A 144,179-nucleotide genomic window follows, 5' to 3' on the forward strand; every position below is an offset into this window, starting at 1 on the left:
CTACTCCTGTAGTAAAATACTGCAAATCTGAAATAAAAACAAAGTGCTGGAGAGACTCAGCAGGTCTAGCTGCCTCTGTGGAGAGAGAAACAGATATGCTTCCCTTTCAGAAGCCAAGATATGAAGAAGAGTCCTATTAGACTGGAAATATCAACTCTGTTTCTTTACTTTTTAAGAATGTATTCCTGAGATGTGAGTGTCACTGGCTGGACCAGTATTTATTGCCCATTTCAAAATTGCCGTTAAAAGGTGGTGGTGCTGAACTGAATTCTTGAACTGCTGTAGTCCTTGGGGAGTCAGGACACCCATGACCCTTTAAGGAGGGAATTTCAAGATTTTGACCCAGCGACAGTGAAAGAACGATAATAAATTTCAAAGTCAGGATGCGATTTGGAAAGGAATTTGCAGGTGGTGGTTTTCCCACATACCTGCTGCCTTGACATGTTTCTCCAGCACTAGCTCTTTTTTTTCATTCCTAATTTCTGCTCCAGGTGGCTATTTTTCAGCCAGGCTGTAAACTGTGTGTTTGTATCTATCTGTCCACTGTGTTATGATCCCAGATGATGGTAACAATGGGCAAGGTGGATCCCAGAATAAATCTGGCTTGATAGATCATTTAATTTTGATTTTAGGCAACATGACAGTCATTTACTGAAACATAATCACACACGACTACACACTATAACAACAGAACAGGAGCTTATTACACAAAAAGTGAAAACCAAAGGAAGGACAATTGACATAGAATATAGTGTGAGAGATTGTAAAACACACATCAAAACAAATGCTCATCAAAGATGGCTACCAGCTTCTGGCCATACCTCACCCCACCCCCATCAACCCTTACAGGTCATCATCCCTCCCCTCCCCTTTCCTAACCCCCACTTCACCAACTTGGTGGCCACAGCCCTCATGTCAATGCTTACCCCTTTGGCCTCTTTCTCAATACGCCACTTGCTGTGCCACCTACTGGTGGCATTGACAATAAATGTTGGTTTCACCAACACCTTACGATTTAAATCCAGAAGAATTACCCCCCCCCCCCCATAGCAAGTCTTTAAATTCCACAAAGCTGATCCTTCCAGTTATTTCCTGTAAATTGTAACATCTTCATACATCAATACTCACAAAACTGAGAGCTTAAATTTTCTCAGCTTTTAACAACTTGTAGATTTCTAACCAAACTCTCCTGGTAACTGTGCTTACCCTGAACTATTCTGTACTCCTTTTCTAGGAGAGAAATTATATTTGCTTCTGACCCCAGTTAGATGTCCTCCAAACTATCCAAAAACTTCCATTCGCTGGGTTTTCTAAACCAAATCAAATTTTCATTATCCTGAAGCAATTCTGCACAGGCCACCTGGTGTGCCGATGCATTGACTTCCAGTTTCGGAAGTTGATGTTGTGCACAGACCTCAGCACTCCGAAAACCGAATTAGAGGGAATATTGCGAATAGCCTTCAATGTTTATCCCACTGTCTTAAACCAGCAAAAATAATCTTCCATGAACATTTAGATCATTCTTGCCCTCTTACTGCTACTGGATTGGGTGACTGTTACAGAAGGACTGGCTGACCCAATTATTTCTTTAAACTCTTCAGAAAAATAGCCAACCCTATATGCCGCTCCCTCAAGATCCAAGCTGATACGATATTACTATTAAAATTATGTTAATGTATGCATGGATCAGAAACCTTTCAGCACAATCATGAAGATAGACTTAGCAGTGATGCCTCACAATCGAATAGCTAGCTGCCATTCACTGTCTCCCAATTGGAGATCGGGGACTTGGATAAGGTTCTGAGTGGCTTTTTCCCCCCAGGTTTGTGTTCCAGAATGAGTCAGGGCGGGTGAGGAAAATTGGAGGTTATTGTTTTACAGCTTTATTTGTTTCTAATTATTTCAGTAGTGCCACCTTCATTTTACCATCTTGATTTTCCTGTCTTCATATTGACAGACCTTGTGCCCAGTTGATGCAAGAAATCTGGAGATGGAGATGGTCTTCAAAGTCTGACATTTCAGAGGGCTGTATGTCAGAAGGAGGAAGTGAGATCCTGCCAGCACACACAGTCAAATGCCATGGCTGTGCCCAGTGCCAAGTTTTTCCATTGGCAGTCCCTGGCATCCTTACCTGTCAGTCGGGTGTACTGCACTCCTGTGGAGAGTGGGGACCAGCTTTATGTTATTGGAGGCTGCGATGAAGATGGAAACCCCATCAGTAACTGTGAGGTTTACCACCCAGAGGTCAATCAGTGGACCACCCTCCCTCCCATGCCCACAGCAAGAGCGGGTGTAGCTGTTGCTGCTCTGGGCAAACAGATATTGGTGATTGGGGGAGTAGGAGTTCATCAGAATGCCCTGTCGACAGTGGAAATGTACAATGTGGACGAAGGCAAGTGGGAGGAGAAGAGTTCCTTGTGTGAAGCTGCCATGGGAGTGTCAGTGACTGTGAAAGGTAACTTTGATCCTGACTTCAGTTATCGAGAAAGACGGGTGAAGCTGAAATTGTTCTCCAGAGCAGAAGGGGTCAGGGGATCTTCAATAGAGATGTTGGAAATTATGAGGGAATTTGTTGGCAATGTACACTCCACAAATGTCAAAGATGGCCACCAGCTTCTGGCCATACTACACCCCACTCCTCTCAACACTAGGAGGGTCTTTGCCCCTCCCCTCTCCTTCCCTCACCCACACCATCACTACCCAACCCCCATTTCACCAACTTGTTGGCCACGCCCCTTTGTCCAATGCTTGTCCCTTTGGCCTCTTTCTTAGCACACCACTTGCTATGCCACCTCCTAGTGGCATTGACAATAAATGCAGCCTGTTCTTGGAGGAAGTAAGAAGAAATGAGGTCCAGCGTTTGTAAGTTCCTTTACTGGGCATAGGGTGTCCCAACGCATTTTACAGTCAGTTGAGGTGTAGTCCCTGTTGTAATGTAGGAAATGGGGCAGGCAATATTTGCTGTATGGGTTCAAGGGCCTCTATCTGTGTCGTACAATTATACATTCCAATTGAAGAATGCTAGAATGAGTTCCCATTGAAACACAAATAAGCCTAAAATGTTGGGTCAATGTTACCCTCCAACAACTTCCCACTATGTAGCAGTTATTGTTTGTTCTCTCCTGGAAGTATTGATTTTTAATGATGATAAGAAAAGCCAAACAAGTTGGAAGCCTTGCCATCTAAAACCTCCATATTAAAACATAACTGTTATAGTATATAGTGACACCCACACCACTCTCTCTGGTGAGCTAGTATTTCTGCATTGACTTGCTCAGTCTCACAATTTGCATCCAATATTCCCAACTTTCCCCCAACTCTGCTCAAAAATAATTAATTGCCGCAACCTGTTCCTCTTGACCATAACCATGACATTAACCAAACTTACCAATTTGATTGATGAGGTATTGACATCCCTTAGGAGGAAGCTATTTGGCCCATCCTATCCAACCCATCTCTTTGACGAACAGATCCAAGATTAATTCCATAGGCCTCCTCAGTCCCCCATATGTTGCACTTTCAGCTGTCAGCTGTGTTTCAGTGGGAAGCAATCTCAGGCCTGAAGCAAAGTGGGTCAAACTTCACCCCCCCAAGAAATCTCAGCACAAAATTTGTGTTCACGGTCCTAGTGCAGTGCTCAGGGAGTAAAGGTCACTTCCCAGAGATCCACTCTCATTAGAGAGAGAGAGAGAGAGACAGAAACGATTGGTGGGGAGTTTAATCTGAGGGTCACCATGTCTCAGCCAAGAGGTGAGGTTGAAAAGGTGGGACCTTTCATGCGGACTTCAGCTGGTATGAACATTGAACCCGCACAGCTGGCACACTCTGTGCTGCAAACTGCCCATCCAGCTAACTGAGGGAGTACTACAGTGTCAGAGAGGCACCATCTTTTGGATACAGTGTTAAACCAAAGCTCCACTTACCTTCGGGTAGGTGAAACTATTTTGAAGAGTCAGAGGACCTGTCCAATACTTATCATGAAAAAAAACCAACATCACGTAAAAAAAGAGGTTACCTGGCCAGAATCACATTGTCGTTGCTGTGTGCAAATTGGTTGCTGCATTTCCTGCAGTACCACAATGAGTACAACTCCGAGGTGCAGCTCTGGCTGTAGAGCAGAATGCCGAGATCATGGAAGACACACAGAAGTGGGCAAACTTTTTTATCTTCTCTGTACAATGTGAACATCAAATATAGGTTAGGCTGGATTAAGTCTGTGGCTCAACCGTCTAAGTTCAGGTATGAATATCGTCCATTAGTGGGGGAGTGGGGAGGAGGCATGGAGACTGTACCAACACCATTGGACATCTCCCCCAGAGAGTGGTGTGGGAATGTTGTCTAAATTGAACAATGAATGCTTGGATTGAAAATTGCTTTGGTTCCCTGTTTTGTCTAATTTCAGACTGTCGGGTCTATGCAGTGGGTGGAATGGGATCAGACATGTATCCACAAGCTAATCTCCAGCAATACGACATTGTGAAGGATGTCTGGCTCTCTCTTCCTGCCATGCCTACCCCAAGATACGCAGCCAGCACCTTCCTTCGAGGTAGCAAGATCCACGTATTTGGTGAGTCCTGAAACATTAGCAAAGGAAAACTTGTTATTTACAGATGAACGTCTTGCTTAACCTCAGGGCATCTCAAAGTGCTTCAGAGCTAATGAAGTACTTCTGAAACATCACCACTGTTGTGATGTAGGAAATGCACACAGCAAACTCCCACAATTAATAATGGGATATTGGCCACATAATCTGTTTTGGAGGATGATGCTTGTGCTGTTTTTAAAAAGGATGGGGCTTTTCCATCCACCTAAAAGAGCAGGTTGAGCCTTGAAGTAAAGTTTTGACCCTTTAGTACTGTGGCTGACCCTCGGTGCTGCATCATGAGCCTAGATTATGGTGTTCATTAACACATGGTAGGCCTTCTGCAATAGTCAGGGACACTTCCTTGTTAATACTGCGGGTATATTCTGGGACCTCTTGAGTGTCGCCAGTTCTTGCTTTCTCTTTCTTGATTCTAGTAGTTTCTTCTCTAACCATGGCTGCTAGGGTGGCATGGTGGCTCAGTGGTTAGCACTGCTGCCTCACAACACCAGGGACCCGCGTTCAATTCCAGCCTTGGGTGACTGTCTGTGTGGAGTTTGCACATTCTCCCCGTGTTTGCGTGGGTTTCCTCCACAATCCAAAGACGTGCAAGCCCGGTGAATTGGCCATGCTAAATTGCCCATCGTGTTAGGTGCATTAGTCAGGGGTAAATATAAGGAAGGGGAATGGGGTCTGGGTGGGTTGCTCTTCGGAGGGTTGGTACGGACTTGTTGATCTGAAGGGCCTGTTTCCACACTGTAGAGTATCTAATCTAATTTGAATCAGATCAGGAAGTAGGTATTTCAACCTATTCCATCATTCAATGAGATCAGGCTTGTCTGTACCTGAACTAATGTGTTTAATGCTGAAAATATTTTAAAGTCATTTTAATCCAAGTCCTTTGGAAAACTCTTTGCATCTCTCCAATCTTTACTCCATTTTCTCAATGGGCAGCTAAACCAGTCTCCGAAAGATAGCAGGGTCCTTCTCTCAATCTGTAGGTTGGGCCCTTACTGTAATTTTACCTCTAGCCTGAGCTGAGGGATACCTCTAAGGCTTCCCACTTGAGATATTGTGAGCCAGAGAAAAATGGAGAGGCATAGAGAGGGTTTTTATTAACCTTTTGCAGAGCTATGAAACAATGGGATCTCATCTCCCTGACCCAGGTGCTAAGATAAAACAAGGAACTGGATTCTAGAGATCAGGAACAAGAGCAGAAATTGCTGGAGAAACTCAGTAGGTCTGGCAGCAGCTATGGAGAGAAGAAATAGAGTTGACATTTCAATCTAGTGACCAGTAAGAATCAGTTCTGATGAAGAGTCTCTGGACTCGAAATATGAACTCTGTTCCATCCTTTGTAGATGCTTCCAGATCTACAGAGTTTCTGCAGCAATTTCTATTTTTGTCTCATGAGAAGTCTCGGTCTCCCCTGCCTGAGATTCTCCCCTTCTTATCCATGAGATTCTGAAGAAGACTTCTTCCCTAACCCTGATGGCCGGGGACCACCTGATTCTCTACATTCAGTGGCTATTGTCCACCGACTTCAGATTCAGGAATTAAAACAGCGGCAATACACTGGTAACATTTGTGGTCTAGTGATCCAGAACTGCAGGCTAATGTTCTGGGGTCGTGGTTTCAAATCCTACTGAAGCAGATGGTGAAATTTCAGTTCAATAAAACATTGGAGTAAAGAGCCAAGCATTATAACCACCTCTGTTTGTCGTAAAAACCCAACTGGTCCACTGCTGTCTTTCAGGGAAGGAAACTGCCATCCTTACCTTGGTTTCCTGAAGAAGGGCTTATGCCCGAAACGTCGATTCTCCTGTTCCTTTGATGCTGCCTGACCTGCTGCGCTTTTCCAGCAACACATTTTCAGCTCTGATCTCCAGCATCTGCAGTCCTCACTTTATCCTTACCTGTTGTGGCCTACATGTGATTCCAGACCCACAGCAATGTAGTTGACTCTTAACTGCCCTTGGGGCAATTAGGGAAGGGCAATAAATCCCAGTGACACCCGTATCCTGTAAATGAATTTTAAATAGTCTCAAATTTTCAGCAATGACTATATTTCACACTCACACTGTCTTCCCTAAAAAAAATGTTAAAAATGACTCAACTCCAAAAGCAAGTGCCTCCAAATAAACCTGTTGGACTATAACCTGGTGTTATGTGATTTTTAACTTTGTCCATCCCAGTCCAACACCGGCACTTCCAAGCCATTGCCAATAACTAACATAATCGGGGCAATCATGGCTACTACGCTCCTCTACTCTTTTTCAAATTGTGCCATAGTATTTTTACATCCACCTGAAAGGAGAAACAGGTCTTGTTAAAGATAGGGGATAGGAATGGGTGTGGGTGGGTTACTCTTCAGAGGGTTCGGTGTGAACTTATTGGGCTGAAGGGCCTGTTTCCACACTGTAGTGATTCTATGATTTTATCCTAAATAGCAGCATTCCCTCAGTATTGCTTTGGGAATGATTAGTTTAAGTTGCTTTTGACCAGCTCTGACCTTCATCTCCCCCCACCTTTCTCTCCCCTCCTTCTGCTGGAGATGTGCCTGTTTTGAGTGCTGAGGCTATGGAGTCCTGCAGCCTGACCAAGTGACGGAACAGCTCACACCTTATTGTTTCAGTTCCTTTCTCCTGTGGCAGGTGGAAGACAAGCGAAGAATCCGGTCACTGCCTTCGAAGCCTATGACATCGAGGCCAAGTCATGGAGCAGGTTCCCGAGCATTCCCGGCCGGCGAGCCTTCTCAAGCTGCGTGATGACGGAGAAGAATTTCTTTAGTCTCGGAGGCCTACAGCAAGCTCGAGGCTACAAGAGACCCAAGTTTGTCAGGACGGTGGAGGTGTTTGACATTGAGCAGGGTAGGTAAGGGCTGCTTACAGAGCAGAGTGTACAAGTCCTGCGAGTTGCCCAGTCCAGCCTCAGGGTAAATGTAACTGTGCCTGTACCGAGTAGCTGGAGATGATATGGTGCTTGGGGTCCTGCTGTTGGCAAGTACCCAAAATGGGTTGATTTAGGCTCCAGCCTGTTCTTTGATAAGCTCGTGGACACAAGTGATACTTATTTAGTGTAAGGGGTTGACCATAAGACCATTAGAAATAGGAACAGGAGTAGGCCATTCAGCCCCTGGACCCTGCTATGCCATTCAATAAGATTATGGCTGATCCAACATCCCTCATGTCCACTTTCCTGACCTTTCCCCATAATATTGATTCCCCTGGCTGGTTATAAATCGATCTATCTCAGCTTTAAATACACACAAGGACTCAGCTTTCTGTGGCAAGGAGTTCCAAAGACGCTCAACCATTTGAGGGAAGAAATTCCTCCTCATCTCAGTCTTAAATTGGTGCCCCTTTATTCTGAGACTACGCCTCAAGTCCTTGGCTCTCCCATGAGGGGAAACATCTTCTCAGCATTTACACTGTTAAGCCCTGTAAAAATCCCATGTGTTTCAATGAGATCACCTCTCATTCCTATAAGCTCCAGTGAGTAGACTCCCTACCTGTTTAGCCTTTGCTCATAAGACAATCCGTCCATACTGAGGATCATCCGAGTGAACCTCCTCTGAAATGCCTCCAATTGAATGATGCCTTTCCTTAAATAACGAGACCAAAACAACTCACAGTCCTCCAGATGTGTCTCACCAGCACCTTGTACACTTGCAGTAAGATTTCCCAACTCTTATACTCCATGCTGCTTGAAGTAAGGGCCAACATTTTGTTAAACATCCTGATTCCCTGCTGCTCCTGTGTGCTAGCTTTCTGTGTTTCATGCAGAAGTTCCCCTAAGTCCCTTTGTGTTGCAGCGTTCAGCAGTTTTCATCCCATCGAGTAGAAGTTCAGCTTTTATCTTATTGTCCGGCTAAATGGATTTGAGATACTTATGTGCTACTCCTCCTCCTAATTCTAATGTTCTTAAATTCTCTCTTACCATTTGTCTGTATTTTATTTTCCCTTCTCCCTCTCTCCCCTGCTATGTTTTAATTATGATTTGGTTTCATTTGTTCTTTGTCCTTTTCCATTTCTTAACCAGGAGGTTGGATGAAAACAGGGCGTCACTTAAACATGAGGAAGAAGAGAGCAGACTTTGTGGCTGCGTGCCTCCAGGGCAGGGTGATCGTGGCTGGAGGTCTAGGTAAGACAATCCCTCGGCCTACTGCAATATTGTTCCACTTTTTGTCCAATGTTAAGTTGCTTTCGGTATTTCCTGTTGACAGCTTGAGTTGGCTTGTGCTGACCTCGTCTATTGTTTTGCATACGCCCAGCCACCAGATGGCATTTGAGTTGAGTTTTGTCTACTGCTGTCTCAAAAATAAAGTGTTTGGATTTCACTCTGCATCTTTTTCAAAATTGTCAAGCTTGGGATTCTTTTTTTTTGACAATTTATTCTTTTGACATTTATTGCCCATTGTTTTGCAGAATCAGCTAATGGTTGGAATGAAGTGCTGCCACCAATCCTTCTTCCTACTGGATCTGAAGGTCTGTTTTGTTGACAGTGGTACAGAATAAACCACTAATGAGTCTTAACAGGAAGAAGCACTTGTCTGCACAATAAAGTTTCCTCAGGGCAACGCCTTCACTAATCAGACTCATCCTATCTGGTTTAAATTTAAACAAAGCTTGGCAGTTAACTGCCAATCATCACCTGACTGGTGCATTCTCCATCTCAAAGCCTTTAAAATCAGAGTCCATTTGCTGACCAATCAGCAAACTCTGCTCATACTGTAAAGCCATGTTGAGGGGCAGCAATGTGGCTCAGTGGTAAGCACTGCTGCCTCACAGCAATAGGGACCCGGATTTCATTCCACCCTCGAACAACTGTCTGTGGAGAGTTTGCACATTCTCTCAGTGTCTATGGGTGCTCCAATTTCGTCCTACAATCCAAAGATGTGCTATACTATATTGCCCATAGTGTGCAGGATAGGTTAGCCTGGGAAATACAGGGTTACAGGGATCGGGTAGGGCGTTGAGTCTGGTTAGGAAGTTCTTCAGAGGGCCAATGTGGACTCAATGGGCCAAAACCCCACACTGTAGGGATTCTATGTCAGTCCCCTTTACACTGGTATTCTTGTGAATTGTCCTGATGTTTGCAAGATGAACAGTTTCAACAAAATGTGTCTTTTTTCAAAAAAATAAGTTACATTTCTGTTACACTTTCCATAGACTCAGGACAGCCCAGCCAACCAATTTTGAAATGTAGTCACTAATGTAATGTCGGAAATGTGGCAGTAAATTTGAATACACTTAAAAAAAATGTGATTCTAATCTGATGAAGGGTCACAGTGCGGAAACATTAACTTGTTTCTTACTCCACAGTTACATCCGGACCTTTGAGTATTTCCAGCTTTTTCATATATTTATTTTACAGATGTTGGTTAAGGGATAAGTCTTGGCCAGAAGATGGAGACAAGTGGCCCCCTCACTGCTTTGAAATTGTGCCATAGGATCTTTTACATCAAGCTCCGAGAGCAGTCGGGGGCCTGTATTGAACATTTCATTTAATAAGTGGCAGCTCAGACAATGTAGCACTCCCTCAGCATTGACACCAGGAGCGTTAGGCTGGACTGCTCACACCTCTGAAGTAAAATTCAAATCCTTCTCCTGACTGCATTGTGAAGATGCAGCCACTGTGCCACAGCTGACACAAGCTGTCAGTATTGGAATATCTGCAAGAGAATTCGAAAGGTTCAGTAACTCCTGGTCCTTTCCAACTCTGCCCCTACGTTCCCTTCCCAAATGAGAACGCAATTTTTTTTTAGCAGACCCAAGAAAAGTGCAACATACAAGGAAGGACTTTTGAAATTAACACAGAGAATGCTGGAGAAACTGAGCCAGTCTGGCAGCATCTGTGGTGGCAGAAACAGAGTTAACATTTCAGGTCCAGGATGAGTCATCTTCATAGCAACGTGTCCAGTTTTGGTTCTTTTACCTGAGGAAGCACATGTTACCCCAGAGGGAATGCAACAGGGGTTAATACTGTGGATGCCGGATATCTGAAACAAAACCAGAAGTTGCTGGAGGAACTCAGCAGCTCTGGTAGTATCCGTGGAGAGAAAAATAGAGTTAATGTTTCTGTACAACCCCTCTTCAGAAAGGCAGTTGTTTTTTTAACCTATTTTCTCATCAGTCTGCTCAATGAACCTCTTGAACATGCAGGACTTGAACCTGCACCTTCCTGGCTCACAGGCAGGGATAATACCACTGTGACACTGCCCCTCGAAAGGCAGTTTGTAAGCTATGCAGTTAATACAGTAAGTGCCAGAGATACTCATCAGATATGAAGACGATTCATACTGGACTTGAAATGTTAACTCTGTTTCTATTTCCACGGATGCTGCCAGACCTGCTGAGTTTCTCCAGCATTCTCTGCTTCCCTTTCCAAAGAGACCATCCTTGGCCTCCTCCATTGCCAAAACAAATCTCAGCTTCTATTGGAGGAACAACACCTTATCTTCCGCCTGGGTACAGCCCGGAGGACTCAACATTGAGTTCTCCAGTTTCAAATAACCTCCCTCCCCATCCCCCGAATCTCTTCCCAGCCTCTCCCCCTCCCTTCCACTTCTCCCTGCCACCAACCAGATTCATTCCTCCCATTGAGCAACCAGGTCATACCTTCTATCTGTCTTCACCTGTCCCCACTTCACCACCCTTCCCCCGCCACCCCCTTTATCTGTAGCTCCCCCTACTCCTGAAGAAGGGTTACACCCGAAACGTCGACTTCTGCACCTCCTGATGCTGCCTGGCTTGCTGTGTTCTTCCAGCCTCCAGCCTGTCTGTTTCAGATTTCCAGCATTCATAATATTTTGCCATTAAGGAAGGAGACCTTTCTCTGTTTTACTTTGAATGTGCACTCCTCAAGTATTGCCAGCAGAGGATGCCACAGGCAAAGCAAAGTAAAATAGTGGATGGGATGGAGAAATGTTGTGTTTACCAGAAATGCAGTCTGGTCTCCATTGCACAACATCTAACTGCCTGCTAAATTGCATCAGAGCGAATGTTTCGAATGGCCTACTAGGGATTTACTTTGAACTGTTGATGAGTTTTTGAAAGAATGAAAAAAACTTACAAAGCTACAGCACATTTCATGACTCTCAGGTCATCTCAGAAAGGTACTTTAGAGCTAAGGGTAGCCATAGCTAACATATAGGAACTGCAGGCTCTCACAAAACAACAAGGTGATCATAGCCATTTGTATCATTGAGGTTTTGAAGGATATTCCCCTTTCTGTCCACCCGAGAGAGTAGATGGGACACTCCTAAAACACCACCTCCAGCAGCACAGTATTCCCACCGCAGGGACAGCCTGGATAATGGTCAGGGAGAACATAAGGACTGCAGATGCTGGAGAGATCAGAGTCAGAAAGTGTGGCACTGGAAAAGCACAGCAGGTAAGGCAGCATCCGAGGAGCAGGAGAGTCGACGTTTTGAGCATAAGTCCTTTATCAGGAATGTGTGTGTGTGTGTATATGTGTGTGTGTGTGAGAGAGAGAGAGGTGGTTGGGGGGGAGGGGTGTGTGGGCCCTGGAGGGGGGTGGGGGTGGGGCTGGGGATAATGCCAACCAGGGGTGGGTGCTGAAGTTGAGAGTTGAGGGCATTGCCAAATGAGCCACAGTTGCCAGTTTGAGTGAGGACAAAACCCCATTTCAACAGGTTTCACACAACGCACTCATTTCTCAGACATTTTAGAAAGTTCAGAACCAACTGGGTTAGCGGGGGATTACTGCCACATACTCACTTCAATCAAGGACTAACTGGTCGAATTTGTGACTTCTGTCGCAAAGTGGTTCAGCTCATCCAAACTAGTGCCAAACCTCGTCCTCCTTTCCATAGAGGGGCTGGATTGTCAGGGTTGTGCCCAGCAGTGCTGCAGGATGCAGGTCAGTGACTGCTGCTGAGGACAGGCAGAGGGGAAGGCATAGGGCAACAGTGAGGAGAGAATAGGAACGGGGTTCCAAGAAAGACACCAGCAGGTAGGAGGGTAGGAGTAGTTAGCAAACAGTAGAGGGAGGGGGGGATGTTGGGGAGGTGGGTGGTGGTGGGGAACAGGGTGGTGTGGAATTGGCCTTCCTCATGTACATTAACACTTGTTCCTAAGATGGTCACCTGAAAAGGTCTTGTTGGCAGAGGGCACTGCAATCAATCTGAGTGACCAACAGCCGGGCAAGGGTTTTATATAGGATTCCTGATGAAGGGCTTATGCCCGAAACGCTGATTCTCCTGCTCCTCAGATGCTGCCTGACCGGCTGTGCTTTTCCAGCACCACGCTCTCCATTCTGACCTCCAGCGTCTGCAGTCCTCACCTTATCATAATTACTTTCTACTGAGTCTGTCAAATCAAGTGCTCTTCAAAGAGTGAGAGGAAGAGTTTGTGATGCCTCTTGCAATTGAATAGTCTGCCAACACACATTGCCTAAAATCTCTCACATGAAAAGTGTTGCATTATCATGGGGATGGCAGGTTTCCATGGGGACCACTACCCAGTGAGAACCATCGGATGAGGGGAATAAACCAAACACCCACATTTGGGAGCAGGAGTAGGCCACTTGACCCTTTGACTCTACTCTGCCAGGCAGGAGGACAGAACAAATTGATATTGGATGCCAGGGTAATGCTCACGGAGAAAATACATACCTTCCCTGTGAATTTTTACTCAGATCCTTTGAGCCTATTATGTCTAGCTAGGGGCTGAGTGAACAGGGATGCTGCCTGAGGGCTGGGTCAAGCTGTATTACCATTGTGTCTGTTTTCCAGGAGACCAGCCAGCAGTCCTGAGCTCAGCCGAGGCCCTGCACCCGACCAAGAATAGGTGGGAACGGTTGCCACCCATGCCCACTGCCCGCTGCACCTGCTCTAGCATCGTCTTCAAGAACCGCCTGTTAGTCATTGGCGGAGTGTCGCATGGACCCAGTGACGCTGTGGAAGCTCTCTACCTGAAGGACTCATAGACGTTTGAGACTTGAAGGAAAGCTCAGCTGGAGGCCTCTTGCTTCACGGTTTAATTATCTTTTGCTTCTGGCTGTTGAACCTGAAGGCTGTTGCGTTCTCCGGTCAAACCCAACAAGATGTCGGGATTGAGGAAGGATTTAAATCTCCTCCTTGCTTCCTCTCAGTATGTGGCAGACAAGTATTTCCAACTCTTGTCATTTTCCTTCTGTAAGTCGGTTCAGAGCATTTTAACAGGGCCTGTGATCCACCTTCTCAAAGTCCCTTCTGTGTGGAATGTGAGGCTGCCACAGGATGTCCTATCCCATCCACATCTTCCTCCACAGCGATCTGGTTCCAGCGTTCAGGGACATGTATCCCGGAGTGTTTCACCTTTCACTTCCAAATCTGAGCCACTGATCTACTGGTTGTCCCACTGATGAAGCGTGTCTGTGTTTGAGGGGCTTGTCTGAAAAGTTGAATTGCCAGTGTTGGTCACTCACGCACGCACAAGGGCATGAAGGTTCGTTAGCTGACTCAGTGAAGCAGTCAGGAGCCATTTGGTTGATCTCTTCACCTTGATTCTACACCTTGACTGGGAACCTTGGCCTTGCCTCTGACAAACTGCTTAGCAACCCTGAAAAGAAAACTGTGACTAATTGAGACAGAGCCCCTGAGCACAAGTTCAGTTCAGATGGACGTTTTCGATCAGCTTTCTCTCCACGCATACTGCCAGACCTGAGTTTTCTCCAGCAATTCCTGTTTCTGTTTTAGATTTCCAGCATCTGCAGATCTTTGGGATTTGCTTTTGTTATCTTCTGGACCATTCTGGATGTTGAAAAGGTGTTGGGTCATTAACCAACAGGACATTCCTCTTGAGTACCACCAGTATATGCAGACCTTGATTGACTTTGGAAATAGACACATAGTGGGAGTGAATTCCAATTGGCACCTTCCGGCTCTTGCCCAGAGCACTGCTGCACTACAGTAGCCATGGTAAAGGGTACATCGGTTTGGGGTGCAAGGCAGTGAGACTATTAACCAACAAAGTCAGTGGATTGGATGCTCCAGTTAACAAATATTGTAGGAAACTGTGAAGTGTATGATGTGGCTGATTGGTCCCTCATACTGCAATAGCATGGGTATGATTATAATGTTAATTGTATTTAGTATAGCTGCACTGTTCTCTGCATTGTGACTGTGGATGATGTAATTAGCAAAGTTACCACACATATACGGTGGCACACTGGTTAGCACTGCTGCCTCACAGCGCCAGAGACCTGAGTTCAATTCCCTCCTCAGGTGACTCTCTGTGTGGAGTTTGCACATTCTCCTGTGTCTGTGTGGGTTTCCTCTGGGTGCTCCGGTTTCCTCCGACAATCCAAAAATGTGCAGTTTAGGTAAATTGACCATGCTAAATTGCCTGTAGTGTTAGGTGAAGGGGTAAATGTAGGGGAATAGGTCTGGGTGGGTTGCGCTTCGGTGGGTCGGTGTGGACTTGCTGGGCCGAAGGGCCTGTTTCCACGCTGTAACTAATCTAATCTAATCTAACCTCAACCCTTAGACATCAGAATCACAGACTCACCACAACACAGTGGGAGGCCATTCAACCCATTATGTCTCTGCTAGCTATCTGAAGGAATTCACCAATGCCAAATCCATGGTTTTTTTCCTGTAGCCCTGCACATTCTTCCATTTCTAATAATGATTTAATTCCCTCTTGAGTACCTCATGAACAAGTTTCCATCACACCCTCGAGCAGTATGGTGCAACTTTTATCATTACTGTTTGTCAGTTTGAAATATCATCGGAATTAACTGTTTTAAGTACTTGGAATCAGGTACTAAGCCTGAACAAGTACATTAATTAAAGGGAATAGTACTCATGTAAGGAGGTTGTTAGCATCTATGTTCTGGTTTCAAGTCCCATCCCAGGACCCGATGGTTAAGGAAGGCACAGACATAAACTAGCCAAGCAGATTAAGTATCAACATCTTAAACCCTCCAGCAACAAGAAGTGGGAAAGCCTCTTTACCAGCCACATGCTGACTTAGAGTCATAGAGAAGTACAGCACGGAAACAGGCCCTTTGGTCCAACTCGACCATGCCAACCAGATGTCCTAATCTAATCTAGTCTCACTTGCCAGCACATGACCCATATACCTCTAAATGCTTCCTATTCAGAAACCCATCCAGATGCCTCTTAAATGCTGTAATTGCACAAACCTCCACCCCACCTCTTCTAGCAGCTTATTCCATACATGCACCACCTTTTGTGTGAAAATGTTGCCCCTTAGGTCCCTTTTAAATTTTTCCCTTCTCACCTTATACCTATGCCCTCTAGTTCTGGACTCCCCCCACCCCAGGGAAAAGACCTTGTCTATTTATCCTATCCATGCCTCTCATGATTTTATAAACCTCTATAAGGTCACCCCTCAGCCTCCAACGCTCAGGGAAAACAGCCTCAGCCTATTCTCCAAACTACCACAGACATTGAATGGAAAAGTGGGCTGAAGGGCCTGCTCCTGTTCCAGTTTTCAATGTGCACAAAATTATATGTTGCCTTAGCAATTCAAACTCCAAAAGGGGTTGGCTCAATATGGTGGGTGTCTGTTGTCAACAGTCTGGGTTCAATCCTTTTCCTGGCCGGGGCTGAGTTTGGGACCCAGCATCTTGTGAGGACGTTCATGGTGCTGTAGGTCAGATCTGCCTTTGAAAAGAGAAGGAGTCATATACATTTCCTTCTGCACTTGAACATTTTTTGCCTTGTTGATCAGGAATGTTGCTAGGGCTTGAACATTACAGCAAGGTGGAAGTGGGTACTGCAGATGCTGGAGATTAGAGTCAAGATTAGAGTGGTGCTGGAAAAGCAGAGCAGGTCAGGCAGCATTTGAGGAGCAGGAGAATCGACGTTTCGGGCAAAAGCCCTTCATCAGGAATGCCCAAAGCGTCAATTGTCTTGCTCCTCGGATGGTGCCTGACCTGCTGTGCTTTTCCAGCACCACTCTAATCTTGACTTGAACATTACAGTGATGAGGCAAGATTGAATGGGCTAGAGATGTTTCGTTTGAGTGGCCCAAACGTTAGTATCTCAGCAGGGTGTGATGGATTAGTCCCATGATGGTTAGAGATTCAATAAGCAGCAGGGTAGAAGCTTAGTGGTCAATATTCAGCCTCCTTGGGTGTTAGTTAGCTCAGTTGACTGGATGGCTGGTTTGTGATACCAACACATGGGTTCAATTCCCACACCGGCTGAGGTGACTCCAAAGGATTCTTCCTAACCTGTCCCCTTCCTGTGATGTGGTGACTCTCAGGTTAAATCACCACTCACCCCTCTCTATTTAGAGAGCAGCCTACAGTCTGATAAGACAATGGCAGCTTGGCCTCCTTGTAAATGTAGCTGTATGTAGTCCTATCTCCACAGAAGGTCTATTTTATCCTTGTGTACACAGGGTATGTTTATAGCAAAAGGAAAAAAACCGAGAATATATGACTGTCCCACCTCTCTTCAGCTAACCCTCTCATGTCTTCCTGGTAAAGGTATTGAGCTACCCCTTAAAAGTAACAATACTATAGTGAAAGTCCATTAAAAGCAATATCCAAAAACTGAAACCACATTGTACTTGGACCACATTAACTCGCAAAATGAAGGTTTAAATAAAGATTTAACTCTTTTGGGAGTCATAAGACCCCTGCACTGTAACTCAATATTAAACCACAGCCATTCACTGTGCATTTATTTCATCCAGCAGGAGGTTCTACATTCTAATCATTCTCTGGATAAAAAAGGGTTCTCCTGAACTCTGTATTGGGTTAATCAGTGATTGTCTTATTCCTACAGTCCCTTGTTCTGTCTGCAACAAAATGAACAAACTCCAGCCTGTTCAATCTTTGCCATTGGGCACAGCCTCTCAGTTCTCTGATAAACTGTAAATTGCAATGAGGCCATGCAGATGAGAAGGAAAGAGCCAATGGCTGGTATATTTAATTAAGCTGCTGTTGAGATTTAATTGTTGACTAATTAGTTATTACAGTGAGGAGAATCATTCCCATTAACATGGGAGCTAATTTCTCATTAACATGTTGTCTTCCTTTAAAGTATTAATACAGTTGGCAATGAAATTAGTGATGTTTACGGTGTATTTATCAATGGAGAGTTTTCAATGTTGTAATTTACAGCATCTCTTGGAATAGATTTGAAAAGCAGATATGGTAAAGTGGCTGATTTCAACAAATCAGAGATGGTAAAGTCATGTCACATCAACACCCACCCTCCCAGTATGTTATGGAGCATCAGTTCAACTCGACATATTTTCTCCAATATACAGGGAGTTGAGGTTGGGAGGAGATTTGGGGGTTGTCCCAGTAACAATAGCAATAGATCAAACCGGTGTGACATTTGGAAGCAAGATAGCTAAGCATAAGATGTGGAGAAACTTCTTTACTTAGAATTGGTGGGGTTTGGAATGTGCTGCCTGGGAGAGAGTGGTGGATGTAGATTCCACCAGGGTTTCAGAAGAAAGCTGGATATATATTTGAAAGGGATGAATTTTGAGAGTGACAGAGGTCGGTCCAGATAAGTGAGACTAGCTGGGTAGCTCTTTCAAGAACGAGTACAGACAAGATGTAAAATTCTGTAAAATTCTATGATTCTATTTACAACATTCACCAGCTGACTGTTCTTCCTAGTGAGGAATTTTTGGCTAGATCAATAATTCTAGCCTCTGGATTACTAGTTTAATAATGTTACCACTGTCTAACCATAACCTGCATGTCTGACATGTTCAAGGTGCTGATGATTTTGATTGTAAAAGTAACTAGTCATGTTCCTTGTTTTAAACTTGAAATGAGGACATCAGTGAATCTGGTACTGAGCATCTTATTGTCCTGAGTGCGGCTGCACTTGGAGAAGTACAAGGAGACAGACAGTCCCCTGATTCGGAAATGCTCAGAGGGGGAGGTTGAGCATGTAAAGGTGTGAATGAAATTAGTTAATGTGTTAGTCCAGAGCAAACAGTGACAAGAAAAGCATCCAGACCAAAACTTTGAGAAAAGGAAATTAAGAAAGAAAACATGAACAGAATTAAAGACTAACATGATGTCTTAACAGTCTTTCAACTTGGGATTTCAGTGACATTGTAGCTATCTATTTTATCAATACCCTTGCATTTAATCTTGCTGGAGGGCAGAATAATGATTACTGAACATCACAGTTAAGATCCTAAACCTGAAACCAGATAGTGTTTGAGCACTGAACCAAGATGATCATATTGACTCACTTCCTTGCCGATATCCAGATAGACACAGAAACCACAGGATACTGATTGAGGCTAATCCTCCCATCTTCCTTCATACCAATGCCAATTCTAATATCCCAGCTCATACAACACAGGACCTTTGGGCCATTCTACTTCTGCTGGCTCTTTGAGGAAGATAACTAATTAGATCCTTTGGTCTTTCCCCATTACCTTGTCTGCAAATGTTGATTATGTTTGAACCTTGAACTCTGCGATTAATATTCTAATGCTGCACTCAGGTAAACAGAATGCTTAACTCACTGAAGACCAAGGATTGAACCAGGGACTATCCCACTCAGGAGTGGACTGTCAGTAATGGACTATAGATCTCCAGTGAGCACACATTAGAAACTTAACTGATGTGCTTTATTCTAACCCCCGCAAACTCTCAGACACCCCCTTGTGCATTTAAATTAAAATTCTCATCCTTGCTTTCAAATCTCTGGATGGTATTACCCTCCTCTTAGTCTCTGCAATCTCCACCAGGTCCATTACCCCTTGAGATATCTATGCTCCTCCAATTCCAGTCTCTTGTACACCGCTGATTTTAATTGCTTAACAATTTGTCGCAATGCTTTCATCTACCTAGTTCAGCAATTCCTTCCCTAAGCTTCATAGTCACTGTTCCCTTTTTTGGACCAATGAATGAATGATTTATTGTCACATATCCAGGGAGATACAGTGAAATGAGTTCTGTCATCATAATCTGGCACCATTTTGAGGTACAAAAAAAAAGCAAGTACTTAAATAGAGTTCATCTTTGTTGGGCAGAGTCCCAAACACAGCTCCAGGTTTTCCGCAAGATCCCCCCTCCGGGCTGCATCAAGGGCCCCCTGCTCCGTGCCTACCGCAAGCAGGGCCCCCCACTCCGTACCTACTGCAACCAGGGACCCCGCTCCGGGCCTACCACAACCAGGGTCCCCTGCTCTGGGCCTACCCGCAACCAGGGACCCCCCGCTCCGGGCCTACCACAACCAGGGCCCTCTTCTCCGGGCCTATTGCAACCAGGGCCCCCTGCACCGGGCCTACTGCAGCCAGGGCCCCTGCTCCAGGCTTACTGCAGCCAGAGACCCCCAATCCAGGCCTACCATAGCCTGGGATCCCTGCTCTGGGTCTAGTCCCCACTCTAGGCCTACCGCAGCCAGGGCCTTCCGCTCCGGGCTTACCACAGCCAAGGCCCCCCATTCAGGGCCTAACACAGCCAGATCCCCCTGCTCCATGCCTACTGCAGCCAGATCCTTCTCCAGGCCGACCACAGCCAGGGATCCCTGCTACGGACCTACCACAGCCAGGGCTCCCTACCCCAGGCCTACCACAGCCAGGCCCTACCACTCCGGGCCTACTGCAGCCAGGGGTCCCGCTCTGAGCCTACTGCAGCCAAGTCCCCCCTGCTCCAGGCCTGCCACAGGCAGGGATCCCTCTCCGGGCCTACCACAGCTAGACACCCCTGCTCTGGACTGTCAATAATCTGCTGCTGCCAAAAGAGTCCACGCTCTGACCTACTGCAGCCAAGAGTCCCTACTCTGCCATTACTGCAATCAACACACCACCACCATTCCAGGTGTCAACGCATCGGGCCTATGAAGCCAGGAGTCCCAGCCAACACAGCTCCGGCCACCCCAAGACATCCCGAAGATGAAGCAAAGCAAAAGAAAAATGACAAGAAGGAGAGAGAGAAAATGAATGCAGCTGGCCTGGAACAGATGGGCTCAGCCTGATCACTACCTACTGTCCAGAGCCGCCATCTTGAAGATGAAATTTTTTCAGACTCATGACAGCCTATCTCTTTGACCATGATATTGACCACCAGTTCTAACCTTTCCTCATGTGGCCCGCTGTTAAATACTACTTTAACTTACCAGTGAAGCTCCTTGGAGTATCTTACAATGTTAAAAGTACAATATAAATGCAAGCTGTAGTTGATCAGAGATCTATCTATTGATTGTGAGCCTGGTGAAGCCACCAAACAGGACTACTTGCATGCCAAACAGCATAAGCAGCAAGTGACAGACAGAGCTAAATGATCCCACAACCAATGGATCAGATCTAAGCTCTACAGTCCTGCCACATCCAGTCGTTAATGGTGGTGGACAATTAAATGACACACTGGAGGAGGAGGCTCCACAAATATCCCCATCCTCAGTGATGGAAGAGCCCAGCACATCAGGGCAAAAGATAAGGCTAAAGCTTTCGCAGCAATCTTCAGCCAGAAGTGCTGAGTGGATGATCCACCCTCAGCCTCCTCCAGTGGTCCCCATCATTACAGAAAACAGTCTTTAGCCAATTCGATTCACTCCACGTGATATCAAGAAGTTGCTGGAGGCATTGGATATTGCAAAGGCTATGGGCCCTGACAACATTCTGGCAATGGTTCTGAACACTTGTGCTCCAGAACTTGCCACTCCCCTCGCCAAGCTGTTCCAGTACAGTTACAACACTGGCATCTACCTGACAATGTGGAAAATTGCCCAAGTATGTCTTGTACATAAAAAGCAGGCTTTGAAAGGTGCTGGATAAATGCAAATTATTTTATCTGTCACATCTTAATGGTGCTTTCCATGGGAATACACTGTATGGAAGGATCGTGCAATGAGTCTCACAGGTGGTACAAACATTCAGAAGCTGGATGTACTCAGCAAAAAATAACTCAACATGATGCAAGTCTGCTGTGTGTGCAATGAAGCTCGAAAGGTCAAGATTAAGGCCAAGTGAATATATAATGATCAGCGCACATTTTGTTAAGCACACATCTGCAGTTTTACTGTTGATGATTCTGATGTTAGAAAATCTTTAACTGGGCAACAATCCTTCTACCAATCCAATTGAAAAGGGTTTTTAACCTGAAGACTGTTTCCGAAATCAGAAAGGATGCTTCACCTATCCCAAAATGGGTTAATTTAAAGCAAATAAGGAATAAAGAATAATTAACATTATATTTTCAGATGTAAGGACCTGCCTTTGCTCACTGACTTGACTGTTGTTAAAAAGAGAATTCTTTGGGATGACGCCAAAATATTTTGCTTTTTTCAAAAGGAGACCTAAGGGGCAACTTTTTGACAAAGAGGGTGGTGCGTGTATGGAATGAGCTGCCAGAGGAAGTGGTGGAGGCTGGTACAATTGCAACATTTAAAAGGCATGTGGATGGGTATATGAATAAGAAGGGTTTGGAGGGATATGGGCCGGGTGCTGGCAGGTGGGACTAGATTGTGTTTGGATATCTGGTCGGCATGGACAATTTGGACCGAAGGGTCTGTTTCTGTGCTATACATCTCTATGACTATATAACTACTTCCATCTTACAACTGCTGTCTTGTCAGACTTATTCATTTACTCATTTCTGATTTTCTCCCTCTCTCCTTGGCCTACCATATCCTGGGATACCAATTCCCATGCACCAGTCTCCTGTTCACACTTTCCCAAATGGAAAATTGTCTTGTATCCATAGAGTGTGATTTTTAAAATCTTTTGATGGGTGATGGGCATGACTGGCAAGGCTAGCATTTGTTGCACATCTCTGAGTGGTGTGATAGGCCATTTCAAAGGGCACATTGCTATGAGCCTAGACTAGACCAGGAACCCTCGTAGCCATGTGACAATGCCGCTATTAACTAATTACAGTAATAAATCTCTGAGGTGTAGTCTACAAGACACCCAGCCATGAAGTGCAGGTTTCTGGGAGCGATAGATCCATGTCATGCATTCCTCTCAAGCTTGCTACACTTCACAATGACAGCAATTGACCAGCATAGTCAATAGTCAATTTGGGGCAGCATAGTGGCACAGTGGTTAGCACTGCTGCCTCACAGCGCTAGAGACCCGGGTTCAATTCCCGCCTCAGGTGACTGACTGTGTGGAGTTTGCACATTCTCCCCGTGTCTGCGTGGGATTCCTCCGGGTGCTCTGGTTTCCTCCCACAGTCCAAAAATATGCAGGTTAGGTGAATTGACCATGCTAAATTGCCCGTAGTGTTAGGTGCAGGGGCAAATGTAGGGGAATGGGTCTGGGTGGGTGTGCTTTGGTGGGTCGGTGTGGACTTGTTGGGCTGAAGGGCCTGTTTCCACACTATAAGTAATCTAATCTAATCTAGTCAGGGACAGGAGTAGCAGTAGGCGGAGGTGCAGGTGGAACTGATAATATCACTGGAGAAGTGTCCTGGAGACCAAGGTTCGATTCCAACCATGGCAGATGGTAGGATTTGAATTCAATTTAAAAATCTGGAATAAAGAGTCTAATGATGACCATGAGTCCATTGCCAATTGTCAGGAAAAGCCCATCTGGTTCACTAAGGTCCTTTAGGGAAGGAAACTGCCATCCTCATCTAGTCTGGCCTACATGTGACTCCAGACCCACAATGTGGTTGACTCTTAACTGCTCCCTAGGCAAATGGAAGGACAATAAATGCCGGCCTAGTAAGTGACACTGTCATCCTGTGAATTAATTTAAAAGTAATCCAGAAACCCAGGCAAATATCCTGAGCACATGGAGTTTGAATCCCACCAGAGCAGATGGTGAAATTTGAAATCAATGAAATTCTGGAGTAAAAGATTATGCTTAATGGTGACCATGTATCCCACTGACAAGTCTAAAAACCCACTTGGTCCATTAATGTCCTGTAGGGAACGAAATCTGCTCTCCTTCCCTGGTGACTCCAAAGCCATAGCAATGTAATAGACTCTTAGCTGTCCTGTTGGCAATTAGGGATGAGCAATCAATGCTGGCCGAGCCAGTGACACCCACACCTCATTAACAAAAAAAGAAATCTATGACTCCACAAATGATAAATCTTAACTCCTCAAACCTGCTCTGCCATTTAGTAAGTTAATTGCTGTTCTTCCACCAAACCAATTTACTGCCTCACATCACTCTATTATTGCACAAAGAACAATTAGTTTTCTGTCTTGAATATACTTAGCAACTGATTTCAACATCCCTCTGTGCAAAAGGATTGCTGATGTTTCAATCAACATCATACAGAGTACAATTCCTCTGTTTTTGAAACGTGTATCATCAATGTGTGTGATAGTCCAATGACTAGAATTCCCTCTCGATAAGCATTGTGGGTCAACCCACAGCAGATGGGCTGCAGCGGTTCAAGAAAGCAGCTCATCACCACCTTCTCAAGGGCAACTAGGGGCAGACAGTAAATACTGGCCCAGCCAGTGGTGCCCAGATCCCACAAATGAATAAAAAGAACGAGATGAGACACAAGCTTGGCACAGTTGGTGCCGGTGTGGAAGTGTGCCTCAGCAGTGGGAAAGTGGAGGACACAGGCGAGGCATTTGTAAGACAAAATTGCAGGTTCTTTTTCTCATCTTTGGAACTCTCTTCCCCAAAAGACAGGGGAAACAGAGATTTTAAAATATGTTTACAACAGAGATAGATGCATACTGATAAGCAAAGGAGTGAAATGCTATTGGGGACAGGGAGAAATGAGAAATAATCATATCAGTAAAGATCCTATTGAATGGTACAGCAAGCTCAAGAGACCAAGTGGTCTCCCCTGCTCTTTATGAGGTGACATGATTGAAACATATAAGATTCTTATGGGGCTTGACAGGGTAAATGTGGAAAGATTGTTTCCCCTTCTGGGAGAGACTAGAAGCCAGAGAGCAAAGTCTTAGAATAAAAAGATGCCGTGTTTAAAAAAGAAATGAGGAGGAATTTGTTCTCTCAGTGGGTATTGGATCTGTGGAATTCTTCACTGCAGAGGACTGTAGAGGCGAGATCCTTAAGTATATTCAAGGCTGAAATAGATTTGTTAATAAGTGAGGGAATCAAGGGTTATGGAGAAAAGGCAAGAAGTTAAAGTAGAGGATTATCAGAAATTATCAGAGGTTCTGATTTCTCTCCATAGGTGCTGCCAGATCTGCTGAGCTTTTCCAGCAATGTCTGTTTTTGTTTCTGATTTACAGCAGCTTGGTTTTTATTCAGAAGATTATCAGATCAGCCATGGTCTCAATGAATGTTGGAGAAGACTCAATCAGCTGAATGGCCCAGTTTTGTTTCTACATCTCATGGTCTTAAGGTTTAACTTGCATGTTTGCCTGTAATAACGGAGACTGTAAAGAGAGTGATTTTTCTCAGGGGAAACTGCTTAGGCATGTCCTGGAGTGACCTGGTGATTTTCGGTCTGAACAGAAGGTGGCAATTAAAGAACGACATCAATAAAACGACATTAGCCACTGAAGAGATAATACCCAGACAAGCCACAGCACTGAAACTAACTATCACACCTTGCCCCACTTAAACAGCCCTTGAAATCCACATTGATGAAAAGGATGGTAATCCTCATGTTCAGAGGCATTGATTGAAGCCATTATCAGTCTCCAAACAATGGGGTGAATCGCATTGGGGATCTATTAGAAGCAGGTATGTACATAATTAGCAAAGGTTGACACAAGGCCACACACACACTAAGCTGAATCCATAGCAGGCGCTTGTGTATTGGAATAATTGCAAGGGAATCAAATAGGTCACATTGAGAGCTTGTTAGTGTACACTTTAAAAATTCATGACTAGTCCATTTTTTAAATGTTACCAGACTTTCACCACCAGCTTGGATGATTCTTCATGGTCTGTCTGTCTTCAATGTTTTTAAAGACAATAATAAACCATAATGTTCAAAGGAATAAAAACAATGTTTATTAAGGCTGCTAAGATTTCATTTCCCTCTGTGTTGCTTACAGAAGTGTCGTGGAGATTAATCTTTAAATCCAGGAGACTCTTGGTAGTTTGGCAGCTGTTCAGGCCTGACTTCACTCCAGAATCGGTACTTGGCTATTCTCCACCATTAGTCACAGGGTGGTAACTGGGGAGAGGTGTCTGGGACCTAGCTCGACAGCTGGATAATCAGGGACATGCTCAGGAGATCTGCAGCCAAACAACAAAATACTTCTAAGAAGTTAAACATTAGTTAGTGAGGACAAGAGGAGTTGGGACTCAGTGAGTAGCAATTGCATGTCTCGTTGCTGGAGAGTCATGCATTCATGCCCCACTCCAGAGACAACCGTGCATGATCTGGTCTGGCAGCTCAATGCAACACTGCAGGGCTGCTGCACTGCCAGAGGCATTGTTTTACGAAACAGAAATCAATCCAAGGACCATGTCTTGTCCTCCCATTGTATGGAGGTGCTGGTGTTGGATTGAGGTGGACAAGGTCAGATGTCACACCTTACCAGGTCACCTGATGAAGGAGCAGCGCTTAGAAAAGCTTGTGATTTCAAATAAACCTGTTGGACGGTAACCTGGTGTGGTGTCACTTCTAACCTTGCCCTCCCAGTGTAAATGAATTAGCACATGGCTATATTTTGAAGAAAAGCAGAAGTGTTCACCTACACAATCTTTATTCCCTCAACCAATGTGAATAAAACAAATTGTCTGGTCATAATCACATGGGTATTTGTGGGAGCTTGCTTTGCACAAATCGTTTGGTGATTCTCCGACATTGCAACAGTGATTACATTTCAAAAGTACCTCAGCGATTGAAAAACACTTTGGGAGATCTTGGAGATGTGAAGGGTGCTATATAAATGCTGGTGCCCATTTCTTATACAATCCCAGGCTTAATTCTACACAGAGTAGTGTTAGTCATTTCAAATTGCAAACATAAGAACAATGAATAAATGAAGGGCTTCATTAAGTGTGCAGCTATCTTCCTCAGTAAACTTTACAAATTGTGTAGAAATTCAGATGATGATAGCTCATCATTAAGATATTTTGATTTATGGCCAAAATGTAAATGTACAGACAATTGGAGAATAGTTTACAATTCACAATCTTTTCTTTATCTCAATGAATGTGATTGTTTCTTTGTCTTTGTTTTGTGTGGGTGTATTTAGCTATCTCATTGAATAAGTCACATGGTGGCTGATTAGTCCTTGCCAATAAATATACATGGATAGATAACTAGATCTCTTTACCTTGAACTGAACATTACCCTCCCTTCCTCACAGAGCATGAATTTTGAATGATCACTCTCCTAAATAGTCAATCATTCTATTTCTACCTCAAGATAACAGAGCATGCTTTTCATTCAAGCTTGAAAATGCTAAACCTCAACTATAGAGAGGAAAATACTCTGAATTCCTCAAAAATTACGATGCACTCTTGACCAGTCTGTGTTGAGATTGACCTGTGTTGAGCTGTAACCTTCGTCCCACGCACTCACTCTGTTCCCAATTTCCTTTATACCACTCCCAACTCTCTTCCTTCAAACATCCATTCCCTATTGTTAAAGGCTGACATGGTGTCTTTTTTCGATCACTAGCTTCTGGAGCAAATTCTGTCTCACAATATAAGAAATATATTGAAGGCCATTCAGTCCAATCAAGCCTAAATTTTTTTTATTAACCTTATGTTTCTAACCAACCTGTTCAATGATTCTGTGGCTGCGTAGGGTGCTGGTGAGACCACACCTGGAGTTCTGTGTGCAGTTTTGGTCTCCTTACTTAAGAAAGGCTATACTGGCACTGGAGGGGGTGCAGAGAAGGTTCACTAGGTCGATTCTGAAATTGAGGGGATTGGCTTATAAGGAGAGAGTGAGCAAGCTGGAACTATATGCATTGGAATTTAGAACCATATAAAATCATGAAGGGATTAGATAAGATAGAAGCAGAGAGGTTGGCGGGTGAAACTAGGGACATAGCCTCAAAATAAGGGGGAGTGGGACAGAGCTGAGGAGGAATTTCTTCACCCAAAGGGTTGTGAATCTATGGAATTCCCTACCCAGTGAAGCAGTTGAGGCGACCTCGTTCAATGTTTTTAAAATGGATAGATTTTTTAACAGCAAAGGAATGAAGGCTTATGGTGAGCGGGCAGGTAGGTGGAGCTGAGTCCATGAAAAGACCAGTCGTGATCTTATTGAATGGCAGAGCAGGCTCAATGAGCCAGAGAGCCTACTCCTCCTCCTTATTACACACCTCTGGAGTAGGTAGGACTTCCCAGTCCTCCCAGTCCACAGATAGGGATGTTACCACTGTGCCACAGAAGACCTATGCCACCATTCAATAAAATAATCTTATACCTCAACTCCAATCTTATGCTTTGTACTCACATTGCCTAATTCCCTCAATATCCAACAATTATCAGTTTTAGTCCTAAAGACAATCAACAATTGAAAACCACAGTTCTCATGGGCAGATAATTCCAAACATTCATAGCTCCAATTTTAAAGCAACCTCCCATCTTAGACCTAAATTGTCAACTCTATATTATGGAAACCCAGCTCTCTGCCTTTGCTTTGAACCATTTTTATATTGTACCATTGTTCCAAACACTAACATCAGGAACGTATCCACAGATTCACCTCCTCCATAATACCAGGTTCTTGTGCTCTGAGTCCCACAGCCCTCATTTTTAATCTAACATCTGTGTTCCTTGTCTGTAAATCTTTCAACAGCCTGTTTCGCTCTACTCTGTCCCATCTCTTCACAAATCAAACTCCTATCAAAGCACGCTGTAATTTCTTCTGTAATAACAAAACAGTGACCTTCTTCAGAACTGTATTTTTATGAGGAACATGCATCTATCTCAGACATTACTGCATTGTTTCTTCTCCATGGTTACCAATTTTGAGACTCAATGCAGAAAACAAGAGGAGAGTTTTTCTCTCAATGAGTTGTGATCCCTGCAAGGATTCATAACATTCAAAAGGAAATTGAACAAATAACCAAAAAGGAGGCACTTGCGAATGTGAAAGAGCAGGGAAAAGTGGAACTAATGGAAATGCTGCTTCATTGAGGGGAGCTAGTTGCATGGTGGTAATGTCACTAGATTAGTAATCAAGAGACGCATATTAATTCTCTGGGGACATGGTTTTTAATCCTGCTCCTGCAATATTGGAATTTACATTAATCTAAATCAGTTAATAGAAATGCAGAATTGAAGCAAATCTCAGAGATGGTGAATGTGAAACTATTATTGATTACTTATGAAAATCTATCTAGTTCACTAATCATAAGATCCCTACAATGTGGAAGCAGGCCATTCAGCCTATCAAGTCTACGCTGACTCTCCAAAGAGCAACCCACTCAGACTCAGCCTCCCATCCCTGTAACCCTGTATTTCCCTTAGCTAATTCAACCAGCCTGCACATCTAATGTCCTTACTCAGTGAAATAACTCAAATTCTATCAGGTCCAGCTGTCATTACAATCACTACACCCAGTCCGGTCTACACGTAATACCAGACCCCCAGCGATGTGGTTGACTCTAAACTGCCCTCTGAGATGGCCAAGTGAGCAACTTGATTGAAGGCCAATTAGGAATGGGTCTTGTCAATGCTATGTCACATCCCATGAAAGTATTTCAAAAAGTGAATATTAAGGTATGAGATCAATAACAATATTTTCTTTTAATATAAAACAAAGAACTGTGGATGCTGGAAATCTGAAACACAAAGAAATTGCTGGAGAAACTCAGCAGGTCTGGCAACATCTGTGGAGAGAAAGCAGAGTTAACATTTCAACTCTTCTTTGAAACAATAACTCTACTTTCTCTCCACAGATGCTGACAGACCTGCTGAGTTTCTCCAGCAGTTTTCATTTATGTCTCTCTTTCAATGTGTTGGTTGAGGGATAAATAATGTCCAGAAAGCAAGGTGAACTTCCCTGTGCTTCTCTGAAGTAGTGTCACAAGATATTTTAGACCTTTCCAAAAAAGCAGGCTAGGTTTTGGTCAAAAGGTGCCATCAATATCTCATGGCGAGTGTCAGCCTGGATCATAGGTTCAACTGTCCAGAATGGAATTAAATTCTCAGGATTCCAACTCTAAGGCAAGTGTGCCTGAACCAAGGTAACCATTGAAAGGGCTTTCGGCTTTGTACAAATGTTCAGTATCATTCCAGTTAAAACAGAGCAAAACACCACAAGGATCTGAAAGCACTTTGATGGAACATTAGGGGTTCAGGCCAGACACAAACATCCGGCTTGTCTTGTTATGGGATGATTGAGCACTAGGTGGCAGTGGAGAGACTCATGACCCTGGAAAGTTACTAAATTATCCTGGCAGCACTCTGTGAGACCAATATAGTGCATGAGTCATGACAGACACCCCCACTTTTAGCCACAATAATCCTTAAAACCAACAAACAGAATAAAATCACCCACTCCAAGGATTTTGATTAATTAAAAAAACAACCATTGGAATGCATTACAATGCTCGAAATGCTTGCACTTCAGAGTAAAGAATGGTGAGAAGGCAGTGCTGCAGTTTGCAAAGCTGAATACTGGTCTCTCTTGACTATTCTATCTGTAATGAGCTTCCTGCATACCCTTCCTGTCCATTTTTCATCTTGCATTTTTTTATTTTAACAATGTATTAATCTTTGACGAGAGGGTGGGGGAGGCGGAGCTGGAAATTAAAAGCTAAGGAACTGCAGCTCCTGAATTGAACAGATTTACAGGCCAGAAAGAGACCATTCACCTGATTTCAAACGGGTCTCCTTCCTCACCCCAAACCTAACCCTCCTCACCCCCTTCCTCATCCCAAACACTCCCAGCTTCAACATCACCACGGTGGCACAGTGGCTCCTTGGCTAGCAGCGAAATGGACTTCGGTTCGATTCCACCCTTGGGTGACTGTGTGATGTTTGCACTTTCTCCCCATGTCTGCGATAGTTTCCTACGGGTGCTCTGGTTTCCTCCCACAGTCCAAAGATGTGCAGGTTAGTTGGATTGGCCATGCTAAATTGCTCATAGTGTTCAGAGATGTGCAGGCTACATGGGTTAGCCATGGGAAATGTAAGGTTACAGGGATAGGGTGGGGGGTGTGGGTCTGGATTGGATGCTGTTCGGAGGACTGGTGTGGACCCGATGGGCTGAGTGGCCAGTTTACACACTGTAGGGATCCTATGATTCCTCATCCTCATCATCACCTTCCTCATCCCAACCTGAGTCTCTCACGTCATCAGCATGTCCACAACAAATAGAAACAGGAGTAGGCCATTCAGCCCCTCGAGTGTGCTCCGCCATTCAATAGGATCACGCTGATCCAGCATTCCTCACTTGCCCACCCTTTCCCCATAGCCCTATGTGTCTCAGCCTTAAATACACACAAGGACTCTGCCCCACAGCTCTCTATGGCAAGGACTCCCAAAGACTCACAACCGCTTAAGAGAAGAAATTCCTCTTCTGCTCAGTCTGAAATTGGTGCCCCTTTATTCTGAGACTAAGCCTCCAGTCCTGGACTCTCCCATGAGGGGAAATAACTTCTAAGCATTGACACTGCCATGACCCTTAAGAATGTCCTTCTATTCCTTTTGTATTTGTCTAATTTCATCTGAAACGCGCTTCAATTATTCATCTCAACCATTCCTGTGAGAGGGAGTTCCACATTCTCATCACTCATTATATAATGAGGTTCTTTCTGAGTGACCAGCTTGATTTCTCAGTGATTATTATTTAGTTTTGCTCCTCTCAACATGTGTGAACACAGTGTCTTTTCTTCAAACGCCTCCATTGCTTTAAGGATCTCTATGAAGTAATTGGTTCATCTGCCACTTCTCGTTCAAGGTCCAAACTGCTCTATCCTGACCTGATCACCAGAAACGTAGCTCTGGTAACATCCTTGTAATGTTAAAATGTTTAATTCCTCACATTGTCTGACTCCCTTTTACTCCTCCAGTTACAGGCTTTTCTTTGTGGTGGTGCATTCTGAACAATGCAGGACTATCAATGTTATCGTATCCAAATTTATAGACAGTTTGTAAGGCATTGTGTGGTTCAGCACTAATTATTACAAAGACCTGGTCCCTCTAACCTCTTTCTGTTGCTATAGTTGGCTGGTTTGGAATCTAGAGTGATATCAACAATATGGGTTCAATTCCTACACTGGCTGAGATTACCATGAAGGACTCTCCTTCTCAAACTGGCCCCCCCTTGCCTAAGGCATGGTGACCCTCAGGTTAAACTATTACTGATTATTTCTCTCTCTCTAATGTTAAATATCACACAACGCCAGGTTATAGTCCAACAGATTTATTTGAAAGTACAAGCTTTTGGAGCGCTGCTCCTTCATCAGGTAGCTAGTGGAGCAGGATCATAGGACATAGAATTTATAGTAAAAGATCACAGTGTCATACAACTGATGAGATATATTGAACAAACCCAGATTGCTGTTAAGTTTTTCATCTTTTAGAATGGGTTGAAGGCTTTGAATCATTAATATGTAAATCCCTGAACTTCTTTCAAGTCACATTCCTGAGATAACTTAAGGTTTTATAAAAAGAGGTGACATCTCAGCTCACACAATATATGAAAGGTGTGAGGTTTAAGTCTGTCTGTATTCCAATCTTGAGTGAGACTGGTTCTATTTCCAAATTAGGAGTTTATAAAATATCCATTGACTGACTGCCTACAGATTGTGTGCTTTTTGAACAAATTAGAATATATCTGCAAATACAATTCTGACTAGCCTGCCCCACCATTCAAAACATTTTTGGCTGATTTGATTGTAACCTGAAATCCGTATGCTTGCTCACCCCAATTACCTCTCACCAACACCCCCATCCCAGTTCCCCCAATTCCCCCAGCCCTTGCTTGACAAGAATCTATCTGACCCTGCCTGAAGGTGCTGTATCCAATTCCTTCTGGGGAAGAGAGTTACACGACTCTCTATGAGAGAGAAAAAAACCCCAAATCTCTACCTTAAATGGCTGACCCCTTATTTTTAAACAGTAAGACCTAGCTCTAAGTTTTCCCATAGGAAGAAACATCCTTTTCCCACCTTCCCCTACATCAGGTTTGGCCCCAGGACCTCATATACAGAGGAACCTCGATTATCCGGCATTCGATTATCTGAATATTGGATTATCTGGCACGATCCCAAGGTCCCAATGCTCGGTTAAACTATGTTATCTGGCATTCGATTATCCTGAACCTGGTTAACCAAACAAAATACCGCCTGCCCATGTCCTTTGGATAATCGAGGTTCCTCTGTATTTGCAACATTCTGGGTGTGGATATTCAGTCAGGCAGAATATTGTGTGATACCTTCACAGTCAAATACCAACCCGAACCTCCTCCAAATACTGCAACAGCAATCACTGGCGAGCCCTTGTGAATCTATCCCCCAGCGAGAATTGGTACATTTATTGGAAGGAAGTAAAATTTGATTCGATATGTTTCCTGTGTCGCAGTGTTGCTTGATTAACTAATAGTTGCCACCTCTTCCCAGCTGAATAATTCGCCTGATAACATTGGTTTTGTTTTATTTCCGGTTGAACTGTGCTCAGCTGGGCACTGAATCATTCCTTCTTAAAGTGAGCGATGTTGGCTAGCAAGGAGCAAAACACATAAAGTCTATACAGACAGGCAGAGCAGGAGACAGGGACAAGTTTTAGTATTTGGTCCTTTTCAGTCTCTTCACTTCTTATATTCTAAAACAGAAATATTACCGAAAGAGCTTGGAAGGAAAATGCCCAGCTTTTAAACAGTAAATTATCTTAACTTGGAGGCTCAAGCACAAAATCTAAGTTGACACTCCCTGTGGAGTTCTGAGAGAGTACTATACTGTCTTCTGGATCAGAAATTGAACCAAGGCAAACTGTGCTTCCTACATTACAGCAGTCAGACTACATTTCAGCAATGAGTGGTCAGTAACCCACAGTTGGCTAGACAGCTGATTTGCAATGTATAGAGATGCCAGCAGCATGAGTTCAATTCCTGCACTGACTGAGACTACCATGAAAGACTTCCCTTCTCCAACTCTTCGCTTCGCATGAAGTGTTTAAAAACCACCACCACCAGTCATCTTTAGCAGCACTGGAAGGTAATGACTTTCCCTTGAACTTCATTGGCTGTAAGTCCTTTCAGGATGAGCTGAGGTTGTGAGAGGTAGAAGGGGACAGAATAAATGCTCCAAGGTGGCCAATAAAATGGCCGCCTGAAGATGGAGCTGATGACATCAGCTGGCCACAACAGGTTTCAGGATGTGTCTGCACAGATACTGCTGACATCACCACATTCCAGGCACAGGGATATCAGCACGTGTGCAAGATTGCCCCACATGCCCCACCTTTTCAGTTTTCTAAAAGTGGCGACCACTCCCCCTGTGCTGCCTTGGCCACTTCTTGCTCTCCCTCCAGTGTCTTCATGTCAGCTCAGCCCAGGGCATGGGGTTGGGTGAAAGTGGTTGCTTGGAAGGAAGAGAAGCCTCAATCAGCCAAGATCTTACTGTGTGTGTAATCACAGTGTGATTATATCGGCAGTGCCATCTTTGTGACAGGCAGCTGTCATTCTGTCACTAGGTCATGGCATCGCACTGCAACACAGTGCTTTTATTGCTCCACCTGGTGGTAGCATTCACTGGCCCTTATTGAAACACAAAACATCTCAGGCAGCGCAGTACTCCCTTCATGCAGCACTGGACTGGTGTGCCAGCCTAAAATATATCCTCAACTCTCTGGAATGAGACTTGAACCCACAGTTTTTGGCTGCGAGTTGAGAGTGCACTCCACTGATGCCAGGTTTGAAGGACCCTCAGACAGGACACTGACCAAGATCGTGAAAAGTACTAGAGACAATCGAATTAATGAAGAACTAATGCTGAGATTAGGTCAACTTTGGATTGAAAAGCCTGCAGGTACAGGGAGCAAGGGAGGACTGGGGAGAGCCTTTTGTGCTAAGGGAAAGAACAGATTACAGTAGGAGCGTAAATGATGAGTTTTCATTTCAACACATTGAGGATGAAGTGGGCAAGAAGAATGGCATGTTTGCAATATAATGCATTGCCACGGGACAGGTGGGTTTGTTTTGTGGTTGCTGAGGAATGCTTGCTTATATATAAGCGAACACAAAGAGGTGCTAATATCAACACGTCCTGACAGTTCTGTCTTTAACTAGCTCGAGTGAGGAATGGAAGGAATGCTGGTGTGTTGTGGAAACAACTTTCCCTGTTACTGTCACGGCAGGTCATGCTATGGATAAATTTCTCTTACTGCAAGATCAGTAAGGCTGTCGATTGAGCCCTTGGTGATCGAAGCAGAGATCATGTGTCAATGTTAAGGAATTGGTTAGTCAATGGAAGGAAAAGAGAGATGCATTAATTTTGGAAATGGAATGGTCATAAGGTGTTGGCTTATGTCAAGGACAAATAACAAATACAACTGAAGGATGCTACATTGTAATTTCAATATAATGAAGACTCTGGGGTGAATGTGCCAGTGGGAATAGAGATCCCATGGGGTACATGAGTTACTTCGACCCCATTGCCGCAGTTTTTTTTATTCCTTTAGAGGACATGGGCACTGCTGGCTGGGATAACATTTATTGCCAATCCTTAATTACTCTTAAGAAGATAGCAATAAACTGCCTTTTCGATCAACTGCAGTCCATCTAGTGCAGGGAGATCCACAACGCTGCAGTTTCAGGATTTTGATTCAGTGACGTTGTAGGCTCCACAATACATTTCCAAGTCAGAATAGTGAGTGGCTTGGAATTTGCAGATGGTAGTGTTTCCATGTATTAGATGCCCTTGTCCTTCTCGATGGGAAATGATCGTGGGCTTGGAAGATGCTGACTAAGGGGTTTGATGAGTTGCTGCTGGAGATGGGACACACTGCTGCTACCAAGTGTTGCTTATGGAGGGAGTGCATGTTTTTGGATGTGATGCCAATCAGCGCTGAAAATGTGTTGCTGGAAAAGCGCAGCAGGTCAGGCAACAACCAAGGAGCGGGAGAATCGACGTTTCGGGCATGAGCACTTCTTCAGAAAACGTCGATTCTCCTGCTCCTTGGATGCTGCCTGACCTGCTGTGCTTTTCCAGCAACACATTTTCAGCTCTGATCTCCAGCTTCTGCAGTCCTCACTTTCTCCTGTGATGCCAATCAAGCAGATGTCAAGCTTCTTGAATGTTGTTGGAGCTGTGCCCATCTAGGGCAAGTGGGGAGTGTTCTATTGCACTCCTGACTTGTGCCTTTTAGGTGGTGGAAAAAATGTAGGGAGTCAGGAGGTAATTTGCTTTCCGCAGGATTCCTAGCCTCTGACCTGTTCTTGTAACCACTGTATTTATATGACTAGTTTGGTTGATATTCTGGTCAATGATAACACCAGGATGTTGATAGTGGGGGGTTTAGTGATGTTAACACCATTGACCACCAAGCATTGATGGTTAGATTCTCCCCTGTTGGACTCTGACACTTGTGTGGTATGAATGCTACTTGCCATTTGTCAGCCCAAACTAGCGTGTCCACAGGTGGTGACTTCCAAACTGGTCACCTTCACTCTCATTGTCATATTAAAGGGTTCCCATACTCCCCATCAGGGGCCCCTCCACGAGCTGTGAATAACACCAAGATTGTGAGCACAGTGGTACTGCAACACGGAGGCGCCTCATTTGCCAGCATGGAAAAGATGAAACAAAGGCAATGGGGCCAATGGGTCAGAGGGAAACCTAGAAAGGAAATTGGGCTGCAGCCTTACATCGCCCTGGCCCAGTGATTGGAAGTCCTTTCCCTGGCCTGGTCATAGTGAGGCTGCCTCAACTGAGCCTGCTGCATCAGCAAACCACAGGCTGTCTCCAAAATTCATTTGCAGAGTGTGGGTGTTACTCTCAGGGATCCTAACCCCTAACCCTGCCTCATTTTGCCGATAAGAAGGTTGTACCAAAAGCCTTCTTACCACGGTCCAGTGCTATTGGTGCACCCACAGTGCTGTAGGTGGGACATTCCGGTTTCACCCAGCGACAGGTCCAACTCATGAGGGGATGTGGCTCGACACACCGAGTTTGGTAAATTATCGACGGTGCGAAAGGTCCTTAACTGCACTAATTGGCTGCATTCCCACATGAGTCAGGCAGCAACAAACCTGGCTTGTCCATCTTTGGATAAATCCCTCCAAGGTAAGAATGTGTTACAGAATGCCCTCCTTTTTCCTCAAATTCCAATTTAAAGTCATGTCACCATTAGATCCTCAATCAGTTCAAATCTTTGCTGATACATTTTGCAATCTTTGTCGGTGTCCTGCACTTTAAATCTTCAGGTTCACTTCAGACCTTAGCTCAGTGGATAGAACTCTCACCTCACAGTCAAAGTGCTGTGCGTTCAGGTCTGGCTTCAGAAACCTGAGCATATCATTTAGGCTGACACTTCAGTGCTTGCAGCACAAAGGGAGTTCTGTACTGCCTGAGGTGTAATTTTGCATTTACATAGAACCTTTCATATCTTTAGGTCATCGCAAAAGGATTTATGACCGTTGAATTTGTTCTGAAGTGTTGTAGGAAGCACAGCAACCAATTTTCGCACAGAAACCTCCCAAAAATGGCAATAAGGTAATGACCAGACAAACTATTTCAGTGACAAAAACAAAAATCGCTGGAAAAGCTCAGTAAGTTAGGCAGCATCGGTGGAGAGAAAGCAGAGTTAACATTTCAGGTCCTGTGATCCCCCTTCAGAACTCATTTAGCTGGAAGATGTTTGGCATATGTGCTTGAGATAGGGTGGGAGAAGGGGAAGGAATAAACAGTAGATGGAGATGGAGAGCAGAGAGAGAGAAAAACACAGCTGGGCAGTCAAAGGAAGAGGTAAAGGTCAGTACGGGAGAATCAATAGCTGGCATGGTGGCTCAGTGCTGCCTCACAGCACCAGGCTCCCAGGTTCGGATTCTAGCCTTGGGTGACTATCTGTATGGAGTTTGCACATTCTCCACGTGTCTGTGTGGGTTTCCTTTCGGTGCTCCAGTTTCCTCCCACAGTCCAAAGGTATGCAGGTTAAGTGACTTGGCCGTGATACATTGACCACAGTGTTCAGGGATGCGTAGATTAGGTGCATTGGTCAGGGTAAATGTAAAGTAATAGGGTAGGGGAATGGGTCTAAGTGGTGGTACTCTTTGGAGAGTTGATATGGACTTGTTGGGCTTAATGATTCTATAATTCTATGATGTTAATGGGGACCTGACAATGGGTTGTTCGTGGTAACAGCCCATCGATGACAAGGTTTGGTGTGTGCGGGCTGGGATAAGGATATGGAAAAAGGTGAATCAAGCCCTAAAGTTGTTGAACTTGATGTTGAATCCAGAAAGCTGCAGGGTGCCCAAGTGGATAGGCTTGAGCTGACCTTCCCTGGAACACTGCAATAAGCCTAAGACGGACATGTTGACCAGGGAACATGTTGAAGTGGCAGACATCAGGAAATTCAGGGTCACTTCTAAGGATAGAAAGTAGATGTTCTGAAAAGTGGCTCCCCCAGCCTGTTATGTGTCTCCCCAGGGTACAGAAGACCACACTGTGAGCAGTGAATACAGCAGACAAGATTAAATAAAGTGCAGGTAAATCGCTGCTTCCCTGTAGGTGTGTCTAGAGCCATGGATGATAGGGAGGGAGGAAGTAAAGAGATAGGTATTGCACTCATCATGATGGCATGGGGGTGAGGGGAGGTGCTGGGAGTGGAGGATGAGTGCCCCAGGGTTTCCTGGAGGAAACACTCCCTGCGGAAGGTGGCCAAGGGAAGGGAGGGGAATATATGCCTGGTGGTGGCATCCTACAGGAGGTGGCACAAATGGCATTGTGGGAGGGAAGACAAGGACTGAGGGCCGAAGTACAGAAGATGGGTCAGACACAACTGAGGGCCCTGTAAGCTACAGTGGTGGGGAATCCTTGGTTGAGGCATCCGGTGGACATTTCAAAGCTCCCTGGTAGAAGCTGGCATTACCGGAACAGATGCCATGAAGATGAAGAGCCTGGAAGAATGAAATAGAGTCTTTATAGGAAACAGGGTGTGAGAATGTACAATTAAGGTAACTGTGGGAGCCCAGGAGATTATGGTGAATTTTGGTTGCCAGCTTAAACTATTTTAGTGGTATTGGTTGAAGGATAAATATTAGTCAGAATACTAGGGAATGGGCTGCACAGTGGCTCAGTGGTTAGCACTGCTGCCTCACAGTACCAAGGACCCAGGTTTGATTCCAGCCTCTGGCGACTGTCTGTGTGGAGTTTACACATTCTCCCCGTGTCTGCATGGGTTTCCTCCGGATGCTCCAGTTTCTTCCCACAATACAAAAGATGTGCAGATCAGGTGAATTGGCCATGCTAAATTGCCCATGGTGTTCAGGAGTGTGTAGGTTAGGTGTGTTATGCATAGGTAAATGTAAAGCAATATGATAGGGGTCTGAGTGGGTTATTCTTCAGACGATCAGTGTGGACTTGTTGGGCCTAATGGCTTGTTTCCACACTGTAAAGATTCCATAATAACTCAACAATTCTTCCTCAAATCACACCACTACCTACTATTTTCTTGGCTCTCCCTTCCTCCAAATCTGTCTCAATTAGGAAAATCACCTGAACTTTCTACACAGTAGGAATACGGCAAGCAGAAAAGGCACAACGGAGGAGAGTTCAGGGCATTATTGGCCTTTGACCCTGAGAGACAATTGATGTCAGGCAACCCTTGACCCCAAAGAATTACATCATCAGGACTGCACGGTCAAGGAAACACAAGACAGACAGTCTCTTACCCTGACATCACTGTTTATTTTAAAAAGATCTGTCACCAGTTCCTGAAAGAAACTTACCACAGGGAGAAATCACTGCAGGACAGCACATAGCAAAAGCAAATAAATCAGCTTTAAAATAGATGAGCAGGATTCTTTTTTTCTGAGGAAATGGAGGTTTCAGCCTTTAAAAGGAAATATACTTGCCTTTAAATAGAGATTGTGCACAACTTAGAAACACCTGAGAGAAGAACATATTTGGCTGCATTGAGGGGGTAATGGTGGTGCAGTGATATTGTCCCTGGATCAATAACCTAAAGGCAGGCTAATACATTCTGAGCCATCAGTTCAAATCCCACCACAGCAGCTGGAGGAATTTAAATTCAATTAATAAAAGCTCTAACTGAATGGTTTTTACTGGTGCAGTGGTATTGTCCCTACCAGGAGGCCTAGGTTCAAGTCCCACCTGCTCCAGATGTGTGTGATAATATGTCTGAAGTTGTTGGTTAGGAATATCTAAAATCGAAAGCTCCCAGTGATGGTGACCATGATAACTATTGATTATCAGGCAAAACACACCAGGTTCACTGATGCTCTTTAGGGAAAGAAATCTGCCAGTCTGGCCTGAACGTACATCCAGGCCTACTGCCCTCTGCAATTGAATCTTCACTGCTCTCTGAAGTGACCCAGCAAGACATCTGGTTCAAGAACAATTATGTATGGACAACAAATGCTGGCCTTGCCATTGATACATACATTCTCTAAAAAAGAACGAAGAAAAGTCATATTCCAATGTGCACGGCAGCTGTACTCCATGGCAACATCTCACAGTTAACAACGGGTTGAGGAAGAAAGGACTCAGGAGAGAAATCCATTGCCTTCGAGAAGCTGATTGCTTGGGATCTTACAAATGCTGTCTGAGGGATAGATTCCCAGACAGTAAGAATGAAAAGATTGAAAAAGATAGGAAGAGAAAAAGGAACATAAAAGAAAGAAAGGATTTGCAGCCAATTAAGTGTAGCCACTGTTGTATTGCAAGAAACACAGTAGCCACTTTGTACACAGCAAGCTCCCACAAACAGAAATGTGATAAAGATATGATAATCTGTTCAACTGATGTTAGTCGAAGGATAAATATTGTCTTGTAGTCTGGGGAGAACTCTCCAGCTCTTCATCAAAGCAGTGCCATGGGATATCTTTCACCCACCTGAAAGAGCAGACAGATCCTCAGATTTAGTGCCCCATCTGAAAGATGACACCTCCGATAATGCAGTGGAGTGTCAGCCTGGATTATGTGCTAAAGTCTCTGAATGGGACTCAGATCCTCCTGATAATAACAGGCATATGTGCTAGTAGGCTAAGGGAAGCTGGTAAGCAAACAACATCGGTACTGGAGAGTGCAAGTACTGGAGAAATCCATGCTACAATATAATCATGTATGGTATTTATTGTGTAGTATTGCTGAATATATGTCTTCCTAATGCAAGGAATTTTACCAGGGACTTTACTGGTTTTGATTATGAGCTCTTTGTTTTTCAGTGATTGCGTCACTGATGATTAATTGCAGGCACCATGTCAATCAAACAGACTCAGGAAAGCAAAACAATGCTGAATTCCTGATGTCGCTATGTGACTGGAAGTCACCCAGGCGCTTCCCGTCGATGTCTGCTGGAGTCACTGTGTTCATATTTAAACTGAAAATCAATTTCAGGGAAAACAAAACCTTCCGAAATCCCATTTGGTTTCCCACTGAATTCTTTAGTGGAACAGAAAGTCCAGATAAAATATTAAATTTGTCACCCTCCCTCCGCCCCACCCCAACCTCCTGACAGATCTGGTGAGATCACCTCTCTTAGCACAGGTCTGCGATCTATCTTAGGATCTTCCTGCTCTGTCAGTCTGGTTCATTTCCACATCAGTGCATTTAAGAACTTAACAACAACTAAATAGGTAACTGACGAGTAAATTAAGGCTTTACATTTGTACAAGGTTACATTCATTGCAACAACAGAAGGCCATTCAAAACTCAAAGTCCGTTCTGCCATTCAACCAGATCATGCCTGATTTTTGCCTCAACCTAATTTACCGTACCTGGCTTTGCTCCAAATTCCTTGATATCTTATTTATCCAAAACCTATCTATTTTGGTGCAGAAAAATTAAACTGACTGCCTTCCCCAGACTCTCAAGCGCTCCTGCACCTGTCATTTTGGGGGAAAAAGAACACTACTTCTCTTTGGGAACCCCTTGGTTTCTCATTACTTAAGCCTTTCTGTAAGCTGCGGAGAGGTGGTGCTAACAATTGTCTTATCCCTAAGGGCCAATCCTTGCAATATTTTACCACTAGGATCTTGTGAATTTGTACTGCCCCAAAATTAACACAGGCAAAAGAAAACCTTGCAATTTGCCAAATAATGAAATGGTAGCAATTGTGCAGATTAGCTAGTTAATATTTGTGGTTATTGTTTGCTGAGAAAACATAATTGTTTTTGGACCTTGTACAGCCATTGTCCCTGGGTTGGAATGTTTCCAGTCCTTTACTGACCCAGACTGCTGACCATGCTTGTGGTAGTTTGGATCTCTGCACCTCCTAGTGGGCAGATCAAGACTTACAGAGGCAGGAGCTGTGCCAGTTGGTTGTGCCTCATAATCGTGGGGAGAGGAGACAATTAATTATCATCTACATCACCACACACACGGCTAGAAAGTCATCAAAGAAGGGCCAGGCTCAGACTCCACTGCAATGTCGTCTAAGTGGAAAAGCTGTCATACCCACTTTGATTTTGCAGGGCAACCATTATCAGCGTGAATGCTGAAAGGATGTTTCCTCTTGTGGGGAAAAAAACTAAGTTAGAGCGCGCAGTTTAAAAATAAGAGGTCTCCCCTTGGAGAGGGAGATGAGGATTTTTTTCCCTCCGAGATTAGATAGCGAAAAAGATTTCTTTCGTCTAATGGTGGCAGGATCATTAAGTATTTTTAAGGTGGAGGTAGTTTATTGACTGACAAGGGCAGACTCTGATTTCCAGCATCTGCGGTCCTCACTTTTGCCGAGTCTATGGTTACTGGTGCGTGGCAGAAATGTGAATTAAGAGTATGATGCTGGAAAAGCACAGCAGATCAGGCAGCATCCGAGGAGCAGGAAAATCGACGTTTCGGGCCGGGGCCCTTCATCAGGAAGGAAGCAGAAATGTGAAATTGAGTGCACAGGCAGATCAAACTTGGTCTTGTTGAATGGTACAACAGACTAGGCAGAACTGAACGAGCTGCTCCCAAATCACACAGCTGTGGAGCCACCAACTTTCGGGAGAGGCAGAATGGGTCAGAAGACATTGCCCCCTGCACGACATTGCAAATCATTCATGCAAAAAAAGACACAGCTTTCGGCATTTTCAATATATTTACGGAGTTGGCCAAATGACGGTAGAAGCGTTCGCCGCGAAGTCACTATCTTCATGCAATGTGTAGGCTACTCATTTTCGTGAGAAACTCAATACAGCGAATACAAGCAGAAACCGATTATGCTGTCAGGTGATCCGGGGAATTCTTTCCGAATTGCTAATCCTCTCCAGGGCTGTTGTTTCTCAGTTGGGGCATTTTAGCTTCCTTATACAAATGTTGTTGACGTCGCTTTTCACTTGTTTTTAATTCCGTTAAGAAAGGCTGATGTAATCGTGTCCCACAATTCCGACCGGCTTGCCTCGGGGCCAGGCCACCTTGATATTAATTCTAATGAAAGGATATCGACCTGAAAGGTTAGCTCAGTTTATATGCAGATCTTGACCTGAGATATTGGGAATTTCTGGCAGTTGCAGTTTTTATTTTAAGCACTCTCTGAATTTTGCATGAATGTTAATGTAATGAGATTGGCCTGGTTACCCTCCTGGTTGACAATTCCAGTCCGCCTGGATTGAATGGGTATTCTGATTAGCTGACCCCAGTCTGGGTACAGGGAAGGGATGGAAAGTTACCTGAATATTTCTAGGTAAAAACAATGACTGCAGATGCTGGAAACCAGATTCTGGATTAGTGGTGCTGGAAGAGCACAGCAGTTCAGGTAGCATCCGAGAAGCAGTAGTGAATATTTCTAGGCTGAGTGAAGGAACTAAGAGAATGTAGAACTGTTGTCACTTCCCAAAATCTCCTTGTTTCTGTCTCTCCCGCCTGCAGACTGACGAGTGGGCTAGAAGCATGAAGCGCCTGGCAACCAGACTTTCTCACAGTCGGGGTGGGCGAGTGGGCAATCTCTTCGAAGAAACAGGGACAACTTGTCGTTCAGTTGGTTCAAAAGCGAAAGAAGGGAAGAGTTTTTTTGGTAAAGATTGTAAGATTGGCTAGAGAGCCGTGACGTTGGGAGGTGGTGGTGGCTGTGACGTTGATGTGGGCGGGGTTATGCTAATGAGCGAACCGCTGAAGGTTCCACACGCGACTGGGATCTGGATTGTTGTAACAGTGTTCGAGACAGAGAAACATAGAGAGAGAGGGATACAGTGTAACAGTTAAAGATACAGTGTAACCTAGAGAGGGATACATTGTAGCAGACATTGGTTACAGTGTATTCATTGCGCCTCGACAATGAGAGAATAGTCATTGTAAATATGGGTGACTTTATTTACCAGCAAGCTTTGATTTTCTGAAATTGTACCGTTTCTTCCTCGCTCTTCCACTCCTGTTTCAGCCTCCCGATACTTTTCTATCCCTCATTCACATCCCAGTGCTTTCTCTCTCTCTTCCTGATGGATCCAGCGTCTCCGTGTCCGAGCCGGGGCTCGGCTCCAGGCGCTGCCTGCCCTCTGTCTCCGGGTGGCGGTAGGGATCCGGGATCCTCTCCGCTGGCCTCCCGCTGCTGCTCCTCCTCCTCGCAGACTCCGGAGCTGAAACGCCAGGCGGTGAAGAGGCACCATCACAAACACAACCTGAGGCACCGCTATGAGTTCCGAGAAACCCTGGGCAAAGGCACTTACGGCAAAGTGAAAAAAGCAGTCGACAGATCCGGCCGAGTGGTGAGAAAGGCTATAATTCGCAAATCATTTAAAATTGTTGCCAAGTGAAGGTCTGCTTTCTTTTCTGTCTGCTAGGTGGGTTAAGGGCGATTTGGGAGGTTTTGGTGGAAGATGCTAGCGTCCAGCAGCCATTCCCCAAACAAAATGAGCTCCTCCAAAACCGGCGCCTTAACGTGAATATTCCCGACCCCAGGCTGCTGCTGGCTGTATCGCATTTCTTTTTGACAGCTGTGGGACATAGTACGGTTAACCAAGAGCGGAGGTATTCATAGAGTCATAGAGATGTACAGCACGGAAACAGACCCTTCGGTCCAACCCGTCCATGCCGACCAGATATCCCAACCCAATCTAATCCCACCTGCCAGCACCCGGCCCATATCCCTCCAAACCCTTCCTATTCATATACCCATCCAAATGCCTCTTAAATGTTGTAATTGTACCAGCTTCCACCACATCCTCTGGCAGCTCATTCCATGCATGTACCACCCTCTGTGTGAAAAAGTTGCCCATAGGTCTTTTATATCTTTCCCCTCTCACTCTGAATCTATGCCCTCTAGTTCTAGACTCCCCTATTCCAGGGAAAAGACTTTGCCTATTTTCCCTATCCATGCCCCTCATAATTTTGTAAACCTCTATAAGGTCACCCCTCCGCCTCCGACGCTCCAGGGAAAACAGCCCCAGCCTGTTCAGCCTCTCCATATAGCTCAAATCCTCCAACCCTGGCAACATCCTTGTAAATCTTTTCTGAACCCTTTCAAGTTCCACAACATCTTTCTGATAGGAAGGAGACCAGAAGTGCACACAATATTCCAACAGTGGCCTAACCAATGTCCTGTACAGCCGCAACATGATCTCCCAACTCCTGTCCTCAGTACTCACTTGCCCTAGTTTCCCTGTAGACTTTGTTTTTTAAACCAAATGTTCATGGTGGAATATGTATGTCAGAACAAATATTTCCAGTCATTATGAGTTTGTTTTTCACTGTAACTGGCCCAGCTATTCTGAATTGAATATGGATTGTGTAACTCTTAATTAAAAGCTCACAATCTGTCTGAACACGCTGTCATTGAAATGATCTCATGGCATTATGTCCAATGTTATCACAATAGCTGATGGTTGTGGCAAGCTGTATCTGCAGAGTGACTGCTGGTGAAGTCAAGTATTAATCCCACTTCCTCCATGCACCTTCTCCTCAACATCTGCCTGTAAAGGGTAATCCAGTCTCCCGGCCAGTTAGGGTGCCGATAGGTCAAATGCCATGCTTATGTTGCATGGGGATTTCTTTATTGAGAGGTGCAGTTCACTCGTTAACCTGGTCATGGACAGAAAACCCTCTTTCCCAAAGTTTAACAGGAAAGCCTAAATGTTGGCTGTACACTGACTGCAGATTGTTACCATGTCCCAATATTGATTCTCTTTCCCCAGCCCAATGCTGCCCTGCTATCTGGCCAAGTTGAGAAGTTCAGGAGTTTCCCTATATATGGTTCTATAATGTTCTAATCGGGAATCCCCTTATTCTGTTGGGTTCCCCAAAGATTTTATATTGGAAAATGTGGAGATAGCTCCACCACCACCCCCTCAAAAGAAAAGGGTGTGACACTGAATTTCAATTTTAAAAAAACCTCTCCAAGACTTGCTGGTTAAGTATAGTCTGCATTGTCATGAGAACAATGGTAGGGGTCAATGGATTGGAGGTCCAGGCTGACCCAGATAAAACTCCAGGGGTTAGGTAACCACCTGTTTCCTTTTAGAGAAAGCAGGTTAGTCCCCAGTAGTCCTGGGCAGATTTATTAAAGGCAGTCAGTCTGTCTTTCTATTTTCTTCCTTCCTGTGACCATGCTACCCTTATCAGTTAATTTTCCTTTGATTCAAAAGGAATCAGTGGTTGGTTGCAATTTTTGCAGGAGGTTTTGAAAGGAGAGAAATAATGGGCTTAAGTTGAACACCCATCTGAAGATGGGCCTGTCTTGCCCCACAACGTGATTAGTAAAGGGCCATTTCTGAGTTGCCCAAGGTGTTTTACTGAGACAGTGCAGTGGATATGTGAAGCATGATGGCATTTACAAGATGGAATACATGGGTAGGAGGTGATGGCATAGTGGTATTGTCACTGGACTAATAATCTAGAGTCCCAGTCTAATGCTGTGGGGCAGCAGTTCAAATCTCATTACGGCACCTGGTGGAATTCAAAACTTAAGTCTGGAGTTGAAAGCTTATCTCCGTAATCTTGACAATGAAGACCAATGTCATTTGTTGTGGAGTCATATGTTTCTAAAAACAAAAATCTGGTTCACTGATGTCCTTCAGGAAAGGAAACTTTGGTGCTGGAAAAAGCACAGCAGGTCAGGCAGCATCTGAGGAGCAAGAGAGTCAATGTTTCGGGCAAAACCTTTCATCAGTCACTGAAATGTCGACTCTCTTGCTTCTCAGATGCTGCCCTGACCTGCTGTGCTTTTTCCAGCACCACGCTTTATTGACTCTGACTTCTCCGGCATGTGCAGTCCTCATTATCTCCTGGGGAAGGAAATCTCCTGACCTTATTTAGTCTGGCCCATGTGATGCCAGACCCACAATAATGTGATTGGCTTCCTCTGAAATAACCCTTGCAAACAACTCAGATCAAGCTTGATCAGGGATGGGTAATATATGCTGATCTCATCAGTGATACCCACATCCTAGGAAAGAATAAAATAAAGTGCAGAGAGTTGTTGAAGTTGCTGAATGTCTCAGTTGAAATTCCTGGCCAATGTGACCTCTGCAACTGCAAAGAATGCCTTTCAGTCTTTGTGTGTGCATGTGTGAGTGTCCGGGTGTGAGCTCCCCGAATCCTATCCTGACGATAAATTCCATCGGAAGGCTGAAATTAAAATTGCTGCTGTTTGTGTCCATGCTGGGACAGAGCATTCTGAGTTAACTTACAATGATCCAGTGCAAAATGATGCCATTTGGCCTTTCCTGCCTGTCTCAGCGAATTAGTTCCATTTTCTTCTGCCTGTAAATTTTATTCCTTCATGGATTCATCCAATTCCTTTTTGAGAGTGATCATTGTGCTGCCACCACCCTCTTAGTCTGGTGCAAACCATATCATGACAACATGTTGCATTGAAAAATTCTCATCTTCCCCATCCTCCTCCCTTCTGGCTATTTTGACAATTGCTCAAAATCTGAGTCCTCGGGTTACGTTGAGTGAAGTGATGGTCAGAAGTCTGTCACTGGTGGTGACATCTTAGGGCTATATGTAAGAAAGCATCCAAGGAGCAAGAGAGTCAATGTTTTGGGCCGGATCCTTCTTTGGGACTGGGGATGTCCTGAAGAAGGGTTCTGCCTGAAACGTTGACTGTCTTGATGCTGCCTGACATGCTATGCTTTCTTCGTTGCTTCGCTTAGCCAATTCTCATCCTCCAGCATGTGCTATCCTCACTTTCTCCTATATGTAAGAAATGCAATGGTACACTAAAAGATGCTGGCTTGCATCTAGTTTACTCCTGTCACTGTGTTAATGTCATAGGAGTGCTCCTCCTGTATTCATTCTGCAAAAACAAAATTGCGCCTTCAGAGTTCTGGGATATTTCACTCATTAATGGTGAGGAAATCATGGATATATTTCAGTGGTTTCACAAGGATTTGCTTCCTAAGTGAGCACTGTCCTATTTAACATTGGGATTTTAGTGGCAAAGAATGAAAGAGGGATAGGAAATTTGAGATGATATTTAGGTTGTAATCTTTGCTTTGTTTTCTGAATCTGTCAATCACTTCAACTAACTTCCCACTCACCAGCCATGTCTCACTTCCCTGAGTTAATGATTTTCCAACTACCCAAAGACTGCTTGTTTTGTTAGTGAGCTGAGCTGGCTCTGTGCTGCCCATTTCTACTTTATTTTTGCCCTCCAATCTCTCCTCTTCATGTTTACTCCCTTCCCTCCCTACTAGAGGCAGGTTCATGCTGCAGAACAGTCCCCTGAGGTTGGGTACCATTGAGTACCCCCAGTAACCAATCTTACATGTGCATGTTAGGGCAATTAAGTTGTTTGAGTTAGGTGACTGAATGCAATATTATAACCAACTGTGGGTGAGCTCTGTCTCCATATTCAAAGTCTATCAGTCCACAGAGTGTAGAGACAGAGGAAGTTGAATTTTACTGGTAGATCATGGTTGATTAGCTCAATAGCAATATTGAAATACTCTGAACAGAAGCAAAGTCAATACTTCCACTAATCTTTAGAGCAGAATCTCTTGTAAAAGTTACTCAGGTGCTTTGCTATGGATGTAGAAGTAGAAATGATTAAAGACTGCAAAAGGAAATTGGATGGACAATTGAGGGAACTACAGAGGAGGGGCTATTGGACAGAGTGCCGAAATGGGAACCAACAGGAGTGCGTTTACATAAAGTTGTGGATATGAGAGGTGAAATGTCTCTGTTGTGGTTCCATACCTCCATTTCCAGTGTTATTAGAATGGCTGTTTGAACATTTGCTGTTTATATTCAGCGATTTGGAGTTTATTTGACTCATAACTTGGGGTGTACTCTTAGAAAAATAAATTATATTTTACATCTGACAGAATTGGATTTTCCTAGCAATCCAAACCCTGCTCTCTCTTTTCTTTCGATTTAAAGAAGGATGAACTTGGAGTATGATGTGGAGCAATCACTTGGAGTTGAGCTATTTTGCTTATTAACAGTGATAATGTACTCAAGCTAAAGAAAAAGCACTAATCTAATATTTAATGTGAGCAGCGCAGAAGTAATTTGTGATTCAGGGTTGTTTGCTTGGTAATAATCTCTGGTCAATTTTCTGAATCCCAAAATTCACACTGTTAAATGAGGCCATTTAAAAAATAAATGTAACTTCAATAAAGCTTTGGGCTCACTGAAGTTCAGCTTTCTTCCCAGCTTGGAAATATGCATAGGTTTAATTGAATCTCCTTTATCGTTACAAAAGCATCAGTTTCTGTTAGCTTATCCCCAGAATCTGGTATAGCTGAGGCAATCTGTCATTGCTAGTTATGTCTTGTGGCCCAAGCACCAAATGAGATAAGATTGCAAGCCCAGTGCAGTCAGTAGAAATGTTGCTCCGTCTGTGTTTAGAGGCAGAGGCAGCAATATTGAAAGGGAGCCATGCTGCATGTCCAAACAAAGGAAAAGGTTGTTTCAAAAGGGTTTTTGAAATATATTAATTCTTGGAAGGAGAGCATTGTTGCTTGGTGAGCATTTATTATATAGCCAGAGTTGCTGCTTGGAAAGTGTTGGAGGACCTTAATTTTGAATTGCTGTAGTCTTTATCTATAAAATATACTGTTCATAAAATGTGTAAGGATATATCACCTAACCATTTTAATTTGACATTCTGTAAAATACAATGCAATTCAATTTCTTTCCATACTGTATGTGGCACTCTCAGGTATTTCACTAAACTTACAATTACAAGTTACATTTACAATATGCCGCACTGAGTGAAGTTCATATAGTGAAGGTGTTCCTATAGGGCTCTTGGGTAAGGAGTCCTAGGTTTCAGATGCAGTGAGAATAACGAGCAGAAGATACATCTCCAAGTGAGATGTAACAGAATATTACGTCTCCTGCAATAGTAGGCCTGAGGAAAGTTTTGCAACAGTTTTTCCCCTCTCCTAGATTCTACTTTAAAAATACATTTATAAATATTTCTCATAAATTGAATATTATATTGTTGTCAGATGACGTAAATTCTTGCTGTAGCTCAGACAAATACAACGGCTGGGCAGTACTCAGTGGCTCATTGTAGTGGCTCGGGTGACGAGCTGGCCTCAGCTCTGTGTCAGTTGGCCTGTGTGAATGCACTTGCTCTTACAACAGTGCTCCTATTGAGCGGGTGGTTTTTCTGGAAGAGAGCCCTGGGTAAGACTATTCAAACAGGTGCAGCCGTGTGAAAGCCAGCCTATTCATTAAATATGTAAGACGTTTCTCGAGCAGTCGTCTCGGAATGAAAACGTGCTGATTAAATCTGCACTCAGTGTTTCTGAAATCTGCTTTCACTTTGGAGAAAGTGCTATTGCAGGGAAGAGCAATTAAGATGCATTTGTAATATTGTAAACTGACCCTGCAATCATGGAGATAGATAGTGTGTTGGGGGGAGGGGGAGCAATGGAGTGAGCTTTGTTTGATGTGCCATTGCATCTGCTTTGTTCTCAGGTTTCTATTTGATGTGGCTTATTTTTGTTTGATTTTATATAGATGTTACAAGCACCTTCCTTGCTGTTCCACTATTTCATTTGCAAGTATTCCTGTTTCCATGTGAAGAATTTGGGTTTCATGTTTGGGGAGGTGATGGTGTACTGGTAATGTTATAAAAGTAACCATTCCAGAGTTCCAGACAAACAGGTTTGGGATGTGGGCTGGAAAATTATCATGTCAGATAGTGACATTTTGAATTCAATAAAAATCTGAAAATAAATGGCTACAACATAGTTTATTGATTTATTATGAGTAACCACATGTTTCACTAGGGCTAGGCAGGTTGCCATTCTTCTTTGGTGTGCCTACATAGGTCTACAGACCCACAGTAATGTGGCTGACTCTTAGCTGCCCTTTGGAAGGGCAAGTTCAAGGTCAGTTAGCAATGGGCAATAAATGCCCAGCCAGCGATATCTGCATCCCACAACTACATTTTCTTCTTTTTTTTTAAAAAAAAGCTCTATTGAACAGGACTGACCACATCTGAGTTGGTAATGAAACCTAGGATGGGTCAGTGCTGAGCTATAAGATTTTTAAACCTAGCTTCTGAAAGGAAGGTGAAAAGGATGAGGGTTTGTGCTTTATACATGAGGGATTTGTATCTGTCTCATGATGTCCTCTTGATGGCCATTACCTGTGTTGGGAAAATTAGCAATCATTCATTTACTTTATATTCTAACATCTTTTACCACGCTCTCGACTCTGATCTCCAGCAACTGCAGTCCTCACTTTCTCCTAACATCCTAGTAGTTAGGCAATGGCAACAGTGCTGTTTGATTGCACAGGACTTACTGAAAAAAGACATAATTTGTTGAAGCTTTTCACTTTCCATTCAACAGGCCATTTATAAAAAGTACCAATATAAAGGGAAAGCAAGTTTGGCCTGCAATCCCTAGATGCTAAGAGCAAATAAACTACATCCACCACCCATCAGGTCTCCCCAAATGGCCCATTTGTGCAAAGTTACTAACAGATATGCAGACTGCAGATGTAAAGCAGATGATAGCACAATAGCTATACAGTTCTGCAGAAAGCATCATTGTAAATTTATGGTTCAGTTCTTTTCACTAACCCTCGTGGTTCCATCTGCGCTCATGATTCAATAAGCACTTTTATATCCTACACCCTGATGTACAGCAATGCAGAGAATCAGAACTGCGTTGTAACTGGGCCTGAAACCAGCTAATACACATCTGAGTGAGAGGCTTCTATTGTGAAGCACTTTCTAACCTTAATATCAGACTGAGCCATTCAGGGGTGTGGTCAGGAAGTGCCAACACACAAAGGGAAGCGAAAGTCTGAGACAAAAAAAAGACTTACCAAGGCTGGAGGTCAACTAAAAATTTCATAACAACAGAGATTGATAGTTTTTTTTTAGTTAAGGGTATTGAGAGATGAGCAGTGAAGTGAGGCACAGATCAGTCACTGTTTAATTCAGTGGCAGAGCGGGATGGAGGGGGAGATTGGCCTCCAGTTACTATGTGCGATACTCACCAGCCCCTGATTTAATTTGGGAATGGGGGAGGGGGAGTTGGAAATTTGTTTTTGACAAGGAAACAATTCCTCAGCATTCGTTTGGTCTCGGTTCTATTTTTGCTATAGATTGGGAGACCTTTGATATTGTATGCAAATAAAACTGATAGGATTTGCATTGTGGAAGGCTGTATCAACATAATGTACAATTGCAGTGTGATATTAACAAGCAAATGACATGCAATAAAATTGCTTTCCCAGTGATTACAGTTAATTGTTGCTCCGCCGCCCCAAGAGTAAAGACAATGTTCAGTGAATTGGATGCTTAGGGAGGGGGGCAGCAGCTGTCTTGTTAGTTTATTGCACGCTGTTTTATTTCATAGGGATCTGCATTGTTCAGGGAAAACCTCCTCCAAACTTGCTCAACTGCCTGTTCTTCAGGAGCAAGCCTCGGTTTATTTGATGGGGTGCGAGGGAATTGCAACCCAAATTTATCCTATTCTTATCCTAAAACAAAGAACTGCAGATACTGAAGATCTAAAACAAAAGTGGAAATTTCTGGAGAAACTCAGCAGGCCTGGCAGCATCTGTGAGGGAAAGCAGAGTTCTGTCTCTCCACAGTTACTGTCAGCCCTGCTGAGTTTCTCCAGCAATTTCTGCCTTTGCTTCTTCTCCTATTCTTGTCTGATATCCTTGTCTGCAATTTTTCAGGAGTCACATAATACATAAAGGAGTGTGCAAATCAGAGGTTCACTTCCCCAAATGATTGGGGGAGTCAACAAACAGTCTCAGAATGGGTTACTTTGATTTTCGTTTCCTGAGGATGGTGAACTGGGAATGGGCTTGGGCACAGTTCAGCCATGATGTGAATTATTCCAGAGTTGGAATCCTGATTAACGTTTTATGTTTTTTGTGTCCCCATCCAAAAGAGAATGCTAAACTTCCTAACTGCTCCAGAAAAGCTGATTGAAAGAGAGAGAAATGTCTCAGTACAGTGCTGGGAAATGCAATACTCTACACATTCCAGTGGTGTCCGTGTGTTAAGAGGAAGTTTGTCTGGTTGGATTAGCAAGAGAGTACAACTGACTATGTATCTGCTGTGACTTGGTGAGCTTCACTTCTACTGTCTGTGTCCGAAGGCAATGGTTTCAAGTTCTACCTCAGTACTGAGAGAGTACTGCATTGTCAGCAGTGCAGTGTTTCAGGTGAGAGCTTAAACTGAGACTCCACCAGCCCCCATCAGCTAAGAACAGACAACTAAGTTAAAGATTTTTGTCTTGTACTCATCAGGACTTGGGATGCAAGAAACCAAATTTTGAAAATTTATAAGGCATGAGAAAGTGTACTGAATAGTTAAATAGGGATGTAGCTGGATCCAGGGGCTGCCATTCATAGTTAGCTGATTAACCTCAAACCAAGCAAGGGTACTCTGTTCAGGGCTTTACTTAGTTAAAAATCATACAGCACCAGGTTATAGTCCAACAGGTTTATTTGGAAGCACTAGCTTTTGGAATGCTGCTCCTCCAGGTAGCTGTGGAGTAGGATCATAAGGCACAGAATTTATACCAAAAGACCACAGTGTCATGTAACTGACACGATTTATTGAATTACACTATAAAGGAATACAGCAGGGAGTGGCAGAATTCTTTCTCAAAGGCCAGTATGTGCAAACCCCTATCCCCTACACACTCAGGATTCTGTGTGCAGTAAATATGTACAATTTCTAGCACATGCAACTGACTGTGAGGCAGCTCCACCTCATAACGTGGTTTCTGGTGTAATTCTGGACTGTTCAATAAATGTGCAGCGTGGTGGCTCAGTGGTTAGCACTGCTGCCTCACAGCGCTGGGGACCCAGGTTCAATTCCTGCCTTGGGTGAGTGTCTGTGTGGAGTATTCTCCCCGTGTTTGCATGGGTTATTCTGAATGCTTCTATTTCTTTCCACAGTCCAAAGATGTGCAGGTTAGGTGAATTGGCCATGCTAAATCGCCCATAGTATTCAGGGGTGTGTAGGTTATGTGCATTGGTCAGGGGTGGGTAGAGGAATGGGTCTGGGTGGATTGCTTTTTGGAAGGTCAGTGTGGGTTTGTTGGGCCAAAGGGCCTGTTTCCACACTGTAGAGATTCTAATTATTAAAAGAAAATTGTCCAATACCAGAACCTCATCGATGACAACTTTTGCGAACTGAACAGGAGTTATCAATGGCATCCTGTTCAATACTTATTCCTTGATCCTCGTCAATACATATGATTTATTTGTGAGAGCTTGCTGAGAGTAAATTGAATGCTGCATTTCCTTCAAAATAATAATTTAAAAGTACTTAATTTTGCTTTCAAGTGCTTTCTGATGTTGAGTAATATCTCAATAAAGAAAGTCTAAACATCTTTAGACTGTTAACTGTGGATGTGGGAGAGCTGACAATTTTGATTTCATAATTTTCAACAATATTATTGCCCTTCATTTGGACATTATACTGCCATTGTAAAACTATATAAGAATTTTAATGACTGATGGAATTCAATAACAGGTCCTAATGCATGTGGAATTATTGACCAGTTGGTTGATGAGCTTCTGCTGTTGTTCAGTTAGTCTACAGAGTGAGGAGGAAACTGAAGGTCAGGGTCAATAAAAGTGTGAACCATCTGGTGAGCACGAGCTCCGGTTAGAAGACTGTGAGAATTCATGCAGCTGAATCTTAACCAGAAAAAAGCAGCCGATGAAAGGGGCAGAAACCTAATATGATCAGACAGGTTCACACTGCTGGAACAATCAGCTAGACTTAAATCTTAAACTCCTCTTTAATAGAGTCATAGAGTTGTACAGCATAGAAGTAGGCCATTCAATCCAACTCATCTGTGCCTGCCAGATATCCTAACCTGTTTGCCAATATTGTGTCCCTCTAAATCCTAGTGCTAGTTGGTCTAAACTTGGTGTTGTGTGACTTGAACTTTGTACACCCCCGTCGAACACCGGCACCTCCATCCTTCCTATTCATATACCTATCCAGGTGCCTTTTAGATGTTGCCCCTGTAGGGAAAGTAGTTGAGCATTCACCTTCCCAGGAAACGCTGACCTCGATTCTCCAATTCTGATTCCCCTTTTAGGGGATGACAGTGAAATGAAATGCACTGGTTCTAGAGAACCCCCCCCCCCCCACAATACGGACTCCGATCTCTCCAAGAGCTGGGTAGCAGTTATTGGGAGCATGAAAAGGCTTTGAGCTCATGTTGAGTAGCAGAAGGCCGGTCGGAGCTTGCCCAGGTTCTACAGCAGGTCCGAGCAACTCCAATTCAACAAGAGCTAGATTGCTGTAAGTTTGAAACTTGATTTACTCCATGTGGGCAATAGCGTTGGCTACTTGGACTAGAGGGATTGGCACCAATGCAAATTTGGCAAGGTCTTTCCCCGGATTGATGAAAGACTAGGATTAAGTGCATTTGTGGAGATGACTGTAGATGTGATCATTTTAGCCTCCAGATTTAAGAGGCAAGTGTAGTTACAGGGAACTAACTCTTGTTTATAAAAACTAGAAAAAGGTTATATTCTAACAAAGTTTCTTTTGATTTCTATTTAGTCTAACATGAATGTAAGTCAGGTGAAATATAAAATATTACACTAGTGCATCAAGGGATGTTCCTCCAGCAGCAGGGGTACATTAAACCATTCACCTGGTTTTCAGATCTAGCACAAAGACTGGAGTTGGGAATACAGCTCAGCCTTGATCTTTATTGAATGACAGAAGAAGATTTGAGAAAACTGTATATTTCTTCCTCATCCCATCTGTGATGTAATGCAGCGATGTGAAAATTGCACGTTGCCTATGTCCTCTTTCTGTGGGAGTGGTGCTGACCAGTGTTCTGGAACACACACCGATTTTCGCCACTAACACTACAGCAGCTGGGACTTAGGAGAGGCTGTTTCATTCTGCATGCATGTATTATGTCAATACTGCAGTTAATACAGTAGGAAATTGTCCCCCAGGCCTATTGGTTTGAGTCTTGTCTGTTTCTAATGGGCCCGTTTATGAGCTCAGTTCTTAGAGCTGTCTATTTGCACAGAAAGGTTCAGTTTGAGCCAGGAGACGTATACGTAGGGACAGGTAAATAATTAATTTCACTCGCAAGCCATTGGCTCAATTTAAAAATAAATGTTTGGTTTTGAAACGTTGAAACCTGCAAATCGACCTGTCCGCTTGCGCAATGCCCTGTTTTGAAAGAAAACAGGCTGCCAGGGAGCATTAGCCACTCTGTCATGAGTCCAATTTTTGTTCTATCACTTTTTAAAAATATTTTAAGTGAAACTTCAAGAGGCAGTGTCACCTCACTGAGTATTCGGGGGTCCACTATTATCCAATTTTGGACACTGTGTAATTCCCACATGGAAGTTTGTGTAGATTCTGTATCTCTCTGAATCCTACTTTTTTATGTAACAGTTTATAATTGCATCTGCCTCTTGCATTCTTTTTCCTTAATGAGTTTTTTTTTGATGAATTCTCTCTAAGTGCACTGTAAAGGTTTTTATAGGCTGAAATATATCCCTGTTTTCTAAATTCTTCCCACTTCCTTTTCTTCCTTGTCCCCACAAACCTCTTGGGTGTTTTGTTGTGCTGTTGGCAAATTCAGTGCACAAAAACAAACTTGTAGTTAGTTACGCATTCCCCCTTCAGGCATGGGCGAGCCACAGTACTGTTGATCCCGAGTGTGTCAAATGCAGCTCAGTGGTAACTCTCTCACCTCCTGTGTTAGAAGGTTATAGGTTCAAGTCCTACGTCAGTGACTGGAGCACGTGATCTAAGCTGGCTGTGCTGCAGCGTCCATGCCCCAGTCCTTTGAATGACACCTTTAAAACTGAGGCCCCATCTCTGCCCGCTATCCGATAGACTGAACTCAACCCAGACCTTGAGGAAACACAAGGAAACTCTCCCTTGTGTCTTGGTTGTTATTTGTTTCTGAGCCAGTTCATCAAGTCAATCTCTCATTGCTGTTTTGTGGGAGCTTGCTGACACATTTTCTGCCTTGCAATGTAGCACTGGCTCTAAAGGAGGTTGTGATAATCAATCCTCCAATGCCCCCTCACCCAGAACAAAAAGCATCTTTGCAAGTTCCATGGAATTTTCATCAGGATATGCTGCAATTTGGGGAGGGGGTGCGGCTATGGCTCAGTGATAATGTCCCCACCTCTAGGCCAGGAGACCTGAGTTCAAGGTCCACTGATTCCAGAGTGTATCTGAACAGACGGGTTAAGAAAATGTGTTGTGACAATTGCTCAGGGCCAACTGAACAGTCCATTCTTTCTACTTTTCCCCTATTCCATTTATTATTCTCCTCAAATGGATGCAACATGCTTGTCTGTGACAGCTCCTTTACAGCTACAAGCATACTCCTCATGTGGGGAGATGTCCTGGAGTGCTTTATGATGAGGGAACATATGGTCCAAATGGACTTTGGGAAGAGCAGAGAGAGACTAGGTAAGGGACCTGATGATAGGACCAAAGGGTGGGGTAAACTACTGTGAGGAAAGTCTCTCAAGGGATGTAAAGCAGGGGGAAATCAAGTGAATTCCATCCATTTACTGGAGTTATAACATCACAGAAGATGGCCACTGTTCCTCTCCTAACTCTCTTTTTTTTTGAGTGCCTCCCAGTTGAGGCTGCTAACCCAGCTTCTCCCACATAAATGTCTGATGCACTAACACGGAGGTAGCAGTTTTCAGAGAGTGTACAGCTGCTTCACCTTTTTTACAGCTCTTCCTTAATTGAAGCATTCTTTAATAAGTAACAGGTCATGCACCACAGCACAAATGCATCCAGCATTTGAGCTGTTCCCTTGAAACCTATCTGAATGAGTAACCATGTGGGTGAGCTGCTGTTCAGCTTGAACTCCACGCAGTTCCCACCCTGTCCAATAAGTTTCTTCATCCCAAGCCCACACCCCCATCAACCCCCACATAACACAGTCAGAACACTCTGTGGGAACGATGACTGATGATACGTACAGTCTCCCGCAGAGAACTGCAAAGCATAGACATTTCTTTTTTTAAAAAAAAAAGCCTGAATCAACTTTGAAACCAAATGGTGAATATCTGGTTCAGGTTTTGTCTGTTAATTTGAAATCCCCCAAAGGTTCAGCCCAAAAATGGGGAAGGGGATAGTGGGACATAATTTTTGTTTACAGTTCCAGGAATGAAGAGGGTTAATGGGCATATGAAAGAAAGGGAGTGAAAAGAGCATTTTGGATGCTGATTTTTATTTTTGTTTGTGAGTTTCATGCTGAAGTTGAACATGATAGTTGTCTCCACCACCAGTTACTATCAGATAGTGGCTGACTTTCTTCTCTAATCTGTCACACCATTTGAGCTTTAATTCTCTTAGTCCCCTACAATCTGTTCTATATACTCCATGACTCAGCATCCCCTGGAACAAAGATTCACAGCTCAGAGTGGAGACATTATTCCTTTTCTCGATGGTTAAAGCCTTAATTGAGGGCACCTGCCCTTTGTTCCAAATCCCTCAGCCAAGGAAAACATTTTCTTAACATTTACTCTTAAGGATTTCATCTGCTTGGGTAGATCACCTCTGATTCTTATAAACTGCAGGGTTTATAGTTCCATCCTTCTCAATCTCTCCCCATGGAACAGCCCCTTTATGCCTGGAACCAAAACTGTGCATTCCCCCTCTGGATAGTATGTCCTTTCTTGGGTGAGGAGACCACTGTGCTACTTCACCCATGATTTCAGGGCTGAGAGATCTGGAGGAAATGGAACACTTTGTTTCTGTTTCACTGTTGGTATTGAGTGTGACCAACTCTGTTGGCGATCAGGGTAAAGCTGCCTCAGCCCCGATCGCCCAGGATGAAGCCATCCTTCCTGGTGTGCTGTTATGAAATAGACTCCTTCACAGGTGAATAGCCAGAGTGACTGACTGACAGTGCTGGGGCTGCAGCTACAGCTGGTCTTTTCTGAGGTAATATCAGGAAGTAATTCATTACACAGAGAGTAATGGGAGCTCCCCCTCCCACCAAACCATCAACTCATCCAAATGTTAAACTCTAGGATCACTAGATTTTTGTTAAATACAAGTTTTGATGGGGTAATGGAACCTCCTCCCCCAGCCCACCTCATTCATACTGCCCTACAAAAGGCAAACACTCAATCCATCATTAGCTGTGGACTGTCAGTGGACTCTGAGCTGACAGATGACCTTCTCTGTGCATTTACGTTATGTTCCTTTCCCTCATCATTCCTTTGAGGTCACGTTGCGTTAATTTTAAGGCACTTACTCTTTACATTTCCCCAGCTCTTTCCATCCATAATCTCCTCCCAGATCTCTGTTTCTCTGTCCCTGCCCCCTCTTGCACACAGATGAACCACCTGCTGACTGTGCCTTCAGCTACTTAGGCCACAGGCCCTGAAATTCTCTCGCTAAATCTGTGTCTTTTAATTCAAGCTGTTTCTTTAAAACCTACATCTTTTGACTAAGCTCCTGGTCCTGTGTATCTCCTTACCTAATATTTTATTAAGAAACCTCTCCTGTGCAGTGCACTGGGACATTTCACGGCATTAAAGAGGTTGTAAGATGTTGAAGTTGTCGTCCTGTCATCTCTGGGGTTGCCTCCTGGTGAATAAAGTCACATGCCAGTCATTTGGCTGAGCACAGTCTAACTCTCAGGCCTGTGTCTGTTTACATTGAAGCTTTTCAAACGCAAACACTCTGAGCTGACTGACTCCATGTTAGAGGGCGTCACAGGTTTGCCTTGCTCTATGACCAGCATTCCAAATGCCTTTCTCCATCTGTTGTCAGGGTGACCGGGATCATTGAATTTGTTTTTTTTGTGTGTGTCTATTTGTTCGGGATCAGTGAATGCTCAGGTCCTTTCCCAGGAGACTTGCCTCAGATCTGCAAGAATCCCAGCTCAGAGTTTTCTGCCCTGATAAGCTCCAATAAAAAGGTTTGCATAATTGCCCCAGACCTCAGACAGATGGGGCGCCAGCTCTGAAGCCAGAGTCCCTGACGAGCTGTCAGTTCTGGTCAGAGACACCAAGCTCAGTCTCAAACTTTTTAAAGCAAGAGAACAAAAGGCAGGAAAGCCTCTGCACCCAGTGTCCTGGGTCTTGCAAAAGGGTCAGGACTCAAATTCTTAGCAAAGTGCTGCTTTGAATCACTTAATGCGTCATAATAAGTTTTGGCCCCAAAGCGCTCAGTGTAGTAGAGTCATTACCCACCAACTTGTTTTACAGACAACTAGGTGTTGTTCTTTAACAGTTGTAATGTAGAAAAAAGCAACTGCCAATTTGCGCACAGCCAGCTCCCAGAAACAGTAACATGGTGGACTGAGAGCAGTGAGTGGTCGTCATCTGAGAGGGACTGCTGATGGACTGAGAGTAGCGTGCATCTTGTAGCTGCTCCTGAGATTCAAGCATATTTCTAGACTTCCAGATTTCTTACAGTTATTACATTTCTATAGTATAAATTTTTATTTTGATTAAAGACATGAAAAAGAAATGTTTGGAAGGATATGGGCTAAACACGGGCAGGTGGGACTAGTTTAGTTTGGGAACATGGTCAGCATGGACTGGTTGGACCAAAGGGTCTGTTTCCATGCTATATGACTCTACATGATAATGACGAGATACTGGAGTACATTTTGGCTGTGAGATAAATTGTGATGAAGAAACGGGAGAATACCCCTAACCTCTCCAAAATGGCCATGAGATCTTTTGCCATGACTAGAGCAGGCAGACTGTATCTTTTAGATCTCCTGCAAGAGATGACCCTTCCAACAGTGCAGCGCTCCCTCAGTACCTGGTATCTCTTTGTTTAGTTTCTGTCTAGTTTGTGTGCTTTGTAAAGCTGGATCGATTGCACTGTTGGATAATCCTGGTGCAAATACCCCCATGATTCTCACAGCACCCAAGATACAGATTGATTTTATAAATTATACAAAATGAACCCTGGCTATATACATCATTATTCCCACCTGAGGTCAATGGGAAGTGATTACAGCAGGTTAAAGAAGCAGCAGGTAACCTGCAGTTTACCAAATTACGAAACACTATAGGGTTTTGATTGTTTAATGTGATTGCAGACTATAGAGGAGCGAGCCTCCTCTGGTTACTTATACCAGCCTTTGGTATAGTTTCCCCAATTTTTTTTTGATAAGCAGGCTGGATTTTAACTGGTTTCATCTGAATGTTCAAATCCTTCTGTGATAACGTTCCCCTGGCACCCTCACATTGGAGTGGCAACAGTAGGCTTGGGCCCAAAAAATAAACTTTTGGGATCAGGATTCCAGAGCTATGGGCACAGCCACCAATCATGGGGACAAAGTGAGTGAGGAATGAACTAGACTCCAGTTTGAAGAGAGCCCAATCTCAAGGGAAGGTTAGAGAGAGGGTGGCCATCAGACTCTGGTGGGACTTAAACACCAGCATGACCATTTGTAAGTTTATGAAAAAGTTCTGTGATTCAGGTGGATTAAAAAAGCACCCATTTGTATCTTGACAGGTTGCCATTAAGTCGATTCGCAAAGACAAAATCAAAGATGAACAGGATCTGGTCCACATCCGGCGAGAGATTGAGATCATGTCATCGCTCAATCACCCACACATCATCAATATCTATGAAGGTAGGCCTGGGCTGCCAACATACTGGGAACTGACAGCAGCTCTGAATCCCAAACATCCTCTCTGAACTGTACCTTCATCATAGTCTCTTCCTGAGTGAGGTCCCGAGTGAAAGAAGATATTTCGTCCCATCACCATCCACCCACATTCTCCCTTACTGTTCTGAAGCTGCCATTTAAATTTGGCTACTTGCCCCTCACGCCCATAATCCTAGCATTCTGTGGCCTTTGATAGTCCCCCAGATAGTGGGGAGGAAGCACCCTCTCTCTCGCTTCTTAATAATGTGACTGCCATATTGGGAATGGACAAACACAATGTCCCCAAAGCTAAAACAGGCACTAACCCTTGGCGTTATTTTTTGGATAAGATGTTAAAACAGGAACACATCATCTCTGGCTGAAAACAATTCCCACAGTCACTCTTTGAAGGAGCACAATGGAGCTCCACATACTATCGTGAACAATACTCATCCCTGAACCAATGTCACAGAGAGAGAGTACCTGATCATTTTTCACATTGATGTTTGTGGGATCTCGCTGTGCAAAACTTGGTAGCCCCATTTCCTGTGTTGAAATGGTCACTTCAAAAGTAGTTGGAGACTGGGGTGTCCTGTGGTTGTGGAAGTTGCTTCTAGAAACCGAATGTTATCTAATATGTTGCAGTAATGGTCTAAGGCCTGATTTCAGCAGCATCAATCTAGCCCTATACAGGCAGCTTATTAACCTCATGCCGGGGAAGGCAAAGCTTTCCTGAATTTTTAGGAGATGAAGAGTTTCTTGCTGAGTGTGGAGAGCCCTTCTTTACTGTACTCTGAGTATTGCTCTTCATGCACAAGCCTAGATGTGAGCATCAGCCAACGACTGGGTTTGCATTGTGAGGGGGGGGGGGGGGTGTGGGAGCGGCGAATTGCCATTATAGTAGGGACTGATCCTGAACCCCTGCCCTAGCAGCCAGTAGCCCACACATCCCTGCTGGGATGAGATCCTGTAGGGTCTTGTTGTATCCCAAAGGGTGGGGTGGGGTGGGGTTCACACCATCAGGGAATAAAGCAGTGATAAATAAGGGAAACAAACAATTTGACAATGTTTGTAGGGGTTTAGGAGTGATGTCGAGGCGCTGCACAGAGTCCACCTGTAATTTTCGATTCCGTTGTACGCGCTGTGCAGGCCATGGCCTGCGGAGGGAGCTGGGTCTGCTTTGTGTAAAGTGCACAGCTGTGTCCAATAGTCCCAATAACTCGTTTGGCAGTCTTCCCGTCCTTGATCTTCAAATAGAAATGTTGTATGTTTTTTCTTAATGCTTTTAAGTGGGTTGTAAAGCACATAGCACTGCTTGATTTATGAAGTGCCTCTTGAACCTTCTTAGCAAATAGTCCATGTTCTGGGATCTGCTGGGCGTAGTGGTGGTGTTACTTTGCACAGGGGCTTCAGACATTCTTGTATCCCCAAAGACCTGCTGTGGCTTGGACCCCGGACCCTGTTGATACAGGAACGTTCTTGTTGACCTCAGTCCCTGTTGTTCCCTGGCAACCTGGCACAATCTCTTGGTCTTCGCTGAGGACCCAAACGCGTCTCCGTGCTGATGAGGAAATCTACAAGTGTCCTCTTTCTTTCTTTCTTTTCTGTCATGTGTTTCCTTGGTGGACTGTGCACTTGTACAGGTGCCTGCTGCAAATTGGAAGGTTTGTGGCTGCCACGTGATGCATGTCATGGTTGAACAGCCTACTGTCACTCACCACTTAGGCCCACTCAATGCAAAATAACACTTGTGTTCCTAGAGTGTTGACATTTTAAGAGAAACCTATGCCCAGACACCATGGCCACTATCCGACAGAATGTCATCACTCGACCTGGTACAGAGTGGGTACTTAATGAAAACTTTTAAAAAGTACCCACTTGCACTGCCAATATTGCTCTTTATAAGACTTTACACTTTGGATATGCTAATAAACAGTCAGTAAATGATGTTGATGGATTGTTTTATTAGCCATTCCTGAAACAGGAGTATTGTGACTGTTTACAATAGGACGGTGCTCTCTGATTGCATTTCCTTATAGTGCTGAGTGCTTTCTGTTGCTGTAATGAGATAACGGCGTGAGATCGAAACTCGAACCTTTTTTGCCTTCTCTCTGTGTGACGGGAAATTCCACAAATCCTAATGTTTGTTTGGTGTTTTAGCAAAGCCCCAGCCAAGAGGAAATTACTGACCCTTTCCAAGATTGGTCTGTTTTGTGAATTTACACATTCCTTCTTGCGAGTGAACATTCCATTGTTCATTATCCCTGCAATCAAGTTGAGTCCCTATTATTGCCATGACTTCAGTGGATGGAAATGAAGGAAATTTCCATATGGTTGGATAATGCTGTCATTCTCTGGTGTCTGCTGTCTGATGTAAACAACACACTCTCTTTCGGCCCAAATCCGACACATTTTTAGTGCGTTTTTTTTCTCTTGTTTCGACCTGGCTGGTTATAGAAGTGTGATTCTTCTCATATTTTCTGGATTGTGGTTCCTCTCGTGCTCCAGCAGAGACCGTGAGCGAGACAGGGGACTTGCATTTGTATGGCGCCTTCTGCAGACCTGGGATGCCCCAAAGCACTTTGCAGCAAAGTGAAATTCTCGAAGTTTGGTCACTGTTGTAATCCAGAGGAAATGGGTCCGTCAGTCAGTGTACAGCAAGATCCCACACATATCAATCTATTAATGACCAGATCTCTCTCGCTCACTCACTCACTCACTCACTCACTCTACTAGCCAGGCCAGTGAGAACTCGCTCGCTGTTCTTCAGAATACTGGTTTAGGGTTTTTCTTAAGCCCACCTCAGAGGGCAGGCAGAAGCCCCTTCTGCCCCAACCCATGCTTCATTGAAATTGGGGAATTTAAATTAGGGAAAGCAGCCAGGTGGATGGTGACAAAGACCTACCTGTTGCCTTTGTTTACTCGCCATGGTCATGTGAATGTGTCTTAAGGTGTAAACGAGATTCCTGTCGATCTGACCGTTTAGGGGATTTGGAATGTGCCAGTATTATGTCCCAATGGCAATTGCGCTGTAAACAAGTTTGGCACCTTAGCTCCATCTAAGCTGTGTCCAGACAAATTATGGGTTAATGGTTACCAAAGAATTTATAACACATGCCACTTGGATGCTAAAGGGTAACCAGGAACAGCAGCTGGTGAGAAAAGAAACTGGAAGCAAAAGATAAGTTGCTTTCTCATTAGACAGGAATTCGTAACTTTATCTGGGGTCAGTCTCAACTTGGAGTTTTAATGCTCTCCATGAAGCTCTTGGTTTCAATGACATTTTTAATGTTAGGGGAATCCCTATAAAGTGAAATAAATACTGCAAACTGATTTTCCCCACAGGATTCCCCCCAAAAGCACTTCTGATTTTATTTGCTGAAAATTATGGGAAAATTATGGCATGAGGTAGTGATTTGAGATTCCAGACCCTCTTACAGATACCCAACCAACAGCCTGAGACAAATATATTTCTCCCAGTATTTGTGGAGTGGTGTGGCCTTGGAGAGTGTGCATTTCATGGTGCTTTACCTTATCTCTCTGGTCCTACAAAGAATGCCATTCAATTCTGCCATCCTCTTTGACATTTGTCATGCAGAAAATGTTTGCAGTGCCTTCAGCTGGTTGGAATGTTCCACAGCATTCTCCAGGACCTCTCCAGATGAGGGTTTGAATGCTGACTAGCCAGGGTTTGGCACCACCTGGGCTGTGTCACTCCTATTCACTCTACAGAGTGAGGCCATCACTGAGCAGGCCAGCATTTATTGCCCAGAGGGCAGTTAAGAGTCAATAATGTTGTGTGGTCCAGAGTCACGTGTGGTCAGGAGTCATGCGTAGGCCAGACCCTGTAAGGATGCCAGTTTCCTTTCCAAAAGGACAATAATGAGTTAGATGGGGGTTTCCCAACAATCAACAATGGATTCACGGTCATCATTAGCTTCTTAATTCCAGAGTTTTATTGAATTCAAACTTCACCGTCTGCTGTGGTGAGATTTGAGCCAGAGTCCCCAGAACGTTGCATGGGTCTCTGGATTAATAGTCTAACGACAATATCACTAGGCCGTCGCCGCCGCCTCATTCATCCCAAATACCTAAGGCTACATGTTACAATTCCTCGTTCCCATCTCTGAGTAGTGAATCTTCCCACTCCTGACCTGAGCTCAGAGTTAATGTCTCTGGGATTGGTGTGTGCAGCCAGAAGTGCCACATTGCCAAATATTGGAGACATTGCCATTGATTCCCTTGTCTCTGTAGAGTCTTTCTTTGATAACTAAGAATGAGAAGGATTGTTACTTTCTGCTGATCATTCCATTATTCCTAATGGTGTCTTGTAGGGCTCCCTCAAAGCAACACAACACCATTTATGATGGTCTTGACCATTGGTTCTTAGAATAAAGATTCTCATTCTCAGCGGAAACAGGGATTGGCTGAGTGCTCAGAATGCATGTTGCTACTTTTTCATCCCCCGTGCCCTCATCTGCATCCTGCCCATCTCAGGAGTTGCACACTACCATTCCCTGCAGGACTAAAAGAATGGTGCTTGTTGTTGGTCACCAGCCATTTAATTTTATGGCCATTGGAAAACTTCACCACTTCTGGAATTCATACCAAGATCGTCAGGCCTCAGTGAGCACACACTGTAGGATGCTGTGCCTATTTAACTTGACTTATGAAATGATCTAACTTGACCAGGTTGCAGGAAGCTCAGTGAAATCCTTAGCTCTCTGGGTTCTAAGCTCATGCAATTCTTCTCTCGCTCTCGCTCTCTCTCCCTCCCTCTCTCCCTGCCTGGAAGAGCTGAAAATGTGTTGCTGGAAAAGCGCAGCAGGTCAGGCAGCATCCAGGGAACAGGAGAATCGACGTTTCGGGCATAAGCCCTTCTTCAGGAATGAGGAAAGTTTGTCCAGCAGGCTAAGATAAAAGGTAGGGAGGAGGGACTTGGGGGATGGGCGTCGGAAATGTGATAGGTGGAAAGAGGTCAAGGTGAGGGTGATAGGTCAGACTGGGGTGGGGGCGGAGAGGTCAGGAAGAAGATTGCAGGTTAGGAAGGCGGTGCTGAATTCGATGGATTTGACTGAGACAAGGTGGGGGGAGGGGAAATGAGGAAACTGGTGAAACCCGCGTTCCTGCCTTGTGGTTGGAGGGTTCCTAGGCAGAAGATGAGGCGCTCTTCCTCCAACCATCATCCTGACCTCTCCGCCCCCACTGCAGTCTGACCTATCACCCTCACCTTGACCTCTTTCCACCTATCACATTTCCGACGCCCATCCTCCAAGTCCCTCCTCCCTACCTTTTATCTTAGCCTGCTGGACAAACTTTCCTCATTCCTGAAGAAGGGCTTATGCCCGAAACGTCGATTCTCCTGTTCCCTGGATGCTTCCTGACCTGCGCTTTTCCAGCAACACATTTTCAGCTCTGATCTCCAGCATCTGCAGACCTCACTCTCTCCCTGCCTGGAAGAGCCCACTATTTCTGATAAAGTCAGACTTGGGCATTGAATGTGTGGCGGGTTTGTTTGGCCTCACCCCTCAAAGTGCATTGTCAATCCTTTATTGCCAATCGGTCAAAATCCTGGAGCTTCCTGCCAGTCGGCACTCTGTGCGTACTGACTCCACATGGACTGCGATGGTTCAAGAAGGCAACTCATCACCACTTTCTTGAGGGCAACCAGAGATGAGCAATAAACCCTGACTTAGCCAGCAATGCCCACATCAGATGAAAGAGTTAAATAAAGCACTGAACAGCAGATCGTGGCACTCGGAATTTTGGCGGTGTCATTTTTTTTAACAAATATTGAGGTGTGGTTTGTTATTGAGTAAAAAAAAAAAATGAGTTGGATTCTCAGTGGGTGGCTGGTGATGTGCAATCAATATAGTTTTACTGATACAAAAATGGAGAGGTTTTTTTCATGTTGTTACGGAGATTATGACTCATTTACTTCAGACTTTATCTGTTCTAGTTGTTATATATCAAAGTTTTCATTTTAAATTCCATAACAAACGCACATCATGTTGTATATGAGAGTTGTGGTGTAATTTTTAAATGTCAAGTTATGCTATTCGGTGGAGATGACTGGAATGTCCCAGTGTAAACAGGATCCAGCAGTGAGTCTCGGGAAGAACTGCAGTGATTGGGCAGTGGGTGTAAGTACTTTTCCAAAGCACTTCCTCTGCCATTACCTTGAGTGTTGAATGTTTTTGGGCTATTTGGCCATGAGGGTATCACAGCCAAGCCTACTATTGTTCGTAGTCTAACACTGATGAAGCACACTTTTCCAACAGAGCTTTTCCATGTTCTGATCAGGAATGGGAACCCAGCCTGATTTCTACCCAACTTCTGCCATTAGTTAGCACTGTTACTGCTGCCTTCAACTGGCCTCCTTTGGCTGAGGACAGAAAGGCCCACAATTATTCTGGTGTGAGTGGTCTCAATATCACATTGGGTTGTGTGTCTGTCATCTGGGGTGGAGGAAATCAGTTTGCTTCCCTTCCATCAATGAACAGTCAGCTTACTCAGGTGACTGTGGTAACTGTGAAATGCAGAACTTGTTCCAAAACAATCTTTGACTTCCGGTCCTGATGCCTGTTACCAGCATGATTAAACATCATTGACTCTGTAGCTATTAGGGTGGTGCTGCTTCCAGTTGGAGAATGAGTCAGAGGACCATCTCCCTGGGTTCCTAAGTTGGTCTTCAACCTGAGCTGGTATTGCCTGTGGCTCCCAACTGGAAGCTGTAATTTTAACATGAAACATTATTCCAGTCATTTTAAGCTTTTTCACCGTGGTTACCAAAACCGCCAATCTCATTGCCATCTGACAAACTCTGAATTCTAACCTCAGTTAGAGGGTGGCTCAGTGGTTAGCACCGCTGCGCCTCAGCACCAGGGACCGGGTTCAATTCCTGCCTCAGGCAACTGTGCAAACTCCACACAGACATTCTCCCCATGTCTGTGTGGGTTTCCTCCGGGTGCTCCGATTTCCTCCCACAGTCACAAAGATGTGCAGGTCAAGTGGATTGGCCATGGGAAATTGCCCATAGTGTTAGGTACATTAGTCAGGTGTAAATATAGGATAGGGGAATGGGTCTGGGTGGGTTACTCTTTGGACTTGTTGGGCCGAAGGGCCTGTTTCCACACTGTAGGGAATCTAATCTTCTAATCTTGAGTAACATAAATTTGCCATGATGAGGTTTGCTGATGTTATTTTTATTCTGCTTTAATTTTCTTTTAGTTTTTGAAAACAAGGATAAAATTGTGATCATTATGGAGTATGCAAGCAAAGGGGATCTATACGACTTCATCAATGAGAAGCAGAGTCTGACTGAACAAGAAGCTCGTCATTTCTTCAGACAGATTGTATCTGCCATACATTACTGTCACAAGGTATGCTTTCAGACAGCATCTGCTAAACAGCTTGTCTCTCCTTGGTGGGTGGCATTTGGGATTCCAACGCAAATCGATTTTCAATGGGCATTGTCTGCACGATTGGAATTAGTGAACACTTTGCAGCTCACACAGCTGAACACAACTTTTACATTGACACTCCGTCTGTCTCGCATTCTTTCAATCTTTTTGTCGCTCTCACTCTTGCTCTCACTCTTCCCCACCCACCCCACACACTTCATGTCAGTTCTAGTGAAGAGTCATCTGACTCCATGTTAGCTCGCTCTCTCTCTATGGATGCTGCCTGACCCGCTGTGATCACCAGCATTTGTTGTTTTCAGTATAGATTCCAATATCTGCAGTAATTTGCTCTGACCATTTCAGTGAGGGAGGTAGATAAATCCGTCCTGGAGGATATGCACAAGCTGGTGTCTGGTGAGTCAGGATTTGGTGTGTTTATGAAGCACCCGGAAGTCCAATAGCTTGTGAATACTCTCCGTTCAGAATTGCTCTGGTGGGAGACCGTAAGGGACGTGCTCCAGCACCTGGTGACTACTCAGACCCCAGTGCCAATCAGACAATAGAGAAAGTGAAATAACCGAAAGTAAAACCCTCCCAAGTGGCACACATTGTATTTTAATGAGGGCTGGTGGGAGCCAGATTTGTTTTCAAACAATTATCTTAGGTGTAACCAAATTCTTCGCATATAAAGTCACAGGTTTGAATGATCCTATTTTGTCTAACATAGAGCAAGTGCATTGGGTGTGCTGGCAAGTGTGACATATGGACCAAAATGAATTTCCTGTTTCTGGCAATTACGGCTGGCTGATTTTGATGACGTAATAATAACGTGTTCTGCCGTGGGTTTGGGGGAATGTAAGGATTGAGAATGGGGAAAGGGTGTTTGACATTTCTAGAATCCGATTTCCCCTTCATGCTAAGGTCCTTGTGTCATCAAAGTGTCCTTTTCAATTAAACAAACAAAAAAGCTGGGCAAGCCTCAAGGTGTTTTCTTCCTTTTCAATGTTAGTGTTTCCTTTTTTTCATCCTTTGTAATCTAACCCTCATGGAGAATAACTAGACCAACAAGAATGCAGTCAACTTCATTATCACGTTGAATCTAAAGTTGAGGAATGTGTGGGAGAGTTTTTTTGTGTTGCTTCTAATGAAACCTGAGCTGGCAATATTGGAGATTAAGGAGCATTTTTACTGCAATTAAAAACATTTACAGTTTCTCTTTCCTCTCTTCTCCACTCGCACTCCTGTATCGGGTGTGGTCCAAACCAAATCCAGCAAATTTCCTTTGTGTGATCCAGACTGTAATATCATCAAGAACTCTGACAGCTCAATAGTATAATGTCGGAGGCTCCACCCAGTCATGTCTTTTCCTGTAAATGTGACTGATGATCCGAGACACAATCCCTTGACTGATTTCACTCCCATGCACCCCACCCCCTCTCTCCCCTTATTCAGGTTAGACCGATGAATAAGTAAGACTCGTATTCCCTATTACTGCAGGAGATTGTGTGGGGTAATCATATGGAGTTGCTTAAAATTGTAAAAGCGTGAGAGGAGGTTGATACTGAGAAAGTACTTCCCCTGCTGTGAGAGTAAAGAACAAAAGAGCATAATTTTAAAAGGAGAACTGTGTAGGAAGAAAATCAGGAAGTACTTGTTTGACATAGTTCTGCTGGAATGATTGTTGAGGCTGGGTTTAGTTAGCGTTTTCCAGACTCTGAATACCTCCCTCCACCAGCACGTAGGCAGCTATATGCAACACCTACACAACGTACCGAGGTGACATTCCTTTGACAGTACCTTCCAAACCCATGACCTCGACGTAGAAGGTCAGCAGGTATGTGCAAACATCTCCAACTGCAGATTCCCCTCCACATCACATGCTCTCTTGACTTGGAAATCTAATCACTCTTCATTCACTGTCACTGGATCAAACTCCCTTCGCAATAATGCTGCTAGTGTCCCAGGGACTGCAACAGGTCAAGAGGGTGACACACCACCACCTTCTATGGGACAGTTAGGTTTGGGCTCTAAATACTGGCCCAGTCAGACCCACACACATTCTAACATTCAATAGGAAAAGACTTGTAAGCTGAAGTAGGCCATTTGGCCCATCAAGTCTGCTTTTCCATTCGATGATATCATTGATCCTTAACTCCACTTTCCTGCCTTATCTCTTTAACCCTTGATTCCCTTACTGTTTAAAAATCTGCCTCTCTCAGCCTTAAATATCCTAACCAAACCAGCCTCGACAGCCCTCTGCAGTAAGGAATTCCACAGATTCACCAGCCTCTGAGAGAAGAAATGGATTGTCATCTTTGTCTTAGTTGGACAATCCCTTACTTTGAGATAATGCTGCATTCATCCAGTGAATTAATCTAAAGAGAAAGAAATTGCCGAGTTGAGGTGTCTGGAAGTGATTGTGGGTAAATGGACTTGTGATACAGAGCAGTCGCTAATTACATGGCTGAAGAAACTTGGGGCCAAATGGCTGCTTCCTTTTATTGTGGTCTTCACAGAGACTGGAAGAGCACAAATTGTGTAAGCACCAACAACTGGTACCCTGTGTTTTTGGGCTCTTCCAATAATACCAGGCACTCTTCTGGACATCAACAAGCTAAAAGACCATCTACCAAACTCCCCTTTAGCTAATCCCAGTCCCAGCATGTTCTGTCCTCACCTGAAAACATTGTTTTTAGGACAATGTGTTTGTGATAGTTTCTCTTGAAAGGAAAGCAGGTCGCAAGACTTGAATTTCCCGTTTCTTTTATTTTCTTTTTCCCCCTCCCAATATTCCAGTATGGGCTAGAACAAGTTCCTCTTGTATTTTCATAACATTTGGTGACATGTAAGAATCGTTTCCAACCACCTGGGTCTTTTTAAAACAAAAAAAGTTAAAACAGATGTCGGCAACCCAACGTGACCAGCTCAAAATAGATGTTGTTCCCTATTAGTAATAATTCTGTTATTCCGGCCCCCTTTCTCATAATGTTGCACAGCTTCATTTTTAGAAGCGCTCAGGGTTGTTGGGGTGGGATGGGGTGAGTTTGGGGGGTGGGGGGGGAGGGGTGGCTTTTCTTACTCTTTGGATGGTGGTTGATTGGTCCCCAGATACTTCTGAAGCAACCTGCTGGTGCAGAGCAAGCAAGAGAGAGTTAGTCTGCGTGCTGTGTGTCTTGGCATTGTGCCACTTTGCGTTAGGGCAATACAAGTCATGTACAGGGATCAGACGAAGCCTGTTTCCAATTGAGCCTAATTTACAAGCCCTGTGTTCACTGCAGGTGGAGAAAGACAGTGGGGGTGGTGGGAAGATAGGGGAAAGGCATGCCAGAGGTGAAAGGTCATTCTGCTTTGCCTCCCACACCACCTCCACATAAAAGACTTGACTCGTTTTCCAGTTCTCTTCAGACAAGACTCAAGAGGAACGAAACCTTTCAAAGCTTTTCTTCAAACACTCTTTCATTCGAGGGGAACGAAGAAACTTAATGGACAATTATTTGGAATGTGGGGCCTGGATTCAAAACCCACAATGAACACTCAGCCTCAAAAGAAAAAAAAAAAGCCACCAATTTAGCTAAAAACAACATCCTGTCTTATTTTCTGTCTGTTGGGCAGGAGGACTCAATAGTCCAGCGTGTGATAGCATCACTTGGCATTGCAGGGGACATGGAGTCCTGAATATCATTCCCCAGTCATTGCTATCTCAGTTGGTGGAGGGTAAGGTGGGTTCTGCAGTTATCTTCACAGCCCTGGGGTTAAGAAAGGAAAATAAGACTCTTTTCCTAACCCAGTGAAAACTCCCTGACACATTGGACCTACATGTGCAGATCAATTTTATAAGCGGATTTCTGTTAGCTGTCCTTGGTCAGATTTGCTTCCTGGAGGATTCAATATGTGATTGCCCATGAAATATCCTTTTATCTTTGACAGTTATTTCATCAGAAGGATAGATATAATTGTGTTGGAGGTGGAATAGTTAATGTTAATAAGGCCCCTGGAATGGGGGAGTTGTCCATTGATGAGAAGCTTAACAAACTGGGGTTTGTAATCTGTGGAATTTGTAAGAATGAGGATGATCACATTGATTCTGAAGGGTCTTGACACCAGGCGAGACAGATTGTTAGCCCCTGTGTAGGGGATCCAGAACACCCGGCATAGTTTCTGGTATAAATGACAAAAGAAAATTTCCAATGATGGTTGTTAATAAGCAAAATATATTTCAAAAAAGTGGAAACAAAGTCCCCCTGTGATTTTTCTTCCTTCGTCTGAGAGATTAATTTCTTGAGACTTCAAATCCGCTTCTGTAAGATTGGGCAAGTCTAGGGTGGGTGGATTTGTGTGTTGCGTTGTTTGAATTTTCATATAGCCTTCTGACACTGGTAACGTGGTATCTGGAATTATTTGGACATGATTGGGTTGGGACAGTGCTGTTCAGAACTGTAGGCCAGCATGAGGTAGCAAACCCCTTCAGGAGAAGTGGGAATAAAAACTAGAGGTTTGAAAACGAACTGGATGCATTGACTATAGAACGCTGAAACAACTGTTCAGGTTACACCGGACCAATAGTCTAACTTCCTCTGACAGGCATATGGGGGCTGCCTTCTCTACATATCTGCTAGTTCACATCCTGAACTGTTGGAGTTTCATGCTTCCCTGTTCTGGTTAAACCACCTGCCAGACAAAGATACACTGAGCCCTCCAGAGATGCATTATCCAATCAAGAAATGCAAACAACTGGATAACAAAGTAATTTTTGTCTCTGTGGGAGCTTGGGCCCAGCACCACTCTCTGCACAGAGGGAGGGACAACGAAACTCCAAATTCCTGTGCTTCTGCTGGCTAAATCTCTTTCAGGTATGCAGTAAAACCAAGATGGATTGAGAAATGTGTATGACTGTCTCTTCACGCCATCTGGAGCTAAGCTAAGAATTTATGGTCTTGGTTTGGTTTCTTCTTTTCCAGAATGGGATTGTGCACCGGGACCTGAAACTGGAGAACATCCTGCTGGATGCCGCCAGGAATGTCAAGGTAAGGAGTGACACTTTGCCAGATTGCCAAAGTTTTGTTGCGAGAACAGTTTCTCAGTTAAAGGGTTGAAGTGACCCTTGATTTACTGGATTGACTTTTTTCTTTTTGCAGATCCCTCTGTATTTGTCCCTCCTCACTATCTCCCATCACTCCCACAGCCCTCTGAGATCCCTGTGCTACTCCAGATTTAGCCTCCTCTAAATGATCAAAAGTCTGGATGCTCGTGATTTTCAGTCATGGCTTCAGCTGCTGAGAGCCTTAAACTGCAAAATTCTTCACTAAACCTCTCCACCGTGTTCTCCCATTTTTAAGCTGTTTTTGCTTTGCCAAGGAAGCCATTGGCCATCAGCTATAACGTCTCCTCATATGGCTGTGTGTGAAGATTTGTTGGATAACATTTCAATGATACAACTTGGGAAGTTTTACTATATTAAAAGTCTTATATAAATATAAAATGGTGACTGTGTACATAGGAGAACCAGCCTCTGAATTATAGAGGGTATTATCTCCCTGATTCTGAGATTACTCAGGGAGACTCTGAAACAAAGTGCCCTTGTCTAGAAAATTGTTCACATTTTGGTTCTGCCTCTACATTCGTACTGTGCTCTGCAGTTCAATAATTCCTACCTTCTTGACTGCCACAGACTAAATTGATTAAAATAGTAAGTGCAGCCTCTCTGTTCACTTGCAAACTAATAAATGGGCTTGTTTTGCGATGGGTTCTATAAAAGGTCATTGTAACAAACGCACATTGTCACCTAGCAACTATTACAAACACTCCCAACCCTAACTATCTCAATGAGAGCCATTCAGTCCCAGTCCATTTTTATTGCTTTTTCTGCAGTTCCAATGAGAGTCTCACTTCTCTCTTTCCCCAGCCTCCAAAACCACTAAATCACCCCAAATGGAAATCACCCACTATGGAGTACCTACCCATGATCTGTGCCCAGGGTGTATTTAAACCAAAGTCATAGCTGTCTGTGTCAAGAGCTACCTGTTGTTTTGGACAATCGGAAATCTGCTCTGTTGTTCTAATGTTTCAGTTCACATCGCAATCATTCATTTGAACTTGGTATTTCCCTCCCTTTCTCCTTTTACATAGATTTTGCAGCATAGAATCTAGCTATTTGGTCCATGCTGAGCAATTCTACTACATATAACCCTTTCTGCATGTATTTATCTTCCTTTCTTCCTGAACTGGATTTAACCATCACTGTTGATATTCAATAACATTACCATCACTGAATCCTCCAAAATCAATGATTGCCAGAAACTGAACTGGACCAGGCATGTCAATACTTTGGCGACAAGAGCAGATCAGAGGATTACAATCCTACATTGAGAAATCCGTCTCTTGAATTCCCAAAGCTTATCAATCATCCCCAAGGTACAGGTGGAGAGTGGTGGAATATTCCCCACTGGCCTGAATAAGCAGAGGTTCAACCTGTTTGACATAATCCAGAACAAAACAGCTAACTTGATTGCCACCACAAACATTCACTCCCTTCACTATCTGTGCAGAAGTGTGTACCGTCGACAAGATAGAACATAGAAAGTACAGCACAGAACATGGCCCTTCAGCCCATGATATTGTGCCGACCACTGATCCTCATGTATGCACCCTCAAATTTCTGTGACCATATGCATTTCCAGTAGTCTCTTAAATGTCCCCAGGGACCTTGCTTCCACAACTGCTGCTGGCAACGCATTCCATGCTCTCTCAACTCTGTGTAAAGAACCCGCCTCTGACATCCTCTCTATATTTTCCTCCAACCAGCTTAAAACTATGACCCCTCGTGTTAGTCATTTCTGCCCTGGGAAATAGTCTCTGGCTATCGACTCTATCTATGCCTCTCATTATCTTGTATACCTCAATTAGGTCCCCTCTCCTTCTCCTCCTTTTCTCCAGCATCCTGGTAAACCACCTGTGAACCCTTTCCAAAGCATCCACATCTTTCCTATAATAGGGCGACTAGAACTGGACACTGTATTCCAAGTGTGGTCTAACCAAAGTTTTATAGAGCTGCAACACGATCTCACGACTCTTAAACTCAATCCCCCTGTTGTACTGCAGAAATTCACCAGGTCTCCTTAAGCAGCACATCCCAAACTAATAACTACCTCCATCTAAAAGGACAAGGAACATTATCTGTAAGGTCCCCTCCAAGCCACCCATCATCCTAACTTGGTAATATATCGCTGTTTCTTCACTGTCACTGGGTCAAAATCTGAATTCCCTCCCCTGCAGCAAATAGACTTCGTTAGTTCCAAAAGGCAACTTACCAGCACCACCACCGCCGCCATCACTACAAGGACAATTAAGAATGTTGTCCTAGCCAGCATTCATTCCCTGAATGAATTGTATTTTTTTGCAAACACTTCTCCGTAAAGAGTGTTTCAGGTGCAGGGACCCTTCTTGAGAGCAAGAAAAGGAAAGATTCTTTTTCTGTTATGAAGAAAGGTCACTGGACCCGAAATGTTAACTCTGATTTCTCTCCACAGTTGCTGGCAGACTTGCTGAGTTTTTCCAGCAATTTCAGATTTTGTTTCTGATCTCCATAACCTGCAGTGCTTTGATTTTTTTTTTTGGACTTGTGATAAATCATTGGAAGGAAAATCTGGGGGAAAGATCAAGTAATTGGGGTGAACTGGATCATTGAGATGTTGTGAACTTGGATGGACAAACTGGTTTCTTCTGAATTGTGCCAATGTATAATTCTCAGAGAAAGAGCTCTGTGACCATTAATGGACATTTTAAGGACAAAATGAAACCAATCGGAGAATAACAAAGGAATGTTAAAGAGCATTAACCAGTTCAAATTCACAAAATTCCAATCCACAGATGTCTTTTCAGTGGATTTCCATAACAATTAAATCTAGTTGAAAATCTGTAAGTTCTGTCATCAATCATTTAACCAGATTGCAACAGTTTGGTCTAATTTTAGTTGTGAATCTTTCTACTTCTCTTCTTCAGAGCACTGAATACTTAGTTACTGAGTATACTCAAAGCAGAGGAGGACCAATTGTTGTGGTCTTAAGTAATTGGGGCTCATGGGAAAAATGTGAGTGTTGAGGTAGAAGATCAGCCAAGAACTCATTGAATAATAGAGCAGTTTTAATGGGCCAAATGATCGGCTTCAGCCCTACCCCTTATTTCTTAATTTTGGAATTTGTTATTTAATCTGACAACACACCAGGCAGTTGTTTCAGATTCCCCCCCCCCCCCCCCCCCCCCCTCTTCTGAAGGTGTTGAGTGCAGTTTCACAAGTACTTGCATCTCTTTGTCAAGCCTCTCTGTTTTGTAGTACCATGGAAATACTTGATTGTAGAAAACCGCAGAGGACAGCCTGACTCTGGCAATGCTGTAACCCCCCATGTACCTAAAGGCAGGAAGCATTATATGGTCAATGGGAGCAGGGGACCCCATCTGATATCCTCCTCTTCCCCCTACAGGCACTGCAGCAAATTGCAAAATCTGAATTCCCTCCCCTGCAGCAAATAGACTTCGCTCAAAAGACCCAACCAGCAACTGACTAGAACCGAACAAACATGCATTTTCCTTTAATTGGGGTGTGTTGTTTGCATTAGACTCTCTCCATTCTGCAGTATCTCTCTGGCCTATTTTTGCTACAAGTCTGTTTGCCTTTTGTCCTCATCTGGAGACCAGTGACCTTTTGCTCAATACTGACCCTGACAGTCAAATTGCTAGTTAATATTTGACATGATCTTTTGAAATATATGAAATTGAAAGCATTGAGGGAGGCAAAAACGATGGCTTCAAAATGCAGACGAGCTTTGATCTCATTGAATGATGGAACAGGTTCAAGGGGCTGTATGGCTGTTTCTATGGCTTTTCTGTCTGTTTAAATAGGCATCAGGAAGGATTTCATTGCGGGGTATATTCACAGTGCAGTGTGTGTTTAGATGGAGATGAACAATTCAGCTGACACCTAAATATTAGTCTTTTGGGGTTTCGGCCAGCCCAAGGGCTTACTGGATAATACGGGGATCGGGTGTGTTACTGAGTTGCATAACATCAGAGATTCCCAGTCTGTGCTGCCTAACTCATCTCAACTGAGCCATGAGAACTGGCCTCGCCATTGCCAAGATAGGTGAGAGAGAAAGGCAGCCAAAAGAGAGTGTGTCTGGACGTACCAAAGTGTTTTGCCACCTGTAGTTATTATAATGTAGGAAATGGCAGCCAATGTTTGGCAGAGCAAGCTTCTACAGTGTGGTGAGAGCTATGTAATCTGTTTTTTAATGGTCTTGATTGACGGATAAACACAGGCACACTTCTGGGTAGAAAAAACATAAATATTGGCACAGGACACCACGTGTCCTGTCTACCTATGGTGACCATGTGGATTGTGCAAGTCTCTGCAGGTTGGCATACATCCCAACTGAAAGACAGCCACACCAGCTCTCGGTTTTGACACTCGAGTGCCGGCCTATATTTGCTTTGTCCTCCGTATTCCTTTAGCCTTTTCAAATTGAAATTCTCTCCCTCTACTACCATCCATTACTTGAAAATGTTTGAGAGTGTAACTTGGCTACAGTTACTTGGTGCCCTAACTGTAGCAAGTGAATGGAGTGGAAGAGGAAGAAAATGACCAGCACTCCCCTCAGACCCCTAGTTGCTGCCTCCCATCTTGAGGTCTGATTTTAAACCATTTGCAGCTGTTTTATTTTGGAAAAATATGAAGGGAAGTAGTATTTTTGGCTTGGTGCCTGAGTCTTGTATTAGAAACTAGGCCAGAGAGACCCTTTGGGAAACTGTTCAGTCCAGACCCAGATATAGCTCCTCCTCCTTACACTAACCCTGATGTATAAAAAAAGTAATTACATGCATACCATCTGTCAGTTCTCCTCTGCTCAATCTGATCCAAGCATGTATAATTCTCTTAAGTAAATACACCACAAATTGCACTGTTTGCTTGTTTCGAGTCTTTTAGCAACCCTGTGTACATGCTACGTGTCACTTACCACTCACAATGAGTTGTCATTTGTGTTTTTGATTTGCAGCAGGCAAAGTTCAAACAGTAGTAATGGACTTTCTTTCCCCTAAAGTTGTCTTTTAATCTTTCATTCCCAGATTGCTGATTTCGGTCTCTCCAACTTGTACCACCAAGACCGATTTTTGCAGACCTTTTGTGGCAGCCCCTTGTATGCATCACCAGAGATTGTCAATGGCCGTCCATACAGGGGCCCCGAGGTGAGTGCACAGTTTCTCAATTGCTCCCTCTGAGTGGCGGAGACCTGCTCTCTGAACATTTTTTTTTTCAATGGTGTTTGCATTTGGTCCAAAAATTACGTGCTACTCAGAGCTCTGATACGTCATGTCCATCATCCTCCCCTTGTCATTTCTGTGTTCCCGTTAAGGATTTCTCTTTGAGTTGTGAAACTGGAGGAGGCCTGAGCTTGATGGCAGTGGCAAGTGAGGTCCCAGGCTAGCAGCCAGAAGTTTATGATGGTCTCTCAAATTCACTCGAGAATTCAGACAAAGCTTCTTTATCTGTGGCATTGTTAGAACGTGGAACTCTTACCACAAGGAGCATTTGAGGTGAACTGTACAACTGAAAGTAGATGAGTAGCCAAGGGAGAAAGGATTGAAGGGATATGAAGATAGTGTGAGGTGAACAAAGGTGTGAAGAGGCTCCTTTGCTTAAATGCCGGCAATGGGTCATATATTTCTCTGCTGCAACTTTAATGTGATTGTGCAGTCTTGCCTTTGGCTGGGTTTGGAATGCTGTAGGTCTCTATGTATAAAAGGCAAATATAGCTGGGTAACCATCAGTATATGTTAGCTGATCATGAAATGTTAGCAAATAAACCAAGAGTCCTTGCTTAATAAGACGAAAGTTGAAAGGTGCATTTTTGTTAGCTTTAAGCAAATGTGGTAATAATTCTCTTAATCCCACTTGGACAGAAGTGATGGTCTTCAGAACATGGAATTGAAGTAAGATTGATGTGCCCCAACTCACGCGAGTCAGGGCGTCTCTATAAGATCTATGCTAAAGATAACCACAGTGTATTGATTACACACCAAGTTGACACAAGGTGTTTAGAGAAACTTTGAGCTTGTACTGTAGAACTGAACAATACAGTCTAAGTAATAGAGTCAATTTATTGGTAGAATGCTGAATAAAAGGTTATCCCATATTTGCCACTATTTCTGCCTTCCAGTATCCTTAAGTTGATTTCCAAGGTAACATGAATTATTTTCCTTTCGGTAGGTTGACAGTTGGTCTTTGGGTGTACTACTCTACACCTTGGTTCATGGCACGATGCCTTTTGATGGGCACGATTACAGAAACCTTGTTAAACAAATCACCAACGGAGATTATCGAGAGCCTACCAAACCTTCAGGTAAAAATGAAACCTGCGCTCACGTAGCACCTTGCACAATCTTAAGTCATCCAAAAGTGCTATGCAACCAATGAGGTGGTCTTAAGGATTGTTCATAATTGTTAGATGGAAACATACTGTCGACCAATGGGAAGGGCAGGTACATCATTACAGATTAAAGCAAAATACTGCAGATGCCGGAAATCTGAAATTAAAAAATTGAAATACTGGAGAAACTCAGCAGGTCCTGCAAAGAGAGAAAAATAGTGATCGCTTCAAATCCAACATAGCACCACTTTGGAACCGAAGAAAAGTCATACTGGCCTTGAAATGTTAACTCTCTATTTCTCTCTCCACAACGCTGCCAGACCTGCTAAGTTTCTCCAGTACGTTTTGTTTCACATCATTGGAACCTGACTGTATTCCTTTAATTCATGAGGAAATGCGATAGTGGGAAATCAGGCATATTTACTGCCCAGTTGAGACCATTGGCTGTGCCGAGGACAGATCATCAAAATTGCGACCCAAACATCACATGCACTTTCCCATGGAGCCATTAACAACATACATGATAAACATGCAGTTTTACAATGACTCACTGGCAACGACAGGAGATGTTGTCTTTGTTCAAACTAACTCTTGTTCATCCATCATCCCTTTGCTCCTTGACCTACATTGGCTTGTGGTCCACCAGTGCCTTTGAATGTAAACATTTTGATCTCTGTATCAAATCTCACTCCATATCCCCATGACATCAGCCCCCTGTATCTTTGTAACCACCTTCAGCCCATAAACTCAGATTTCTATCCTGCTTCAATTCTGACACTTGTACATAGAGTCATAGAGATGTACAGCACGGAAACAGACCCTTCGGTCCAACCCGTCCATGCTGACCGATATCCCAACCTAATCTAGTCCCACCTGCCAACACCTGGCCCATATCCCTCCAAACCCTTCCAATTCATATACCCATCCAAATGCCTCTTAAATGTTGCAATTGTACCAGCCTCCACCACTTCCTCTGGCAGCTAAAGTTAATGTGTAGTATGCACTGCAGACATTTATCAAGGCTCCTTTAGACAGCACCTTCCAAACCCACAGCCACTTTCATCTAGAAGGGCAAGGACAGCAGATAGGTGGGAATGCAACCACCTTTAAGTTCTCCTCCGAGATACTCACCATCTCTACTTGAAAATATATCACCATTCCTTCAGTGTTGCTGGGACAAAATCCTGAAAATCCCTCAACGTACATCACATGGACTGCAGCGGTTCAAGAAGGCAGCTCACCCCCACCTTCTCAAAGGGCAACTAGGGATGGCAGTAAATGCTGGCCCAACCAGCAACTCCCACATCCCATGAATGAATGAATGAAAATGAAACATTCCATCATTGAAGCTGAAACCATAGCCTTTATCAAGGAAAGGTTTTGGCATTCCTCATTTTAAGGTCCTTCTTAAAACCTTCCTCTTTGACCAAGTTTTTGTCTGAATGCTTCCTTTGTAAAACTAGTGAGATATATTGATTTACTTCCTGCAAAGCACCTTGAAAATACTGTCATATTAAAGGTGCAATATAAATGAGCATGTGTGGTGTTGCTGCTGCAAGGCGCGGTGGCTCAGTGGTTAGCTCTGCTGCCTCACAGCGCCAAGGACCTGGTTTCAATTCCGGTCTCTGATGATTGTCTGTGTGGGTTTCCCTTTGGGTGCTCTGGCTTCGTCCCACAATTCAAAGATGTGCAGGTTAGGTGAATTGGCTGTACTAAATTGCCCATAGTGTTAGTCATGGGTAAGTGTGGGGAATGGGTCTGGGTGGGTTACTCTTTAGAGAGTCGGTGTGGACTTGTTGGGCTGAAGGGCCTATTTCCATACTCTAGGGAATCTAATCTAATCTAATCTAATCTAATTAATTGGAAATGGTGGTTCATGTTTTTTTTGACTCTGTCTCAGATGCCTGTGGGCTGATCCGTTGGCTACTGATGGTGAACCCAGACCGCCGAGCTACCATTGAAGATGTTGCTAATCACTGGTGGGTGAACTGGGGCTACAAGACCCCGGTCTGCGAGATGGAGTCAGTGAAAGACTATGAAATGCCAGTGACCATCACTTCCGACTGGCTGCAGCGGTCATCTCGCATTGTCTTTGAAAGTGGCTCGAAGGTCCGTTGCTTCTTTAAGCAGCACAGCTCGCCACTGGAGCGGCAGAGGTCCCTCAAGAAATCAAAGAAAGAGAATGACATCTCGCAGTCGCTGCAGGAGGGGGGAGCTCCTGAAAGCCAGAGCAAGTCACTGCTGAAGAGGCCGAAAGGAATCTTGAAGAAAAGGAACAATTACGAACATCGGTCACACAGCGCAGGCAATGTCAATCACCCTGTATCTTTGGAGGAGACTGCCTTCATTCCGAAAGACTCCAGCATGTCAGCAGTGGAAGTCAACAGCCAACAGCCCAGTGCTGTGGCCCCTGCACCAAAGAAAGGAATACTGAAGAAGCCTGCAAAAAGAGAATCTGGTTATTATTCATCACCAGAGCCAAGTGAGTCAGCAGACCTGCTAGACTTTGAAAACTCCCCAGTCTTTGAGGTGGGGAGCTTTGACGCCGGTCATTCCATTGGTGATCGCTCCAAAGACACAACCAGCCGGCGCAAAGGCATCCTCAAACGCAATGGTAAGTTCTCCTCCAGCAGCACAGACTCTACAATGGGAAGTCCCACCCTGAAGAGCTTGGGATCCTTCAATGAGTTGGCCTTTTCTGACATCAGGCTTTCGTCGAATTGGAGCTACCCATCCAGCGCGGTGAGCGAAGACAGCATCCTCTCCTCGGAATCTTTCGACCGCCTGGACCTCCCTGAGGGCCGGCAGGAGCGCAGCCAGATGCGGAGCTGCGTCTCCGCCGACGACCTGCTCCACCTGGATGGATCGGAGTCAGACTGCAGGCCGCGCCTTCGCAAGATGAAGTGCTTCACAGAGTTGGGTGACAGCAACTTCTCTCTCATGGACCTTGATCATGTGACTGAGGTCTACAAAAAGGCTGTGGCGATTTGCAATAAACTTGTCTGAGTGGCTCTGTTAAATCTGTGCCTTAATGATGGTTCATTATAAATGGTTGATGTCAAAACCAAGTGCTGAGAGACGGAAGATGAACAGGACAGACAAATCAAGATTCCAGAATGCCTCTTCGAGAAAGAGGAAGAAGCAGAGAATGTAGGACAAATTTTGAGGGTACAGAATGTGAGAAAAGGTTGCAGAATGTAGAATGGAGCCAAGACACAGTGCAAGGAGTCACTTGTTACTTCATTAATCTAATGTTTCATCTTCAAGAATACAAGGACGTTGTGTAATATCGAGCGAGATCCTGAATGAAAAAACTCTAATGGGTGACAGACCTGCACTATGAACACTGAGATAAAGAAAATAGTGATAGTGTGAAGCCGATTGATGTGTAAAATAAGGGATAAAGGTAGGAAATAGTGGTATGTGAATAAGGAAAAGATGAGAGATCCTTTTAACCCCTCTGCCTCCCTCCCTACTCTGAGAAAATGAAAATGTACTGATGAATAGGGGGAGGCAGAGACTGGAGAACCTCTATAACTTTCGATTTAACAAGAATCCGCCATTCAGATTGACCATGCCAACATTGGCTAATGAATCGCCAGCAAGTCCATTCCATGGTGCTCCAGACTGTTCAACCGTTGCCTGCATCATTGGTCAAATAATGAGTACATTGTGCCCTAATGTAACACAGCCTCTGTCAAAAAGGAGCAGTGCATCCGAAAATTGGGCAGTTGCACCAGACAGAACTGAGTTTACTATTTATGGGACAAACATATATATATATATAATATATATATATTGCCTGTTAATTTATTTTGCCCCTCTGCCTCAGACTTTTTGGTTATATGTAAATAAGTGAATGCAGAAGAAGTTTAATATTATAATAGAATTTTTTCTACTGCTCAATTAATAATGATTATGACCATAATTCTGAGTACACTCTTTAATTTGCAATGGAACCAAGTTGATTAGAGGAAGAGAATAATGTGTGTTACACTGTGGAAGAGCTGATGCCATTATACACATCATTTGCTGTCTAAGTGCTTTGAGATTACAATCAGAAACTGAAAGTTCATTTCTTCACTACCTAAATATATCATTCTAAGGTTGATTGTTGCAAATACTGCATCATCTCCATATCATTCTTTAAGCAAGGTATATTTTTTATGTACTAATTCCTGATGGTGTTGCATGTCTTTCTGTATGAATGAATGAATGAATGAATGTATGTATTTATGAGTGGTGACAACTTATTTTGCTGAATGAGTACTTGAATCCTATTTGGGAGTGCCCCAGACTCAGTGTAATTAGTTAAAATCCTTCATGTCCCGTGAAGGCTATGAAATGGTCTGTCCTGTAAATATTTGCGAGGTGGTGGGTTTTTACAGGAGAAACAGGCAGGCGTTTGAAAATGTGCCCATTAATAAGTGGGAACAATTGGATTTTTTTTTTACCATGTGGGCTTTAATCAGCGTTGACCAGCACATGACTGTAGAAAGGGAATGTTGAAATCTGTCAAGAATTGTTTTTTTTTTTGAAGGTTTGTGTAGTGGGGAAATATTGGTTTCAGATTTAATTTGCTGCTTGCATTTGTATACAGTGGGTATAATGTTATCTAACATGTTTAGTTACCAGAGAAGTGGCCAGGATGGAATTGTATTGAACCCCAATAAATGGATTTTCTGCTTGATGGGAATTGAGTGGAAGATACAGCCTAAGTAGAGTTGGATAGAAGAGTATAGACTGAAGATTGAAGAGTGAAACAAATTGAAATGATATCAACCTGAGCTGTTATTTGGAATGTAGGAAAACAAATTGGCCCTCATTCAGTTCAGTTAAGGCTGATCCATATTTTAATTCCATTTAACCATTACCTGTCTTGATTCCATATCCTTGATACTCCTTCTGAAGCAAACCTACATCTATCAACCTCTTCTGAAATTTTCAATTATCTCCCATCCCAATTTTTTTTTGTTGGAGAGACTATTCCAGCTATCCAAAATTTGGGAAACAGTGCCCCCTAACATCATCCCATCAGAAACGCTGAGCTCAAATTCTGGAGTTATGCCCCACTGTTCTGGATATTCCCATCAGTGGAAATCGTTTCCCTGATTCCTACCTGTCCACTCCTCCAAATTGTCTGCTAAATATCTCCACTCAATCAGCCCTTAATCCTCCATCCACAAATGAACACACTTGGAGGTTGTTCTTTTGTTCCTGAGCTAGCTGACCAGAGCTTGGGACAGTGGTTGAGGTTTACAAGGTTTGGAAAGGCAAGAAACTCGCAAAGTTTCCACTCGCTTTCATGGACTATTGACTTTCCCACCCCTACAGCAACCCTTGTTCGATAATATGATAAGATCAGATTTGACTCTAGACTTTTGATGTTCAATGTCTACCTTCAAACTGAAAGACATGCTGTCAAATGAAAAGATGGAGAACACTTGTGGTCATGGAAGTGGCCTAGAGGGACAGAATATGATGCCAATTTCACCAATATTTCCCCACGTTCTGCACAATCTGAAAGAACCAGACTAGTTTGTAGCCAGTTTCAAGAGCTGAAACTTAGGGTTAGAGCAGTCTGTGACCTTATTGCTTATCTGCTGTGGATTACATGCTTTTCACATGTGTTCCTTGAGTTACTGAGTAATTTGTATCAAACAGAATGTTAGACCGAAAAAATCTGTGATTTGTTTTGTTGTAAATTCTTAATTTATTTTTTTTTCCTGTGGATATCTTTTTTAGATGGTTGAAATGCATTTGTCTCACAATTAAAAAAAAACTACCTTTAAAGTTGACTGTTTAATGATTTGTCTTTTTAGTTAATCTGAAGGAAGGGGTGTTTTGGTAACCATGTCAACCTAGATTTTGAGTGTGCATATATGTATGGAAATCTATTGCAGTCACATTCTTTTGTAGTAAAGTCTCCTTCATCTCAGCAAGTGGTGGCTACTTTGGAAGTGACTGTTTCTGTTTGCTGAGCTTGAATGGTTAACGAACTGATAAAAATGTGAAGTAGTGCAGCTTTTGGCTTTTACCTTGCCCCCATCATGTTTTCTTTTCTCCCCAAACACCTAAGAATGCTGAGGAGTTGTTGATTTCTGAGGCTGAGAGGGGCTGGTCAACAGATGCTCATGCCTTCTGCATGTGAGAAGCAATGAGGCTGCATAGGAATGGGCTATTCGGCCAGCCGACTCTGTGCCTCCTACAATGCCTACTTAATCTCACTCTATCAGCATATCCTTCAACTCCAATCTCCTGTGTTATCTAGGTTCCCCTTAAAGGTTATTCACGTCAATTACTCCACACGGTAGAGATTTTCACACTCTAAGTATATTCTGCTCAAAGTTCCTTCATAATTCCCCATTTATTACTCAGTATCATCTGTATGTACACCCTTCCCAATGTTAGACTTCCTCCAGTGAAAATATCGACTTTGTCTACCCTATCAAAGCCATTCATAATGTATCAGATTAGGGGAGGCAATGGCGAGTGGTATTATCACTGGACTATTAATCCAGAAACTGGATGAGTGGTGCTGGAAGAGCACAGCAGTTCAGGCAGCATCCGAATAGCAGTAAAGTCGACGTTTCGGGCAAAAGCCCTTCATCAGGAATACAGGCAGAGAGCCTGAAGGGTCCAGAAACCCAGGTAATGTTCTGGGGACCCAGGTTTAAATCCCACCATAGCAGTGATGATTCTGGGCGAAACCCATCTGTATTACTAACATCCTTTAGGGAAGGAATCTGCCATCTTTACCTGATCTGGCCTACATGTAACTCCACAGCAACAGCAATGTGGTTGGTTCTTAACTGCCCTCTGGGCAATTAGGGATGAGCAATAAATGCAGGCCCACTGACTTGGCAAAGAAAATCGCATATTGCCCCAATTTCTTGAATTAAAAAAAAATACTTGTAGGGCTTTTGTACAGAGAAGGGACCCAGTTCATTCTGTTTTAACTGATATCTCTCTGATCTGATATTACTCCTATTGTTTTTTGTTGTTGTTACACCTTTTCCATTGTGTCATTAACCTTTTCTTTAATGACATGCTTAGACCCACTACCTGCTTGCCTTAGAGCAGCTTAGGTGATGGATCAGCAAAAGGTTTTTCCCAATTTGCACCAGCAAATGACTGGGAAGAAAACTGGGACTTTCAGATTCAAGACGTCTGAACTTCCAAGTCGTCTTGAGACACAGGACACTGTGCCTCAGGAAAGAAATATTGGCCTTGAATAGGAGTGCAGCACCAGCTCATCAGAATGATATGTGGGCCGTAAGGGTTAAGTTACAACGACTGCTTGATTTGACCAGGCTTGTATTGCCCTGAGTATAGAAGATTGATCTAATTAAGATGGTTAAGATGATTAAAGGATTTAAGAGTAAATGGAGAGCAACTATTTCCTCTGGGGGTGTAGTGGGGGAGAATATGAGCTACAACCTTAAAATTACACTCCAATGTTGAGGGGTGATATAAGAAAATGCTCTTTCACAAGTAAGGGGTTGGAAATCTAAAATACTCAGCCCTAAGAAGTTGAACCTGGAGGGTAACTGAAAATGTTAATTAGATTCTATCATGAGTGTTTTGAGAGTTGCAGAAGTAACACATATCTTTGGCACTGAGACAGAACCTGCCATGATCTAACTAGATTTGAGGAGCTTAATGGGCTCTTCCTGTTTCCACTGAGCCACTAACCCGGCAAAGAGTGTCACCTGCCACCCCACATTTCTTGAATAAGGCAAAATGTGCTGGAGAAACTCAGCAGATCTGGCAGTGTTTCTCTGTCCACAGACAATGTTAGTGGAGTTCAATCTGACTTTTTTTTCCAGAATTAGTTTCTCGATCTACATTAACTTCTTGACAAAGAGGACCACTGGAGGCATTTTGCTCTAAAATTTTCTCTTCCACATCATCTGTGCAAGAGCAACATTAGAAAATATAGTTGTGGATTAATTTCTTTCCTGCTTCACATAGGATGTGAGATGCCTGAAATAGACACGTGCAAAATTAAAGGCTGAGTTTAATCATTTTTTTTCTGGAAGGAACTAAATGTCTAGTTTGAATTGGTATTGTTGATTATAGGGATAAATGCACCTCGAAGTGCTGCTACTTTATAGAACGTTAAAGGATTCTCAATTTTTGCAGATTTCAGCTGTAAGGAGCAGCATTACTGTATCTTGAGCCAAATAAGAAAATCTAACCAGTTTCCCTTGATATTTATTGCCATCATTATCACTGAATCCTTTGATAACAAATATCCTAGAGGTTACTAGTGACCAGAAACTGAACTTGACTAGATAAATAAATATTGTAGCTACAAGAGCAGCTTTGAGATTAGGGATTATGCCGTCTCCTCTCCACACTCCTGGATGAGTGGAGCGCCAACAACACTTGAGAAGCTTGACATCATCCAAGACAAAATCTTCGAGGAGAAAGTGAGGACTGCAGATCAGAGCTGAAAATGTGTTGCTGGAAAAGTGCAGCAGGTCAGGTAGCATCCAAGGAACAGGTGAATCGACGTTTCGGGCATAAGCCCTTCTTCAGCCCTGAAGAAGGGCTTATGCCCGAAATGTCGATTCTCCTGTTCCTTGGATGCTGCCTGACCTGCTGCGCTTTTCCAGCAACACATTTTCAGCCATCATCCAGGACAAAACAGCCAACTTGATTGGCAACCCAGTCACCAGCTTAACGTTCAGTAGCAACTGTGTATACCATCTACAATTCGCACTGCTGCAACTCACTCCAAGGCTCCTTAGACAGCACCTTCCAAACCTATGACCGCTTCCATCTAGAAAGACAAGGATACTAGGGATTAGCATCACCACTCACCATCCTGACTTGGAAATATATCATTGTTTCTTTACTGTCATTGGGTCCAAGATCCTGTAACTGTTTCCTGTGTGAGCGTACTTGCAGCCCAAGAATTGCAGTAGTTCAAAAAGAAAGCTTACCACCACCTTCTGAAGGTAATTGGAATATGGCTGTCTAGATCAGCATTTCTATGAATTAATGAAAAAAAATCCAAAGGGAAATCTGCACACTCAGATATGCCATCTTCCTGATGAGAATTAAACTGAGAACCCGTCCACTCTCTTGGGTCTGCTTACAAAAGGTGTCATGGTACGCTTTTCGAAATGAGGGAGACATTGGTGCAATGATAATGTCACTAGATTGGTAATCCAGAGCTCCAGACTTGCATCCTGGCGTCAAGGGTTCAAGTCCACCATGGCAGTTGATAAAGTTTGAATTCAATGAAAAATCTGGAATTAAAAAGCAAGCCTAATGCTGACCACCTAACCATTGCTGTTTTTTGTTTAAAAAAGGACCCCATGGTTCATCAGTGCTCTTGAGGGATGTAATTCTGCTGTTCTGGTCTGGCCTACATGTGACTCTAGGCTCTCTCTGACGTGATGGGCTCTGAAAGCCCTTCTTGTAATTAGGGATGGGCAATAAATACTGGCCCACCCAGCGATGCCAATGTCCCATGAGTGAATAAAAACATCTCCAGCATCTGCAGTTTTTTAAAAATTAATTTCAATTTTCTGATATGTGTATATGCAGTACCACAACAGAAAGAATCAATTGCTGAAAACTACTCCCAGGAATAAAAGATGGAAACAAAATCTGACCAAACAATTACAATAACACCCACATTCCATGAGTGAATGGAAAAAAAACTAAAGTTGTCCTCTGGTGTCCTGGCCAATCTTTACCCCTCAGTGAACATCACGAAAAAATAAATTACCTGGTTGGTCTCAGAGTTCTGTTTGTGGGAGCTTGCTGTGTCAAAATTTGCTGCCCAAGTTTTGGACATTAGAACAGTGACTATGTACTTCTTAAAAGTATTTCACTGGCTGCAAAGCAATGTTTGTGAAAGGTGCTATCTAAGTGCAGATCTGATCTTATTCCCCATCAAGGCTTTTTGTAAGCAGGATGGTGATTTGGACAAAGGCCTTAGGGGGACATCTGCACCAGAGGAACTGTGACCCAGCAAAGGCAGATTCTCCAAGGGCTGACAATTCTCTCTCCAACCATTGTTACTCTTCAAAAGTATGACTGCATGGAGCAAGTCCCTTCAAATTCCCAATCAATGCCGTGAACAGCTTGCGTTTGCTCCATTGGAATTCTATCAATGATCAAATGCTTTGCTATTCACTCTAATTAACAGACTTCTAATGAAGCAGATCCATTCTCATTCACTTACATTGGTGAAATTCCAACACACTAAATTCCTTCCCTATTCATTTGCTTAATGTGCAATCCCTGACTGAGACACAGTCAGCGCCTTGGTTATCTGATTGTTCCCATTTGGCACAAGAAAGCAACTATCGCCTTCAAAACATTTTTAAAAAAATTAATCTCTGTTAAAGTGTGTTTTTGTTTAGATTTAGATGCTGAGAGAATGATAAATGGGCTAAGAGACGAAGATTTACTCGTCGACTATTTTTAACTGAGGTCAGTAGATATTCTTTTCCAACAATATCAGTTTTTGGCAGGAATGCTCCATGTTTATTGTGATTCTGCTCCTGCAACAATCACATTGCAGAAACTAAACACCTAAAATAAAATAGTTAGCCAGTAGAGTAGGGCCAGAGATGCCAAGAAAAAAAGTTGGCAGTGAAACAATAATTAAGGAGAATATATAGCTCAGGATTAAGCATCAGACTCAGATTCCGGAATACTGGAATAGCGGAGAGATTGACAGCAACAAGGGCAGATGAAAGAGGTGCTTGGAAACCAAGTTGGATGGGTTTTCTTTCAATGAGCTGGAGAGAGTTTTGATTAAATCAAAGAAAAAGTATTGCCTTTAAATAGCATCTTTCACAGCCTCTGAAGATCCCAAGTACTTTTGCAGCACAGGCACTTTGAATAATGTAGGAAATACTGTGGTAAATTTGTGCACAGCAAGACTCCAATAACCGAAAACTGATCATGTTCAGATAAACTGTATTTTCTTAGGGTTAATGCCAGAGACATACTTAGCGAGTCATGTGAATTCCTGGAATTGAAAGAAGTGAGGCGATGTGCCTTAGTCTGACAATGGAATGTGTTCTCCTGCATCCATATGTGGTCACCAAGGTAGCACATAAGAACGTGGAGAGAATGCAGAGCAATTAAAGTCCTATTTATCTGGAGTGAAAGATTGTGTGACACTAAACAGAATGTGATTCTCTTATTTAGTGACTGCTGTTTCCCTTAGAGTACAGATGGCAAGAGGTACATTTGATTGAGGTATTCAAAATCTTGAACAAGTTTCAATAGAATAACTAAGGACGGACTGTTCCCAGTGGTGGAATTGTCTGTAACCAGAGGATTCAATTTTAAGAAGGTTGACAAAAAATGGCATGCAGAAACATATTTATCAATAACGTTTTGTTATGTTTAGTAATGCACTGCCTGTTAAGACTTTGGAAGCAAATTTAATTGTAACTTTCAAAAGACAACTGGATAAAGAAAAGGTTAAGTTTGATAAAGAAAGCTTTTCCAGGCTATGGTGAAAACGCAGGGTGAAATGGTGGGATACCTACCGGGAACTCTGCTGCAAATAATTCAATTTCTGACTTTTCCATGTCTGCACATCTACCAATGATGTGGAGGTGCTGGTGTTGGACTGGGGCGGACAAAGTCAAAAGTCATATGACACCAGGTTATAGTCCCAACAGGTTTACTTGAAATCACAAGCTTTCAGAGCCCACCTGATGAAGGAGCAGTGCTCCAAAAGCTTGTGATTTCAAATAAACCTGTTGGATTATAACCTGGTGTTGGGTGGCTTCTGACTTTGTACATCTGTGAAGCACAGGTCAGGAGTGTGATAGAATACTTCCTACTTGTTTGGATAAGTGCAGCTTTAACGTCACTCAAGAAGCGAAACATCATCCAGAACAAAGCCCCACATACACATTCTCTTCCTCAACCATTAACACACAGCAGCAGCAGCAAATACTATTTACAAAATATGCTTCAGCAACTTGCCAAGGCTCTTTTGACAGTACCTTCCAAACCTGTGATCTCCACCATGCGGAAGGACGAGCAGTTGACGAATGAGAACATCACCATGTCACAGTTACCCTCCAAACCACTCACCATCCTAACCTGGAAATATAATGGTAAAGTCATTAGAGAGGGATGACGAGTGGTGGTTTAACCTGAGGATCACCATGCCTCAGGCAAGGGGAGAGATTGAGAAGGAGGCACTTTCATGGTAACCTCAGCCGCTACAGGAATTGAATCCATGCTGTTGCCTACAATACATTGCAAATGAGCTACCCAGCCAACTGAGCTAACTAACACCCCCTAGAAATATATTGCCATTCCTTCAAGATCACTGGATCAAAATCCTAGAACTCCCTCCTTTACAGTGTTGTAGATGTACTTACACCAAAAGGACTGCAGTTCTTCAAAATAAAAGTCATCATCACCTTCACAAGGGCAATTATGGATGGGTGATAATTTGGCCTTGTCAGCATTGTTCACATCCAACAAACGAATAAAATTGCTAGAACTACAGGAAGGGCTATGTGGTATGATTTGATGACTTTGCATGCAATTTAAAATGACAATGAATGATCCAACTCAGGTAGTTTCAATAGCTTTGGAGACACTGCTGAGACAATTCCTCACAATAGCTTAGACATTCAGAGAGTAAGATGAAATAATGAAGATGGTTGGAATGAGCCTGATGTCTATGCAGTTCACCCTGACTCAGACAATTGGAAATGGGACAGTTTCCTGACTGTCTGGTTTCCAGGTTTCATTTCTAACTTGCCATAAAATGAATGGAAAGTACAAATCCATAACAGCTCTCAGCAAATCTAGGTCATGTCACAATGTATCTCAATTAAAATAATGCAAATCAATTATTCCAAGTGGGCTCTTCCTTGCTACAGTGCACTCTAAGAGCAGTTACAGTGAGGGTGATATAAAGATGGATGATGCTGGTAATGTTGCAGAGAGAGATATATTAAAGTGAATATTTTCTATGGGGAAGGATAAAAAGGAAGTATATTGTCTTGGACATGTTTCATTGAAGAGACACGGGGCCAGATTTTTCTCTCCAAACATTGGTGCTAATGGTAATTCATCTGAAATCCAGATGTACAGTTAAACAGCAATATGCAGAACTTACCGTCACTGTTAGCACCATAACAGTAGCATTTCAGTGACTGCCTCACCAGTAAAATCTATTGAATGACCTGAGGACATTGTACTAATCTGGTAGATGTGAGCTAAAGTTAAAAACTCACCTCTTTCAAACTTAAACATGCTTTTTACAGCCTGATTAGAGCCACTAATTTCTTTGCCACTGAAAATTAACAATTAAAAGCATGGTGTCTAATTCCCTCAAATTTTAATTGTTGTTGGAGATTTTAAAAATGCTAGTTTTATGAGGACTGCAGATGCTGGAGATCAGAGTCAAAAGGTGTGGTGCTGGAAAAGCACAGCAGGTCAGGCAGCATCCGAAGAGCGGGAGAGTCGACATTTCGGGCATAAGTCCTGCATCCTGAAACATTGACTCTCCTGCTCCTCGGATGCTAGCTAAACTGCTGTGCTTTTCCAGCGCTACACTTTTTAACACTACTCAAGGCCCTACATTTAATTGTTTAGGCCTTGCCCCTGTTTGTTTTACCAACATGCAATACCCTCACCTTTGTCCAAATTAAACTCTCTTCTTCTCAATCTTTGCCTGTTAATTTCACAATCCTTCAATCTGATTAATTAATTTGATGCATAGTTATTCATTCAGACATCAGATTATCTAGAAACAATATGATCCATGCACACGTAACAAATTGTCAGAGAGAAAAATTAAAAACCTAATCACACAGTAGGGTATAACAGATACCGTATTATTTACTTGCCTTACTACTGAAGGAGGTCATTTGCTAATTGTGTCAATGCCAGTATATTCTAAGAACACGTGGGCTAATAGCATTCTCTGTAGCCTTGAAATTTCTTATCTTTGGGTTTTAATCAAATTTCTTTTTGAAAGCTATAATTGAATCTGCCTCCACCACACACTCAGGAATTACATTCCAGATCATAACTACTTTCTACACAAAAAACATATTTCCACCAGTCATCTTTGTTTCTTTTGCCAACCATTTTAGATGTGAATCCTTTGGTACTCAACCCTGCAATTCTGTCTCAACCTCTTGTCATTTTCAACACTTCCATCAGATTTCTTCTCAGCCTTTTTTCTTCAATGATTTGGAGATGTTGGTGTTGGACTGGGGTGTACAAAGTTAAAAATCACACAATACCAGGTTATAGTTCAACAGGTTTATTTGGAAGCACTAGCTTTTGAGGCACTGCCTCTTTATCAGGTGGTTGATGAAGTCTATGTCCTCATTACCCTGGAACTGATTGGCTTGCTTGACCATTTTGGAGGACACTTAATAGTTAACCTCATATCTGTAGAGTCTGGATACACACATAGGCCAGATTTCATACCCTTAAGGGCATTTGTAATGCTAACAGTAGTATTAGTGGTAGTTGTCATGTGATATGATTTAAACTTACTTCATATTCCAGGTTTATTATTAACCAAATTTAAATTTCACCAGTAGAGGTGGAATTTGAACTTATGCCTCCAATGTATTAGACTGGGCCTCTGGATTGCTGACCCAGTGACATTACCACTGTGCTACCACTTTCCCCCTAGCCTATTTTTTTAAGATTAGATTCTCTTACATTATGGAAACAGGCCCTTTGGCCCAACAGGCCCACACTGACCCTTCGAAGAGTAACCCATTCAGATCCATTTCCCTCTGATTGATGCACCTAACACTATGAGCAATTTAGCATGGCCAATTCACCTGACCTGCACATCTTTGGACTGTGGGAGGAAACAGGAGCACCTGGAGGAAACCCACACAGACATGGGGAGAATGTGCAAACTCAACACAGGCAGTTGCCTGAGGCGGGAATTGAACCTGGGTCTCTGGTGCTGTGAAGCAGCAGTGCTAAACACTGAGCCACCATGCCGCCCGCTCAATTCATTATGGTGGGATTTGAAGCTATATCCTCCAGCATCTAAGACAAAATTGCTGTCAACTGAATGACAAGTAAATGTTATTTAGAAGTATGTGATATTTTAAATACCTTTTCAATAAAGAGGCAGCATTGATCATTAGCTAAAAGGGGTCCTAGTATTTTACATTAACTAGTAACATAGTGATGAACAGATGATATTAAAATACTCCAACATTCTTGTCATATCAGCTGCTATTTATAGCTGCATTAGCCTTTGTACAAATGCACTGCCTCTGACAATGGCCTTTCTGCTGCATACCTTGCAAACTTGATTGAAAGCTGGCCATTTCCTTGGTGAATACAGAAGGTGACACATTTCACGTGTTTTGCTATCTTTGGATGTTCTAACAGCTGTGTCAAATGGATACCTTGGATTACTTCTGGAGATCTTGAGCTTTTAAGTTCAAGGTGCCCCTTTTTTTTCAAAGACAGACATACAACCCAAAAGATGGCTTGAGGATGCAAATTCAGGGCTGTCTAAAATCCCTGTTTGGATTACATTGAATTCCAAGAGGAATAATAGAATGTCACACCTGGAGAGTGTCAAGGCAACTTCAGGCAGTAACACTTCAAAGAAAGGGGTTGCCTTTTGAAAAAAATAAACTGTGATCTCCTCTGGATTATATCCCACATTGAGTACATGATATGAGTTGAAAGAAAGGCTTTTCTGAGCGAAAGAAATATTTCCTTCCGGGAATACTTAAGAAAAGGGTTTACATAAGAAAACTGGGACCCCTAGTCTCTGTGTGCTATTGAGCTAGCTTATGGTTCAAGGTCCACTGTGATAAAGCTTGTTGAGTGGGAACTTTCATCAGACACCCCGCATATTCAGATAAAAATGAAATAAAATCTCATGCACTCTGATTGCTAGAAGTAAGTCATTCGGAAAATCATTGTTGAAGGAAACCAGAGATACTCCTTTAAACTGACTCTCAAACAAAGAATCTCCAAACAACTACTCATCTGCCAAAGTGAGCACTTCTGAAATCACCCACCTTACAGACCACAACATTTCACAATCTATTCCTCACAGACAAGTCAAAGATATTTTTATTTTACTTTAATGTTTTGGACTTGCCTCTCTAATCTGTAAGTGTGTCCTGTTTTAACATCGTTTCTCACATTTTAGTAGCTAATAAGCTCACTTTTCGCTAAACAAAAAAAATCTCTGGTTCTGTTGGTTCCATTTAAAATATAAAAATATGAGGCAACACATATTTCTTTTAAAGTTGACCTCATTTTGACCAACAGAGAGTGAGGTTGAATAAAGGAGGGGAGGCAGTTAAAGAATCACAGAATCCTTACAGTGTGGAAGCAAATCATCCAGCCCATTGAGTCCACACCAACCCTCCAAAAGGCATGCAGAGACCACCGCGCCCCCACCTCATCCTTGCAACCTGCATTTCCCATGGCTAATTCACTTATCCTGCACATTCCTGGACACCCAGAGCATAACCATTTTAACCATAAAGAGGCATAAGTATAAACCTTTTTCTAGTTCTACCATCTGGTCTAAGGAAGGGTCACTGGACCATAAACATGAATTCTGTTTGTTCACTCCCCATCTGAAAATAAATCACATAACGAGCCCTTTTCCTCTGCATATGCTGATGAAGTGATCCATAACTTTAGTAAGCTTTTGTCTATTTTACATGATTTTCAGACAATGAATACAGAAAGGATGTGATCAATGTGATCTCTTCTGCATTGGGGAGACAGGATGCCAACTCACAGAATGTTTTAGGCAACATCTCTGGGACACACTCTTGAGCCAACCCCCACACCCTGTGGCCAATCACTTCAATTCCTCCTCTCACTCCGCCAAGGACATGCAAGTCCTGGGCCTCCTCTACTGCCAAATTCAAGCCACCCAACGCCTGGAGGAAGAATGCCTCATCATCCACCTTGGGACCCTCTAACCACAAGGCAACAATGTAAATTTCACCAGTTTTCTCATCTCCCCTCCACCCACTTCATCCCAGATCCAACCCTCCAACTCGGCACCACTCTCTTGAATTGTCCCACCTGTCCGTCTTCCTTCCCACTTATCCACTCCACTGGCCCTTTGACTGATCACCATCATCCCCCACCTCCATCTACCTATTGCCGTCCTAGCTACCTTCCCCAAAGCCCCCACCCCAACCCTCCTATTTGTCTCTCAGTTCCCTTTCCCCCCAACATTCCTGATGAAGGGCTTATGTCTGAAATGTCGATTCTCCTGCTCCTCTGATGTTGCCTGACCAGCTGTGCTTTTCCAGCACCACACTTTTCAACAACAAATACAGAAATTTAATCTTTCTTTGACTGGGCCTTTCAATGTTGTCAATATATCTTTTGCAGTTCTTTTCACTCATCAGCTGTTACTCCTGATGTGTTAAGTCTGCGTAGACCTTTGATCCCAATTGCTAAGCAAACGCTGATGCCTTGTTTTCTTTTGCATCACAGACACATAAATCTAAACACCACAGCTATAAATGCTGTTTAAACATTTTAAGTTTTGTTAAGAAGTCTGCTGTGTCCCAATTTAAACAAGGGAATTTATTTTACCTTTCCTTGGTTGCTATTTATCTGACACACACTTGTTTTAATCAAATAAATCAAACCAGCTACTCAATAAGAATTTTTCTGCTTACTAGCAAGCTGAGTTTTCAACACCTCCAATGCTGTACTAAACAGACATTGAGGGTTGTCAGATGCTCTCTAGTATGATTTATAACTGCTGACCACGTGTTTCACCTGTAGATTAATTTGCTGGCTGACTGTTCAAGTACAGGTAGTTCTCCTATAATGCTGTAGGTGCATTCCAGAGAAACCTTCCTTAACAGAAAATTGCTTAATAGTAATAATGGGGCCTATGGGAAAAATGGGGTTAGGGACAGACCAGCAACAAATATCACTCACAATCATTCAAAAATCATCCTAAAGTCTAATGCAAAGTATTGCACAGCCTGAATGAAGGTTTAAATTATATTTATCAACATAACAAAAGTAAATTTAACAGAGTACGTTTAAAAAATGTAAAAAAGCTATTCTCTGTACAGGACCTCTCACAGAAAGCTGCACTGTTGGCAGTGGATATTGGCGCATGCTGGAATCATACTATTCCAAACAGAGATGAACGTCCAAAAGGCCATTGATAAGATGGCTCATGGGAGGCTGCTGAGCAAGGTGAGGGGCCATGGTTTTCGAGGTGAGCTACTGGCATGGATTGAGGATTGGCTGTCTGACAGAAGGCAGAGAGTTGGGATAAAAGGTTCTTTTTCAGAATGGCAGCCGATGACAAGTGGTGTTCTGCAGGGTTCAGTGTTGGGGCCCCAGCTGTTCTCTTTATATATTGATGAGCTGGATGAAGAGACTGGGGGCATTCTGGCAAAGTGCACCAATGATACGAAGTTAGGTGGACAGGCAGGTAGTTCTGAGGAGGTGGGGAGGCTGCAGAAAGATTTAGACAGTTTAGGTCCAAGAAATGGCTGATGACATTAAACGTGAGCAAATGTGAGGTCTTGCACTATGGAAAAAGAATACAGGCATGGACTATTTTATAAAAGGTGAGAAAATTCATAAAGCCAAAGTACAAAGGGATCTGGGAGTGCTAGTACAGGATTCTCTAAAGGTTGACTTGCAGGTTGAGTCCGTGGTTAAGAAAGCAAATGTAATGTTGTTATTTATTTCAAGAGGGTTGAAATGTAAAAGCAGTGAGGTCCTACTAAGACTTTATAAAGCTCTAGTTAGGCCCCATTTAGAATACTGTGTCCAGTTTTGGGCCCCACACTTCAGGAAGGACATACTGGCATTGGAGCATGTCCAGCGGAGATTCACACAGATGATCCCTGGAATGGTAGGCCTAACATAACATGAACGGCTGAGGATCCTGGGATTGTATTCATTAGAGTTCAGAAGATTGAGGGGAAATCTAATAGAAACTTACAAAATAATGCATGGCTTAGAAAGGGTGAATGCTGGGAATTTGTTTCCGTTAGGCGGGGATACTAGGACTGGTGGGCACAGCCTTAGAATTAGAGGGGGTCAATTTAGAACGGAAATGAGGAGACATTTCTTCAGCCAGAGAGTGGTGGGCCTGTGGAATTCACTGCCACGGAGCGCAGTGGAGGACAGGACGTTAAATATCTTCAAGGCAGAGATTGACAAATTCTTGATCTCACAAGGAATTAAGGGCAATGGGGAGTGTGCGGGTAAGTAGAGCTGAAATGCTCATCAGCCATGATTAAATGGCAGAGTGGACTCAATGGACCGAATAGCCTTACTTCCACTCCTATGTCTTATGGTCTTATGGAGTGTTCTCGAAAATACCTGATCCCTAATTCTTCAATGATGTTACAGCTAAATTCACGTTGTCAAAACACACATTATGCCAGAACTACCTGTACAAAAGGCCTTATCAGCACAATGTTTTCCATTGCTATTCCCCATGTCACATTCACGATAGGGGTCCAATAATCATCTGCTCATCAGGGGTTGATTAACATGTTGGATTAGTTAATTTAACTAAATTCCAGAAGTAGACATTTTAGCAAAGTAAGTAACTTGGCAAACCTACAGCAGACCAACTGGCAGGCAATGTTACAATATTATATACACATGGCATATTGAGTCCTTAAAGATAGACCTGTTTAATGGTAAGGTAAACATACAACACATTTCATACTCTGTACAATGTTCACAAGGGACTTAAAATGGACTGCTGATTCAGTGTTGCCTGTAGTCTCTCACTACTCATGGTAAAATTCTTCTTTATTGTGACTTACAGAGGCTGATATCATAGACGGAGTAGAATCCATAGTTAATGTTCTCTCTGTAAGGTGCGTTGTGAAGCCACAAACGTTACCATGAAGCACATGGCAAGCTTGAGAACATAATTGCAGCCATCAAATGAAAAACAAAACAAGTTCGGGCTAAAACCAGATATGCGTGCGAATGGTTTTAAATATATTAGGGAAAGGGTGGCATATACCCAAGAGGGTCGCAGTGGGTGTACAATATATTCAAGAGTGTAGAGTAAACCTGAGGGTATTAAAATGGGGGACATAGTTTACTTGCGAGTGCTACAATCAGGGACTGATTAGTGAAACTTCTAAATCAAATGCTATGACATATGCAAGATTGCTAAAAAGAGGCTTCTGCTGGATGTAACTTTCTCATTATGTATTGCTCAGTGCAATTAATTAGCAGTGATGTCGGGTGGATTTAGTTTAGTGCAGGGACCTGCCACAATTCAGCAAGGAGAGAGCTGGAGAAATGCTGATTCAATGAGTCGAGACAAGCTCTGGGAGTATTCTATTGAACTGAAGCCCACGATTGTGTTTGACCTAATTTCTTTTCTCTCCCCTCCCCTTCCAGCACGTTCAGACAAAGAAAGGATTACACACGCCCAGCTGTCTGGAGGAAATTCTAATAGCATTTTCAGAGAAAATTGATTTTATTTTCAAACAATGCTGGGCCTTGTCTTAGATGCAAGGACCGCTGCAGGTGTTGACATTAAAGAGAATCCAAAACCCTTGTTATCAATAGCCAAAAAGTAGGAGTTTTGCTTTAATATACCGTAACCACAGACTTCCTTCTTTGAATGAGCCTTTGAGCTGCGAAATTCCACTGAAGATATGAATGTTTTCTCTGTTATGTGAAACCTCTTTGATATTTAGTCCACGCTCCTTAGGCTGAGGAAGGGCACAGCAGGAGGCAAGGTAGGGTGACACAGCATTCAGCTGTACATGAGGACCGGCGCTTCCTATTTCCTTACAGGATGGGATGTATGCGTCGCTGGTCATGCCAGAATTTAATGCCTGTTTCTAACTGCCCTGACGAAGGGCAGGGTGGTGAGCTGACGTCTTGAACTGTTGCAGTCCTTGGGATGTAGGGACACTCACAGTGCAGGATTTTGATCCTGTGACAGTGAAGGAACAGTGATACATTTCCAAGTCAAGATGGTTCACAGTTCAGAGGGGAACCTGCAAATGACGGTACTCCCCTTCTTTACAAAACTTGTTGTATAAAAGAAGGATACGTCAGCCCCAACATTCCTTTGTAAATGGGATAATCCCTCAGAATTACTGGTCAAGTGTACTCTCTCTTGCTTAGTTAGTAAAGGAACACGATCCTTTCTCCTGAACCATCTTCTATGACAATTTTAGTAGAAATTTCGAGGGTCTTTGATGAAAACATTATTACATCTTAGAGTCATACAGTCATGGTGGCACAGGTGACCACATGACTGATCGAGTTCATGCCTTCTTTGTGACCCACTGAAAATTCCTAAAAATTTCCTTTTAATTTAACCTTTCTAGCTTTTTAAAAGACTTTGTACAATTGGCACCACCTTTTAGTCTGTCCACCATTGGTCCCCTTGCCCATTCTTCAAACATTGAAACAAACAAAACACAAATTGCTGGAGAAACTCAGCAGGTCTGACAGCATCTGTGGATAGAGGAAAACAGTTAATGTTTCAAGCCCAATGGCCCTCCAGACCATTCAGCATCTGCAGTTCTTTGTGTTATTTTACCTCAAACACTGAATGTGAAGTTACTGAAAATGGATTTGTCCAAATGTTGAGTTCCTGTTTTAAAGTGGGTCTTTATTAAGAAAATACAACATAAGGACTAGGAGTGGGAGTAGGTCATTAAGCCCTTTGAACCTGCTCCACCATTCAATACATCTCAGCCTCAATTCCATTTTCCTGCCATTCCCCATATATAAGAACATTAGATAGAGTCATAGAGTCACAGAGATGTACAGCACAGGAACAGACCCTTCAGTCCAACTTGTCCATGCCAACCAGATATGCCACCCCAATCTAGTCCCATCTGCCAGCACTCAGCCCATTTCCCACCAAACCCTTCCTATTCATATACTCATTCAGACGCCTCTTAAATGCTGCAATTGTACCAGCCTCCACCACTTCCACAGGCAGACACTTCCACACATGCACCACCCTCTGTGTGAAAAAGTTGCACCTTAAGTTTCTTTTATATCTTTCCCCTCTCACCCTAAACCTATGCCCTCTAGTTCTAGACTCCCCCACCACAGGGAAAAGAATTTGCCTATTTACCCTATCCATGACCCTCATGATTTTATAAACCTCTATAAGGTCACCCCTCAGCCTCCGACGGTCCAGGGAAAACAGCCCCAGCCTATTCAACCTCTCCCTGTTGGTCAAATCCTCCAACCCTGGCAACATACTTGCAAATCATTTCTGAACCCTTTCAAGTTTCACAACATCCTTCTGATAGGAAGGAGACCAGAACTGCATGCAATATTCCAAAAGTGGCCGAACCAATGTCCTGTCCAGCCGCAACATGATCTCCCAACCCCTGTACTCAATACTCTGACCAATAAAGGAAAGCACACCAAATGACTTCTTCACTATCCTATCTACCTGTGACAATGTCAAATGTAGTGGGTGATGGGGCATTTGTTGGGCGGTGGTGGGAGGGGGCAGTCGGTGTTCATTGGTGAAGTGGAGGTGGAAGGAGTTGGTGAGTTATAGGGGGTGTGACATCTTTGCTCTAAAACCCGAGCATGCTGGGGCAGGAAATCAGTTTCCTGTACACAACTCACTTAATATTCAGTTCAACTGATTTCAATCACTCCTTGGTATATAGCAAGTAGAACAAATATTTAATTAGCTACAGGGGTGTATTACCGGAGATGGTTACTAGTTAAAAAAAAGCAAAAGAAGAGCTCACGGTGATTTTGGTTATGTGCACTTCTGGGTAGAAAAAACTAAAAAAACGTCAAGTAGAGCAGCCTGTTTCAATCTACTTCCCAAGATGAATTTATAGCACTGCGCTTTCTCAGCAAGCTGTCCTATTACCTTTCGGACAGTGAGCAGCATTTTCAGGACAGGAATGTTCTGGAAGCTGCGTGAAGAATTCCCAAATATCGCCCATTGATACCTTGCCATTCACCTCACGTCGACATCCTCTGGGTTCACACCAATGGGAACTCCCCAGCTCTCCTTTGAAACTGAACCACATTCACCAGAGAAGGCAGTCAGATGGCACCCACTGCGGTTCTCCCTCATAACTGCACCTCAGTGTCAATTGGGGCATTCTACTCATATCTTTGAAGTGGAGGTGCCGGTGTTGGACTGGGGTGGACAAAGTCAGAAGTCAGATGACACCAGGTTATAGGCCAACAAGTTTATTTGAAATCACAAGCATTTGGAGCACTGCTCCTTCGACATTTTACCTGAGGAAGGTGTAGCACTCTGAAAGCTTGTGATTGCAAATAAACCCATTGGATTATAACCTGGTGTCATGTGACCAAATCTTTAAATGAGACTCAAAATGACAATCCTCTGACTCAGAACCAGAACAGACATCCAGCTGAAGAAAAGTCTGTCAGAGTGTCATTTAAAAAAAAAACAACAGAACAGACGTAATCCGACTTTAGTGAGTCATTTTGCCTGAACTAATGGGGAATGACCACTTTGCATGTTATGCTCTCGTCTGGATTGGGCCAATATCATTCCCCCACTATGGGCCTTTCTCTTTTGGACTGTCTGTGCAGCTCTGCCTATAAAAGCCAGACTCATTCTTTTGGTCTCTTTAAAAAGAAATTTAAAAAGCTGGACTGCAGCGTCAGCTTTTAGTCAAAACCGACACTCAAGAACAAAGTCTGTCAGTTTGACCTGGCAATGACCCTTTGCAGAGTTCAAATGTAAAGGGTTGAGGTGCAGTGTGAACGGTCATTGGAATGTCAGATTATCTTTCGTTGTCTCCAGAATGTCAGGTTCTGATGCACTGTCTGAAATCTGATACACACCTGGAGGCCTGGTGTCTATGACTTTAACCCTGTCAACACAAGCTTTAAGAGGAACAAATTGTGAAGTAAATATCAACAAAAATAAGTCCTGAGGTGGTTCATAAGAGTGTAACAAGACAAAGAAATGACAGATATTAGATGGAAACTAAATGCTTGGCTAAAAGACCTAGGTATTGATGAGTGTGTTTAAGCAGTTGCAGAAGCAGACAGGGTTAAAATAGGAAATGTAACAGTTTGGGAATACAGCCCCATTGCTGAAGGCACAGCCACTAATGATGGAGTGGAGGAAGTCGGGAATTCCTTGCTGGTCAGAGATGAAGGGAGTAAGATATCTTGGAATGTTGTATAGATGTAGGAAGTTCCAGGTGTAATGAGGCCCAAGGCATTTTTACCCAAGGCCCAGTCCGGTGGTTTGTGGACTGTGTGGTTGTGCACTGTTCTGCCACTAAGGGTCTCCTTGAATTGTATTTGCTGTCAGATCAATCAGAATTTAACTGTTTGGTGAGAGAACAGCCCAGAGTACAATGTAAGTTTCAGGATACAGGCCAGAAGCGAACAGTGTTAAGTGACATCTCGAGTGTGACATCAATAGTGCCACATCTGGAGTGTTAGAGTGCAATATCTGGAGCATTCCTGGATTGTGATATTTGGAATGTGATATCAAGTGACAAAAACATACAAAGTCTACCTTTTCTACAACATATCTGTTCTAGAATGCCAAACCATATGAACACACAGCCATGCAAAGCATACAAGAATATTATGTCACTGTGACTCACAATGTCCTTGGAATTATTACGGGTTTACTTGTGTCCTTTGTATCGTCTGGCGTGTGCCCAAGGGAATTAAAGATGTAAACAAGGGCAAGAGAACACAGACAATTTTATGCAAATAGCTAATTCAAGGTCCAAAGTATCTTAGCCAAGTGATTCCATAAAAGAGATGTCAGAACTGAGACCAAAATTTCACTTGAAGTTTAGTAATTTGTAAATCAAAACAAACTTTCTTAGATTGCTGGCAGTCTGTCATGAGAATATATTACAGTGCAATCAGATCACACCTGAACTTGTGGCTGGGGTGGGAGCAGCAGTGGGTGGAGAAATGTTACATTTAATCTCGATGTATTGGGCTGGAGAGATGAAAGGCCAGCCAAGGGTACCTCCCCAATAGATGGGGAACCTTCTGGCACTATACATGCGTCTGGAATCTAACCTCAAGGATAGCAGCTGTGGAGTTGCACTCATTGAGAGATAACATCTTGAGTGGAAAGAGACAGAGGTTGCAGACAGTTGTCATGGTTTGGGACGTTTCACTCACAAATGCATGAATCAAGTTCCTTCACATTTTTATCACATTTTGGCCAGATTGTGGATTCAGTGGGCACCAGAAGAGCTGGGTCCTGATCCATGGGCACCTTTCTATAAAAAATATTATGTGGATGTTACTGGCTGGGTCAACATTTGTTGCCCATTTCTAAGTTAAGAGAGATTGGACAGACTGGTTTGTTTTCCTTGAAGGAGGGATACGATCGAGACGCATACAATCATGAGGGTAGACAGGAGGGAAGTTTTCCCATTAGTGGAGGGATCAATGACCAAGGGACATGGATTTAAGACAAGAGTCAGGAGGTGGAGAGGGATGTGAGGAAATTAGTTTTTTCATCCAGAGGGTATTAAGAAGCTGGAACTCACTCTCTGTCAGGATGGTGAAGGCAGAAATCCTCATAACATTTAATATGCCCACACTACACCTGACAAAGGAGCAGTGGTCTGAAAGCTTGTGATTTCAAATAAACCTGCTGGACTATAACCTGGTATTGTGTGACTTCTGATTTAATAAGTGTTTAGGTGTGCAGTTGTGATGCCAAGCCATACCAAGGAATGGCCAAGTCCTAGAAAATGGGATCAGAATAGTTAACTGCTTGTTTTTGACTCGGTGGACTAAAGGGCCTTTTTCTATGCTAAAAATCTCTATGATTCTAAGAGTCAACCATATTGCTGTGGGTCTGGAATCACATTTAGTCCAGAGCAGGTAAGGATGGAAGTTTCTTTCCCTCAAGGATATTAGTGACTCAGCTGTGTTTTTGCAAAAATCAACAGTAGTTACACAGTCAACATTAGACTATGATGTTAGACTACCTACCACCTGATGAAGGAGCGACACTCTGAAAGCTAGTGTGCTTCCAATTAAACCCGTTGGACTATAACCAAGTATTGTGTGATTTTTAACATTAGACTAGCTTTTTATTCCATGTACAGCACAGAAACAAGACTCTTTAGTCCAACTTGCCATGCTGACCAGATATCCTAAATTAATGTAGCCCCACTTGCCAGCATTTGACCCATATCTCTCTGAACTCTTCCCATTCATATACCCATCCAAATGCTTTTTAAATGTTGTAATTATACCAGCCTCCATCACTTCCTCTGGCAGCTCATTCCATACACGCACCACCCTCTGTATGAAAAAGTTGCTCCTTAGGACCCTGTTAAACCTTTCCCCTCACACTATGTCGTCTAGTTTTGGACTCCCCTACCCTGGGAAAAAGACAGTGACTATTCACTTTATCTATTCCCCTCATGATTTATAAACTTCCCTTCAGCCTCTGATATCCCAGAGAAAATAGCCTGAGGAAGAGATACTTTGGGGGAAAATTCTTGAACTCAGGACCGGGGAAGCTTGAGCGTGGTTTTGGATGGGAATTTGCAAGTAGCCAGGATTGGTGGCAAGTAGTGAGCTCCAAAGCGTGTAACAGTTGTAGGAAGAGGTTCCCAAGATAGGGAGGGATGAGACTGTGGAGTGGAAGGAACTAGACAAAGACAGACCACACAATACCCTAATCTAATGCACAGTCAGCTAAATTAATCCTCTCCTTCCCCCAGCCATGCACAAACCTCAACTCCTGTCAACAAACAAGTGTTACTAGACGGGTTGCAGCATTTCATCACCAACTCCCCCACCCCACCCCCTCTGTGTGCGTGTCTGTAACTAGCATGCAGTCTAAGACCTATCAGTTAGTAACTGACCATTCATCGATGTGCTGTTTGTGGAATCTTGCAAAGTGTCTGATGAGTTAGCCCACAGGAATCAACGCAGTTCAAAAACAGTTCATCAACACACGAAAATATTTCTGAGACATAAGATGCAGCCCAGTTTGTGAAAAATGTATATATTTTATGCAATTTCAGTGAAACTTAGTATTCTATTTGTTACCAAGCATGTTGTCTTAACAAATTACAAATCTGAGCAATGCCAGACATTGACCATTCTATTCTGTAGAGCAGAGCTGAAGCTGTCAGTGAAATCATAATAATATATATGTGTGTGTGTACATATATATGCATTCTGGTGTGTAATTATATCAATTTGTCAAATAGATTATTTGCCTAGCCACAGATCAAGCAATTAAAATATTTTATATGATTCTTCACTCTAAGTTCTTTGCTATCGGAAATTAAGATATGAATCTTGAGTCCTGTGTTTGAGTTAGTGCAAAGTAAACTCCATCAATTTTGTCAGACAGGCCTGCAGAAATCTGTGGAATTCTGTCTGCTCTCTTTCAATCTCCTGATTTCCTGAGCTCACGCTGCCTGGGAGATGCATTCCTCTAATTCTTGCGTCTCCATTGCAGCTGCTCAGGAGTAGAAAAGGAATGTTTATTGCGTTCGATTTGCTCCAGTCACTTACTGCTCTGGGACTAAGCAGCATGTGATCTGTTCCTACGATGACCAAAGAGCAGATTATCGGAGGAAATGGTTACCTCATGGTGGAGGGCTGAAGCAATTAACCCTTTGCACCATCTTCTCCTCCCTGTCCCCACCTAAATCCCCTTATACTTCAGAATCCTTCCTAATGGCAAAGATGTAATGGAAAGTAAGCATTTGGTAAATCCTGTGTTGTGTGCTTACCAAGCATTTAAAATTAGGAGAAATTAACAATAAAATGCCTTACCAACATGTCATTGTTTTGGTTATGGCTGGTTTCATTAACATGGGAAGAACAAGGCAGTTCTCTGACTCTTGTTCTTGATGCAATCAACTGGACACCCCTTCAGTTAACCCCTTACCACCTACTGATAACATTTATTTTGGCTTCTCACAGAAGTACTGTAGGGAGATAGGGAGATACTGGACTAATCCATAAAGCCCATAGGATGCAGAGATGTTGGAAGGCTGTAGGGCTGGAGCAGAACATCAAGACGAGAGGGTGGACAGATCTCAAAACAAGGGTGATAATTGTCAAAATCAGCTCATTTCCAGACAGGAAGTCAATGTTGGCGATCCAGCAAGCACTTAGATGATGATGAACAGTTCCTACCGAGAATTAGGACATTACACAGCAGATTTTTGTACAAAGAGGGTGTAAAATGTAAGAACAGCACTTGGATGAGTTGTCTGGTCAAACAACAAACACTTAAAATTCAGATTTTCCAAGAAGTTCTATTTAAATCCCAGCAGTTCCTCAGTTGAAAAAAAATCGTATCTCTACCCAGTCAGTGACTCATATCTTATTACCATAGGAAATGGTAAAGATGAATAGCATAGACTTATTTGAAATGATGCTGGAGAAATAGATGAGGGAGAATAGAGTAGATGCATACATTGATACATTTCGAAGAGCTGGTGTCGGCTCACATGGAACATAAACATTTGCTTGGGGTAGAATGGCTGGTTTCTGTGTTGTTATTTACCTATTTGGGGGATGTGGGTATCCCTGGCTGGGACATTATTCATTAAACCCATTTCCAATTGACTTTGACCAGGTGGTGGTGAGTTGCCTCTTTCAGCCCATGAGGTTCAACATACGGCATGCTTTCCTTCATCGGACAGGGTATTGAGTACAAGAGTTGGCAGGTCATGTTACAGTTGTATAAGACTTTGGTTCAGCCACATTTGGAATACTGCGTACAGTTCTGGTTGCCACATTACCAAAAGGATGTGGAAGCTTTGGAGATGGTGTAGAGGAGGTTTAACAGGATGGTGCCTGGTATGGAGAGTGCTAGCTATGAGGAGAGGTTGAGTAGATTAGGATTATTTTCATTGGAAAGGAGGAGGTTGAGGGAGACCTGATTGAGGCCTACAAAATTATGAGAGGTGAAGACAGGGTGGATAGCAACAAACTTTTTCCCAGAGTTAGGGACTCAACTACTAGGGGCCATGAGTTCAAAGTGAGAGGGGAAAAGTTTAGGGAGTTATGCGTGGAAAGTTCTTCACGCAGAGGATGGTAGGTGCCTGCAACACATTTCTAGCAGAGGTGGTAGGAGCAGTAACGATAGCATCATTTAAGATGTATCTAGACAGATACATGAATGGTAAGGGAGCAGAGGAATACAGATCCTTAAAAAATAGGCACCAGGTTTAGATAGAGGACCTGGATCAGCTCAGGCTCAGTCCTGAAGAAGGGCTAATGCCCGAAACGTCGATTCTCCTGTTCCCTAGATGCTGCCTGACCTGCTGCGCTTTTCCAGCAACACATTTCCATCTCTGATCTCCAGCATCTGCAGACCTCACTTTCTCCTCAGGCTTGGAGGGCCAAAGGGCCTGTTCCTGTGCTGTAATGTTCTTTGTTCTTTGAGGTGTAGGTAAGCCCACAATGCAGTTAGGGAGGGAATTTCAGAATTTTGACTCAGCAACACTGAAGGAACCATGATTTATTTCCAAGTCAGGATGGTGAGTGGCCTGGAGGGGAAGTTGCAGGAAGTGGTGTTCCCATGTATCTGCCTTTGTCCCTCCAGATGGCAGGAGGTTGTTGGTTAGGAAGGTGCTGTCGAAGGTTTTTATGTCTCTTCTGAGGTTGCAACTGTCTGTGGACTGGGAAACCAAACTCAGCATGCGAACTTATAAAGAGTTTTGTTAACTCATCTGCTCTCTCTACTAATGCAGACTGGCGTCCAGCATTGTAATATCGATCAGCACAGTAGATGTCTCCAGCTGGCAGTGTTTTTCCAGGGAATGTCTGATATTGAGTTTAAATTAATATGTCATTGTTTAACACCCATCCTGAATTGTTCAATTAATGATCTGTCATTTCTGTTGCCAATTTTAAACATGTGACCTTGTAATCCAGTTGACCGGTTCTTTCAGGGTCGCTGTACTGACCTGGGATGGGATCATTTTCAAGCTGGCAATATTTGGAACTATCAGGAATTAGATATTCTGATCAAAAGACCTAATTAACGCTGTATTTATTTTTGGTTTCAATCAAAATAGGTCACATTCTATAATCAGATGAGTCAGGCTTGTACAGCTCCCTTTTTTAATTAGTTTTTTTTTGCATTATCATCAGTGGTGGTGGATTTTAGTTCTGGGAACAAGAACACTTTGAGCCTAAAGGAATTCCAGGTCAGCAATAACCCAATTACAGAGAAAAAAATAAGGAAGACCTACATCTATGTAGCGCCTCAGGACTTCCCAAAGCAGTTTACAGCTATTTAAATGTTGTTGAAATGTACTTACCTCTGTAACACAGGTAAAATGAGACCTGGAATGTGCACAGATTTGTTTCCACTAACAGGAATCTCATTTTAGGTGCTGGTGCATAACTTTAGGGCAAGGACACAAGGAAATTCTTCTTTGAATATTGTGCATGGGATCTTCTTGGAAGTGCAGATGGGGCCCTGGTTTAATATTTCATCAAAAAGAACACACCTCCAAAACCTCGCTGTAACATTAGGCTAGACTTTTGTGCAATTTGATGAGTGATTTATTTATTGTCACTTTCATTTTACAGCTGACATTTCAGTAAAATACAGTGAAAAACCTCAACTGTGGCCACAATCCAGTGCCATTTTGATTAGTGTAAGAATGAAAAGGAAATGAAATAAAACGAAAAGCAAGCCCCGACCCCAATACCAGTAGAATATCTAGAACTGCCCGGGCATGACATTCCACTGCCTACAAAAGTCTGTCTTAACCAGAATGTCAAACTATTGGGGACCTTGTGACATCTGCATTAGCTCAGCAGATTAATGTGTCTGCCTTGGGACCAAGAGGGTGTATGTTCAGAGCCCAGCTCTGTAGACTGTAGTAGCTAAGCCAGGCCGATACTCCTCCTGTGCAGTATGAAGAGAGACTGTATTGTCAGACATGATGTCTTTCAATGGTGGATCAAGGCCTAAAAAACTTCCCCAGGAGATATTTTTAAAGAGAAGGATGTTCTTACCTGGTGTCCTGCCCAGTATTTATTCTTCTACCAACCTGTTAAACAGAAACAGATTATCTGGTGACCATCTCATTGCAGTTGGTCGGGTTTGCTATGCTCAAGTAACACAGTGACTGCACTTTAAAAGTATTTCATCAGTGGTAAAGCTCTTTGAGACATCTTGAGGTTTTGAAAGGCACGATATAAGTATTTTGCCAGCCAACAAATAAGGCTGAATATGAACCCTTGTCCTAGAGATGAAAGCTAAGTGCCTACATCACTGTCCAACCCAGTCTCCTGCACATTTTGATTTTAACCCTGAGCATGCAACTCAACCATCAAAGAACTATTCAGATTAAAAAGCAGTAAGTGCCAGACCATCACAGCAAACCCATCAGAATCTGATGGAGAGAAGGCAGGTCAACATTTCAATTGGATACCTGCTCTCTTACCTTCATCACCTCATACAGCAACCTACGTAAAACAGTCATTCTGTTTCAAACTTAATTAATTATCTGCCCATCATTTCTTTGGCAGTACCTTTGACGAGTTATTGATCAAATCTCTCCGTAACACACTAGGCTAGAGGGAATACAGGCCTCGTTGTGAAATGTCTGCTCTCCAAGAAACCTTGGAAGATCTGATGGAGAGGATCCTGCAGAGATTAATAGTGTGTCGGCGTTTGTAAGGACAGAATGTTGCAGGAGGGAAGGCATCTCCTTAAAATGGGTCTGCAGCAGACAGAACATCTCTGTAAACCAGGTCTAGGGAATTGGTCACTGATGGACACCACAAGGAAGAGTATTCAAGTTTAAATTGGCATCATGTTCAGCACAGCATCATGGGCTGAAGGGCCTGTTCCTGTGCTGTTCAGTTATATGTTCAATGTCCTAAGACAGTTACATAGATTGTAGATGATACCAAGTTGGGTGGGAGAGTGAACAGTGATGAGGATGCAGAGATCCTTCAGCATGATCTGGACAGGTTGGGTGAGTGGGCAAATCAATGGTCGATGCAGTATGATTTGAATAAATGTGAGGTTATTCACTTTGGAAGCAAAAACAATAAGGCAGGTTACTACCTGAATGGCCGTAAATTGGGAGAGGGGAGTGTGCAGTGGGACCTAGGTGTCCTTGTGCATCAGTCACTGAAGGTGAACACGCAGGTGCAGCAGACGGCAAAGAAGGCAAATGGTCTGCTGGCTTTCATTAAAAGAGGTTTCCAGTACTGGAGTAGGGATGTGTTGTTGCAGTTATACAGGGCCTTGCTGAGGCCACACCTACAATATTGTGCACAGTTTTGGTCTCCTTTTCTGAGGAAGGATGCTCTTGCTCTTGAGGGAGTGCAGCGAAGGTTTGTCAGGCTGATTCCAGGGATGGCAGGACTAACATATGAGGAGAGATTGATTAGGTTAGGATGGTTTTCGCTAGAGTTCACACGAGTGAAGAGGGATTTCAGAGAGACTCAAAATTCTAACAGGACTAGACAGGGTAGATGCAGGGAGGATGTTCCCGATGGTGGATGCGTCCAGAATCAGGGGTCACAGTACGAGGATTCAGGCTGGATCATTTAAGATGGAGATGAGGAGACATTTTTTCACCCAGTGAGTGCTGAGCCTGTGAAATTCATTACCACAAAACATCGAATGTATTCAAGAGACGGCTAGATATAGCACTTGGGGCGAATGGGATCAAAGGTTATGGGGAGAAAACAGGATTAAGCTACTGAGTTAGATGATCAGCCATGATTATGATAAATAGCGGAACAGGCTCAAAGGGCCGAATGGCCTCCTCCTGTTCTTATCCATTGATTGATCTGTTGAATTTGTGAATGTTGTTATTCTTTCTTAAGATGTTTGCATCTTTGGTTAGATCAGTTTTCATTGCTCAGCCTTAACTGCCTTTGAAATGTGGTGCTGAACTGTTGCAGTCCGGAGAGTGTAAATACACTAACAATGCTGTTAGGAAGAGAGTTTTAGGATTTTGACCAAGGAAAGGAATGGCGATATATTTCCGAGTAATGATAGTATGAGGCTTGGAGGAGAACTTGCAGGTAGTGGGGTTCCCATGTAGCTGTTGCTGTTGGTATTCTAGATTGTAGAGACTGCAGGTATTGAAGTTTCTATCAAAGGGACCTTGGAGATTTGTTTTGTACATCTTATACATGGTGCATATTGCTGCAATGGTGTATCAGTGGTGCAGGGAATGAATGCTGAAACTGGTGAATGTGGTGCCAATCAAGCAGGCTCCTCTGTCCTAGATGGTGTTAAGCTTCTTGAATGTTGTTAGAACTACACTCACCTAGGTAAGTGGAGAATATTTCATCACATTGCTGACTTGTGCCTGGCTAATGGTGAACAGACTTTAGATTAGAGTGGTGCTGGAAAAGCACAGCAGGTCAGGCAGCATCCGAGGAGCAGGAAAATCGACGTTTTGGGCAAAAGCCCTTCATCAGGAATGAAGGCAGGGAGCCTCCAGGGTGGAGAGATAAATGGGAGGGGGGGTTGGGGCTCGGGAGAAGGCAGCCAAGAGTGCAATGGGTGGATGGAGGTGGGAATGAAGGTGAAAGGTCAGAGAGGAGGTTGGAGTGGATAGGTGGGAAGGAAGATTGGCAGGTAGGACAGGTCATGAGGATGGTGCTGAGCTGGAAGGTTGGAACTGAGGTAAGGTGGGGGGGAGTGGAAATTAGAAAACTGGTGAAGTCCACATTGATGCCCTGGGGTTGAAGAGTTCCGAGGCGGGAGATGAGGCGTTCTTCCTCCAGGCATTGGGTGGTGAGGGATCGGCGGTGGAGGAGGCCCAGGACCTGCACGTGCGGGAGGGGGAGTTGAAATGTTGGGCCACGGGGCGGTGGGGTTGATTGGTGCAGGCATCCCGGAGATGTTCTCTTAAGACTTTGGAGAGTCAGGAGGTGAGCCATTCACTGCAGAATTCCTACCCTCTGATCGACTCTTGTAGCTACAGTACTTGGCAGTTCTGGTCAATGGCAACTGTCAGAGTGTTGATAGTGTGGGATTCAGCCATTGCACGACAAGAGGCAATAGCCATCTCTTTATTGCCTGGCAGCCTTGTGGCGCAAATGTTGCTACTTATCTGTCCAGACCTGAACATGTTCTAGATCCTTCTACAAATGAACAGCTACTGCTTCAGGATCGAAGGAGATATGAATGGTGCTGAACATTGAACATTTGACCTTACGATGGACTAAATGTCATTGATGAAGCAGCTGAAGATGGTTGGGTCTAGGACCATGTATAGGGTTTTTGTGATGCACTGGTATTGTCCTTTCCTCTGTACCAGAAGGCCCTGGTTCAAGAACCACCTGCTGCCAAGGTGTGCCATCATTTCACAACAGGTTGATTAAAAATAAAATTTAAGTAAATATCCTGAGGAACACGTACAATGATGTTGTGAGACTGAGATGATTGCAATAACTGCAGTGATCTTTCTTTGTGCTGTGCATTATGCCAACCAGTGGAGCATTTTCCTATTGACCCCAGTTTTGCTGGGGATCCTTTGTGCTGTACTTAGTCAAATATAACATTGCTGTCAAGGGCAGTCAAAATCACCTCCCTCTGGAATTCAGCTCTTTTGTCCATATTTCGATTCAAGTGAAGATCTAACTGGTTCTGACAGAACCCAAACTGAATGTCAGTGAGCAGGTTATTGCCAAGCAAGTGCTGTTTGGTAGCACTGTTGATGACAGCTTCCCTCAATTGCTTACAATCAAAAGTGGGAACCCTAATTGGTCGAGTTGAATTTGTCTTGCTTTCTGAGTTCAGGAAATACTTGGACAATTTTCCATATTGTCAGGTAGATGCCGATCTTGTAACTGTACTGGAACAGCTTGATTTGGGAAGTGGCAAGTTCTGGAGCATAAGTCTTTGGTATAATTGCTAGAATGTTGTCAGGGCCCACAAGCTTTGTAGCATCCAGTGCCTGCAGCCATTTCTTGACATCACATGGAGTGAATTGAATTGGCAGAAGACTGGCATATGTAATGTTGGCGACCTCCAAAGGAGCCTGAGATGCATCATCTACTCGGCATTTCTGGCTGAAAATCGTTGTGAATGCACTGTTTCGGCGCTGACATCCTGGGATCCTCACTATTTGGGATCCCCAATATCCCCCACTACTAGAGTTTCCTCCTCTAGTAAGATGGATAATTGTTCCCACAATTCACAGTGAGATGTGACAGGACTGAACAGCCTAGGTCTGAACCATTGATTGGTGGCATGATGGCTCAGTGGTTAGCACTGCTGCCTCGCAGCACCAGGGTCCCAGGTTTGATTCCAGTCTCGGGCAACTGTCTGTATAGAGTTTGCACATTCTCCCCGTGTCTGCATGGGTTCCCTCCGGGTGCTCCGGTTTCCTCCCACAGTCCAAAGATGTGCAGGTCAGGTGAATTGGCCATGCTAAATTGCTCATAGTGTTAGGTGTAATAGTCAGGGGCAAATATAGGGTAAGGGAATAGGTCTGGGTGGGTTACTCTTCAGAGGGTCAGTGTGGACTTGTTGGGCCAAAGGGCCTGCTTCCACACTGTAGCGAATCTAATCTAGATTGTGTGATCACTTAGCTCTGTCTATCACTTGCTGTTTAAGCTGTTTGGCATGCACGTGGCCCTGTTTGGTATCTTCACCAGGTTGACACCTCATTTTTAAGGTATGCTTGGTGCTGCTCCCAGCATGCCCTCCTGTACTCTCCGTTGAAGCAGAGTTGATTCCCTGGCTTGATGCTAATGGTATGACCTGGATAGAAATGAATTGGGCCATGAAGTTGATGATTGCAGTTGGATACAAGCTACTGCTGCTGATAGCCCACAGTGCCTCATGTACGTTAAGTTTGGAGTTGCTAGATCTGTTCAAAGTCCATCCCGTGTAACATGGTGGTAGTGCCACGTAACATGATAGAGGGTACTCTCAATGTAAGGGAGGTACAGTGGTCAGTTCTGCAAGTACGGTCATGGATAGTTGCAACTGTTTCAGATAGATTGGTGAGGATGAGGCCAAATAGATCTTTCCTTTTTGTTGGTTTACTCACCACCTCACCGAATACCCAAGTTAGCAGCTATGTCCTTTAGGAGTCAGCCAGTTTGGTGAGTAGTTGTTCTGCTGAGTTATTACTGATGGTAGATATTGAAGGCCCCCATGCAGAGTATATTATGTATAAGTCTGTAAGTTAGCTCGCTGAGCTTGAAGGTTTGTTTTCAGACATTTCGTCACCATGACTAGGTAACATCGTCAGTGAGAGGCTCTGGTGAAGCGTTGGTGGTATGTCCCGCCTCTCTATTTATAGGTCTTGGTTTCTTAAGGTGGATGATATCATTTCTGGTTCTTTTTTACAAAGGAGGTAAATAGGGTGTAAATCAATGTGTTTCTTGATAGAGTTCTGGTTAGAATGCCATGTCTCTAAGAATTCTCATGCGTGTCTTTTTTCACCTGTCCTAGGATGTGTGTGCTGTCCCAGTCAAAGTGGTGTTCTTCTTTGTCTGTATGTATAGAAACTAGTGATAGTGGGTCGTGTCTTTTGTATCCAGTTGGTGATCATGTATCCCGGTGGCATATTTCCTGCTAGTTTGTCCGATGTAGTTTTTTTTTCAGTTCTTGCATGGTATTTTGTAAATTATGTCAATTTTTTCTGGGGGTATTTAATGGTTCATTCGTTGCTGTTTAAGTCTGTTGGTAAGTTTGTGGGCTACCATGATGCCAAGGGGTCTTAGTAGTCTGGAAGTCATTTCTGATATGTCTTTGATGTAAGGTAATGTGACTATAGTTTTTGGTTGCGCTGTATCTGCTTGTTTGAGTTTGTTTCTGAGGAATCGGCTGATTGTGTTGACTGGGTACCTGTTTTTCTTGAAAATGTTGTATAGATATTTTTCTTCTGCATTTCGTAGTTCTTGGGTGCTGCAGTGTGATGTAGCTCATTGAAATAATCTGCTGTATACTTGGTACCCAACACCCTTGTCACTGTTTAACATGGAGAACCACTCAACCATCAATTGAGGTGGGTGCAGACATGTGGTAGTCACCAGGAGGTTTCCTTGCCCATGATTGACTTGATGTCATGAGAGTTTGTGGGGTTCACAGTCAATGTTGGTGACTCCCAGGGAAACTCCCTCTTGGCTGTGTATCACTGTACTCCACCTCTGTTGGGCGTGTCCTCCTAGTGGGACAGGACATATATCCAGGGTTAGCAATGATGTTCTGGATTAGTGGTGCTGGAAGAGCACAGCAATTCAGGCAGCATGCCTGTCCTCGGATGCTGCCTGAATTGCTGTGCTCTTCCAGCACCACTAATCCAGAATCTGGTTTCCAGCATCTGCAGTCATTGTTTTTACCTTAGCAATGATGTTGTCTATTCATGGTTCTGTGAGCTTCACAAAGTCAGGCTATTGCTTGGTTGGGCTGTGAGACAGCTCAGCCAATTTTGACACAACGACCCAGATGAGGATTTTTAGGGTCAAATGGGTTGGATTTGCAGTTGTCATTTGCAGTGCCCAGATTACAGTTCTTTTGTTGTCTTGCTTTTACCAGATTAAGATCAATCAGTTGTGGAATAAAAAAATGTTTTTAAGTAATCAGAAATTTTAGTCTAAAAATTGAGAGCTTTTATAAGATTCTGTACCTTTGAAATCCTGTGGACACCCTCATATTCCACCCACACATAGAATCATACTGCCAAATTTGTCCCTTTCACACTTAGTTTTGTCTTCAGGCTTTCTGGTTTTAATCTACTCCTACATGAGTGAAAGAATGTTGGGTGTTCCTCTTGCTTAAGTTACAAACCTAACTACTTGTTTTCACATGCCATAGACTTATAATTAGGCTGATCTTGAGTTGTCAGCTATTAGGGCCTTATGTCAGCGCATTTAAAGCTGTCAATTATCTTTTCTAGTCCTCCACATGAAATCTCTTTTTAAAATTCATTCTTGGAATGTAAGCAACATTGAGGGATCCCATTTACTGCTCATCCACAAGAAAGTGATGGGTGGGCCTTTTCCTTGAGTCAGAATAGCCTTTGTGGTCATGGTGCTGCTACAATGTTGACAGAGAGAGAATTCCAGGATAACAACCTCCCAGTTGCAATGAAGTAATGCAACAAGTGTCCAAGTTACAATGATGTGTGACCTGGAGAGGAATTTGGTGGGTTGCAGTGTTCCCACATATTTGCTGTCCTTGTCCACCTTGGTGTAGAGGTCAGAGGAGATGCGGAAGTCACTGAAGTAAGTTAATGGATTTGCTGGGATGTATCCTGTTGATTGTAAATGGTGGAGTCCTCGCTCAGTGCTGTCCGAGGGTGTGGTGGGAGTGTCAATATGTCAGAGAGCTCAGTCCTGGGTGGGGTTGCATTTCTAGAGAGTTATTCTAAGCTTCTTCTGACAAATGCTTCTCTGCAACAAAACATTGGGAGCTGAACAAAACAGGAGGTATTAACTTTGAAAGAAATGCCAGATCTTGTCTTTGTTCCATGCCTCAGTTTGACCTTTATCTAGAAGCTCAAAGCTTCAAACTGGATGAATGAATTTCTAAACATGTATCCACACTCGACACCAATGACAAAATGCAAGTTGGTTGCTAACATATCGAGTGAGCAGGCGATTGCTGGTGTATTGCGAAATTCTATTCAGTAAGGAAACAGTAAAAATGTCCTGCCAGGTGTCTCACCTCCACTGAATCTTTATCCAAACATGCTCTGGTGTGGAGGTCTTTGCTGACATTTACCTTGTCCTCTCAATAATTCATGAACATGCAGCTCCACACTTCTGCCTGTTGCTTCAGTCCCAATGGAAAATGCAAGTGGTAGCCACTGCTGTCAAACCGGGGGGTTATTACTCATTGTCTTGAACTTCAGGTATTGCAGTCATTAAACAAATATTGAAAGGATAATGCACAGCTGCAAAATCTCACAGTGTGCTTCACTCTCCCTGTCTCACACCAAACCCTTTGAACATAAGACACAAAACCTGATTTAGACAGTGCCTGACTCACAAGACCAGGGTGTGTGGCAAGATTCACACACCAGTGTTAGTCAATATCAACTACAATATAAAAAAATTAGAATCCATGCAAACTTGAACAGTGGCTTTTTTGTGTACGTAAACTGTTGTGGCGCAAATCAGGCAGACAAAATGACATGATCTTATTGTAAAGTACTTAACAGCAAATGGACTGACCATTGACCCAATCAGTTCTTGTTTATGTTCTACATGGGCTTCTCCCAAATGTCTACAGCTTATTCCATCGATTCCTATGTGTTCTTATCATGTCTTCATTGGTTAGGTAGTGGATATATAATAGAGTTTATCACCAACATTGTAAGCTGGTTCCCACGCATTCATTACTGTAACTCCCTACCAGGTAAAGCGGTGTGTGTGAAAGCCCCAGTGGCAATGAAGATCGTGACATTGTCTTGTTGACATTACTGTTATTCTTGCTATTCTTCCAGTTTCTTTTCCACTGACAAACATTTGAACAAAACAGCAAAGTTTCATATCTGCAAGGGTTAAGGCCGAGTTATTTCAAATGATAGATTATTTTAATTCAGACTGTACACGCATTGGGTAGTTATACAGTCATAGAGTCATCCAGAATGCATACAGACCCTTTGGTCCAACCAGTCCACGCAAAGCATTTTCCCAAATTAAACTAGTCCCTTCTGCCTGAGCTTGGCCCATATCCCTCCAAGCCTTTCCTATTCATGTAATTATCTAAATTTCGGTTAAATATTGGAACTGTACTTGTATCCATCACTTCCTCTGGCATTCTACACAAGAACCACACTCTGTGTCAAAACGTTGGCCCTCATGCCATAGAGTCCTTTCTAAATCTTTTTCCTTTCACCTTAAAAATATACCATCGAGCTTGAAATCCCCCACCCTAGGAAAAAGATACCTGCTATTCACCTTATCTATAGCCCTCATGATTTTATAAACCTCAATAAGGTAATTTGTCAACCTACTGTGCTCCAATGAAAATAAAACTCAACTTGACATCCCAACTCTTATACTCAAAGATCTGAGCACTAAAGAGATGATAAAGTCAGATTATTAAGAATTGGAAGACAATAAATATCCAAAGATCAAGGATCTGATTTTTCGATGCAGTGATTTGCTATGAATGTGCTTCCTGAAGCTCATGGAGAAGCAGATTTAACAATAACTTGATTTGAAACACATATTTGAAAAGTAGTAACTAATGGAGTACCTCAGGGACCGGTGCTGGACCCATTGCTGTTTGTTATTTACATCAATGATTTGGACGAGAATGTACAAGGTATGATTAATAAGTTTGGTGATGACACTAAAATAGGCAGCATCGTGGAGAGTGAGGAAGCATATCAGAAATTGCAGTAGGACCTTGATCAGCTGGGAAGTGGGCCGAGAAATGGAAATGGAATTTAATATCGATAAGTGGGGTGGCATGGTGGCTCAGTGATTAGCACTGCTGCCTCACAGCACCCGGGACCCGGGTTCAATTCCCACCTCGGGCAACTGTCTATGTGGAGTTTGCACATTCTCCCCGTGTCTGTGTGGGTTTCCTCTGGGTGCTCCAGTTTCCTCCCACAGTCCAAAGATGTGCAGGTCAGGTGAATTGGCCATACTAAATTGCCCATAGTGTTAGGTGCATAGTCAGGGGTAAATGTAGGAGAATGGGTCAGGGTGGGTTGCTCTTCGGAGGGTCGGTGTGGACTTGTTGGGCCGAAGGGCCCGTTTCCACACTGTAGGGAATCTAATCTAAAAAGTGTGAGGTCTTGCATTTTTGAAAGTCAAATCAAGGTAGGACTTTCATGGTGAGTGGTAGGCCCTTAAGGAGTATACAGGAACAGAGGGATCTTGGAGTTCAAGTTCTCTGAAAGTGGAGTCACAGGTAGATAGGGCAGTGGAGAAGGCTTTTGGCATACTGGCCTTCATCAGTCAGGGCACTGAGTACAGAAGTTGGGAAGTTATATTGTAGTTATACAGGACATTGGTGAGGCAGCACTTGGAGTATTGTGTTCAGTTTTGGAAACCTTGTTATGGGAAGCATGTTATTAAACTAGAAAGAGTGCAGAAGAAACTTACAAGGATATTGCCTGGACTCAGTGGTCTGAATTATAGGGAGAGTTTGGACAAGCTAGGACTTTTTTCTTTTAAGTGTAGGAGACTGAGGGGGCCCTTATAGAGGTTATAAGATCATGAGAGGCATGATTAAGGTGAATGCACTCAGATTTTTTCCCAGGGTTGGGAAATTGAGGACTAGAGAGCATCAGTTTAAGGTTAGAGGGGAAAGAATAAAAGTGAACCTGAGGGGGAAAGTTTTTATACAGAGGATGGTACGCATGTGGAATGAGCTGCCAGCGCAAGTGGTTGAGACGGGTACATTAACAACATTTAAAAGGCATTTGGACAAACACATGGATAGGAAATGTTTAGAGGGATATGGGCTAAGTGCAGGGAAATGGGGTTGGCGTGGTTGACATTTTGGTCGGCATGGACCAGTTTGGGCCAAAGGGCCTGAATCCATGCTGTCGGACTCTATGACTCTATAATTCTAAGCAACTTGCAAGGTTATTAGGAATGTGAGTGAGACTAAGAAGATAACTCTTTCAAAGATTGAACACAGACATGATGGACTGAATGACCTCCTTCTGAACTGGATCAGTCTAGGACTTCACTAAACCAAGTTGCTGGAAGACCAATGCCACTAGATTCCAGTTTAACCAGCTGCCCTTTCAATGCCCAGATTTGACTCGCAGATGTAGAGAGGAAGTAAATAGTACATCATGCCAAAAAAAACCCATATTGATGTGGATCACTCCTAAAATGAAGCATGGTTTTGGTGAACAGAATTTATCAATGTACGAGCATTTCACAAATCCTTCACTATTAATTGAGTTTTCAGTCCATTTGAAATGAACATGTAAATGTCTCCATTGAAATGGGAGCAAATGGAGAATAAATATGCATTAGAACGTGACTACATATATTATACTGTCTTGCTACTTTTACTGTCTCCCATTCTGGTCATTTCCCTAATCATACCACCTTCACTCTCCTGAGTGTAAGTGGGTGTAGATTGGACAGTTCTTGGCACAAAACTGGCTTAACTGTTAGCCATGTGATTTGGCTGAGCCACACTGAGCATGCGTGACCCCTAGTCTTTGTTGAGGAGTTTGTTCAGAAACTCTGTAGTTCAGCTAGAAGCCAATTAGGCACATTGAGTCTGTACCAATCCTGCAAAGAGCATCCCAGCCAGACCCACTCTCTGCAATCCCTGTAATCCTGCAATCCCAGTAGCTACTCCACCTCCCTGGACACTATGGGCAATTTAGCATGGCTAATCCACCTAACCTGCACATCTTTGGACTGTGGGAGAAAACCAGAGCACCCAGAGGAAACCCACGCAGACAAGGGGAAAACATACAAATTCCAGGCAGTCACCCAAGGCTGGTCCTTGGTGCTATTAGGCACCAGTGTTAATCACTGAGCCACTGTGCCATCCTAAAGAATGTAAGCATTTGAGAACTCAATAAAAATACCCTCAAACTCTGCCTCCTTTGCTTTTACTCTCAACAAGTGCAGTCTGTCCATGGGCACCTTGGTCAATACAGTGAAGACCATTATCTGACCCTCCCTACATTCCCCTCAACCCTGTCCAGGCCCACCTTTCACTGCCTAGAGTCTCAAAATCAAACCTGAATCTTGATTTCTCCAACGTTGACATATTGATCAACCATCAGCTAGAGGAAAGCTGACTAATTCAGCATCTCACTAGCTCAAAGGGTGTTGTCTCCAATTATATCATCCCAATTTCTAGTAGAACTCATAAGTCTTCATGCCACAGCAGATAAAGGAAACCTAATCCAAATTTGAACCAAGCCTTTGACCAAGTTGTACTGAGTTGTAATACAATATCTCTTAAATGAAACCACAAAGTACATTCTAAATACCTTGAATGGGGATTAATATGACACAAACTGTCTGCCCCCAGCCTTGGGTGGTGCATGAGAAGGTGTCTGGGGCTTGTATAACCACACAACAGTATCCGCGACAGCAGCTTCAGTACAAAGTGAGCAGAATATTGGAAAATGAACAGATCTAACAGGTGCTCCTTGCTCCTTCCCCCAAAGCAGGTTTCCCTGGATCAAACTGAATTCATTCCAACTGTATCACAGCTGCACACTGGATCTACTTGCTAAATGCTTGAATTAATTTTTTAAAAATTGCTTCCTAAAAATAAACAAAAGCAAGTGAACTTTGATCATTGATTCATTGCACAGAAATCTAAATGTAGGGAAGATCAGGCATCAATAAGAGGATAAAGGACAGAGGGCACAGATTTAAGGTAATTGACAAATTAAGCATTGTGAAGAGATTTTTCACGCAATGAGTGGTCAGGTTCTGGAATGTCAACTAGGTGAAAGTGAGGACTGCAGATGCTGGAGATTTAGAGTGGTGCTGGAAAAGCACAGCAGATCAGGCAGCATCCGAGGAGTAGGAAAATCGATGTTTCGGCAGGAGCCCTTTATCACGTTCTGGATTGTGCTATCTGAGGTGGGGGGGGGAGGTGGTGTGGAGAGTGTGGTTGGAGGTAGGGTCAAGAAAGGGATGCAAAAGGGTTTGAATGGTACTTTTTAAGAATCTTTGGTGAATTGCTGCAGTGCATCTTGTAGATATTACACACTGCTGCTATTGAACATCACTGCCAGAAAGGGTGAATGTTTGTGGATGTGATACCGATTAAATGGGGCTGCTTTGTCCGGGATGGTTTCAAGATTCTGGAATGTTGTTGGAGCTGCAGTCATCCAAGCAAGTGGGAAGTATTCCGGCACACCCCTGACGTCTGTTTTGTAAATGCTGGAAGTATCTATTCGGTGCAGTATCACCATCACTGAGCCTCCCACAATTAACATTCTTTGGGTTACCATTGACCAAAAACTCAACTAGACTCACCATATAAATACCCTACTGCAAAGGCAGATTACAGGCTCGGAATACTGCACCAAATTACTCACCTTCTGACTCCCCAAAGCCTGTCCACTATCTACACAACCCAAGTGAATACTCCCCACTTCCCTGAATGAGTATAGCTCCAAACAACATGCAAAAAGCTTGACACCATCCAAACAAAGCAGTCCACTTGATTGACACCCCATCCTCAAGCATCCACTTCCTCCATCACCAATGCTCAGCAGAGGCTATGTGTACTATCTACAACATGCACTGGAGAAATTCACCAAAGATCCTTGAAAAGCACCTTCTAAACCCATGACTACTTCCATCTTGCACTACAAGGACAGTAGATACATGGAACCACAACCCCTTGCAAGTTTCCCTCCAAGCCAGTCACCATCCTGACTTGGAAATATATCACACCCTAACACCATATTATAGTCCAATGAGTTTATTTGGAAGTACTAGCTTTCGGAGTGCCGCTCCTTCATCAGATACCTAGTGGGGCAGGATCATAGGACACAGAATTTATACCAAAAGACCAGTGTCATACAACTGATACTGTTAAGTATTTCATCTTTTAGAATGGGTTGCAGGTTGCAATTCATTAATGAATAAATCCCAGAACTTTCTTTCAAGTCACATTCCTGAGATAACTTAAAGTTTTATTTTAAGAAAAGTGATATCTCAGCTCACACAATGCATTAAAGGTATCAGGTTAGAGTCTGTCTGTATGTTAATCTTGAGTCAGACTGATTATATTTCCAAAGTAGGAATTTATAAAATGTTACATGGATTGACTGCCTACCAATTCTTTTGCTTTTTGAACAAAATAGAAGGTATCGGCAAATACAAATCTGCAAATGCAAATTAACCCCATAGAGTATGTGTGTGTGTACGTGCATGTGAGAGAAAGAGAGTGTGAAACAATGAGTGTATGTGTGAAAGTGTGTGTGTGTTTGTGTGCATATATGCATGCTTAATCGAGCGTATGTGTGAGTGAAACAAAATATATGCCTGTGAGAGGGTGGATGTGTGTGTGTGTATGTATGTATGAGACAGGGTCTATATGAGTGTGTGAGTATGCAAATGTGTGTGTGTGTGTGTGTGTAAGTGCTCCCCAACTGGGAGGGAACATCTCCATCTGACAGAGTGACCAAGCAGAGGCTGTTAGCCAAGTTCAGTACCCATGAGGATGGCCTCAACTGGGACCTTTGGTTCATGTCACACTACAGGTGACCCCACTGCACTATACACTCACACACACACAAAAACACACATACACATATACTCTTACATACTCACACACTCATGCAGATCCTCTCTCACATACATACTCTCTATCAGACATACTCCATCGCACTCATGCACAGAAAGTATCAAGCGCGCTCACACACACTCTCACACACATACATGCACACAAGCACACACACACTCTCTCTCTCACATGCATGCACACACACATATAAGTCTATGGGGTTAATTTGCATTTGCAGAATTATATTTGCAAATACATTCTATTTTGTTCAAAAAGCACATAAGCTGTAGGCAGTCAATCCATGTGACATTTGTTAAATTCCTATTTTGGAAATAGAACCAATCTGACTCAAGATTAGCATACAGAGAGACTCTCCACTGTGTGAGCTGAGATGTCATCTTTATTTTATAAAACTTTAAGTTACCTCAGGAATGTGACTTGAAAGAAGCTCTGGGATTTATATACTAATGAATTGAAACCTGCAACCCATTCTAAAGGATGACAGACTTAACAGCAATCTAGATTTGTTCAACATCTTGCATCAGTTGTATGACACTGGTCTTTTGCTATAAATTTTGTGTCCTATGATCCTCCCCATTAGCTACCTGATGAAGAGACAGCGATCCGAATGCTAATGTTTCCAAATAAACCTGTTGGATTATAACCTGGTGTTGTGTGATTTTTAACTTTGTCCACCCCAGTCCAACACCAGCACCCCCACATTGTGGAAATATTTCACCACTTCTTCAGTATCTTTGGGTCAAAATCCTGGAACTCCCTCCCTAAGGGCATTGTGGGTAAACCTACAGCACATGGACTGCAGTGGTTCAAGAAGGCAGCTCATAATCACCTTCTCAAGGGTAACTAGGGTCGGGCAATAAATGTTGGGCCAGCTAGCAATGCCCATATCCCATGAGTGAATATAAAAAAATGTTCTTGCCTATCTCTGAGAATCACTTGCCTTCATTAGTCAGAACATCATGCATAGCAACTGGGACATTATGTCGCGGCTGTACAGGACATTTTTAGAATACTGCGTACACTTCCGGTTACCCATCTATAGGAAGGATGTTGTTGAACTTGAAAGGGTGCAGAAAAGATTCACAAGAATGTTGCCAGGACTGGAAGATTTGAGTTGTAGGGAGAGGCTATATAGGCTGGGACTCCTTCCCAGGAATGTCGGAAGCTGAGGGGTGATTCTATAGAGGTTTACAAAATCATGAGGGATGAATAGGATGAACAGTCAAAATCTTCTTATTAGGGTGGAGTAGCCCAAAACTAGAGGGTACAGGTTTAAGGTGAGAGGAGTAAGATTTAAAAAGGACCCGAGGAGTAACATTATCATGCAGAGGGTGGTGCATGTACAGAATGAGCTCCCAGAGGAAGTGGTGGAGGCTGGTACACTTATAACATTTCAAAAGCATCTGGATGGGTACATGAATAGGAAGGATTTAGAAGGATATGGGCCAAATGCTGGCAAATGGGACGAGATTAATTTAGGATATCTATCAGCATGGAAGAGTTGGACCAAAAGGTCTGTTTCTGTGCTATAAGACCATATGACCACTGCCTTAAAAAAGCTAAACAATTCTACCTGCACTGGTTTCTGGGGAAGAGAGTTCCACAAACCTCTGAGAGAAAAAAAAGTCTCCTCCTCATCATCATTTTAAATGGGAGACACTTCTTTTTAAATTGCTTCCTTTCTTGGCTCCACAAATTACAGCTCTAAGAATATTTCTCAATATTTTGTTTGTTTCCATCATAACCGACAAAATGATTGATTTTGTGATCTATCCACCAGAATTCCCAAATTCTTCCTAGTCCTCTGTTAATTCGAGTACATTGTTCCATCAAACCTTAATCTATCTCCCATCCTCTTCCATCTAATTCCTTGAAAATGAACTTTCCATGTGGAATTCCAACCGCCACGGGCTGCCCACAATTCTGTCTTGCACGCATCTATTTGGATGATGGAATTTTCAACATTTTCTGGTGTCTTGGTATCAGACAATGAGGTCTGTTTTGAACTGCTGTGGTTTCTTTAATCTATCAAAACACAGAGCACTGATCCTTTTCCTGCCCAGTGCAATAAATATTTTTCCTCTAATTTTTAACGATGAATATTTGTAGAAAAATAGATGGAGCCAGTTCCAGAGTTCTTAGAATACATGAGATAAACTGACTGGGATCTTGTTTTCATTACTATGTCTGGCACAGACTAAGTGTTAGAGGAGAAAAACAGTGGCAGGTTCTGTGACAATTTACAACACAACCAATAACTCTAAAGTACTGTCGCTCTATTTTTTTGTTAAACTTGGCTTCCTCAAAAGACTTATTACATAAATGCTTTATGGTGCAGTGTTCAGACAAACAGGTTCCAAAGTAAAAACTTCATTTGACACTGAGTTTTATGGAGTTAACCGATACAGGTAGGAAGCTACACATGGTCTCTGGTGCGAACTCTTACCACGATAACAAGATAAGAAATGTGAGGTAAATTAGGCCATTTTTAACATTATATCTGACCTGTCCTTGTTAACAAGATCACAATATATTCAGGGTGGCGTGGTGGCTCAGTGGGAAACACTGCTGCTTCACAGCACCAGGGGCCCGAGTTCGATTCCAGCCTTGGGTTACTGCATGGAGTTTGCACGCTCTTCTCATGTCTGTGTGGGTTTCCTTTGGGTGCTCTGGTTTCTTCCCAAAGTCCAAAGATATGTAGGTTAGGTGGATTGGCAATGCTAAATTGCCTATAGTGTTCAGGGATGAGCAGGCTGACTGGATTTGCTAAGGGAAATACAAGGTTACTGGGATAGGGTAAGGGGTTGGGTCTGGGTGGGATGCTCCTTAGAGGGGTTGGTATGGGCTAACAGTATAGGGATTCTATGACCACACTTGATCTTTAAGCTCAGCCTAATCTTCCTCACAGTATCCCTATAAATCCATTGCATCCAAAGATATATTAGCCTTTAACATAGAATCATAGAGTGAAAGAGATGTACAGCACAGAAACAGACCCTTTGGCCCAACTTGTCCATGCCGACCAGATATCCCAACGCAATCTAGTCCCACCTGCCAGCACCTGGCCCATATCCCTGTATTCAATGACTGAGCATTCAGAGCCGCATGGGGTATAGAAATCTAAAAATTTAAAACCTTTGGGCAAAGAAATATTTTCTCACCTGAGTCCTAACTGGCTGACCCCTCCATCTGTGACAGTGAAGCTGTGCTCTAGATTTCCCAAAGTCAGAAGTCACACAACACCAGGTTATAGTCCAACAGGATTATTTAAATTTACAAGCTTTCAGAGCACTACTCCTTCAACAGGTGAGGTCTGACGCCAGCTAGATTGCCCAGACAGACAAAGCATTTTCTCAAAATCCACCTCATCAAGACCCTGAAGAATTTTAGATGTTTCAATCAGATCACCTCACATGCTTCCAATCCTCACCCAATGGCCGGTCTTCAGCTGCAAATTTAATGACCTTTGCAGTATAACTTAAGGCTTGAGTGTTTCAACAGTAGAACGCAACAATAACTTAATGTTGGGCCTTTGAAATAAACATCCCAAGGACTTTCACGAGAGCACTGTCAGACAAAATTTGGCATCTTAGCCCAGGTGACCATAAACCTGGTCAAAGAGGTTGTTTATAAGGAACATCTTTTAAAGAAGAGAGAGAAAGGCAGATGGAAATGTTGAAGGAGGGATTTTCAGAGCTTAGGACCTGGACTCAGCTCACCTAAGTCCATGCACATGATCCTCTTCAGGAAGCAGGTGAATAACACCACCAGGGAACAGGGAATCTTGGCAGATAATATCCCTGATGTAGCTCAGCGGGTTCAGCATAATTAAAAAGTAGAATTGAACCAAGTGAGCACAGACCATAATTGGAACTCTCTCCCTAACTGCACTGTGGTTTCCCAATGGATTGCAGTGGCACAAGAAGGCAACTAACTACCACCTTCTCAAAGGCAATGAGGATGGGCAATAAATACTAGGCCCAGCCAGGGACACCCTGACTAAATAAAAGAAAATGAACTGAGGGCTTTATTGCATTGTTCTGTTGTTCAACCATTGGCAGGTCTGTAATTACCTGGATTATCCCTGCTACCCTTCTTAAACACGGGGACAACATTAGCAATTCTCCAGTCCTCTGGGACCTCCCCTATGTTCAAGGATGCTGCAAAGATATCTGTAAATCCCCAGCTAATTCCTCTCTCGCTTCCCTCAGTAACCTGGTATAGGTCCCATCCGGACCTAAGGACTTATCCACCTTAATGCCTTGTAGAATACACACTTCCTCCCTCCTTGTGTAGACATGGTGGATAGCAAGAAACCTTTCTCAAGAGTGGAGGACTCAATTCACCCTCCTTAACTGGATCTACAGCCCCTGGACTCTGAAGCTGTACTCTACATTCATTCACAAGCATAGTTGAGTTATTCACTGATAGTTAGCTTCAATGACAGCAATGCCCATCATGGAGACTGCTCCTGTTCTTGTCTATCTCCCACATTCACTGTCTTTTCCAATTGTAACCTTAGAATGCTTCTTCAGTGACTATCGAACTGTCTTGAATGACCTACTGAAAACCTTGCAATAAACCCCTTCCCCATTGCTGCGCAGAAATAATGGTGCAACTTAGCAACTCTTGGGACTGAGTGCACTGTGAATGTTACAATTCAGATTGCTAGCCTCCCAGCTACAATTGGATGCAACATGAAAATGGATGACAAAATCCCCTCCTCCTTGAAGGAAAGAGGCTTCCATTATAGCTGTCTGTACAATAACTTTGGAAATTCAGTTTCTTATGTTATAAAGATGCTTCATATCTTATATTTCTCAGAGAACTTAATTTTCAAAAGGTTCTGAAAAAATGTGCTTATTTCAAGTTTTGTTGAAATGCTTGGAATGGTTTATTTAAAAGAGACAATCATGCATGATTAGTGACTTGACCACACATGCCAGAACATCAGTGTGACAACCTTTAGAACTCTTCAGATTATCCTTTAACCTTCAATAACAGCTCGGTGTCAAAAATGCATCTCTGCAGAGAAATCTATTTATTTTCTTCGTTAAGTGTGTTTGTGTGTATCTTTTGAGGATATAAAGAGGAATCAATGTTTACATTTCTGCATTAGTGACTGTGCAGACGAACTAATTATTGCTTCTTCATTGAATAACTTTTATCCCAATAATAAACCAACATATGTGTTAACTGTTAACTGGTTGGTATATCTTTTTATTTTTAAAGCTTGAGATAGATAAGGTATATAGTTAAACCACCTTGGTAGTTGGAAAAACTATTTTTTACTCTATGTTGTGGCCTGTGGATTAGTGGAACTAAGGCAACAGTGTACTCCTCCAGCCTTGCTTGAAACACTTATCAAAAAACTTCTAACAAACAGCTTATTACAGACTTTAAGATAACCCTTTCATTTACACACTTGCATATATCGTATTAACAAAGCTATAAAAGCTTAACTCAAACAAAAGCAAGTGCATATAACAACTGGGATTAGCTGGATTTCAGAGTATCATATTATTAACATAACTCAGAGGCAAAGTTTTTCTTAAGCCCAGTCTTTAAATGCTGGACATAACATCAACAATCACAGGATCCTTTCATGCTGTTTACCTGGTCAACCAAATTCAGTGAGGGTACATCGAAGATTTCTTTAGAAACACCTTGATCAGCTTTTACTGCTAATTTTCTGAATTACCATGAAGGACTCTCCTTCTCAACTATTCCCCTCGCCTGAGGCATGGTGACCCTCAGGTTAAACCACCAGTCAGCTCTCTTTAGTGAGAGAGCAGCTCTAAAGTCTGGTAGAACTATGGTGACTAGAAGTGATAGTAGTCAACCTGAATTTGGAAAACAATTTCTTTTTCACTCTCTCCTCTATTCAGAGAAATGTACTTTCAAAGGTTCCTTTATGTTTGTAATGGGAAGCATGCAATTCTGATTAACAACAAGTTGCAAAATTATCTTGGAAAAGCTCAGCAGTTCTGGCAGCATCTGTGGAGAGAAATCAGAGTTAACGTCTCGGGAATCTTAGTTCTCTGCCGCCATCTTGGTCCAGGTCTACATTGAGACTCTGTATGAGAAGTGTGCACAGCAACTAACTCCAGATCCAAATCGAGAAAGAAAAGTACAAATGAATTATGTTTATTTTGCATTATGTGTATGAAAGCATTGTGAAATTCTGAGTCATGTTTTCTGACGAAGAACACTCATGACTTCTCCAGAAAAATGCCAGTCAGAGTTCAATCGCTAAAAAACAAAATGCCAGCACAACTATTTATTAACATTTTGAGAAAGTTAAGGGTTATGCAATCAAACGACTTTCTGTTTTGCTCCTTGCTCCAATTTCCTGGAAGTTGGTATCATTCCATGTCTAGTTGCGTGAACACCAGTTACTCAAGTAACTTCTTCAGCTGTTCATATAGTCAGGCATTCACACTGTCAAGAGGTTACTCAACTTGAGGAGGGGGTCTCTCATCTCTGCCTGTCCTCATCAATGCTCCTGTACACAGACTGCTCAGCAGAAATCCCGTTTTGGTGGGTTCACCCTTATTCCTTCACCAAGAGTTACTGGTGACCTCACTATCCCCTCAAGCAGAATTCCCAGATGCTCTCCATGGTTACAGCTGCCTCCAAGAAACCCAATTCCCTCTTGCCCTGTCCATTTAACTCATCTATCAGAAATTCTTGAGTTTTTCTAGGCTCGAACCTGTTAACAATGTGCATGCTACTCCCACCTCATGCACCTGCCGTCCTAGTCAAGGTATCTGATGGGACAGGTGAACTAACTGAAAACTAGTCAGCTCTAGATCCAACAGGGAGGAATCTCTCTACCCAGAGACTGGTTGGAATGAGGAACTGGCTTGCTTCAGATAAAGGGCACAAATACATTAAAGAGGAAGGTGGAAAAACACAAAAGATAGAAAGCAATGGAAGGCTATGCTGATGGCTCAGGATAAAATACGTCAGCAGGAAATTCATGTGGAACGTAAAGACAGGCATGGACCATTAGGAAGAAAGGAATCCTGTGTAATTCTATGAAAATACAAGAGTCTTCGGTAAAATATGGGATCATGTTATTTTCTCCAATGCACCAACCTTCCAATGCAATGTAAACTTTAAAGCCTCTCTATGTTTCATTTATGTCACCAGGATCTGAAATATCCTGTCTCATTATGTTGATTGCATGTATGTCATTCTGCAGATTTCCTATTCCCTGTCTCCTGTCTATGCTAATTTGTTTGAATGTTGCCGTGTCAGGGCATGTGACTGTGTTTGGATTCAAAATCACAGGACAGAAGGAGTCCATTCAATCCCTCATGTCTGTGCTGGTTATTTTGAAGTGACAATTCACCTCGTAACATTCTTCCATTTTCTCTCCATGGACATCCAACTATTTCCTTTCCAAATGACAATCCAATTCCCTTTCGAATGCCTCAGTTGGACTTGCATTCACCGTGCTCTCAGACAGTGCATTCCAGATTCTACTTGCTGCATGTGTTTTTCCTCTTGACATTTTTGTTTCTTCAACTGTTACTTTAACTCTGTGCTGTCTGGTTCATAGTTCTTCCACCAATTGTAAAGCATTCTTCTCATCCACTATGTCTCAACCCTACATGTTTTTGAATACCTCTGTCAAACCTCTTCACAATCTTCTCTTCTTCAAGCACAATAGCCCCAACTTCTCTGGCCTTCCTTTGTGTCACGTGTCATTTATAGCTCAGCACTCAGCAATTCAGCAGGTCCATTCTGACGCACATATTCTATAGGCACATCTGCCCTTCCTCCTTCATACAGTCATAGACACTTGGCGATGTACACTATGGAAACAGACCCTTTGGTCCAACTTGTCCATTCTGACCAGATATCATAAATTAATCAAGTCCCATTTGCTAGCATGTGCCCATATCCCTCTAAACCTTTCCTATTCATATATCCATTCATATGCCTTTTCAATTTAGTAATTGTACCAGCCTCTACCACTTCCTCTGGCAGCTCATTCCATACATGTACTACCCTCTGCGTGAAAAAGTTGCCCCTTAGGTCTCTTGGGTTTTACTCATTTACAGGATGTGGGTGTCCTTGGCAAGGCCAATATTCATCCCAAACTGCCTCCAAGTAGGTGTTGGTGAGCCATCATTCTGTGTGATGCAGGTACAACCACAGTGCTGTCAGAGAGGAAATTCCTGGACCTTGACTCAGCAGCAACAAAGGAATGGCTCTTGACTGGGATTGAGGCACATTACTGGGGCTTTCCTGCGTAACTGGATAAACTCCATCAACCTACATCAGTTTGATGCTGACTTTGGAAAATAGATTAAGTTTTATAACATAGGGATTCAAACGAGGCTTGAACATGAAATGAAGCAAAGATCGTTTTGAAATTTCAAATCATTACTATAGAAGTAAAATGAATCATATGTCAGAGACGGAATTTTGGTATTTTACTCAACACATTTATCTAAAGCCACAAAGTTTTATTCTGAGCTGAGATTGCCATCTCCAAATCCAGATGATCTCACTATGTCTTTTTACACTGTTATTGATCTGAAAGGAGACTGAACAGAGATCCAATGCTTTGAGATAAATTGCACACCTAAAATTTCGAGGATAAGCTCATAAACTGAAATAATCACAGAAAATGCTGAAGAAACTCAATGGGTCTGGCAACACCTTTGGAGGAAGAAGCAGAGTGAATGTTTTGAATCCAGTATGACTCTTCTTCAGAACACTGGCTGGATAAACTGAAGTATTAAAGACTGAGTGAGAAGACTTGTTATAACCACACCACACCATTATCGATGCAGGTCATTGTAACCTTACAGCTAGAGCAAAGGATTCACAGAAAATATATAAACAGTCAGCTGTGGTGTAAAAGATCACCTGAGAGAAGAGATTCTGCAGAAAGATGCTTCAGTATAGAACTTTATACTAAATCTAAATGTTTACATAGGTCATAGAATGTTAAATAAAATGTAATCTTACCAAGACCTTAGATTCAAGCAGCCTCTCTTAAACCTTGCCAAGCTCCCAGCCTTTTCCAAACCACTGTACCATTATAACAGACATGTAGCTAAAGTAAACGCTACAATCCTGTGGTTGATGGGAAGGTAGTGATGGGGTCATTCTAAGCTTTGGGAGTTAGATTGGGCCTTCCAATTGCACCAGCCAAAGACTGATGGGAACAGCTGTCACAGGTAACAAGATCACAAACATGGGGCACCATTTAAGTTCCTCCAACCTTTCCTTTCTCCTACAGACTTTGAACATCCATGTTTGGCATCACCTAAGTCCTAGTTCTTAATTAATCCTGATTTGATAGAGTACAATGAACCAAATGACCTTTTCTTATACTCTGCTTCTGATACTGTCATATCCTAAGGTTTTTTCTTTTTTAATAAATACTTTTATTGCAAAGCTTTTTTAAATCTTTTACAAAACATTTATATATAAAGAAAAATAAAACACCATCAGAACAGAAAAAAAAACAGTACAAAGAACAAAATTGAAAAGTGTAGTGCTGGAAAAGCGCAACAGGCCAGGCAGCATCCGAGGAGCAGGAGAATCGACGTTTCAGGCATAAGCCCTTCTTCAGGAATGAGGCTGGTGTGCCAAGTGGGCTGAGATAAAAGGTGGGGGGGGTGGGGCAATTTGGGGCAGGGGTGCTGGGAATACGATAGGTGGAAGGAAGTGAGGGTGAGGGTGTTAGGCCAGAGAGGGGGTGGGGGCGGAGAGGTCGGGAAGAAGATTGCAGGTCAAGAGGGCGGTGCTGAATCCAGGGGTCCCCTCTCTGGCCTAACACCCTCACCCTCACCTCCTTCCACCTATCGTATTCCCAGCGCCCCTCCCCCAAACTGCCCTCCCCACCTTTTATCTCAGCCCGCTTGGCACACCAGCCTCACTCCTGAAGAAGGGCTTATGCCCGAAAAGTCGATTCTCCTGCTCCTCGGATGCTGCCTGGCCTCGTGCGCTTTTCCACCACCACACTTTTCAACTCTGGTCTCCAGCACCTGCAGTCCTCATTTTTTCCGAGTACAAAGAACAAGGCTGTAACATAATACCATTGTTACTAAACAACCCACTATTCTACCAAAACAAACCTATCTACTTAACTAAAACTAAACTACAAACATATTGAATAAATACTAGTTTAAATTATATTCAAGTTACTTAAATTACATAATGTCTTACTACTTTGTTCTGTCGTACTCATCACTGAAGCTCCCATCCCTGGGAGTATCCCCTACAGTACCCATATTCTTTTCTTCCAATCTCTTCCTGATCATGGAAGATTTATTATTTTGAAAGCCCTAATACATGGAGAAGAATATGGTGTTCTGAATGTATATTGTCCCCGGCGCACCCTCTTAAATTTCTAATCGATGCAGTGGCTAATTTAATAAACCTTGGGATTTGTCACATGATTATTGGAGGAGATTTTAATCACCTTTTAGATCCAGAGATTGACAGGGTAGCAAAGGGCCAGCAAGGTACGCCCGTGCAGTCTAAACGGTTGGTGGCCATGTGTGATGAGTTGGAGTCACAAATCCATTTGAGGAAGTCAAATCTACATATTATGCTCAGGAAATTGAATGACGTGAAACTGAAAAGTGTGTGACTCAAACAAACATTCCAACATGAATCTAATTGGCATAATTATACCAAAGACCCCATGGGAGTCTTGTAAGGACCGGCTCTACTTGGAGTAAATTTGCAAAATGAACTTGCTCCTCCCAATGCAGAATAACAGATTTATTACAGCTCACAAGGAGGCAGTTTGGGCCATTGTACCTTCATCAGCTCTTCACCAGTATTCACTCACTGCAGGCCTTCTCCCCATAACCTTGTATATTTTTTCTCTTCAAGTGACTGCCTCGCTCCCATTTGAATGGCTGTATTGAACCTATCCCTGTTGCACCTTCTGACAGTGCATTCTACACCCTTACCAATCCCTTGTGAAAAAACCTTTTCACAATGGGTGTTTTCCATGGAACTATACACCGATCCAGCATGGATGGAAGCCATTCAGTTCATTGTGCCTGTTCTGTTCCCCAATAGTCCTGCAAATTCCTTCCTTCTAATATGTTCCTTTCTGCCACAGTGTGTAATGCTTCCAATTTAAACTAGGTGTTGGGAATGGATGCATCAGTACTGACCTTGGGTTGAGGGCCCAAGGGGTTGTGACTGGAAATGAAAGGCAGTCTCACTTATGTGCATTTTAAATTGGCCACACCTCAGCAATAATGCATTTGCAATATAAATATAGACAATGCCTCATGTTCTTTACCTAACTTTGAAAGATATGACAGTTACATTGGTATTGCTTCAATCCTTTGAATCCTGGTCACAAATCCAAAGAACTCTCCCTGATATATGGAAGAATTTTTTTACTCTGAGGGGAATGAATTTCTAAAATTCTCTTCCCCAGGCAGTTTTGGAAGCTCAGTTATTATGTAAGACCATACGACCATCAGGCATAGGAGCAGAAATTAGGCCATTCAGCCCATCAAGCCTGCTCTGCCATTCAACCATGGCTGATATGTTCCTGATGAAGGGCTTTTGCCCAAAACATTGATTCTCCTGCTCTTCGGATGCTGCCTGGCTTGATGTGTTTTTTCAGCACCACACTTTTGACTCTAATCTCCAGCATCTGCAATCCTCACTTTTGCCTGATATGTTTCTCAACCCCCATTCTCCTGCTTTCTTCCTGTAACCCTTGATTTCTTTGATACTCAAGAATCTATCTATCTCAGTCTTAGATATACTCAATGACCTGGCCTCCACAGCCTTCTGTGGCAATGAATTCCATGGATGTATATGCTGGGTCTGCCTTTTAGAAGACCTTAGTCTTCAACCTCATTGAGGTCATCTCATTGAGGTTCATAAGATCCTGTGTGGGCTGGAGAGGTTGGAGACTGAAATAATGCTTTCCCTTATTGGACAATTTAGAATTACGGGACATGGTTTAAAAATAAGGCATCTCACGTTTAAGACAAAGCTGAGGTTTCTCTCAAAAGAGTTAAAAACAGAAATTGCTGGAAAACCTCAGCAGGTCTAGCAGAACACTGCGGAGCTTTCCCAGCAATTTCTGTTTATGTTTCTGATTTACAGCATCCGTAGTTCTTTTGTTTTTATTTCTCAAGGGTGTTGTGAGTCTGTGGAATTCTCTTCTCCAGAGAGCATGGGAGACAAGATAATTAAATATGAAGCTAGAGTTAGATAAATACTTGACTAACAAGGGAGTCAGTTGGGCGAAACAGTGGCTCAGTGGTTAGCACTGCTGCCTCACGGCACCAGGGATCCGGGTTTGACTCCAGCCTTGGGAGACTGTCTGTGTGGAGTTTGTACATTCTCCTCGTGTGTGTGTGGGTTTCCTCCAGGTGTTCCGGTTTCTTCCCATAGTCCAAAGCTGTGCAGGTCAGGTGAACTGGCCATAGGAAATGTAGGGTTACAGGAATAGGATACAGTTAAGGACGTGGGTCTGGGTGGGATGCTCTTCGGAGGTTTGTGGACTCGATGGGCAAATGGTCTTCTTTCATAATGTAGGAATTCTATGAACTGTTATTCCAGTTTGAGAGGCTGAATGGCCTAATCCTGTTTTGTATCTTAGAAAGATTGAAAGGCACAGCCAATCCTGTTGATTGATGTTATTCTTCCATCCTCTGTCACAACCACTATTGTGTCTCTTTTTAATCAGTCTTCATGGTATCACTCACGTCCCTTCTTTCTAGAAGGCAAGACTGCTTCCTTCAATAATCTTCCTCTGTGCACATCGGAACCATCTACAACCCACCCTAATTAATTGTTCCCTAAAGGACCTCAATAAAGTGAAATATACCACCTTTCTCTCCCTTAGGCTTTAGAAGCCAAGTTTTGACATAACCCAACTAGATTCATTTTCATAAATTTAAATTTCTCTCCTATTCTTTTGCATTTGATAAGATCCTGCACTGTAGATCATGACCTGTCAAGTTATCTCCTCAGTTTTAAACAAAAGCTCTGTTTCTCCCTTTTCAGTGAATGGATCTGACCATATTTATACGATCAGTCTGATGTGATGTGATGTGATGGGTCTGATGATACACTGGAGCAGGGTCTTGAGAGCTGTGGTCAGAGGTTCAGCATTTATCCTCCCGATATTCGATGGGAATTAAAGTCTTTGCGTGCATTTGGTTATTGAAATTGAAGTGCCATTGCCTCAAGGTTGGAAAGGATATCGTGGTGATGTTAGCTGGTATGTGACATGACACATCTTAAACAGAAATTAGACACTTTAAGTAAAAAGGTAAACAAAGTGCCGCAAAATTCCTTGGGGCACTCTTCGTGACTAAGAGATTTCTTGATATTGCCAGTTACATACGGAAACCATCTATTGTGATAAATAAGCTGTACAGATCAGTGAGATCCCAGACTTGATTCTGGTTTGAGCTGAGGTATCAGGTGCCAGCACAGGAGTTGCAAATGGACTCAGTACCACTCTTCCTTAAAGCTGGTAATCAGGTGGGTTTTTCTATTCCTGCCCTTTGTAGTACCATAAAACCTAGAAGTATTTAGGCCATTCAGCCCATCGAGTCTGTTCCAACATAAATGATATAAAGATTGATCAGGTAACCCTCAAATCCATTTTGCTGCCTTTTCCCCATAACTCCTGATTCCCCTTCTGATTACAAGTCTGTCTCTTAGCCTTGTATATACAGCCCTCTATGGTAAAGACGTCCATAGATTCACTATCCTCTGATAGAAGAAATTCCTCACCATCTCTGTCTTAAATAGGTAATCCCTAGTTCTGAGATGATGCCCTCTGGTCCTAGACTCGCCCACAAGAGGAAATCCTATCAAATCCTCTAACAGCCCTGACCTGCACATCTTCGGATTGTGGGAGGAAACCAGAGCACCCAGAGGAGAATGTGCAAACTCTACACAGTCACCCGAGGTGGAAATCGAACCTGGGTCCCTGGCACTGTGAGGCAGCAGTGCTAACCACTGAGCCACTGTACCATCCCATAATAAACATATCATTTCATTTAATGACGTTGGCGGAGGAATAAATATTGCTGAAAAATGTGTTGCTGGGAAAGCGCAGCAGGTCAGGCAGCATCCAAGAAGCAGGAGAATCGACGTTTTGGGCATAAACCCTTCTTATGCCCGAAACGTCGATTCTCCTGCTCCTTGGATGCTGCCTGACCTGCTGCGCTTTCCCAGCAACACATTTTTCAGCTCTGATCTCCAGCATCTGCAGTCCTCACCTTCTCCTGAGGAATAAATATTGACTAGGACACCAGAGAGAACTCTTTTGCTATTCTCCATAGGATTTTCAGTGATCTCCCAAGACAGCATTTGGGTTTTCAACTCAATACCTAATATGAAAGACAGAACTTCTGACAGTGCAGTACTGCTGTAGTATTGTTCTAATGTGGGCTGAAAATGCGTTGCTGGAAAAGCGCAGCAGGTCAGGCAGCATCCAGGGAACAGGAGAATCGACGTTTCAGGCATAAGCCCTTCTTCAGGAATTGTTCTAATGTGTCAGTCTTGATTATGTGCTCACTCGGGTTCCTGGAGTAGGCCTTGTCACTATAGTCTTCTGAATTAGAGGTGAGACTCCCCACATGTCCAAGGAACTTGTCAACACTCACTTTTCAGATTCATGGATGCTGGAAGCAATGCACCTCACTAAAAGGTGGAATAGAGAGGTAATGGCCTAGTGATATTATTGTTAGCCTATTAATCCAGAGACCCAGGTAATGTTCTGGGGCCCCAGGTTCATATCCTGTCACGGCAGATAGTGGAAATGGAATTCAGTAAAAATCTGGAATTAAAAGTCTAATGATGACCATGAAACTGTTTATGATTATCAGGAAAAACACAATTGGTTCACTAATGCCCGTTAGGGAAGGAAATCTGCAATGCTTACCAGTCTGATCTACATGTGACTCCAACCCCACAGCAATGTAATTGATTTTGTACTGCCATTTGGGGTGGGCGGTAAATGCTGACCCAGCCAACAATGCCCACATCATGTGAATGAATTAAAATGAAAAGTCATTCCAGAATGAATCAGATGTTGAATGATAGAAATATTTAAAATTCTGAAAAAGTTTTGATAGTTCAAATGTATGTGAAATGGTTCCTACTTGAGTTCAAACTAAAACTCATGACAGTGATGAACAAATTCATGAGGAAACTCAGAAGTAAGTGGTTAGAGTGCGGAACTCACTATTGCAAGAGTAGACACACTGCATAAATAAACATATGAAGGAAGAAGGAATAGAACAGTATGCTTGCTTCATTTGTAAAATCATGAGAGGTATAGATAGGGTTAATGGTAGTTGTCTTTTCCCTCGGATGGGGGCTTTCAAGACAAGGGGGCACATTTTTAAGATGAAAGGAGAGAGATTTTAAAAATACATGAGGGCCAAAACTTTTACACAGAAGGTGATTTGTGTGTGGAATGAACTTCCTGAGGAAGTGGTGGATGTGGGCACAGTTACAATGTTTAAAGTACATAGGAAATGTTTGGAGGGATATGGGCCAGGAGCAAGTAAGTGGGATTAGTTTAGTTGGGATTCTGTTTGGCATGGATTGGTTGGATTAAAGGGTCTGTTCCCATGTTGTATGACTCTATGATTGTCTAAACATTAAGGGTCATGGGAAAGCATTGGTTGGATGATTACCAACATATTGAAGGGCATCAAGAATGCTCTGTCTGTAGTCAACAAGCGCAAGGGATTTGAACCCACGAGTTCCAACATGGAGGCAGGGATGCTAACCATTATGCCACAAGAAAACCTAAGGTTAGGGGCTTGTAAAGATGAGTCAGGATGGGAGATGATCCATTTGGAGCATAAATACCAACAGAGACAGCTGGGCTCAATGGCCTCTATGTATGTTATCAATTCAATGGAAGATTTGCAGGTGGACATTTAGCTCAGACTACAGCTGGCTGTGCTGTGAAACTGTTTGATAACAGAATGGACGTGGAATTAGGGATAGTTAATGACTGACTGACCCCAGCTAACTGTGAATGCACTGGAGTGGAACAGAATGGAGCAGGTGCTCATTTTATATTCAATCAATATGCCGTTGCCTCTTGCAATCAGTTTGCCCAGCTAGTGCACCATCAGTTCCTGAAAGAGCACTGCTAACCATTAATATTTAATTGTTAAGGCTGAGCACTGAGCTTTCGTGTAAGATTCTTTTGCCTCTTACTGACAATCAGCCCATTGTCAAGAGCAGATTGTAACCTAACGCCTACTACGAATCTCCTCCTCCTCCTGTCAATGAATTGTTCATTTCTCATTGGGTGGTCCTTGTTAAAGATTGTGAAAGGAAGAAATACCCTATTGGATTTCTGTCTGCTGCTCCCTCTGTATATAAAGCCCACCAAAGAACCAAGTCTCCCAATACTGATGTTGGTAAATTAGACTTCCTTATCCTGGTGATAGTCTTCCAATTCCATCTGGTTCAACAAAGGCACTGCGATTTGATTGGAATAAATTGCACGGGAATGTCAGTGTTCTGATGAAGCATCACTGGACTCAATATGTCAAATCTGCTTTCCCTCACAAATGCTGCCACACCTGTTGAGTTTCTCCAGCAATTTCTGCTTTACCATAAGTAACAAGGTCACTTGTTTTAGGCTAAATTTAACTGCTGTGCTTGTTTTGCTTCAGCTTGTATCAAACCTCATTGAACTTTACAGCACAGAATCAGGACAATTGGCCCAACCCACCGACCCCAGCATTTTGAGGAACAGAATTGTAAAATGGTTGCAGCACAGAGGAACATTGTGTAGCCCATTTAGTTCCTTCCAGGGCCCAGAACAGCAGCAAGTTAGCCAATCCCATCTCCCCGCAAATACATTGCTTTTCTGGTGTTTATCCAATTCCTTTTGAAAACCATGATTGACTTTGTCTTTCACCACCTTTTTTAGCTCTGCACTGACATTCTCCTGCTAGTTATTCCAATGAAATCCTTGTTGAACCAGAAGCAACTGCAACATTCCCACTGGAATAAGGAAGCCTGATTTACCAACATCAGGAGATGGCTCATAGACACAGGTCTCCCAGGAAAAGAGCAGCAAAATCTGGATTGGCTTCTCTATGTCACTGCTCTGTGACTGGGTACACTTCTGAAGCCCTCCTGGGATGTAGCTTTCTCTAACAAAGAGTGGAAAGTGTTGATAACCATCCCTGGAGGCTCTCTATTTGACTGTTAAGCCTCCAAATGTTTGGGGACGGGCAGGTAGATGTTGTTGTAGCAGGGTTAGAAGCATGCAGAGATGAGAGGAGGCACGTGTGGGAAATAAACACAAGGACAGATCTGCTGGGAAGATGGCCTGTTTCTTTAATCCTATCTGACTCTATGCCATTAAACCAAAATAAAACCCTGTATCCACTCAACTATAGAGTTGCATACGTTTCAGGATTATCTGGGAGTTACAAATTGCATTGCAATCCTATAAGCAAGAGCAAGCCAGTCAGCCTGTATATTGGGATGGAATACTCCCCACCTGTCAGGAAGAGTGCAGCTCCTACAAAACCTCATACATCGGATGCCATCTGTTATAAAGCAGCTTGTTTGATTGGCATTCTATCCACGACCTTCTACATCCACTCATTCTCCCACCAGCACAAACACACAGGCAGCGGTGTGCACATTCTACAAGATGTACTGCAGCAATTCACAAGGTTTCTTCTTTCAGTTTCACATTTGGACATTTGCTTGAAGCTGTGAGTAGGCCGCTGGCACATGCTGAGGGTGTGACATTGATACAACATACACTGTACTGGGACATGTACAACCCTTGGTAAACGGATTGCCCTTCCCCCTGCACTAAAAAACAACACAAGCCACAGAGGGTGGCAGTCTCCAGGTAAGTGCAAAATAATTGAGTGTCAATGAAGTGTGGAGCTGGATAAAGCAAGCAGATCAAGCAATGTCTGAAAAGCAGGAGAGTCGACATTTCAGGTCAGGACCTAACCCTGATGAAACCTTGACTCTTCTGCTCCTCAGATGCTGCTTGCCCTGCTCTGCTTTCTCCAACTCTGACCGTCCAGCATCTGCAGTCCTCACTATCCCAAAGTAATTGAGAAGCAAGTTGGGAGACAAAAGATGCATCCGATGGAAGACCATAAGGTATTTCAGTAGAAATAGGCCGATTGGCCCATCGAGTCAGCTCTGCCATTCAATAAGATCATGGCTAACTAGATAATCCTCAACTCCACTTTCCAGCCTTTATCTCATAACCCTTGATTCTCTGACTGATTAAAAATCTGTCAGGGAGCAATTACTGCAGATGCCAGAATCTGTACTGAAAACAAAAAAATGCTGGAGATCGCAGTAGGTCAGACAGCATCCATGGAGACACAGCGAGCTGACATTTCGAGTCTAGATGATTCTTCAGGAGAGCTGAAGTCTCAGCCTTCAATAAACATAATGACCCAGCCTCAACAGTTCTCTGTGGTAAAGAAATTCTTCCTCATTACTGTCCTTACTCCTTATTTTAAGATGTTGCCCTCTGGTCCTGGACTCACCCACAAGTTGAAGCAACCTTTCCACATTCAGCATGTCAGGTTATCTGTAATTCTTGAATGTTTCAATAAGGACGCCTCTCATTCGTCTAAATTCCAATGAGTACAGGGCCAACTTAC

General features: G+C 43.2%; 2 protein-coding genes across 3 annotated transcripts in view; both read left to right on the forward strand.

Moving 5' to 3' along the window:
• Positions 1–14,814, forward strand: part of klhdc8a (kelch domain containing 8A) — a 41,072-nt gene extending 26,258 nt beyond the window's left edge. Inside the window, exons 2-7 of one of the 2 annotated variants that reach the window (XM_043716386.1) lie at positions 1,958–2,455; positions 4,403–4,567; positions 7,237–7,452; positions 8,624–8,725; positions 9,010–9,069; positions 13,341–14,814. In XM_043716386.1, the coding sequence (XP_043572321.1) occupies positions 2,080–2,455; positions 4,403–4,567; positions 7,237–7,452; positions 8,624–8,725; positions 9,010–9,069; positions 13,341–13,534 (1,113 nt within the window). In that variant the 5' untranslated portion in view covers positions 1,958–2,079 and the 3' untranslated portion in view covers positions 13,535–14,814. The remainder of the gene's footprint in view (positions 1–1,957; positions 2,456–4,402; positions 4,568–7,236; positions 7,453–8,623; positions 8,726–9,009; positions 9,070–13,340) is intronic. The other variant, XM_043716387.1, reaches the window with a different exon arrangement.
• Positions 14,815–43,675: 28,861 nt separating this feature from the next.
• On the forward strand, positions 43,676–85,363 carry nuak2 (NUAK family, SNF1-like kinase, 2). The gene is made up of 7 exons (XM_043716378.1): positions 43,676–44,224; positions 61,408–61,528; positions 68,774–68,925; positions 73,905–73,970; positions 79,063–79,182; positions 80,204–80,336; positions 82,264–85,363. Exons 1-7 carry the CDS (start codon positions 43,958–43,960, stop codon positions 83,367–83,369), a joined length of 1,965 nt encoding a protein of 654 aa, XP_043572313.1. The 5' UTR covers positions 43,676–43,957; the 3' UTR covers positions 83,370–85,363.
• The last annotated feature ends 58,816 nt before the right edge of the window (positions 85,364–144,179 follow it).

The sequence above is a fragment of the Chiloscyllium plagiosum genome, chromosome 26 (genome assembly GCF_004010195.1).
Source record: "Chiloscyllium plagiosum isolate BGI_BamShark_2017 chromosome 26, ASM401019v2, whole genome shotgun sequence".
Lineage (NCBI taxonomy): Eukaryota > Metazoa > Chordata > Chondrichthyes > Orectolobiformes > Hemiscylliidae > Chiloscyllium > Chiloscyllium plagiosum.

Bases quoted from the DNA above. Each gene is read 5' to 3' on its own strand.
- nuak2 (XM_043716378.1), top strand. From the start codon at position 43,958: ATGGATCCAGCGTCTCCGTGTCCGAGCCGGGGCTCGGCTCCAGGCGCT. The intron at 44,225-61,407 runs GTGAGAAAGGCT...GTATCTTGACAG, and splicing joins TCGACAGATCCGGCCGAGTG to GTTGCCATTAAGTCGATTCG. The intron at 80,337-82,263 runs GTAAAAATGAAA...ACTCTGTCTCAG, and splicing joins AGAGCCTACCAAACCTTCAG to ATGCCTGTGGGCTGATCCGT.